Genomic DNA, 134,325 nt, shown 5'->3' with positions numbered 1-134,325 from the left:
GACCGATTGGACAAATTATGTGCAATTTTAGCCCACGACCAAAATTGAATGGAGGGGCTTGTGGCCTTTGCTTAGTTGGCAAGCCCGATGACAATTTTAGTGGGCCCTATGTTGACTAGCATTTAAAAAAAATAACAAAAATGAATAAAAAATAAATGGGTTAATCGCGATTAACCCATTTGAGTTATATAATGGATCGGTTTAGCTCAATCAAATCCTAAGTACTCTAATTGGAGTTGTGGAAGAGGCAATGGGAAGAGGAAGACACCTAGGCAGAAACGGGAAGAGAAAGGCACAAAGAAGAATCAGAGGGCGAGGATGATGTCGAAAAGGAAGCAATTGGGATACGAAGACGTCAGGGATGAAGAGGAGGACGTGGTGGAAGAAATTGAGGGTTTTGAGGTCGTGATTTGTAGAGCTCACAGACAATAGATTCCTTAATTTTGAGGATGACAACATAAGAGACAAAGAGCACAATGCGGAGGAAGAAATTAAAGGAGACTACGCTGTGAGGGTTTTGAGACGAAGCATAAGTTAGGTCAAAGCCAAGGGAATCATGGTCCACACAGGCATGACACATCAATAGCAAGTAAAATTTTTCTATTCTTGATAATGGATTTTGATGAATATATATTGTCAGTATGTTTGATTAGTTTGATTGTTTATTCTTGAGAATGGATTTTTATGAATATATGTTATTAGTATGTTTGATGAGTTTGATTGTTTGTTGTTGAGAATGGATTCGTATGAATATATGTTGCTAGAATGTTTAAATAGTTTGATTGTTTTCTGTATGTTTGAGAATATATTCATTTATTCTCGGTATATCATCAAATCCATAAGAGTTAAATTGTTGTGAAGAGGATTGGGGAGATGCCATCCAATGAGCAATCTGGCACATTTTTTGTGACTTGTAGCTGTTGCAGTGATAGGGTTGTATGCACTATGCACCAATTGGTATGTTGTAGTCAAACTTCATAAACCCGAATGAATCCAGGAAGAAGGTTTTTATGTTGTCCTCTGCTTAAGATAATGTAAGTTTAAAGATTATTATTTGTTTATAACATTTGGTGAAATATTTAATATTGCATGATAAAAATTGTGGGTTTTTCAAGTGGTATGATGAGGAGCTGAAGCCAAGTTTTAGAGAGAGAGGGGTTTTTAATGTCATAAATGACAAGATGGAAATGATGGAAGCCATTATTGCAATGAAAGAAGAGGCTAAGATTACATTCAAAACCAAGATAAGGAATGTTGAGGCAAAGATGAAAGATGCTGAGGCAAAGCTTATGAAGAAAAAACAAAAAAATGAAGATGCTAGAGGAAGAAAGAGCTAGGTTGCTGAAAAAAATTGAGAAAATGCAAGTTGAGAAGGCTATTAGAGATTCTTTTATTAGAAAAATTAGAATTTTATCAATTGTTTTGGTATTGTGCTTGTTGTGTTAGGTGAACATGGTGCAAGATAAAAGTGCGAAATGGTTGTACTTGTAGTTGACGAAAGTTAGTGTTTTTGAATGCCCAATGTAACGTTATTTTCTATAAGTAATGTAATGTTTTTTGTTGGGTTGTTTTTTGTTGGGTTTAAGTCACTGTACCATTTTTGTGGAAGTAATTTAATGTTTTTTATTGATGTTTTTGAGAAGTTTATTCTCTTTATAAACTTACTTGCAGTATATTTTGCAATGAAAAGGTGCATTAATAAAACATAATTGGACTATAAATAAAGAAAAACTATGCTAATACCATTGAGGTTATGAATGCTCTTATCCCCATCTTATAATTTATATTATTTAATTATTTCTTTTATGCAAAATTGGTAGGACGTTTATACTTGCTAGGGCACGAGTGTACGTATAACATAAGTCTAATTTTTCGGATCAGTTCACTGGGAGATTTTTTTTGGAAGGAAAATAAGAACACCAGAATAATTTGGTTATCAATTATTTTTGGTTGTTTTGATGGGAAAATTATATGCACGAACTAATTTAATAGCAATGAAATATATCAATGCGTATTTTTAATTAACCGAAATGAAAAGTAAAAGCACTTGGGTCAAGACAATTTCAGTGTCAAAACTAATTAATTCTCAATTTAATAGAAAAAATCACTAATATTTATCTGAATTAAGTTTTGCAGATCTGTCAGTAATTTTAGTTCAAGATAATGATAATTCTTGATTAAGCAATCTCCATACATGATATGAAAATTCTAAGTTAAAGTAATTACCATAAATTGAATTATATTTCATAGATAGAATTTATAGATATAGATTAATTATTTGGGCTTGGGTACGAAAACATTTCCAGATTTAGCAATCTCCATTAGTGGCATGGAAATTCTAAGTTAGGCTTATGCTCTAACCCAAACTCAAAGATACACTATACGCACACTAAAATTAAATCAGATTAATATTACACATTTGAAGTGCAGTTTTCTTTGGGAATCATTAGTGTTGGACACTGTCTTTGCCTTAACCCAAGATTGAATTTAGCTACTCATCTTCATTTGAAAATAAATTGGTAGGAATTTAAATAACGGGAATTAAAATACAGTATTTAAAAGATAATATTTAACTGACCATATAGGCGATGGATAATAAAGAGATGAGAATTAAAATTATAGAAATTAAAAGATAGTATTTAATCGACCATATAGGCAGTGGATAATAAAGAGACAGGAATTAAAATTGCAGAAATTAAAAGACAGCATTTAAAAGACAATATTTAACCAACCATATAGGCGGTGGATAATAAAAAGAAAGAAAAAAATAACAGAACACAACTATATGGAAACTAAAGTTGAAGATTTGAGAGAGAAATTCTAAGAACACAACTATGCTTTCATTATAGGAAAATTGGATGGATACAAGTGCAACCAAGTGAACTATTTATAACCCACAAGATGCAATGGAGACAACACAATTATCTAATTTAATAATACAAAATATCTAATTTAATAATAAAAATAAATAAAATATCTAATTTAAAAATACAAAGATAAACAAAATATCTAAGAAACTTCCACAACTTGGGCCTTTAGTTTTAGGTTGGGTCTTCCTTGTGTTGGGCTTGGGCCTTCAATTGTTTTGGACTTGGGCCTTCAATTGTGTGAAGCATGTAATCCATATATTACATATATAATATTTATTTTTTTATTTTTTATATATTTTTATATTAATATTTTAAATCTGCATGCAATCACAAAATGCATATTAATATTCAATTTAAACTAATTTTAAGATCAAAATAAAGGTGAAATTATAATAATTTTTTTTTACAAAATTGACCACTAATCAGGTTACTAGCATGACCAATAATACAATCCCCAACTTTTCTCTCTAGCGATTTGACTTGTCCAATCAAGTGCTCAATTGTAATTGTTGATCTACCTTGGAAGACTTCACAATCCATGGGTACTGACTGAACATAATACAGCTAGTCTTAGAACATAAGATATAGTTACTTAAGAAAGATATGTTGTTGTACTTTTTGTATATTAGTTTTGATGATGAAAAACATATATTGGTTTAATCTCTAAGTCATGAGTAAAGATTATGGTCTTCAACATATATCAGTTTTAATATCTAGTACTACTTTGTGAAAATGAAAACCACATGAATTTCAAGTATCAAGATTTCAAAACTCTATTTTGACTAAGTCTAGAAGATTAACACCTTATAAGGAGATATATAAGAAAATGTTTTCTTTTTAGAAAACTATCTCCTAGTATTTTTATATCTAACATTCATTAGTGCTAAAATGATTTTTAATAAAATTTTCATTAAACAGAAAGTATATATTTTGGAGGTAGTAAAATCACAAAATCTTAAGTTTGTACTAAAATCTAAAATCTACTTTCTTATTGTTTTGAATTTTGATTTTCTAGATATTTTTATTGAATCCAAATAGGGTACTTTCTTATTTACATTTATGTATTAAAGTAAATAGAAAGTAAAATATAAAATAAAATAAAACGTGGACATTTTGAAATCTGTATACATGCTGTGGAAGGTAAATAGGTTGTGATGTATACATGTTGTGGATTGTGCTTTCAAGAAAATCATTCTGAAATCTGTCATGTTTCTATGCATGTTTCGAAACCCCTTTTGAAAAGGTTTTCAATGTTTTTAAGTATATATGCTATTTCAAAACAACTATGTATTAGCATTTATTTCAGGTTTTGGACTATGTTTCGAAACCTATATATCATATTTCAAAACCTCATTTGCAGAGATGTATGTTTCGAAACATATATATCATGTTTCGAAACCTATGATTCTGTCGGCAGAGATCCGAGATGCTTTTTGTTTTGCATTTTAATATTTATCTAAAAGCTTCTCAAAACATTTTTTAATGCATTCTCCATGATTTGCAAAATTCAAATTCAAATTTGAAGTGGAGATCATTATTATATGTTAGTGGGGAATAGATTATGTCTCCCACTCAATGCTATCTCTAAGTGCAAGTACAGTTGGAAATGTTGTATGTTTCGAAACATGTGGAATATGTTTTGAAATTTATGTGCAAAATTGTGATGTTTCGAAACCTATTAAGTATGTTTCGAAACCTACTTTTCTGTCTTGTCTCTAACGGCTATAAACAATCAGATTTCTATCTCTTGGTATAAATAACAGGTATTTGAAGACAAGAAGAGATTGATAGAGTGTCACAAGCAAGACAAGTGATCTAAATCCTTCTTGACAAATCTTTCAAAGAAGATCTATTCATCCATTCCTAGATGTGCATTGTGGTGTAAAAATGAGAAGCAAGCTGAAATTCAAAGAATCATCCTTCAAGCTCTCCTCTCCCAAACCAAGAGGTTTGTATAGCCATGTGATAAGGCATTTAATCTCTATAATTTTGTTGGGCTGTAAAGATAAATTTCATTATCTTGATTATTGTAAGGTTTGAGTTGAGTCTAAAACTCAATGTGGTGTAAAGGTTTAAGTTGAGCCTAAAACTCATTGTGTCAAAGGTTTGAGTTTAGCCTTAAAACTCATTTGGTGTAAGGTTTGAGTTAAGCTTGTAAAAACTCACTTGGTGCTAGGTTTGAGTTTAGCCTTAAAACTCATTTGGTGTAAGGTTTGAGTTAAGCTTGTAAAAACTCACTTGGTGCTAGGTTTGAGTTGAGCTCGTAAAAACTTACTTTGTAAGGTTTTAGGGTGAATCGTGGTAAAACCCTTGTTGTGGTGATCACTAGTAAAAAGTGATTGGGATTGAAAATCCTTCAAGTGGGTAAGCTTGAAGGTAGTGGACTAGGCGGGGTGCCGAACCACTATATATCTTGTGTGCAAGTGTTCTTTAGCTTTTACTTATCATTATTGCCTATTACACATGACTTCATAAGATTTGTTATCAAAGGCTAAAATAGTTTTTCTTGAGCATAAGTTTATACACATACATACAAACATATCTTTGATATACAAACACTTTTGGTATACTCTTAATTATATAAATCATCTTTTCCAAAGATCGTTATTTTGACATACAAGGTAAAAGATTTTGATTCAAGCAAAACAGTAAAGTAGATTTCAAAATATATATTTCATATTATGAAACATGCAAAACAGTGAGATATATTTCGAAACAATATAGTAGGTTTCGAAACCTACTTAACATAAAGGTTTATTTCAAAACATATAGCCTATATTTCGAAACCTAGTTTTCTACCATCAATTAAAGTTTTAAATTATCAAAAAGTTATACAAATCCCAATTCACTGCCCCTCTTGGGATATATTAGCTATCATTAGGAACCAACAAGATATTTCATATTTATAAACAAACTACCATCTCTTAGTTAGAAAAACAAGCTTCACATTTTAATTCAATTTGCACAATGCATAGACAATTACTCTGGCACGTTTAAAATTTGGGAAGAACCAAAACAACTTGATTGAAGACTTGTACGTAATATATGAGTCAATCTGAGACATAAACATTGAAAATAATGTTACATAACACAAGCAAATAACATGTAACCATCATCCATGAATGTCAAATCCTGCTTGAATGAACTACATAACATAAGAAAATGCACGTCCAAATTACATAAAACGTCCAATTCTCCAACAACACATCCAAATCTCCAACACCTCCAAATCTTTAACACATCCCAAATTACATAATTGACACAAGCAATTAGAAAATCAAATTACACGTCCAATTCTCCAACACATCCAAATCTCTAACACCAAATGTATATCAATCGTTCCAAATTACACATCCTAAATTATAAAATTAGTAGAGTCCAACTTTCAATGACTCACTACGGATCTTTTCGTGGTCTTCTTGTTTTTCTAGGTGTAGCAACTTGTGATGCAATTGACTTATGCATAATTGATGATGTCTCTTTAGATTGCCCTACTGATGGTGGCCTGAATGGCTCAGATTTAACTTGAGAAGCCATTGGTTGTGATCTACTAGTTGCTTGACTTTTCTACTGTTGGGAGTTCAATAGATTCGTTGCCGCTGCAAATGTTAATGCAGGTCCACAAACATATCTAGTTCATTTTTTCCCTGGCATCTAAATGAGGAAAAAAAGTACGTGACCAATACACATTCATAGAATTACATGGGCAAGCTTAAAATAAAGAACAAAAATAAATCAAAGTATGTACCCTTGCATAAAAATTCTTTGATTCAGATGAGAACATCACTCCGTAACCTTGTCTTGCCTATATATAGATAAAGCACACACAATTTAAATATATGTAAACATATTTTTCCATTTGCCTTTTTAATATACACAGTTTTAAAAATATACCTTTCTTTTATCTCTTGCCATTTGCCTTGCTGAGGCACTTGTAGAAGCCATTGCTAGGGTGGTTGTCGAGACAATTGCTGGGGTAGTTGCTGAGGCATTGGCTGTGGTAGTTGTTGAGGTACTCGCTATGGCAATTGCTGGGGCACTTCTTGAAGCTTTGGTTATGGTAGTTGCTGGGGCACTTGTTGAGGTACTGGTTGTGGTAGTTGCTGAGGCACGAGATTTGACACTTGTTAAGGCAGTGGTTGTGGCACGTGGTCTGCCTCTCTTAGCCTATAATGGGATAATATTAGTGTAAACAAAAAAACAACTTAAATTATCTAAAATGGATAAGTGTAATTAGACATTCATAACTTGAGAGGTCTAGGTGCTGCTGCCTTGTCCTTATTTGGGAAACCCCTCTTATTGTGGCCAATTTTCAAGTAGTGTTGGCATGTCATTTGCACGCCTTGTCGACCGGCCACACAATTTCTTTCTTTAGCTTTAACATCATCCATCTTTCAATTCTTTTTTGGTTTGCTAGACATTTTCTTATATGGTTGGGGTAATATAGGAGCAACATCAATCCTTGGCCACATCTTTAACCCATTCAATTCTGGTATGCCTTAAAGTATTCTAATTTGCTATAATACAGATCTACATAAGCAACTGGATCATACTTCATGAAGTATATACAGGCTAATGCATGGGAACATAGGATGCCACTCAAGTCCCATTGTCTACAAGAGCAAGTCTGTTGATCTAGACTGACCACATAACCTTTGTCCCCTGTGCCAACTTGGAACTTATTCCCCACAATAAGTTTCACAATGCAATACCTTGTCCCCAGCTTTGTTTTTTCCAACATATCCCTAATCTGTGGACAAATTTCATCTGAACAGTTATTCATCATCTCCTTTGTTTCATACATTCTTTCCATTAAAGATGTTTGGATCCCTTCTAACATGTTTATAATCGTCAAGCATTTGGCCTTGCATATAATAACCGTTGAAGGTTTCAGCTAAGTTGGAAGTGATAACATCACATTTGGGCTAAGTATTGATGAATGTCCTGCAAAAACTATTTGGATTCTACTTCATAAAATCATCATGTGCAGTGGCATCTAACACTTGCAATTCTTGCACGCAATTAAAACAACTGCCTCATGGGTTGGATTAATTACTTTGCAAAACAATGACTTAAATTCTTGCCCCTTGTGTAACCTTTTCCAGTTGGCATAACTATGCCTTGCACAATTTATGTGCTTTGCATGAGGTATAAGATCCTTGATTGCTTTGGAAAGACCATTCCATTGATCACTAACAAGTGTTAGGCCAAGTCCATCAACAATGTTAATGTCCCCAAACAAATGCTCCAAAAATCATCTCCAACTGTTCTCATTTCCCCCCTCAACCATAGCCCAAGATATAGGAAACATCTGATTATTCCCATATCTTCCAATTGTACTTAGTAATTGTTGTTTCCAAAAATACAACAATTAGAATTTCTATGAACCGGGAAAAACTGCAATGAAAGATTCCGGTATCGCTAGGAGTCGGCCAGCCAAAGGTCGCGGCTTCTTGAAGGGGTCTTTTCGAAAGGATCTAGGGTTTCCTGAAGGGCTCTTTCTGAAAGAACTTGGGGCTTCTCAAAGGTCTTTCCAAAAATGATTTAGGGTTTCCCAAAAAGGTCTTTCCGAAAGGATTTGCGGCTTCCTGAAGGGGTCTTTCCGAAAGGATCTGGGGCTTCCCAAATGGGTCTTTCTGAAAAGATTTGTTGGTGCCCTTCTCGAAAAGGAAGGTAAAAGGCTTTCGAAGAGAGTTGGGAACCTCTCTCAGAAAGAAAGGTAAAAGGATTTTGGAGAGAGTTTGGGACCTCTCTCAGAAAGGACGATGAGGCAGGCTTTCGAAGAGAACTACGAACAACCAACGAAAGGTCAGAAGGCTTGTGGGGGATTTCCACCTACGAAGACCCTTTGATGCTTAAGTTAGTTACTGAGAGAAAATGTATTACTAAAGGAAAACTAAAGATTCAAAAAGAAAAGTTAGGATGGCAGATGATTACCGAAAGTCCTTTTCTGAGTGTTGTAGCTTTGCTTTTATAGGGCTTATCTCGATTACATATGCCAATGGATCTGGGGGACACATGTCGATTGGATATGTTTTATTTTGGAAAGAAAGATACACCTCATTTTCGAAAGGGTTCTTTTTGAAAGATGGGTTCTTTTCGAAAGAAACCTTTCTGAAAGAACCATTGCCCTTCAGAAAGACCTTTTTGAAAGAACCTCCTTCGCTTTCTGATCTCGGGGTACCACAATTGCCCACACTCTTTATTTTCATACTTTTAAGTAAAAAATGAAGAGTAATTTTGATTTTTTCACTACAAAGATTCGGAAAGACGCGCTTTCCGAGACATTTCTCGCATTCGAAGATGCTTCACTTTCCAAAGGGCTACTATAAATTGAGGCGTTTGTTGCGGTAATCACTTTATGCTTGTCTTTTTTCGAGAGAGGTTTTGACTTTTGAAAGAAATTCTTTTTGAAAGAATTTTTCTTTTCCATCACTTCCGAAAGAATTCTCATCTCTCATATTTTCTTTGCGAAACAATCTTCTCGGTAGGTGGTTTCTTTCCAAAAGAAATTTCTTTACTTTCCTTCCTCTGTAATGCCTTTCCGAAAGGAATTTCTCCCTTGGTCTTTGTCTTCGTGTTAACACTGCTCTTTCCGAAAGGAATGTCCTACTACTTCCGTTAATCTTACTTTCGAAAGACATTTCCTTTTCCTTTTTGAAAGGGCATTCGTCATGTAGAAAATTTCTTTCCGAAAGGATTTTATTTCCAGAATACCTTTTCTTTCCAAAAGGATACTTCTTTCCAAAATTTTCCCCTTCTCCTAAGGCTCGCTCAGTCTAACCTTTTCTCCTTCTTTTATTTCATCCCTTTCTTCTTTACCACTATAGTGAGTGGAAAGATTTATCACCATGACATCGATTCTGAGGGGCTCATTCTCTTTTGAAGGGTAAGCATTCTTGTATGACTAAGGACAATGTTGCCCTCCTTTACCGGAACTTTAGGATTACCTATAATTACTACACTAGGCTCCCCCTTCTTAAAGAAAATTGTGCATTCGATGTTTAGGAGGGGCAAATGAGTGTCCACGAGGCTAGTTTTCATCTTCCTTTCCACGACTTTAGCCTCAAATTCCTTTGATACAATGGGCTAGCTCCGGGCTAGCTACATCCTAATGGCTAGGCCCAGCTAGTTGGCTTCTTTGTGCTCTGCCAAGAAACTAGCGTAACCCCCTCTATAGACTTCCTCTTCTGCTTCTTTCACCTACGCTTGGTGAAAGAGTGCTACCACATGTATACTCTTCACTGAACTCGATGGGAGGATCGTCTCTTCATAGATTCTTCTCCTAGGGAAGGTTCCTTTGACTCTTGATGCTTTTTGGTCCAGCTATCGAATGGTGTATGGAACGCCCCTCGCTCATGGCGTACTAACCCCGATAGGGTAGCAAAGCCAAGGTTGAGCAAATCGGTCACCAAGCTTAGGGAGTGGTACGCCGATAGTCATCGTGTCCTTATTCGGGGTGGTCCAAAGCATCTCCTTGACCTACTTTACCAACTTGTGGGGTGTAAAATAGTTGCATATATAAAATTATGAAAATTATGGAAGTATGAAATGATTGTGAGAGTGATAATGTCCTATCGAGGTACTGTGAGATATATATTTATTTGACAAGTACCCAATAAGATATAGAATCCCGATAAGGATCCAAAATATGAATAAGATATGGAGCTTTGTTATGCATCTAGCATGCGAAGTCAGCGGGGGTACCATTGTCGCCACCTACAACTAAGGGTTATGAATGTGCTAGAGTCCCCTGACTGCCTTAAACTCATAGGTCTCGTTCGTAGCTTGGTCGTTGTTCTATTCCCCGGTCTATTCAACGCTATTCATAGAATTGGGGGAGGGGGGAGGAGGATGCCATAACCCATAGAGTCCCCCTATAGAAAGGTCTGGTTAATAGGGAGTTAGAACACAACATTGGCGCCCTAATGTAGTGGAGGGGGTGAGTACTAGTAGTCTTGCATAAAAGAAATGTTTCCTAAACCCTATTCCTTCCACTAACATGCATATATCTGTAGAGTAGAGATCAGTAATTTGGAAGGGGCGCCACCCTCATCTTTGCGTCCAAAGACAAATTGAACTGTCTCGTGGGTGCTACCCGACAACTGAAGTAAGAAAGAGAATTTTTAGGTGGAAGGATGTGGGCCTTACCTAATGGCATGGGGTATGCATTTGAGTGCTCTATTTTGGTGTTGTGGTTGGACCTAGTGCCTACATCCGCGCCTATTTTGTTTTCGTGATTCGGTGCAATGCCTACGTGCACAATCGAAAAGAATATCCATATTTTGTCTTGACAGTTCGACGCAACGCTTATGTTCGCACCTAGAGAGAATATACTTCTTTTTTCAATAGTTCGGTGTAATGCCTACGTTCGCAACTAGAAAGAATATTCGTATTTTATTTTGGCGGTTCGGTGTAATGCTTACGTCTGTAACTAGAGGAAAAGCTCCAATATTTTATTTTTGCGATTTAGCGTAATGCCTACGTTCGCAATTAGAGAGAGAATATCTATATCAATATTTTATTTTCGCAGTTCAGCGTTTCGCCTACGTCCGCAATTAGAGAGAATATCACTATGGTGTAAGACACATATGCGTTTGCCTTTTTTCCATGTTTTCGAGAAATCCAACAACTATGAGAATTGGTAGAAGGAGTTGAAGTATCATTGAGGGTAATGTGCCATCCTAGGCTAGCGTGTAGATAGATACTTGCTCCTTAGTTTCAAAGATGTGGGGGAACGAGTTGCTTTTAGGTGCAAGATTGAGATACACACTAGCGTATGCGAGTGATTCCTCACTTCACAATTATAGTCGTACACAAAGGGTCAAAATTCGACCGCAAGGATGCTTGCATCTTCCTGTTATCTATACACATAGAAAAACTTGGCTCCCTAGTATGACGATATAGGGGGAGATCGACTTATCTTGAGGACCAAAGTGTGAGGTGCAAATAAGAAATCTGATATAACGCAAGCACCCACGTTGATATGTAGGCTTAGAAAATTATATCGTAAGATGTACCTTTAAGTCAAGGTTAACAAGCCTAAAGGATTACCTACATTGCAAGAATTTGAGGGTTTTACCCATACATAAATTATCCACACATATTATACATAGGTATTTACCCACACATAATAGTAATATGTGTGGGTAATTAAATTAGATAAGCTCGTTACATTATCCACATTTATTATGTGTGGGTAAATTGATATACCCATACTTATTTTGGCGGAAAAAATTCCCTAGTGCAGTTCGAGCTTGGTCCTTAGTTTATTTTCCCTACAATGTTGCGTTGTTGCAAGACAAGGCAGACAAGTAGAACATGAAAGTACAAGTTACTAGTAAGGATTGGACATGCACACGCACTACAAAAAAATAGGCATTTAGCGGCATTTTTTTTTGCATTTAGCGGCAATTTTATGAAATCGCCGCAAAAATCATATTTTGCGGCGGTTTCAAAATCGCTGCAAAATACCATGTTTTGCGGCAGTTTTTAAAACCATCGTAAAAAAACCGTCGCAAAAAATCAATTTTTTTGTAGTTACGCCACTGTCCACTATGATTTTCAGTAAATATGTTTTTGTTCAAGTAGTTTGGTGCATTTCACCTACGTTCGCAATTTGCAACAAGGTGGATAGGTTAATACATTCAGGAAAGAGGTGCAGAGTTTAAGAAAAGTTGGATGCATAAGAATCTCATCGAGGGAGAATGACATGTCTCCATCATCCTTTGGAGGTCATGGTCATCCACATATGCCATAGAAAGACCATAGGCTCTGTAAGAGAGAGAGAGTTGTATATTTATTAAGACAAGATCCATGCAGCTAGCTTAGAAGATGATGATGGCTAGATATATATATATATATGCTTTCACTAACACAACTAGGGAAAAACCTTCGTTCGTAGTCAGGAGATATATGAGCTTTTGTTCACACTATTCAGCCGAAGCCTACATTCGCGATCAGTATGTGAGGATGTCAAAACACCAGAATACCAGAAAACTAGAATATGCATGTTAGATGATAAAAAAAACCATAATATAAAGATGCTGAAGCATTGAGATGTTGTTCAAAAGAATCTGTAAGGTGAAGTCCAGCTGCCTTAGTGTATCCTTGAGTTGAAGCAATACTTTAATGTGAATTGACCTTGCCTTTCTCATCATGGAGGCTGAATTTTTGCTCAATTTCCATAGATGATGCCAAAATATTGTTACACAGATACAAAAATTAAATTTATGTGTCTTAGGGAACAACTTAGCAGAGTCTAGGTGAGAAGGAAGAGGTTGGGAACCACCGGAGGAGACTGGTAACCAGGGGCTCGACTGGCTAATTGGGGGAGCAGAAAGGCGGAGAACTAGAGGAACAATCTGCAAGAAAAAAGATAGTTAAGGGGCTTGCTCCCGTGCGGGCCCTTTGATGCCTAAGTCAGTGTAGGTCATATAGAAGTAAGAATATAGTATGATGTAGTATGCATTGTGAGGAGGTGCACAAGTGAGCAGTATGAGTGGATCGTGTAGATGGACTCCTTATGCGAGTGATACAGAAAGATAGAGAGAGATTGTGCAGCTAGGATGGTGTGACTGGGACACATGGTTGGCATGTGACATGAAGATGTAAGGAGTGTGAGGCTCTTTTGCTGCACTTGGAGGCCTCGGGGTTAGGCATGCATAGAGGACCTTGGTAAGAAACTGCCCCCCGGAGAAGGGTCTTGGGAGGAAGGACATCCTTACAAAGCTGTCCTGATCGCTATGAGGCGACAAGGGGTGAGATCTTGGGGCTCTTTGGGTGACCCGGGAGGTCACAGGACTTAACTGAATGCTTAAACGGATGCCCAAGAGGGTTATCTGCAGGTACAAGTGAAGGAGATGCTCGTGGCACGGTACGAGGCAAGGTAAAAGGATGCTTGGGTTTGTAAGGGCACAGATGGTGTGTGGTAAGGGATGCATGGGGTGTACTCAGAATGACATGGGTGTGGCATGGGGCACTCATGGCGCACATGGGCGTATGAAGGCTGGTTGGGCGCGGTATGGGGTCATACATGGCTTGGCATGGGTACGACTTAGGCAGCGGATGGGTCTTCGAGGTTGGGTCTCCAAATGACTTAGATCTTTAGGGCCTGGGTCTCTAGAAGACTCAGATGAGTTTTTGGGGTTGCACTTGGGTCTTCGGGTGACCCGCGTGCGGATGCGCATGCGCAGACAGGCGTGCTAATGAGCCTTTGGGGCCGCATAGCTGGGCGAAGCATGGAAGAGTTTTCGAGCATGGTTGCAACGGGCGTGTGCCTCCTTTGGTGGGCAAAAGAACCCCCAACAAGGCCTTGGGTGCCCTACTTATAGGGTTGGCCGCCTTGCTCCTTTTTCCCACTTTTCTTATTTTATTCTATTTATTAATAACTTTGGCTTTTCCCTTGGCTCCGAAGGGCGACACCCGGTAAAACCATTGGTTAGCCACTGACACACTTTTCAAGGATCTTTTTGGGGACTTATCTGAAGGAAACTATCCCAGGGGCTATGCTACAACAATGGTGAATTGGAAGATTTGTAGAAATTTGCACTTTTCAAAATTTTAATGAAGTTTCAAAACTTTGAAAGAAAAGAAACTTCAATTATATTATTTCAAAACTTTAAATGTTAAACTTCAAACTTTGATGTTACATGATCTCATTGCTTGTGAAATAAATAATTTTAGTACATAATAATAGAAAATAATTGAATTAATATTCTTAGATTTTTTAAAACTTGATTTCATGAAGTTTTATGATGATTTTTGCTTGAAACATGTAAAAAAAATAAATAAATCAATCGGTGATATATAAAGATTTATAATGATTCAGCTCTATCCTACTCCACTTTCTTCAAATTTTTCTTTGTGGAGATATATTTTCACTATTAACACAAAGCAAATAAAAGGTTTTCATGTTTTCATCTCAAAACTTTTACAAAATACTAAGTAGTTTTTCTAAGACTCAACCACAAACCTTTGACACAAGAATAAATAAGTTACACACTTATGTGTATCTTAAATACAAAACATAGAGAACAAATAAATCTATATCAAGATCAAATGACCGATCTTATTTTTTCAAATGATGCAAAAATGGATCAATGAAGAACCTTCTTGGAAAACCTTTGGATACTTTTTGAGCTTAAGAACCTTTTTGAGTTTTTTCTTTCTTGTAAAAGTCTCTAGATAGTTGGAAACATTCTTTATTTTTCAAGTCTACAAAGCTGGTATTTATAAGCTCGAAAACATTTGCTAAAAAACTACCTTCTTGAAGTTTCGAAATATTATTTGAAACTAGCTTTTCTAGAGTAAACAACTGTCATTCAACATTAAGTGCACCATGAAGGATATTGTTACACATGTTTTTGTCTCCAAAATTTGAAATATTTCAAATTAAAGACAAAAACTTATATACATATGTGCATATTGTTGTGGCATAGCCTACTAGGAGAGTCCTTATGAAGTAGCCAGTGCATTAGCAATCCCGGAGAAGGAAATCCCTTTGGTGAGAGACCTTCTTAGGGTTAGAGTATCTGTTCCCTGAGAAAGCCCTTAATCGCTTATCATTTTCCAAGACCAGCTTCTTGGACCCGTATGATTCCCCTGGTTGAGCTATGCTCTTGGTGGAGTCTAGGGAGATATGTCCACTGCTTGCATTATCTTGCATTGCCTCGTGATGCGACTAGCCTGTTCTAATCCCACTTACTTCCATGGGTCTTTCCCCATGGGGGAGGAGGTGGTTTCTCCTAAAAGCCTTTTCGAGCTTAACCCCAAGGCAACACCACATACGAGAGAGATGCATCACCTTTTCTCAAGAAAGAGCATCGCACCCTTGCATGTGCATGCCATGTGTCCTTATCTCTCACTGATGCCCATAAATAGCCACAAACTCTTCAGTTTTGGGGGACATGTCCAAACAAGCAAAGATTACCTAAGTCAAGCAACAACCCTAGAGCAACACTCATCTTCTCCTCACACATCCCCCGCATGACATTTTTGCATCTTACTGCTTGTGATAAGTAGTTAGGGGTTTAAACAATCACAAGCCATAACTGATCACATAAGATGTTTACCTCATGCTAGAGGTCAATGGATCTTATTAGCAATCACCTGGTTCTATACGTTATTGTACAGAGATCGCATAGAAAACATTCCCACCACAATTTACAGGTGGTTTTGCACAATGACAAATCTTTGACATCAACATACAAGATAATTGTGTGTTGCCTCCAGTCTAAGGACCAGTTCACAATCGAAGCTAGTAACAAATCATTAATCCTCTCAGGCATGTGATTTGTTACTTACATCACATTCAGTAGATGTTTAACTACCATTTACCCACATGTTTACTATATTCATCTAATGAATTATAGTATGTGACTCACCATCCTTTATCATTAGCATCTCATACTAATCAAATGTAGTAACCTATATGCTAGTCCATAGTCGATTAATCATATTCCTTTCATGAGAAATCTAAGGACTAGGAATCACTTTAAGAAATCTTAAATTCAAGGGTCTTTGTCACATATTCTAATAGCTTAAGAATAAGACCTTTATTAGGAAATCTAGGGACTCATTCATATATAAATTGGAGAGGTATGAATGAAGATATGACCATAAAATACACAAATGCATTTTGTTAAATTTGCAAGATATACATTATTAGTCCCAATATACATATGCCAAATGTCATTTAATTCTAGCATTAGGGCACTAACTCTAACAATCCCCCACTTGCCCTAATGCTAATTCATAGGTTCTTATTGCATTATTGCCTAGTATCTAATACCCATCCTTTCAAGGTGCCAATTAAAATGAGCCTGTGATAGTGCTTTGATGAGTGGGTCCGCGACATTCTCTAATGACACAATCTTTTGCAGCTGCACATCTCCATGTGTGATGATTTCTCGGATTAAATGGAAGCCCGCTCTATATGTTTGAATTTCTGGTGAGACCTTGGTTCCTTAGCTTGTGTAATAGCCCCATTGTTGTCACAATATAAGGATATCTATAACTCAATAGTTAGAACCACTTCTAGTTTACAACGAACTTCCTTATCCAAACAACCTTTTTAACAGCATCACATACAACAATATATTTGGCTTTCGTGCTGGAGTTAGCTGTTATTTCTTACTTGGAACTCTTCTAACTAATTGCTCCTCCATTACAGATAAATACAAACCTGGATGTATACTTTCTATCATCCATGTTAGATTGGAAATGTAAATTAGTGAATCCGTTAACACGGGGATAACATTGAGAGCCTAAGGTTAGGTCCAAGAAGGGACTCTAGAGAAGCTAGTATATATATCGAAAATAGTAAGGAAGGAAACAACACCAGTGGAATATCTTTTGGGCTGAATGTGGATAAATAACTCCTAGGTTAAGCGTGTTTAAGCCATCATAGCTCAAGGATGGGTGACCCTTGGGAAGTTCGTGTAGGCCCATCAGGGTAAATTGATCCGGTACTTCCTATCACTCGATGCGAGATGTTATAGGAGGTATCAGAGCCAACCTTTGGAGAAGGTGGTCTGATGAGGACAGGGAGTGGCGTCGGGGCGCGAGGGCTTGAACAAGGAGCGACTCCTAGTAGGCTTTAAGGATGGCAGCCCCTAAAAGGGGAGAAGATCTGAGACCAGTTGTAAGGTCACATGATGAGGATACCATGTACTCAAGGGAGGGAGAATGTAATACCCAGAGAGCCCAATTTTAGGTCCAAGAAGGGACTCTAGAGAAGATAGTGTATATATCGAGAATAATAAGAAAATAAACAACACCAGCTAGATACCTTTTGAGCTGAATATGGATAAAGAACTCTCGGGTTAAGCATGCTTAAGCTAGGGTAGCTCAAGGATGGGTGACCCCTGGGAAATTCTCGTAGGCCCATTAGGATAAGTTGATCCGGTCCTTCCTATCGCTCGATGCGGGATGTTACAATTACCTTTTCCATAAACTAGTAACAAATTCTTAGTTCATCTCAAGTACTTAAGAATACACTTTATTATAGGGGGTATGTCACATGTGTCCCTTGACATCCTCGGGAATCGTGCCCTATAAATACTCAACGATAAGACTCAAAAAAGAACTTCCACATTCGGTAAAATCTAGACACTGATTGCAATTCTTATTGTTTCTCTTGGGTAATTGTTTACTTCAACTACTGACTCAAGTATTGGAGGGTCATCGCAGGTGAGCATTCCCGGCGAGACTTCTAACACTTTTTGTTGGTATTAGCAGTGAAGCAAAAGAACCAATCGGAGCATCACTCCTCCTCGCGAGGGTTACAGTGCTTTCCGGCCGCCCATAACATCTTGCTCGAGAGACTTTGGACATCTTACCCGAGAGACTTCCAACTCTCTTCGGCAGCTGCAGGCGCACTTTCTCGGAGGAATCTTGATCTTCTCAGAAGTCGTAGACCTCCTTCACGAAAGAACCTCAATTCTTCTTAGAAGCCTTCATCCCAAGAGACATCCATTTCGAATCCTATCTCTCTAAGCCAACTAATCCTCTTGGGCAACTAACTCTTTCAGCTACCTTGATCATCTAGGATAACTATTCCTCTTGATCGCCTAGATCCTCTTGGACAACTATTCCTCTCAAACATTTTAATCCTCTCGGCTGACTCATCCCATGTTACAAATTCTGATTGTTGCATTTTGGCAATAACAATTTGACACCATTTGTGAGAAGTGCAACTAAAAGTCAATACAAGCTGGTAAGGACAACATGATCTGTTGGTCTAGGCAACCTACCTAATCAGACAGAGAAGCGCTCAAACCTAGACTGGTGCCATGAGCAACCCTAGCCAGGTCCACCTCCTGGCATCCCAGCCTTCAGAAGCCAACATGAACGAAGAGGTTCATTTGGGAGATGTTCCTCATCTAGGGGAAAGCCCAGCTGCTAGAATAGGTGGCATGGGACCATCTGAGAAAGGAAAAGTGCACCTCGTTGAACTTATGGGGCATATTGTATGGCAGGGATGCACCATTCCACCTATGGCACCGATAATTCGGGAGTAGAATTCCCTTGGGCAATATTCGCTCTTGAGGAGAAAATCGATGGCTACTTCAGGCCATCCTGGACCCTCGAGGGTAGCACCACCATAGTCCCACTGATAAGCTATAAACAACTCAGGCAGAACTACGAGGAGCTAAAATGAAGAAATGACGAACTTCAAAGAAGTAATGAAGAGATTGCGCGGAAGATGCAAGAGACAACCTCCTTACTACATGAGATGATGCTCGATATCCAATTACCTGGTCATGGCAGGAGGGAGGTAACCTTCTCACGCTAGCCGTCAAAGGGTAACCTAGTAGAGGGCACAGATGGAGATGTCTCGACTAAACATTTGGGGCCTAGGCTAAACAAACTCCAAGATAAATTGGCTGATGGTGGGGAAATCACCTATGTACGAAGAAACCGATGAGAGTACCCCGTCTAGAGCCCTCTACATACCTCATCCTTTGAAAGAAGATGCCTAGCGATAGTCACTTAAGGCTGTAGATGTGAAGCAAAACATTGAAGAGGTGCTAGAATAGAAGCAGGTGATAACTGCCCTTAAGGAGGCGCCCTCAAAAGGATTCCCTTTGTCTGATGAACTCTTATGATAGCCGGTACAACCAGGGTTTTAATTTGCCTCAGCTGTTAGTGTATTTCGGAAGGGAAGATCCAAAGCAACATGTGTAACGTTTTATGGTAGTAGTTGTATTACACGGATGGAATGAGGTTACCAAGTGCCGAGCCTTCCCCTTCTCCCTAGCCGAGTAGGCTCATTAGTGGTTCACTAAGTTACCTGCTACCACCATTGGTTCGTTTAAGTAGTTAAAGAAAGAGTTCTTAGAAGCATTTGCCGCTCACATCTAAAAAAAAAAGAATGTTATGTATTTGATGAGTCTGTAACAAAAGTCAAATGAGCCATTGAAGCAGTATATAGACCATTTTCGAAGCGTCGCCCAAGAAGTGAAAAATCTCCTAGTCAGCCTGGCGGCATCCTCACTTCTTCACGGAACCACCTTCGCTCCACTTTAGGAGTCCTTGGTATTCGCCAAACTGACCTTGATGACATAAATGTTTGTTCGAGCATACCAGTTTATGGTACATATGGAGATCTTGGGGTTGTATGAGGCTAAAAAAAGAGTAAGATAGAATAAAGTTGAGCCCAGTAAAGTAGAGAAGATACCCAGATGAGAAGAGCCCCTGAAAGTACAATTTCAGAATTTCACTCCCCTCAACGAGCCAAGGGCTTCCATATTCTCATCCATAGCACACACCGGATTGATTAGTTTTCCTCCCTACTCCAACCAGCCCTTTGGACACGAATATGGAGGGTTTTTGCAAATTCCATGAGTGCCTGGGGCATGCTACTGAATAATGCTGAGAGCTTGGCAACCAAATCAAACAACTAATCAGATAGGGAAAGCTGGATAGGTTCTTGTTAACGAGCTTAAGCTGCAATCTGATAAGAGACAAGAGACAAGAGCCGCGATAGGAGAATCACAAGTAGCCTCTCCACCTTAGGCAAGATAACCAAAGAATGAAAGATGGTCTACAACTGATTAGTGGTCAATTTTGTAAAAAATTATTATAATTATACTCCTATTTTAATCTTAAAATTGGGCTTAATTGAATATTTTGTGATTATATATTTCTCTTTAATTTTTAACAAAAGAAATTGAAAATAATCTAGGAGAAGAAGCTTCGCACACTGAAAGGGTTTCTTTGATTTTCGCACAATAGAGATTTAATTTTAGTTTTCAGATTACTGTCCTTCAATTTTGTTATTTAAATTCTGTAATTTTCATTAATGCTCATTTATATTATGCAACTTTCAATTTCTGTATTTACATTCCAGAATTTATGTCTCTTTAATTTCACTCATTTAAATACCACATTTAATTTCCAGCGACTTTAAATTACTTGACAATTAAATTTTGCAAATTACTTTTTTGTATTTTATTTTGTCTCGCACTTTAATTTTTTGTATTTAATATTGAATATGTGTGGCTAATAATTCTCTAGCTAAGGCGAGGATAGTGTCCAAAGCTAAAATTTCCCGAGTTAGCTAAACTTCATTGAAAGTTGAGGTGTTTGAATTAATTTTTTAGATTTTTGCAAAAATACTTGAATTTGGATTGAGATATATGCCTAATCTGGAACCTCATGCCATGTATGTGGGTTAACCAACCTGGAAATATCATCATTCATCCCCAAGCTTAAGTGTACTTTATACATTTCGGTTTATGGTGGTTGCTTAAGTTAGAGTCGGCATGCCATGTATGTCGGTTACTAGAATTAGAACCATCATCATCCCGGAACGTAATCAATAGCAAAGATCTTAAAATTAATTTAACTCGATGATATCATCTTTTGTGAGTCTTAAAAAATATTTGGATTGGCATTGAAATTGTTTTGATCCGAGACATCTTGTTTCCTGTCACACATTCAATTTCTCTTTTTCTATTTTCCTAAAATCTATTGAATTGGTCTAACAAACCCATTTAGCACATAAAAATTTTTGTTGCTTTAATTTTCATCTTAATAAGATCTCCCAGTGAATCGACCTAGACTCCCATCCAATAAATAAATTTGTGTTGCAACGCATACTCGTACACTGGCCAGTATAAACGCCTTGTGCCTGCATGTTTGTTTTACTTTTTTATTTTTTATTTTTACGTGTTTGTTTGAATTAATGGCGTAAGGTTAAGCATAGTCAACAACCTAGGCAAAGAGAAGAAGGAAGAAACTAAAGGTGAAATGAGACAGCCCCTACTCCTGAAGGAAACGACAACGAGCCCACTACGAAAAGGATTCACGTTATCTCTAGGGGTGAGAACTTTGTAGGGGACTCCTCAGCAGTGTGAAGCACCTGTCAAGCATTACACATGGATTCAATCATATTCACCCCAGAAGACCAAGGGGGATGTGATGATGCCCCATGATGACCCCTTGGTAATATCATCTGCGATTGTGAAACACCTGATCAAGCGAATTTTGGTAGACAGTGGGAGCTCGATTAACCTTTTATATTGGAACTGTTTTGAGAAGATGTGGATCGCTCATGACCGACTGAAAGCCGTGTCATCCCCTTTGTACAACTTTACTGGAGAGTCAGTGCTAGTGGTGGGGTTAATACAGTTTCCCATTACATTAGGGATCCATGTCCAAGTTGTCACTCGATAGGTTAATTTCATGGTAGTGCGGACCCCCTCGTCGACTTATAATGTGATCTTGGGACGTTTTCTCATTAACAATACGAGAGCAGTAATCTCCCTGGGATATTTGCTGATGAAGTTCCCCACTTCTCATGGAGTTGACTAAGTCAAGAGGGATTAAAAGAAAGTGAGGGTTTGTTATGTAAGCTCTACGAAGAATGGAAAAGGGAAAGAAAAAGTGCCCTCAAAAGAAACACTAATGATTGGCATATAGACTCTTTACAATGCTAACCCTCAACCCATCGAAACTCTTGAGTCGATCCCTCTAGAGGATAACAATAAGGAGTGACTAGTGTATATGGGGAGCCAGCTGACCGGATAGAAGAAGGACGAGATCCTTGAATGCCTCAGGTCCTACGCTGACATATTCACATGGACACTCACCGACATGCCTGGGAAACGTTCACCCGGAGGCTGGCTGGTAAAGCAAAAAAAGAGGAACACTACTCTAGAGCATCTTAAATTCTAGAAGAAGAAATGGATAAGCTCATCGAGGCTGGATTTATCCAAGAAGTATAGTACCTCGATTGGTTAGCCAATGTTGTGATGGTTAAGAAAGCTAACAGGAAATGGCAGGTGTGTGTTAACTTCACAAATACTAACAAGGCATGCCCTAAAGATTCCTACCCATTTCCTCAAATTGATTGCTTGGTTGACGAGACTTCGGGATACGCCATATTGAGCTTTCTTGATGCTTTTTCTAGTTATCATCAGATTAGTATGTATCTACCCAACGCAGAGAAAACAAACTTCATCAAAGAGAAAGTGACTTATTGTTATAAGGTGATGCCATTTGAACTAAAAAATGCAGGTGCAACCCACTAGAGCATGGTGAATAAGGTCTTCAAGGATTTGCTAGGGGATGTAATGGAATCCTACATTAATGACATGATTGTCAAAAGCAAATAAGGGGAGTCACATGCTGAAAAGTTGGCAAAAGCTTTTGCAGTTCTTCGAGAAAATAAAATGTGTCTGAACGTCAACAAATGAGCATTTGGAGTTTGGTCAGGAAAGTTTTTGGGGTATATGATCACTCATCAATAGATAGAGGCCAATCCATAAAAGTTCTAGGCAGTGATTGATATGCAGTCTCCCTCGTCAATAAACGAGGTTTAGAGACTGACAGGACACTTAGTAACTTTGGGGGGATTTCTATAACACCCCTGATTTCCCGAGTGTTAAATAACTTAGGATTTCAGGAATTTTTTTTTCACACCACATGTACTTATGCACAACATACAATTCTTAAAAATCCCAATTTTACCTTCTTAGCCTATCAAACTTGAATAGCTAAGACAGGTATTATAATTATAAATGCGGAAGCTAGATCGAACCTTATATGGTACATAACCATAATGCTTTATTTATCATATGAGGAACCGTTCAAGACATTTACAAAACGATTACATGTATATCATCTCTCGAAAATGATAACTAAACGTCTCAAACATAACCAAAAACATACTAAGGTTTGCATAGATTTCGTATATAAGCAAAAATATGCTAAAAATGTTACATACGATAAAATAAACTTATTCTTCAGCTATCTCATTTCCCTTAGAGCCGCTTGTTGAACCTTGAACGTTTGAATATTCCAGGGACACAGCCCAATTAGAAGATTAATCTTTTAGTGAGAACTCCAAAACAATTTATATAAATGCATGAACATGTATAAAACGTATGAAGAAACAATGAGGATTACTTCGAATTGCCTCATGAACACGTCGGCCTCCTCCAGCGAGAGCTTTCTCAATAGCGCACGCATAGCGCCTCTTAGAAGGTCCCGACCACACAGAACTCATGCAAACACCACATTCGTTGTTCCTTACACTCACGGTCTTCCCTATGAGAGCTTTCTTGATGGCGTACGCATAGCGTCTCTTGGGGGATATCCAAACTTTTGCCCTCGAGCAACAACAGATAGGTATAACAGTATGGCTACACGGATTTTATAAATGCAACAGTTAAAAAGCTGACAACATATAATTCCAGAAAAACACATTTCATATATACAACATGATTTCATGCAAGAGAACAACATAAGTTTGCGTACAGGAACTTCACAAAACATGTTTCATGCAATAGAAGTCTCTCGTAAGAGAAAAAAATAGGATTTGGAGTTTAGAACCCTCATACAAAATAGAAGGATGGGTGTCAGAGTCTCACCTTGAAGGTTTACCCTTGGAAGTTATTGTTTCACAGCAAGCAGGCCTAGGTTTCTGTAGAAAATACGAGTTTCGATATACCATGTAACGACCCATTAGAGAGATTAGTATTTATTAAAGAATGATTTAATTAATTGTTGAAGTATTTGATTAAGTGATTTTGCCAATTAATTATTTAATGTGGCAATTTAGAGATTTTGAAGGAAAAAAATAGCATTTATTTCTTTTTAATGTTGGAGTTAAAGGAATTTGCTAAGGTGGCAATTTAGATTTTTAATTGAGAGAATAGTATTTAAATAGCATTTAAATGGCATTTATTTTGTGAAAATCAAATGCAAGGGCATGAAGGTAATTTTGGAGTTTTATTATTATTTGAGAGTGTTAATAATAATTTTTGTATTATTATTAATTAAGTGAGATTATGTATTTAAAGGAGAATGAGAATCCATATATGAGATGGATTTGGATTGAGAATCTCCTAGTTAGATTTGGAGAAGGAATCCAAGTTGTAGAAGAAGTGTGATCTAGGACTTTATGTCTACATATAGAGCCCATTAGCTTATCTTTTCTTCACATCGTGTGAAGAACAGAGAGGCCAAGAGATAGTAGAGGCTTTCTAGAGTCTTCGGGATCGCTCCAGGGTTCGATCAGAGAGTTCTATCAAGCAAGTATTCTTCCCGTAATCCCTTCCATTACAGGTCCATATCAGTTTTTCAGATTATTCCAGTTCTTCATTGAGTTCTCAGATTTTATATCAGTTGTAGTGTGTGTATATATATATATATACACGTAAACAGTGAATGCATGAGATAGATGTGCATGAGTTATAAAGCGATTCTTCCAAATATCATTGTTGAATCATCCTTAATATTATTTCATACCAGTTGGGATTCATGTTTCCAAGATTTCTTTTAGAATGGCATAGTTTCATTGAGTTTTGATTAAGAACATAGCCTCTGTAATCGTTCATGTTCATCAAAAATAGTTGCAGATATCCGGATGAGTTCTTCCATATCCGGATGGATTTTTCAAAACTTGTGAGTAGCATCCGGATGGAATAGAGTCTATCCGGATGAGTCAAAAAGTTTTCTATGAGTGACATCCGAATGGCCCTTGGGCATATCCGGATGGCTTAGCAATATATCCGGATGGTTGTATAACATTCGGATGAGTCCAGTGCCATCGTGAGTAATATCTGGATAACTGTTGTTCATATCTGGATAGCCCAGTAATATCCAGATGCTTCGTTTTCGTATCCAGATGTGTCCAGCAATGAGTGTGAGTAGTATCCGGATGCCTTAAGTCATATCTAGTTGTGCCTAGTGGTTGTGAGTGAGATCTGGATGCTTCGTGTTGTATCCGGATGTGTCTACGACTTTCTATGAGTAATATCCGGATACCTTGTATCGTATCCAGATGTATCTAAAGTTCTTCGAGTATGATATCCGGATGGTTTGTTTATACATCCGGATAGGTCAAGATAATATTTAGATGTCTCGCCTGATATCTGGATGCCTCCCTCAAAAGTTGAAATTCGTATTCGAATAGTTCTTGTGGCATCCAAATGCCTCAGTGAGATATCCGGATGGCTAGAATCAGATCCAGATGTCTTAGTTCATATTTGAATACATCCCATCATATCCGAATAGTTTCTGATTGAGCGCTAGTGTATCCCGATGAGCCTTTCTCATATTTGGATGTCTTTCATCATATTCTAATATCCCTCCTGATATCCGAATAGCTTTTCCAAAAATCCAATTTAAACTTCCAGTGATGTTTTAATTCAAGTTTTATTCAAATAAAGATGTTCAATACCTCTAAATATTGAATTTTATGACAGAATATAACAAGTTAATCATGTTCATACCATAATACATAATTCATAGAATCTTTGTATTCCAATATATTGAAGATGAAATTACATGTTTAGTGTTTATTATATGTTTAGCATTATTTCGTGAGATTATGTGCAGACATCTTGATATGAGCATTGAGCATGACTTTATATGGAGCACTACATATCGTGTGCCAGCATTTATATGAGCATTGCATTATGCGCGCCAAGCGGCTTAGTCCGCGGGGATCCCACCAGTATCAGTTTCAGTTACAACTCAGTTTATGAGTTGCTCGCCTAGTGACGACCAAGGGGCTAGGGGCTTTGCCCATAGTATGTGCTTATAGTTTTTTTTTTTGTTTACAAGATTCAGATTAGTCAGGTATGTTTTATCAGATTATGTGGGCCTATGAGCCAAAGTTGCATACCTGCATTTAGTTTACAGTTTATATGCATTACATTTTTATGAATGCAAACAGAGAGTGATTATACTCAGTACAAGTTTAGTAAGTATTTTATCAGTGTCGATATTCTTCGATTCAGCTTCAGTTATTCTTTCCAGCTTATTACTTGTTGAGCTTTGTAGCTCACCTTGTACTCTTCACCCCTTTAGGTCATAATAGAGGAGTATCAGATGTGGGGCCTAACAACAATGTTCAGTAGTGTGTGTACGTTGAGCCACTCAAGATAAAAGATGTCTGGGAGTCTGTTGAGTTTATAGTGTTTTCTCAGTTTAGATCTATTTTATATTTCAGTTGAGGGATTGTCCCTTAGACAGAGTTTATGGTTTTTAGTTTGTATTGACTCAGAGTTTTTATTCCAGTTGATTTAGATGTTCAGTTATGGTATCAGATTTTAGATTATCAGTTAGTTTATTTTATTTTCCCCATAGCACCTCTTCTTGGGCAGTTCTAGGAGAGGGGGTGTTACAGTATTGGTATTAGAGCAGTATTTTGAGGAGTCTCCCGTACACACATAGGATGTTGGGTAGAGTTAGGACTTGTGTCCATCAGTTAGATAAGTTGTCCCAATTTATAGTATTGTAACCGTAAGTGGTGATATTGGAAGATAAGTAATAGAGGTGGACGACCCCATACTCGCAGTCAAGCTACTTCTATTCTAGATGAGGTTCCAGTATCCACGCCTGATTTGCTAGGGGAGTCTGGTAGTGATCTATGGCAAGGAATGGCCGAGATGCAAGGTATCTTAGCAGGATTGATGAGGGTGATAGATACCCTAGTTACTAATTAGGTAAGGGAATCACAAGTTCCCCAAGAAGTAGGAGATAGTAGAGGCGATAAGCTAGTCGCTCAAACAGATCTAGTTGTGGAGACAGATATAGAGAGTCAGCTATTAAAGGATTTCATGTCTTCTAACCATTAGCATTTCATGGAGGCACAGATGCAATAGTAGTTGAGAATTGGATGCTATCAATTGTACAGACGATTGCCAAGTACGAGTTAACACATTTTATTTAGAGGTGATGCCGAGAGATGGTGGAAGACTGCCCGCCAGAAGATTGGTAATCAAGAACCTACATGGGTCGAATTTCAGCAAGTATTCAACGACGCTTATTATCCAGCGTGGGTCAAGGACAAGAAAGTTTTTGAGTTTGATGAGTTGGTGTAAGGTACCAAGATAGTGGCCCAATGTGAGGCAAAGTTTACAGCCTTGACTATATAGGCCTTAGAGTTGGTGTCCACTGAACCTAAGAAGGTTGCTAAATTTCAGAGAGGATTGCATGTTGATATTTGCCACGCTTTCGGAGGAGCTCAGAGTGTGGATTATGGTATGATAGTTTAGCGAGCGTATGCTATTTAGAGAGACAGTAAGGAGTGGAAGACGACACAAGCGGCCAAGAAGGGAGTAAGTACATGATAATAAGTTATTTGGAAGACTTAGAAATTCTTGATGTTAGGGATTTTGATTTGATCTTTGGCATGGATTGGTTTGTTAGTGTAGGTGCTCTAGACCCAATCAGATTGGGCATGTTGTACACTGACAATTGTAATCATGTTATTATTTGAATAAGGAGTTATTCAAATTCACAAGAAGTCATTCTATTAGTTTCTTGTTATTATTGTAATAACCGAATGAAACTAGATAGAAGTCCATATGATGTATACTGTGAATAATCTATAAAGATGTGAGATGATGCATCACAGTTTATAGACATCATTAAACGTCCCAAGTCGTAGCAATGTCAAGAATGGACATTGACAATTGCGGTAAGACTTGTATGTGCTATGTTTTTGCTATGTGATAGCAATGGGGGTCTCACACCCATAGGCATGGGGATGCCTAGACAAGTACATAGGTGACCAATGTTGGAGAACGTGTCACTGGACATGACTCGCCATGAGAATCCATTTTGGTTAAATGTTGATGGAATTCTCATACGAGATGGGTGTAACTAATCCTTGGACCTGAGGTTGTCACGGTCATCTCATAAGAAGACCGGTATGCTTTGACATCGTTTCGATGGGCCTAGACAAAGGCTGCACGTGGGCGATCGTTGGGTATATCATGAGGCTTATGGAGATGGGTGCATAGCCAAGATGGGACTCGTCTATCCCTTGATAGAGGATGATGTATCTAAGGCGCATTCGGTGGATATTCACTTTAAATCCATGGCCATGGTGAAAGAGATCAATAAGGAGTTATTGATTCACTTTCTATTAAGTGAAGATATCCGAAAGACCGAAGAAAACTCATGTGATCATTATCAAGCAACACATCGCCATACTTGAGATCACATAAGATGCATTGACGAGAGGATCGTATTACACGGTAACCATGCTCGTGAAAGGTTATTTGCGGATTATGAATCCTTCTGAATAATTGGGTAGGCATGACGCCTTGCTAGAGGCCAATCTTGTCTTATGTGTTCGTACCGCCACATTGCCAACATATTCGGAAGCCTAATGAGTCATACGCAATAGGCACGGTCCCTGGCTTAAACCAGGAGAGTGGACGTATGGTTAAGTGGGACACTTCGGCAAGAAGTTGTGCCGTCGTAGGTTCTCACGGAAAAAGAACAGATAGACGTAATGACGTCGATATGACGAGGAGTCGTCGTAATGGAAAGAGTTTCCTAAAAATGGCATTTGATTAAATTAGGAAGGAGTTTCTAATTTAATGATTTTCTATTTGTTGGAGTGGCAAATAGGAAATAAAATATTTTTGGGCTTAAGTTAATATTTGGACTAAATTAGATTTGGGCCAAATATTAAATTAAATATTATATTTGGACTAAATTGGATTTGGGCCAAATATTAAAATAAATATTATATTTGGACTAAATTAGATTTGGGCCAAATATTAAATATTATATTTGGACCAAATTAGATTTGGGCCAAATATTAAATAAAATATATTTGGGCTTGAATTAGATTTGGGCCATAATATTTTATTTAACCTATAAAAGAATTGGGCCATTTAATTATATTTCTAGTTGGACTAGAATAAGCCCACTTATGATTCTAATTAAATTAGAATTAATGGGCTAGCCCAATCCATTAGGGTTTTAGAAACCCTAGGATATTTCATTATAAATATCCTTTTATAGGTTGTCCATTATAGAGGTGATTTTTGGTGTCGTTTTTCAAGAGTTGAAAAACGCATTGCCGTTTACTCTTCCCCGTTTCTTTTGGCATCGATTTGAAACGTGGGTGTTCTTTTACCGTCCATACACAAGCCGCGCAAAGGAGAAGGAGCTAGCACTCCTATTCCGCTCTCCTTGCCAACGGACGCGTGCCGCGTATCACGAGTTAGAGGCCGGACGCTTGGACGGCTCGAATCCGCGAACGACTCGATAATCTAAAGGTTAGATTTATTTATTTGTTTGTGAATGATTTGATTTCGACGTTGATCCAATCGCCGGGATCGGGGTAAGGTTCAAAATTTTTGAACTACGCTGCTTGCCCCGTAGCGATCTTACTTTACTTTCATGGTTGTCATGGCATTATGTAAGAGTTGACCGTTGACGGAAGATTATTTACTTTGATCTAGCTCGACAGCCGGTTTAGATATATAAAGGAGTCAACCCTATGGCTACGATTCTTATGATCCTAGTGATGAAAGTAGAGAAGCTGATGCGTGATGGATGTGAACCTTACCTAGTTTTTGTTACCTCAGATGAGGGAAGCAATAGGAAGTTGTTTAGGGTGCCAGTAGTATGAGATGTCCAGATGTTTCCCCTAATGAGCTACCAGGATTACCTCCTCGGAGAGGAGTAGAGTTTTCTATTGAGTTATTGCCCGGTACACAGCCTATTTCTAAGGGTTCGTATTGAATGACACCTAATGAGCTAAATGAGTTAAAAGCTCAGTTAGAAGAATTAATAGAAAAGGGTTTTATCCGACCCGGTTCATCCCCGTAGGGCGTACCAGTATTGTTTTTGAGGAAGAAAGATGGATCTTTAAGGTTGTGCATAGATTATTGCAAGTTGAATCAGGTGACAGTGAAGAACAAGTAGCCGTTACCTCGAGTTGATGACTTGTTAGATCAGTTGTGAAAAGCTAAAGTGTTCTCAAAGATAGACTTAAGATTAGGTTACCATCAGGTGCAAATCAGAGATGATGATATTCAGAAGATTGCTTTCAGGACTCGCTAAGGACACTATGAGTTTGTGGTGATGCCATTTGGGTTAACGAATGATCTAGCTGTTTTCATGGATTTGATGAATTGAGTTCTACACGAGTACCTAGATTGCTTCATTATTGTCTCCATAGATGATATTTTAGTTACTCACCCAGTGTAGAGGAGCATACAAAGCATCCTACTTTGGTACTACAGAGGCTCAGGGAAGATCAACTATACGCCAAGTTCAGCAAGTGTGAGTTTGGCTCACTCAGATTGGATTTCTAGGCCATGTGGTGTCTGGAGATGGTATTTCAGTGGATCCAGACAAGACTAAAGCAGTTATGGATTGGCCAATGCCGACAACAATGGAAGAGATACATAGTTTTCTAGGACTAGCCGGTTATTATTATAGGCGATTTATTAAGGGGTTTGCTCGTTTATCTTTCCCTATAATTAAGCTAACAAGGAAATGAGAGAAGTTGGAATGGAATGATGCGTGTGAACGTGCTTTTCAAGAATTAAAGCGAAAGTTGACCACCGTACCAGTCTTAACTATACCAAGAAGTGGAGAGAAATATTCCATCTACAGTAATGCTTCCCATTTAGGTTTGGGTTGCGTATTGATGAAATAAGGTTGAGTTAATGCTTATGCATTCAGATAATTGAAGAAACATGAGGTGAATTACCCCACTCATGATTTGGAGTTGGCAGTGGTAGTATTTGCATTAAAGATATAGCGACACTATTTATATGGTGAGAAGGTTGAGATTTATATAAATCATAAGAGTTTACATTATCTTCTATCCCAGAAAGAATTGGACATGAGGTAAAGACGTTGGGTCGAGTTATTTAAAGACTTTGACCGTGAGATTCTATATCATCTAGGAAGGGTTAATGTAGTAGCCAATGCTTTGAGTCAGTGAGCAGCTTCTATGGCTATAATGATGGTTCAAGAATGGAAGTTATTGGAGCAATTAAATGCTTTATCTATTTCAGTCCTAGAGGACATATCAGTTGTGAGTTATGCCTACATGAGGATACAACCCAAGTTATTTGATTTACTCAAGAACCAGAAATCAAAAGATGAGAAGTTGGCACAAATTTCAGCAAGACATCGAGAAATTTTCTCTTTTAGGATATACTCTACGGAGTAATGGTATACTCCTATTCCAAGGACGTATTTATATACCCGATGATGGAAATCTTAAGCAGGAGATTTTGAACGAAGCACACAAAAGTTGTTACATTATTCATCTAGGTGTTGCGAAGATGTACCACGACCTAAAGCAACAGTATTGGTGGAGTGGTATGAAGAAAGGTGTAGCTAAATATGTTTCGCAGTGTTCAGTATGCCAGCAAGTTAAAGTGGAACATCATAAACCCGCAGGTTTATTATTTTCATTACCTATTCTGGAGTGGAAATGGGATAATGTTATTATGGATTTTGTGATGGGTTTTACCCAGGATGACTAGAGGCTATGATGCTGTATGGGTGATTGTTGATTGTTTGAGTAAATCAGCTCATTTTCTACCTTTTAAGAAGACTTACCCATTAAATAGGTTTGCAAGAATTTATATTGAGGAGATCGTGAAGTGACACGGTGTTCCATCCAGCATTGTATCAGATCGAGATCCTCGTTTTACTTCTCACTTTTGAGGAACTTTACATGATGCATTAGGATCTTAGTTGAAGTTTAGTACAGCGTTTCATCTGTAGACAGATGGTCAGTCAAAGAGGATTATCAAGACTTTCGAGGACATGTTGAGAGCTTGTGTTATAGATTTCTAAGGTAGTTGGGATGAGCATTTACCTTTGGAGGAATTTGGCTACAATAATAGTTTCCATTCAAGTATTGGAATGTCATCGTATGAGGCTTTGTATGGGCGACCATGTCGATCGCCGATATTTTGGGAAGAAATTGGTGATAGGGCTTTGTTAGGTCCTGAAATTGTCGAGCAGACGTCATAAAAGATTCGAGTTATCAAAACTAGAATGAAAACAACCCAAGACAAACATAAGAGCTATGTAGATAAGCGACGACAAGACCTCAAGTTTGAGGTAGGTGACCATGCTTGGTTGAGGGTCATGCCTATTAAAGGAGTTCGCAGATTTGGCGTAACAGGGAAGCTTAGTCCTCGTTACATTGGTCCGTTTGAAATTTTGAGACGGATAGGGACTTTGGCATATGAGTTAGCTTTGCCACCTCAGTTGTCCCATGTTTATAACGTCTTTCATGTTTCGATGTTGAGGAAGTATGTGCCAGATCCTCAGCATGTGATTGCCTTTCAGACTCTTGAAGTTTGAGAAGATGTGTCTTATGAAGAGATGCTTACCAGTATTTTAGAGTGAAAAGAAAAGATTTTGAGGAACTGATCAATTCCTCTTGTTAAGGTTCAATGGCAACAACACTTGTCAGAAGAGGCGACGTGAGAATTAGAAGAAGACACGAGGCGTTTTACCCCTCGTTGTTGAGTAACCAAGTACGAATTTGGAGGACCAAATTCTTTTAAGGAGAGAGAAATTGTAATTACGCATTAGAGAGCCTAGTATTTATTCAAGAATGATTTAATTAATTGTTGAAGTATTTGATTAAGCGATTTTGCCAATTAATTATTTAATGTGGCAATTTAGAGATTTTGAAGGAAAAGAATAGCATTTATTTCTTTTTAATGTTGGAGTTAAAGGAATTTGCCAAGGTGGCAATTTAGATTTTTAATTGAAAGAATAGTATTTAAATAGCATTTAAATGGCATTTATTTTGTGAAAATCAAATGCAAGGGCATGAAGGTAATTTTGGAGTTTTATTATTATTTGAGAGTGTTAATAATAATTTTTGTATTATTATTAATTAAGTGAGATTATGTATTTAAAGGAGAATGAGAATCCATGTATGAGGTCGATTTGGATTGAGAATCTCCTAGTTAGATTCTGAGAAGAAATCCAAGTTGTAGAAGAAGTGTGATCTCGGGCTTTATGTCTATATATGGAGCCCATTAGCTTAGCTTTTCTTCATGCCGTGTGAAGAACATAGAGGCCAAGAGATAGTAGAGGCTTGCTAGAGTCTTCAGGATCGCTCCAGTGTTTGATCAGAGAGTTCTATCAGGCAAGTATTCTTCCTGTAATCCCTTCCATTATAAGTCCATATCAGTTTTTCAGATTATTATAGTTCTTCATTGAGTTCTCAGATTTTATATCAGTTGCAGTCTGTGTATATATATATATACACGTAAACAGTGAATGCATGAGATAGATGTGCATGAGTTATACAACGATTCTTCCAAATATCATTGTTGAATCATCCTTAATATTGTTTCATACCAGTTGGAATTCATGTTTCCAAGATTTCTTTCAGCAGGGCATAGTTTCATTGAGTTTTGATCAAGAACATAGCCTCTGTAATTATTCGTGTTCATCAAAAAATAGTTGCAGATATCGGGATGAGTTCTTCCATATCCGGGTGGATTTTTCAAAGCTTGTGAGTAGCATCCGGATGGAATAGAGTTTATTCGGATGAGTCAACAAGTTTTCTGTGAGTGACATCCAGATGGCCCTTGGGCATATCCGGATGGCTTAGCAATATATCTGGATGGTTGTATAACATTTGGATGAGTCCAGTGCCTACCGTGAGTAATATCCGGATAACTTTTGTTCATATCCGGATAGCCCAGTAATATCCGGATGCTTTGTTTTCGTATCCAGATGTGTCCATCAGTGAGTGTGAGTAGTATTTGGATGCCTTGAGTCATATCTGGTTGTGCCTAGTGGTTGTGAGTGAGATCCGGATGCTTCGTGTTGTATCCGGATGAGTCTAAGACTTTCTATGAGTAATATCCGGATACCTTGTATCGTATCCAGATGTATCTAAAGTTCTTCGAGTATGATATCTGGATGGTTTGTTTATACATCTGGATAGGTCAAGATAATATCTGGATACCTCCCTCAAAAGTTGAAATTCGTATTCGAATAGTCTCTTGTGGCATCCGAATGCCTCAGTGAGATATCCGGATGGCTAGAATTAGATCCGGATGTCCTATTTCATATCCAAATACGTCCTAACATATCTGGATAGTTTCTGATTGAGCACCAGTGTATCCAGATGAGCGTTCTTCATATCCGGATATCTTTCATCATATTCGAATATCCCTCCTGATATCCGAATAGTTTTTCCAGAAATCCAATTTAAACTTCTAGTGATGTTTTAATTCAAGTTTTATTCAAATAAAGATATTCAATACCTCCAAATATTGAATTTTATGCCAAAATATAACAAGTTAATCATGTTCATACCATAACACATAATTCATAGAATCTTTTTATTCCAATATATTGAAGATGAAATTACATGTTTAGTGTTTATTATATGTTTAGCATTATTTTGTGAGATTATATGCATACATCTTGGTATGAGCATTGAGCATGACTTTATATGGAGCACTACATATCGTGTGTAACATCCAGTAATCCCGGTGTTAAGAGAATAAGAAAGGAAGTGTGAAACTTCTAAAAATGTCCTTGAGAATGATGGTGCCCTATGAGAGAGGGACATTTTGATAATTTGGATAGTGAAGTCCAATATAAAGGGTATTTTGGTAAATTAGAAATAATTCTTATATGGAATTAGGTGAGTAAATGAATTAAATCCCAATTTTTTATTTATGCGGAGATATATGAGATTAATAATTCATAAAAAAGTATTTTGGTATTTTGGAATTAATTCCATAGAGGAATTTAATTATGGAAAATAAGGAAAATGGAGAATATGCAATTATTTGAGAAAATAATTAATTTTTCCTAAAATGGTGAATTAATGTGGTAATGCCACATGGAGGGATGAGATTAGAACTTGGGAGCCAAGGTTGGTGTCTTGGAGTGACACCTGGCTTAACGTGGTCCAAGTTAAATGGGGGAATTAATTAAATATAAAAATAAATACTAATTAGTCTCTCAAGCATTTAATAAGGAGAATGATTATGGTGAATTAAATAAATTCAAAGGGAAATGGGAAATTAGTCACCCATTAATGTTTGAAAATTATGAGATTTATTTAAATGAAAAATGAAGTATTTATGTCTCTCAAAATAGTCTCTCATGTGATGGGGTGAAAATAGTCCCATTAATTTAAATGGGAAAGAAATGAAAAATTGGAGGGATGAGATTGATTCTTGAAATTGGAAAGTGATCTAAGGGCCACCATGTAGTCTTGATGGTTGACAAGGATTGCCAACATATTAATGAGTTAATTTAAAGACTAATTTTGGATGACTAAGATTAATTCTTGGAAAGGCACATTGATTGTGCTTCCTATTAAAGGTAGAGATTAAGTCTTGTAAAGGCAAAAGTAATCCAATGGTTGAGATTTAAAGAGAGAAAATGGCATGGATTGTGTTTCTTCCAAGAGAGATGTATTTAATCTAAAGAGATGGATGGTTAGGATTTTCTCTCAAAAAGCAAATAGAAATCAAAGGCTAAGATGAAGTCTTGAAATTGAGATTTCAAGACAAGAGAAGTATAAAAGGGGAAAGTAAGCCTTTGTCTCAATTTTTTCCATTTGAAAGAAAGAAGGAAAGTAAGAGAAAGGGAGAAGCTTTCCAATGAGAGGAAAGAAGAAGAAAAGGGAAAGAAAAGAAAAGAAAAGAAAGAAGATGAAGGTAAGGGTTATTCCTTAGTTTAGTGATCTTTTTATTTTTCTTGAATGGTAGCTTAGTTTCTTTATATTTTGTTTCAAGGAATCTCTTTAGGAGAAGTGTTGGAAAGAAGCTAGTGAGAGTTTGAAGCTTCAAAGAATGCTAAGGTAAGGGATAGCCCCATGGGATGGTGGCTTTGCAAGTTCTAAGTATGTATTTAAACTTTGAGTGTGTGCATTGACATGTTGTTTGTGCTTAAGGACCTATGGCCATGAGGTTGTGTGGGGTAGGGTAGTTTAAAGCCTCAAACCAAGGTGGTTATGAGGATGTGGAATCCCTAACCATGTTGCATACATGTATTTGGCATCACATATTATGTTTTTATTCATACTTATGTTCATTGCACTCTCATTGAGCTTTGTGGCTCATGAGGTTTTATCCTCCCCTTGTAGGTTGTTCTTATGTCAAAAGAGAAAAGGAAAAGTTGCAAGCTTGTGGTTGGAAGCTCATGGTGTTTAATTATTTGATTGGTGATGGCTTGTTAAAGCCTAAGTTTATGAGTGTATTTTCTATTGAAGTGTTAATTTTAAAATGAAATGAGATAGTGGCTTTTGGCATGTTGAATCTTAGGTTGAATCTCACTTTGGTATGAGTTGTTGTGGAAGCATCAAGAGTGTTGTTTAAGCCTTAATTATGGAGAAATAGAGGCAAAAATTGAAAGAATGTGAAGTTCATTTAATAAATTTAATTTTTGAAAAAATTTGGGGTTTAAAGCCCAAGAAAAAAAAAAAAGGTAAAAATAAGTGAAGAGGGTAGTAGGGGCAGCAGCAGGGGCACAACCAGCAGCCGTGCGAGTGGGGGCGGGGGTGGGGGCGGGCGCGCATGCGGGTAAGTGCATGATCGTGCGCAGCCAGCGCCCAGCGGGGCCTCGCGCGGGCCCCAGGCGTGCTAGCAGGCCCCGCCAGCTAATTTTTTTTAAAAATCTGGAATTTTGGGAAATTAGGGGGAAATTCTATATTGATTTTTGAGCTCCGGAGGAATTTTCAAAATAAAGGGATTTTTCGGGCCTTTTGGAGAATAATGCCGAAATTTTGGAAAATTAAAAATGATGAGTTGTTCCTCCAAAATTGGAAATCAATCAATGGATTTATTTAAATGGTGATTTTTATGGAGCCCAGTAAAATTCTTGGATGGAAAAAGAATTAAATATAAATAAAAAAATAGCAGTTGGACGTCTTCATGAGTTTTCCTTTCAACCAAATGTGGTGTGGTTGAAGCCCAATTCTGTTAGTGAATCCTGGGGTTGAGGGAAGGGAAGGACGAGCCTAGTTCCCACCTAGGGCGTTAAGTCTTGAAACATGGTCCACCTTTCGCCAAAGACCGGACATGTAGACAATTCAGGTAATTGTTCACAAGTAACACCCGTAAGTGGGAGCGGGGCGTTACATCATGTGCCAGCATTTATATGAGCATTGCATTATGTGCGCTAGGCAGCTTAGTCCGCGGGGATCCCACCAGTATCAGTTTTAGTTACAACTCAGTTTATGAGTTGCTCGCCTGGTGACGACCAGGGGGCTAGGGGCTTTGCCCACAGTATGTGCTTACAGTTTTTTTTTTTTTTTTTCTGTTTACAGGATTCAGATTAGTCAGGTATGTTTTATCAGATTATGTGGGCCTATGAGCCAAAGTTGCATACCTGCATTTAGTTTACAGTTTATGTACATTACATTTTTATGAATGCAAACAGACAGTGATTATACTCAGTACAAGTTCAGTAGGTATTTTATCAGTATCGATATTCTTTGATTCAACTTCAGTTATTCTTTTCAGCTTATTACTTGCTGAGCTTTGCAGTTCACCTTGTACTCTTCACCCCTCCAGGTCCTAGCAGAGGAGTATCAGATGTGGGGCCTAGCAGCAATGTTCAGTAGTGTGTGTACGTGGAGCCGCTCAAGATAAAAGATGTCTGGGACTTTGTTGAGTTTATAATGTTTTCTCAGTTTAAATCTATTTTATATTTCAGTTGAGGGATTGTCCTTTAGACAGAGTTTATGGTTTTCAGTCTGTATTGACTCAGAGTTTTTATTCCAGTTGATTGAGATGTTCAGTTATGGTATCAGATTTCAGATTATCAGTTAGTTTATTTTATTTTCCCTATAGCACCTCTTCTTGGGTAGTTCTAGGAGAGAGGGTGTTACATACCAAACCTCTAATATTTTTACATAGGGTTGAAAGGAATTAAATGAGGGACATAACTAAAAAATTTCAGGGCAAGGGGACCCCACACGCGCCCTCACGTACCCTGGAAGTTGGCCCACGCATCTCCTCATGCAGCCCCTTTGTGCCCTTATATTTTAGACAACTTTGCGCAATTTTCGTATTTCGACCATAACTCCCTCGTTTTAGCTTCGATTTGACCCTCGTTTGAATCTATGGGTCCATCTCTTCCCTCTCTATATGAATATTATAAAAAATCAAACTTTCCTCGCCGTTTTTCTAATTGTCTGGGACAAACTCTGATGAAGACCCAAAACTTCGGCGAGGCCCGTTCTCCTTCGCTTCTCCTCTGATTCTTTCCCTTCTTCTTGTAGAATTTTCTCCCCTTTCACAAGAATAAGATTCTTACCTTAGAATCCCTCAATCCCCAAACTTACTTAGAATGATTTGAGAACAACCCCATGGCCTTATTTATAGATTTTTCGAGCCAATCACAAGTCGCCACATGTCCTTGGATAAGCTTTGGACTCCAAAGTGATCCAAAGATAGAATGGAATGTTGCTTAAAATCTAAAGTGATCCAAAACTAGAATAGAATGAATTTTGAAATCCAAAGCTAATACCCCAAGCTTCTTCCAAATGTCATTTTAGCCCTTATTTCAAGTTATCAAGCTTTGATATTTTACCACATGAACCCCTAAATCTCATGCTTCTCAATTAGCCCAACAAATTTAAAAAAAATATCATTTTCAACCATTTTCAACTAGAATAAAAAATTACACTTAGGCTGCAAATGCATGTTTCGATCACAAACCCTTTTGTTTCATTTCGAAACCACTTAAGAGTTATTTTATTCATAAAATTAGAGCCTCTTTAGAGTTTTGTGGATTTCCCAGAAGCCCCTTACCATCATTCAGTCTTTCAAGCTGACTCACAGTTGTACCAAAAATGATCTTTGATTTGATTTCTTTTGGTTTCATAAATCTCACCTCAAGACGCTCATTAGTGACATACCTTTTTCCTTATGTATCTAAGCTTTAAGACACTCCTTGCAGCTAATTCGATCACTTGTTTCCCTTACAAGCCATTTTTTTTGATATTTTAAACTCACTTAAATTACATGACAATCTCACAAAAATATTGGGTATTACAATTTCTTTCCAAGTTAGCAAAGCAAAGCCTTCCATTCTTTAGAGCCTTAAAAGGGTGCCAGAATTTCCAATGGATAAAGGAATGTGAGAAAGCATTCCAAGAGTTGAAAGCCTACTTAAAGGAGATTCCTTTGTTAACATGGCCAAAAATGAAGGAACCCTTATATCTATACTTGAGTGTTAGCCACTATGCAGTCAGTGTTGTTTTGATTAAATGGGCGGAGCGAGCAAACTGATTAGCCTGTCTATTATGTGAGAAAGATATTATAGGGAGCTGAATCACGCTACCCGTATGCTGAAAAGGTAGCCCTGGCATCAGTGACAACAACAAGAAAGTTGAGGCCCTACTTCCAAGCTCACACGGTAACCATTTTAATAGATCAACCCTTATGGTAGGTTTTGTAGAAACTAAAGTGTTTAGGGTGGTTAACCAAGTGGGCTATTGAGCTCAGTGAGTATGATATTAGTTTTGAACCAAGGAAAGCCATCAAGGGGCAAGCCTTGCTAGACTTCATCGTTGAGTGCACTCATGCCCCTGTGTAAGAAAATGCCCATCCTACAAAGTGGTTACTTTTTGTTAAGGGGGAAATAAGTTCCAAAGGCAATGGGGCCAGAGTCGTGTTGATCTTGCCCGAAAAAGAAATTTTGGAGGATTCCCTCCGCTTCACCTTTCCCAGTTCAAACAACACAACTGAGTACGAAGCTCTCCTCGCTAACATGAAATTGGAAGTTGCAAGGTTGATTGCTCATGACTCACAGCTGGTTGTACAGCTATTCCAGGCATCTTGTGAAGCAAGAGAACCCATTTCGGGCCGTTACCTACAGAAGGTATAAGAGCTTGCACATGACTTTGAACGTTTTGAATTGATTTAGATAGATAGATCCCTCAATCAACATGCTAATGTGTTGTCTAAGTTGGCAACTGTGGAAGATACACTGGGGAGGTTAATCCATATGGAGATCTTCCAAAGGCCAAGTGTGGAGGAGAAAAAGAGGGCAGCCGCGATTCATTGTGTTGTAACCTAGGTAAATTGAAGGACATCAATACTGAAATATTTGCTTAATCAGGAACTCCCAGACATTCCCTTGGAGGCAAGGCAGTTGAAGACTAGTGTCACATGCTTTACAATGGTGGGACAAGACTTGTATAAGAGATGATTCTCTTGCTCAAATGCCTGGGACCCTTGGAAGCTCAACCAGGGTTGAGGAAGTGCATGAGGGAGACTACGGGGAAAATCTTGGAGGGAAAACCTTGGTGGGAAAAGTTTTGCGAGCAGGCTTATTTTGGCCTACTCTACGACATGACGCAACTAAGAAAGTTCAAACATGTGAAAGTGTCAAAGACATACACCACTGACTGTGAAACTTCCTTCTTCCATCCAGCCCATATTTCAATCGTTGCCATTCACCCAGTAGGGGCTAGACATATTGGGCCAATTTTCGGTAGCTTTAACCCAAAGGAAATTCCTGCTAGTAGCTACTAACTACTTCATGAAGTGGGTGGAAGCTAAACCTTTGGCTACTATAGCAGAGAAAAAGGTGGAAAACATGGTGTGGAAGGATATCATCTATCGCTTCAGCATTCCCTGCATCCTCAACATCAACCAGGGTGGAATGAATAACATTTTAGACTACATAGCCTTCAACCATTTCTTGGAATCAATATCACTTATCACTTCTTCATAGGTGGTAGGATCAACCATTAGGTCACTTCTAGGAACATCTCATGCATCACCTCCATACTAAATTCATATCGTTCTGAAAGGCGAGGTACTCTACTAGATGACATTTCCTAAACTGATCGGCTCAACCTCCTGACTAGATACGATCTGTGGCTCGAAAGACCCTTCTTCCAAATCTATCTTTCTCCTGACACCACATTCCTAAAGAAATTCTTTCTCCAAGAATATAGCATCGCTGCTGACCATAATTCTTTGATCACTCAAAAAATAGAACTGGTACCCCACTAAATACTTAGGATACCCCACAAATCTACCTGTGTTAGAGCGGGCCTCCAACTTATCTAATTTAAGCCGGACAACCCCAAACCTTAACATGCATAAGACTAAGAGGTTTCCAATACCACATCTCATATGACATTGTCTTAATAGATTTAGTCAGAGCCCTATTTAGAAGATAAATTACAGTCTGAATCGCATACCCACATAAGAAAACATGTAGATCTGTATAAGTAATCATTGAACGCACCATGTCCAACAAGGTATGATTCTTATGCTCAGAAATCCCATTTAATTGTGGTGTGGCAGGAGGTGTCAACTGAGAGATTATACCACAAGACTTGAGATAGTCACCAAACTCCGTAATCAAGTATTCCCTACCCCGATCCAATTGGAGTATTTTAATACTCTTTCTGGTCTGGTTCTCCACTTCAACCTTAACCTCCTTGAACTTCTTAAAGGACTTTATAATACCCCATATTTTTGTGAAGATGCCACGTATTTTAAGTGAGTTTAAAATACCAAAAAATATGTTTGAAATAACAACAAGTGACCAAATCAGTCGTAAGGAGTGCCCTAGAGCTTAGATACCTGAGGATAAAGGTATATTTTTGATGAGCGTCTCGAGACGAGATTTATGACGCTGAAAGAAATTAAATCAGAGATTGTTTTTCGATTAAGTTAGGTTGTAGCCTGAAAAGACCGAATAATGGTAAGGGCTTCCCGAAAATCATACATATTAAGAAATTTTGAGTTATAAATTTTGAGATTTTAAGTATCTAAATAAATTTGATGTTTGAGGGTGTAAATATAATTAGAAAATTATCCAAACTAAATAAGGATAAAATTAAGAGCTTATGTGGTAAAATATTAAAGTTGAGGACTTGAAATAAGGGCCAAAATGTTATTTGGGAGAAGTTGGGGGAATTAGCTTGGATTTCAAAAGTTAAATTCATTCTAGTTTTGGATTTGAAAAGTCATTCAATTATATCTTTGAGTCTTTGGAGTTCATGGCTTAGATTGTGACAAGTGGCATAATGTGATTGGTTGAAGAAATCTATAAATAGGCATCATGGGTTGTTCTAAAATCATTCCAAACAAGTTTGAGAGTTGAGGCACTCTAAGAGGAGGAGCTTGCTATAGAGAAAGAGGAGGAAGTTTGGCAAGAAGGCGGGAAGAAATCGAAGGAGAAGCCGGGGAAGAATGAGCCTCGTCAGAGTTACTAGCCTTCGCCGGAGTTCGCATAATCAGTCAGAACAAAAGTGCGGTAAGTCCGATTTTTTTGATAATCCTGTAGAGGGGGAAGAGAGGGTCGCGTAGGTTCAAACAGGGGTCGAATCAGAGTTAAAACGAGGGAGATATGGCCGAAATATGAAAATAACGCAATGCTGTCCGAATTCTACTGTGAAGCGCGTGAGATACACACGCCGGAAGTGGCTGCGTGCGAAGGGGCGTGGGCCACTTTTCCAAGGCACGTGAGGATGCGTGAGGGTCCTATTGTAACGCCCAAGATTTTTAAACTAAAATATAATGTAATACTTGGGATTTTATTTTAGCTTCTAATACTTGAGGAAATATGTCATTTCAAGGGATTATAGAAGCCTTGAGACAAAGGTTTAGTTTTGAGCCAGTGGTAAAATCGTAAATATTGAGGTTCGGGTAAAAGTGTAATTTACCTAAAAATTAGGGGTATTAGCGTAATTAGTCCTTTCTTCGGGGACTAAAATGCAATTAAAAATTGGCCTGGGGACCAAGTTGAAAAGGGTCTAAATGCAATTACTTGAAAAGTTTGGGCCAAAGTGTAATTCTTGAAATATTTTTCCTAAGGGCATTTGGGAGATTCAAGAAAAGCCTCATAAATGATTTTAGAGATAAGGATGAAGTCTAATATTTTTCCTAAGGGCATTTGGGAGATTCAAGAAAAGCCTCATAAATTATTTTAGAGATAAGGATGAAGCCTCGTGATGATATTAGAGATAAGATGAAGGCTCATGATGACTTTAGAGATAAGATAAGTGTTCATGATGACTTTAGAGATAAAGATTAAGCCTCATGATGACTTTAAGGATAAGATTTGGTTTGATTTGGATAAGATTTGATAAGATCTTATGTGGATAAGATTTGATTCAGATAAGAATGATTGCAGAATATCTTAGAAGATTTGGAATGATTAGAGAATATCTTAGAAGATTTGGAATGATTAGAGAATATTTTAGAAGATTTAAAATGATTGGAATATCTTGAAAGATTTAGAAAAAATTTGAAATGATTGTGACTTACTTGGTGACCAAGTTTCCAAGCCTATAAATAGGGCTCATGGCCAAGAGTTTCCTCATTCTAAGTTGGGATAAATTCGTGCTAGACGGGAGTGCTTCGAGCTTTTTGTAAAGGTGAAGCCTTCAGCATTCAAATCTCATCAAACCAAGTTAAGGTAAGTACATTATGAACTATTTATGATGTTTAAGCATGACTATGAACTATGTTATGTGGTCCCTCATGTTATGTTATGTTCACGCAAGTTTCGGGACTGGAGCTCGGTAGCGCTACGCACGAGGGTTCTTACCCCTGCAAGTTGGTGGAACCTCTCGTGTCTCCATATGATATGTTATGTTATGTCATGACTTGTTTAAATACATATGATGGTTCTCTTGTACTTACTGAGATTTGCATAATCTCACCCCCTTATGTTTCCCCCTCCCCTAGGTGAGCATGAATGAGGAGACCAGGACATGGATGTGGAGTGTGGTGGCTTGTTTAAAAAGGATTTTCAAGAACTTAAGTTTAGTTTCCTTTTGAAAACAATGTTTTTAGGGTTGAACTCTTATCTTTTCCTATATGTATGCCATAAAGCATGTCTTGGAATTTTATTTGATTTAAAGGAAGTATGATTTTGGTTTTAAGCTCCAGATATTTTTATATGAATATTATTATCATTAAGCATGTAAGTAAGTTACGAGTGTCACACCTATTCTTCTCCAAATTTTTCAGTTTTATCCCTACTTTAATGCCCCTCAACCCTATATAAAAATATTTGAGGTTACATTTACCAAAACATGTGTTTTCTGCAGAAATCTAGGCCGTTTGCTGTGAAATTATATCGTCGAAGAGATAAATCAACAAGGTGAGACTCCTATACTCCAAATCCTATTTTTTATTCTCTTATGGGAGACTTCTATTGCATGAGACATATTATGTGAAGTTCTTGTACATAGACTCTTGCTATTCTCTTACGTGAAATCATATTGTATATATGAAATATATTTTTTCTAGAAAATATATGTTGTTGGCTTTTCAACTGTTGCATTTATAAAATTCGTGTGGCCATACTATTGTACCTATTTTTTGTTGGCCAAGGGCAAAAGTCGGATATCCCCCGAGAGGCGCTATGCGTGCGCCATCGAGAAAGCTCTTGTAGGGAAGACCGTGAGCCTAAGGGCAATGAATGTGGTGCTTGCTTGAGTTCTATGAGGTCGGGCTAAGGTGACATGGTTAGGGACCTCCCGAGAGACGCTATGCGTGCGTCATTGAGAAAACTATCGTTTGAGGAGGCTAACATGTTCACGAGGCACTTCGGAGTAGTTCTTGTTATTTTCCTCATACGTTTTATACTCGACCATGCATTGATGTAAACTGTTTTTTTGGAGTTTCTCACTAGAAGATTCATCTTCTAATTGGATTATGTCCCTGAAATATTCAAACGTTCCAGGTTCGACGAGCGGCTCTAAGGGAAATGAGGTAGTTGAAGAATTAGCTTAAATTACTGCCTGTAGCATGTTTAGCATATTTTTGTTTATATGCAAACCTATGTAATTTTGGATATGTTTAAGATGTTCAGTTATCACTTGCTAGAGATGATGTCCATATAATATATTTTGTAGACGTCTTGAACAATTTTATGATAAATAAAGCATTATGGTTGTGAACCATATCAGGTTCGATCTAGTTTCCGCATTTGAGATTTTAACACCTGTCTTAGCTATTCGATTATTGGGTTTGTTAAGCTGAGAAGGTGAAAATTAGGGTTTTTGGGATATTGTGTGATGTATGACAGCTATTGTGATATGAAAATTTTTATATTCCCAAAATCCTAAGTTATAACATGCTCGAGAAATTTGGGGTGTTACGGACTTTGACTTGTGTTTCAATAAGTACACATATCCGTACCTTGAAAAGTCGTTAGTAAAAGTAATGAAGTAGAAGTAGCCACCTTTGGCCATTACTAAGAACGACCCGCATACATAAGTATGAATCAGACCTAGCAAATCATTGGCCCTCCCACTTTGTCCAACAAAGGGTCACTTGATCATTTTCCCAAGTAGGCAAGACTCACAAGTCGACCCGGGTTCTACACCCACTGGATCAATAAATCCATGATTAACCAACTCACAAATCCTCCTCTCATTTAAATGGTTGAGCCTGAGGTGTCACAAATGCTTAAGATCCATACTAACCTCGCGAGAACGCTTCTCGCGACTCATGGTTGCAACATTTAAATCTCCATCTTTCATAGAATCATGTATTTCTAGAACATAAAGACCAATAACCAATGTACCCATTCCAACACATTCATTTCCAAAATGAATATAACACATTGTTGGAAAATGAAAATTCATAGTTTTCTTCAACCAGCTTAGGAATGGAAACCACATTCTGGATAGCTTTCGGTACATACAAATAGTGTTTAAGTTTTAATACATGCCTGGTAGACAAAATAACAGAAGAAGTCCCTATAGCTAATGGATCAATAGATGCTCCATTTCCTACTTTAAGGATGACTTCCCACTTCCGAAGTGACCTACTTGTCTAAAGATCCTACATGCAAGCACATATGTGAGATGATGCACCAGAATCCAAAATCCAGGTAACCGAAGACTGATCAATAGAATTGATCATCTCAATAACAAGAAATGAAGAAGGAATACTTGCCCCTTGAGTTTCAACGCGCTTTCCCTTAGGGCCATGCTAAATCTCTGGGCAATTCCTCTTTCAATGCCCATTCTACCCACATTGGAAACATTTTCCTTTAGCAACCTTTGCTTTGGACTTGCCCTTGGAGATCTCTTTCCTAGGTCTTACCAACTTCTTCTTCTTGGAGGCATACCTCTTCCTTCCAGACCTAAAAGTCAAGGCAATGGCAAGAATGCCCTCTTTGCCCTTCCCTCTCAATTGGGCCTAAGCTCACCTCAACATGTTAAGTAGCTCCGGGAGCATGGCTCGGATTTTATTCATATTAAAATTCATGGTAAATCTAGAGAATGACTTAGGAAGTGACTACATGATTAAGTCAATCTGTAGATCCCCGTCCATGTTCAAATCAAGTGCATCCAACTGATTGAGTGAATCAATCGTGGACAACACATGATCCCCAAGATTTGTGCTCTCTGACATCTAGACCCAAAAAACTACTTTGATATATCATACCTAGTGGTCCTACTCTGCACCCCATAAAGCTCTTTTAGATTTAAGATAATGTCAATAGCAGTCAGCATATACTCATGCTGCCTCTGAAGCTCATTGTTCATGGAGGCAAGTATGAAGTTCTTAACCCTAAAGTCATGGTCATGCATCTCCTCAAAATCACGTGCTCCTCCTCACTAGACCCCTCGACAAGTGTCATAGGAATAGATCTGTAATACCCCGTATTGCATAGTGTTAGAAATGATAAGTTTGCCAAGTAATTCTTAAGAAAGTTCAAGAAACTAGAAGTTGGTTTAAGAATTTAATCGATGAATCAATTAAAGAAAGTTCCCTTAAACTTAGATGTCTAAAGAAAAGGGTATGACATTGATGAACATCTCGAGACAAGATTTATGGCATTAAAAGAAATCATAACAAAGATAGTTTTTAGTATAGCTATGATTCAACCTGAAAAATCGAATGATCGTAAGGGACGCTCGAAAAGTTAATAGAACCCTGTGGGGATTCAAGTTTTACACAAGGAACAACCCTAAAGTGGGTTCATGATGAATCTAAGGACCGGGAATATATCATATTTCCTTTCTGATAAATCTAAGGACTAAGAATATCTTTAAGAAATCCTAACTTAGAGATCTAAGTCACATAATCTCAACCCTTTGAGAGTAAGAAATCTATTAGGAGGTCTAGGGACTCATTCATAAGGGTGAGAGGGAGAGGTATGAATGAATATATGACTTTTTTATTAATATCAATAATACATCAAGAGTGCCATTGACATACATCCCATCTAATGTAAATCTAGCATCTATGGCGTTATCACTAATAGTCGGTCCATCAAATGTCATCCTCTAGGCGTTTGGTAGGTCGAGTAGATTATCCCACCCTCTAGAAATATATGGATTTAGTACGGAGGTGATGCAGAAAGTGTTCTTATATGAAGATAGTGATCAAGTAGTTGATCCTACCACTTGTGAAGAGGCAATATGTGATATCAATTCCAAGAAATGGTTGGAGGCTATGCATGCAGAAATGGAATCTATGTATTCCAACTAAGTCTGGACTCTAGTGGATTCGCTTGATTAAATTGTTCTCATAGGTTGTAAATTGATCTATAAGAGGAAGATCAATGCTGATGGAAAGGTATAGACCTTCAAGGAGCGATTGGTGGTGAAAGGGTATCGCTAGTGTTAAGGAGTTTACTATGAAGATACCTTCTTTCCAGTCACTATGCTTAAGTCTATTAGGGTTATCCTAGCCATTGTTGTGCACTTTGACTATGAGATCTGAAAGCCATTGTTGTGCACTTTGACTATGAGATCTGAAAGATGGATGTTAAGATAATGCTCCTAAATGGTTATCTTGTGGAAGATATATTCATGCAAAAGCCACAGGGATTTGAATCCATCGATCCTACCAAAGTATGCCAGCTTAAGAGGTCCATTTATTGTCTTAAGAAGGCTTCGCATTCTTAGAATATCTGTTTTGATTCTGAGATCAAAGAGTTTGCTTTCATAAGGAATCCGGATGAGCCTTGTATATACAAAAAGGTAAATGGAAGTGCAAGAGCCTATTTTATCTTATATGTGGATTGACATTCTCCTTATAGGAATGATATTGGCATGTTAATGTCGATTATGGTATGATTTTCCAATAGATTCTCTATGAAAGATTTAGGAGAGGTGACCTACATCTTGGGAATCTACATCTATAGAAATAAAGTCAGGAGATGGATATGTCTTTTCCAAAGCCCATACATAGACAAGATACTAAAGAAGTTTAGCATGGAGAACTCTAAGAAGGGTTTAATACCTATTTGGCATGGAGTTCCGCTCTCTAAGAGAATGCCTCCATAGACTCTAGTAGGGAGGCAGTGCATGGAGAGAGTTCTTTATACTTCAGCAGTGGAGAACATCTTGTACGGTATGCTATGTATGAGGCTTGGTATCGCCTACTCAGTAAGTGTTACTAGCAGATATCAGTTTAACCCATGTGAGGAGCACTGGGTGGCTGTGAAACATATATTCATGTACCTGAGAAGGATTAGGGATATGGTTCTAGCTTATGGTATGTGATCTTTGTGTTGATAGGTTCACAGATTCAGACTTTTAGTTTGATGTCGATGATTGAAAATCTACATCGGGGTTTATATTTGTCATAAATGGTGGAGCTGTTAGCTGGAAGTGTTCCAAGTAGGATATAACTACAAATTCTACCACAGAGGCAGAATATGTTGTAGCATGTGTAGAACTGTAATCGAACAGAGCCGAGTAGAGCTTGGCATAGGTCAAGCTTGGCTTAGTCTAGTTTTCTTGAGGTCGAGCTTGAAATCTTGTTCAAGCTTAGGTTTATTTTGTTCTTCATGAGCTCAAGCTTGGCTCGCTTAAAATTTGTTTAGATCCGTTCGTGAGCCAAGCTCGAGCTCGGCTTGTTCATCTTGTTCCTGAATTATACTCAAGCTTGAATCGTTAAAAGCTCGATTGTTTTGTTCGGAAGCTGAGCTTGAGCTCGACTAGACAAAAGCTTGTTTATGAGCTTGAGTTTAAACTAATAATAAAATAAAACTCAAATTTAAATAACTTTTCATAGCATAACCATTAACCAAATGTTGAACATACTGTGAATTACCAAACACATCAAAAATAACTTTTCATAACACAATCAAAGTTATCGAACACAGATGTTGTTGCTGTCTGCAGTATGTCAAAGCGGCGAAACCTGAAGATTGAAGTTGAAGGCTTGAAGCGAGGTTGCAAATCGCACTATGAGTTTGTGAAAATTGAGTCTGAAGAGTGAAGTCTGAACTCTGAAGCAAGTGCGCACGCAAGAGAGAGAAAGAGAGAGAGGGGGCACTGAGAACTAAGAAGTAAGGAGAAGTGAACTGAAGAAGTGAAGAAGAAGAACACACAATGAGCCAGTGACCCAAATTGTAAAGAGAGAGAGAGAATAGGGAAAATTGGGTTTGGAAAATGTGGTTTAGTGGGAGACAAAAGGAAGTTTAGTGGGTTTAGAATGGTGGGAAGAAAATGGGAAAGATAAAGTTTGTATTTTATATTTAATTTTTTAATAAAAATTTTATTATTAAAAATTAAAAAATATATATAAATTATAAAATTTTAAGAATATGGAGCCTCCCCAATTAATTTGATTTTACAGGCGCGCCTATAGAGCCATCTTCTCAAGTGCCTTCTTTCATTAATTAATTTCGTAATAATATATATAACAATTATGCATAAAATATTATATAAAAATTAATTACACAATAATATTATTTTTCATAATATTAATTGTATATATATTATCAAAATAAAATGTTATATTAACTTTAACATATAATGTTTTTACTTAAAATCTTTTAAATAATTATTTTTTAAAATTTGTATATTAAAATTATATTTATAAAAAAACTCTTTATTTTTTTAAATTTATAATTAGTCCTTATATTTTTAAAAATTACAATTTATTCCACGTTTTCGTTTCTGAGTTATTTTTAAAAAAAATGTCATTTCTACGTTTTCATTTTCTATTTGAAACATTTTCTATTTCCGTATAACTTATCATGTAGTTATCTATGCACAGAAAGACAGAGATAGAGAGGCGTGAGCATCTCAAACTAATTACACCATAGGCTCAAAACTTAAAAACATACGGGAAGCAATATTCTTATTGAGAGAACCAAAATATAGATTGTACAAATATAAAAATACGGGAATATTAATTTTACTTACAATTTAATCTTTTAGTATATAAGGAGAAAGATAATTTTTGTTCTGGTATTCAATAATTAATTAATAAATATATAAGATGACAATGTTTGATTAATCAAACATAATGCATTTATTGATGGTTAACCCACTAAAAATAATCATTGACATTATCTTTAAATTAATTAAATACTGAATATAAGATGACTATGTTTGTATGAATAAATGTTTTATAAAGATAATACTAAATATATTATTAATCAGGGTAATATTTGAATACTGTATAAATATTGATGTATATGTAGAGAAATGTATATCCTGGTAATGTTTGATGTATTGTTATTATTAATTTAAAGAGTTATTAAAAAATTAATATTTATATTCTAAGTATTAAATAATGAAAAAGATAAAAGTATATTTATGTTATGTTTAATAATAGAAATGTAGAGTTTAAACTTTAAATTTTAACCACTAAAATATGCAAATTATTAATTTAAGTTAAAAGTAGTTTTAAGTTTAAATTTTGTGTTATGATAAATTATTAATTTTTTAAATAAAATATACAAATGATATTTTAAATAATTAATTTATTTATAGAGTTTTATAATATTAAAACTTCGGGTATATTTTATATAAAAATATAAATAAATATAGACATAGTACCCTACAAATTACTAGATTAGTTTATATTTTATACACATTTAATAAATATTATCAGATACAATGCATTTATTGATGGTTAACCATCGCACTAAAAATAATAATCGATATTATCCTTAAACCTACCAAGTACCTCAATATATATGCTACACTAAACATGTATTCATTTTAAATTACACATTACCTATTATATTATATATTACATAGCATATGTAATAAATATGTTTGTGCGTGCGCGCGCACACGCATGTGCATGTAGGTTACATATATATTACATATGTATCTATATTATATTTTACATTACATATTCCATATATTTATACAACAAATTAGCATTAAAATATCATGATTTTATTGTTTTTCAATTACATATTTATTTGTCAAAAACTCCAGTTAGATATACAATAAATTCATTAATATATATGTATTTGACAAGAAATTTTATAGTTAATTCAATTAATTTTTTTCTATTTATATATATCCAAATCCAATTAAATGTAAATATAATATATGATATATTTTTATATAAACTAATGTTACAGAACCAAGTATATATTATATTTTTATATACATTTTTATATAAAAATATATAGAACTAAATGTTGACCAAATATGCTTAGCTTAATGGTAAAAAGACTCTTCAAAATATAAAAATCTAAATGTTGTAAGTTCGAATCCTCACAAAAATAATATTTTATTTTTTTGAAATTGCAATGTTTTGATATTTATTTACTTATTGACTTATTTATTTAAAAACTATACATATTGATATTCAATTTATTATATAAAAATTCATGTACCTGTCAAAAGATTATTTTTAATATAATGTTAATAATTTTTATAAGATTAATTTTTATAAAATTGATATTATTTTGTCATTTAATTTGAAGGAATAAAATATTATTTCTTTATATATTTTTATTTTATATATATATTGGCATATTGCTAAATTTACATAATTAACTCTAATTATTAGCTCAATTCATTTTATTCACGAGCTCATAGTTGAGCTAGCTCACGAGCTCATTTTCAAGCCAATTCGCAAACTTAATCACGAGACAATTATCGACCCAACTCACGAGTTTACTATCGAGGTAGCTCATGAGGTTTGTTTATGAGCCCATTTGTCGATCTAGTTTGCGAGTTGGTTCACGAGCTTACAAACGAGCCAAATCGCGAGCTAACGAGTCGAGTATTAAGTTGCTCAAGCTCAACTCGTTTAACTTTTCGAACTTTAAATCCAGGCTCAAGCTTGGTTCGTTTATGAATAGAGTCGAACACAAACGAGCTTTTTTCGAATCGACCGTCGAGCTACTTGCGAGTGACTCGACTTATTTATAGCGCTAGGCATGTGATGTTGCAAATGAAGCTATTTAGATGAGGAAGTTCATTTATGAACTGGAAGTGGTTCCATCCGTTGAGTTACTGATACCTCTGTATTGCGACAACAACACAACAATAGGGCGATTGCACAGGTCAAGGAACCCAGGTCTCACCAAAAGTCCAAGCATATCTAGTGCCACTTCCATCTTATTCAAGAGATTGTAGCACGTAGAGACATGCAACTGCAGAAGGTGGCATGTCATGAGAGAATGTTGATCCACTGACTAAGGCTTTGACGCAAGCTCAACTAAATTGCCATCTTCGGAAGATGGGTATTGAAGATTATGTGACGATTTAGTAATTTCTTGTAAATTAGTATTAGTGCAAATGAGAGTTAGTTAGTTAACATTAGTGTAAATGACGATTTACACTACATGAGATGTATGTGAGTGACACTTATGATTATTCTTGATAATAAATAAAATGTTATATCTTCATTTATACTCTTCACATTTTCTTTATTAATGAGTCGCTAGATTTCTTAGTAGAGATCTTGTTTTTAAGAGTTAAGAATAATGTGACGTGAATCTTTAGTTTAGGATTTCTTAAAGGAATTCTTAGTCCTTAGATTTATCAGAAGGGGAATATGATTTATCAATTTTGAACCGGCACATGGGCTACTACCATTGTTTAGCATGAGATGCTAATGAGATGGAATGGTGAGTCACATACTACATTGCATGAGATGCATATAGTAAATATGTGGGTGAGTGTTAGATGAACATTCGTTGAATGTGACGCTTACGACAGATCACATGATTTTGAGGATTAATGATCTATTTCTGGTTCTCGATTATGTATTTGGTCCTTTTATCAGAAGTGATAGAGTTGTCTTGTGTAATGGTGTCGAGGATATTTCATTGAGCGAAATCATCTGGTGTGAGAGGTAGGAATGCTCTCTATATGGTCTATGTGCAGTGGTGCATGGAAGCATATGCTCACTGATAGGATCCATTGGATGGGGGTGAATATCCTATGTGATATAAATTGATTGTGACCTAGGTTCACAACCATGTAGCAATTAGGACACGTCAACTCTTGATGCCGATTGAACACTTCAATCTACTACAAGGATATCTCTATATCCCCAAAGTATCTTGAAAGATCCTAAGTATTCTCTAGCCAGGACTCAAGACGATCCTAATGGCAATGAAGTTAGAGCTTCTTGTAAACCTATTTGGGCTTTTGATTATCGTGCACTATAGTCCATCCATTAACTAACATCCCGACCAAGTGAAAGCTATAGTTTGACTAAACTCATAAGACTCGGTAACTATACTAGATCCAATATGAAATGATTGAGATGACGTATCAGAACTTCTTCCGACATTAGAAACTCTTTCCGATTGTACATGCTTGGGCCAAGGACTCCTATAATCATCAATCGACCAATATCACATAGGATGTTCACCCCTCATCTAATGGAAGATAGTGGATCCCATTAACGAGCATCTGCCTTCATACACCACTACACAGAGACCACGTAGAGAGCATTCCCACCTCTCACTCTAGATAGTTCTACTAAATGGAAAATTCTTGACACTAGTGCATAAGACAACTCTATAAATTTCGGTTAAAGGACTAGATATACAATTGAAACCAGCAACAAATCATTAATCCTCAAAACCATATGATCTATCGTAAGTATTGCATTCAATGGATACAATTAACACCCACCCATATGTTTACTTATATACATCTCATGTAATGTGGTATGTGACTCACCACCCCATTACCATTAGCATCTCATGCTAATAAATGGTAGTAGCCTATGTGTTAGTCCATGTTCGATAAATCATATTCCCCTTCTCATAAATCCAAGGACTAGAAATTTCTTTAAGAAATCCTGAACTAAAGATGTTTGTCACATTATTCTTAACTCTGAAGAATATGATCTCTATTAGGAAATCTAGCAGCTCGTTCCTATTTAAATGGAAAGCTATGAATGAAGATATGACCATTTAGATAACAAGCAAAATTATATCATTAGACCCATTACTCATACTAAACGTTATCTAAATCTAGCATTATAACACTAACACCAACATAATATAAGTAAAAGCTTAGGTATTTGATAGACAAGTTTATAATTTTCTTCACTCCAGATGCTTACTTATTAGAGTTGGATATGTCATGATTGAGTCCAATTTGGATTACAATAATCACAAAAACATTAATTACCACCATACCTAAAATGTTTTTTTTTTTTTTTTTCCTTTTAGAAAAAGCTTCCAAAAGAAATTAGTACTACCCATCACCTAGAGAGCACATTGAGAATTCATCACTAGTAGATTTAGATGCATTGAACTAGCTATAAGTAAAAGCTAGGTGTTGGGTTATAATCATGTGTCTGTGGGCACTCTTAGGCTGCTTTCTCTTTATTATTTTTAAGTCATTTTTAGTTTTTGATTTTTTAAAATAATGAAAACACATTTTCTTTACTGTTTTTAAAAATATATTTTTAAAAACAAAAAAAAAATTGTAATGAAAACTCAAAACAACAAAAAGTTGTTTTGAGTGTTTTAATCCAAAATAAACTCTAAACTCAAAACATATTTATTTATTTATTTATTTATTCATATTTTATTATTATAATGAGAAAAAATATTACAAAATTCATTAACTTTAACATGTATATATTTTTTAAATAATATATTAACATTAAATATTTCTAATTTAATAAATAATTAAATTTATTGAATAAAATATTATTAAAAAATTATTTTTAAAATTTCAAAGAAAATACATTTTTTAATTTTTTATTTTGAGAAATAGTTTTTCAAAATGACAAAAAAAACGCGTTTTTAATTTTCTAAAAATAGTTTACCAAAATAGAAAACTGAAAATGAATTCAAAACTCAAAATTGAAAATTATAAACCAAAAAGAACGTAGCTTTAGTTTTTAGCTTTGCAAGTTTCAGCGTAAGGGGTTCATTTGAACCATTTTGGATAGAATGAACCACCTTATTCCTTCTACATGCTTGGAATTTTGAATTTCTCTTTTTTCTTGTGTTTTTTTCTTTATTTTTTTAATACAAATACATTTATGCACAAATTGATTGAATAGGATGAAACATCTTGTAATTCTTGGTTTCATGGATGCTCTTGACTAATTATCTATAGTTGAAGCATCATATTTGTGTAATGGCTTTTCTTGTGTGATCAAGTTGGCCATTTGGAGGTTCAATTTTTTGCCCTCTACTCTACACCTAAATGATATGTGAATCTTTTTTTATTGCAACTAGCAATAAAAAATGTAGCCAAAAAAAAAAAAAAAAAAACCCTTGATTTTTTCTTGAAGGATTTTCCAGTCAAAGCTAAATTTTCTAGTCAAGAAAGTTACACAAGGAAAGTTTATCTACTAATTAGAAGATCCTCCTAGCTCCTTATTTTTTGTAAAAGACACTTGAGGTTTTTTTTAGTGTTTTTTTCTTGTGTTGATTTTCCATTTTATGGGTATATTCTTTCTTTTTTGCAGCTTATGTTTTAATTGTTTAGTTGTCTTGATATAGATTTTACATTTTGTCAACATTTAAAGTGATTCTTTACAATATTGGTATTGCCTCACGGTGCTTAGACTTCAAACAATTAGTCTAGAGTATCCATAGAACCAAGAATAACATGATGCCTCTTCCTAATCAATCAATTTGTTCAAAAATGTATTTGTATTGGAAGAATAATGGATAAACCACAAAAAAATGAAAAAAAAGTAAATTCAACTCATTTAACAATAGAGGGGACTTGAGGTGACTTTTTCTAGACAAGATGGTTCTTCTTCTGTAACCGCTCCATTGAAACTTGCAAAAGCAAGACCTAGACCAACCTACAAACAGACAACTACAACCTAACACCTCTCTTATATTTATTAACAAGTTAATGCATCTAAATTTACTCGTGAGGAGTTCTCAATGTGCATTGAATGGGATGAACAATAATATTTACTTTTTAAAAAGCTTTGTTTTCTTTGAAGTACAAAAGTGGTGTAAGCAATGAGCACAACCTCAAATCCCTAACATCGCTCACAATCATGTGAAAGAACAAAAATAACATATAAAGCAAAAAATGCCCGAAATTCTTTGCATTTCCATCACGCTGAATCACTGAAAATATTTAATAATGCATAAAACCACTTTGAATTTGTTGTTACTAAAATCTACAACTTGCTAGGTAGATTAGGATGGTAGAGACCAAGTATCTCAACTTGCATGCTAATGGTCAAAATGCTTGTATTGTCAATAAAAATAGAAAGTTAGGCATGGTTCTAAGGATAAACACTCCAAAGCCTATGTAAAAGATTTGATCGGGTTGGAATAGTTGAAAAGTAAAATACAAGATCACACTTATGAAATGCATTCCGTACTCTAAGATGTTATATCCGTCTAAGCATTAGTGAATGTGGTTGAAGGGATAAGTTGGTGTCAGCCCACCATCCCACTATTCTAATTAGGGCTCCCTCAATTATCTTTCATTTCCTTTAATGACCATAGTATGTTGAGACCTCATTGATAAGGCTATCAAGCCAATAGATCATCCAATCACTCATCATTTTAGATCTTTGTCTATTATAAGTCTTTGCCATTATAGTTGTCTACCTTGACCATTGGGCTAGTGATCCCATCTATTGTAACCATTCATCATAAGAAATGACTTCCTACCATGATACCCTAATATGTTAAATCACCTACTATCTGTTTGCCATGTTAAGGGGTAACTATCACAACAACTAACCATATCGTCATAAGCCATAATTGATAGGCAACGATTATCGCTATAGGGCACGTCATCATGATAAGGGATTAGGAATGTTCACATCACCGTGAACTTCTCCTTGAACTAAATGGCTATGTTTTATCTCAAGAAAGATGTGTATCAATGTAAACTCACGAGGTTATGACTTTTTGAAAAAAATTGAGTTTGATATGAGAAATTTCAAAGAATGTATAGATTTGAGCCTAACAATTCTCATTGAAAACTTTATAGACCTTATTGTTGATGTGTTGTTAGAGATCATCCATACTTGATTCTTCATCTTAGGCTGTCCTTCCACTTGAGTTCGTGTAAATATAGTTGAGATAAAATCTAATGTCCCTTTTATAACTCAAGTAATGTTTCTAATCCTTATAGTCATTTTGTTATCATGCAAACAATGGTTTGAATCCTTAGGCTAGCACTTTTTTCACCCAAGTGGGCAAGCTCCAATAAACATATGAAGGATAAACCTTGCCCAATAAGCACATGGGAAAGAAAGGTGGCAAGAATGAAAAATCCAAAGCAAATTGATACAAACGTCAAAAACTAGGACACTGTACTCATGAGTACACTAAGCCAAAGAAGGTACTTCTAAACCCTATTGCTATTCTCTTTCTTAAGTTTTGTATAGACACATAGTTTACTTGCTCATAAAAATCTTATGTGGACTGCAAATGCAACAACAGCCAACCACATAACTCAACGTTAAGTAGGATTCGTAGATTATTGCCAGATCCTTGTTACGGTGCTACGGTGCAAAGGATTTTTATGGGGAAGGGTGCTTGTGAAGAAGTTCTGGGAGCTGTCATGTATCAGCTCAAATCGTGTAGTGGGCACACCTTACTTCTTTGAAACACATTGCAAGTGCCTAGAGTGCAGTATAATCTACTATTAAAATGTGTTTGATTGCATTATTTATAATTAAATTCTAGGTAATATTATCTAGAAAACAAAAACCATCTCACTCTATTAGAAAATGAATTCCATGAAACGAAGTTTTAAATGGTTGTACCATATATATTTTTTCATGAAAAAATTAAGAGTGTTTGATTATTTTTCATAAAAAATGTATAATAATTACATATTTTTTATGAAAAATGTGTGCAATCAAACACACTCTTAGTCTCAAGACATTTGGCTTTAGGATTTGTTTTAAATTTTACCGGTAATTTTTTGTCATATTTTTGGATTGTATTTTTCTTGGACATAGATCTATTTCTAATAATTTCTTTTAATTGCATTTTGGTGATTTAGATAATACTTTTTCTCTAATTATTATGTGATTGATGTTGATTGAGACACTGACTAAAAAATTTAGCATGCATGTTTGGGTTGTATAGGGCAAGACAAGATGACACGACTAGTTAGAGAATGCCTTTTATGCCCACTCGGTAATGTCAAAATACATACATGGGAGTCTTTCATAGTTGGAGACATCAATAATCGGGGTTAATTGGGGTTTAAGTGAAATTAACGGAAAATAGTCAAGCAATAGGCAACTATTAGGCCATTTGAAGGCATCAAATGATTGATGAATAGGGTCGAGTCCATCACCTTAGAACAAAATAGCCAAAAGAACCAAGTGCCTATTGATGCTAACAAGCGACTAACTGTGATTGGATGGTTCCAATAAATGCCTAATTTAGTTGATTAAAGCTGATGCCAAATTATAAGAATTTTATATGTGATTAAAAACATGGTTTTAGTACATTATTTGACACATAATAAATGTCTAAAACTACATGGAACAACTTCTTTGAGGATTTAATCAAGATTTGGAGTCAATTTGAGATCAAATATTTTAATTTTAGTGATTTAAATTTCATGCTAAGTGTTGGGAGATCAATTTTGAATTACCCGAAGATTTTATAAAAGTTTTGAAAATTATTAATAAAGAAAATTAGTGATTTTAGTTTATTGCGCCTAAAATTATGAGATGAAAATACTTTTCTACAACAACGAAAATGATTAAATTTGGTTTTAAAGATTCTAAAAAGGTTTGGACATGATTAGGACATGAAGGAAGTAATTCCAGTATGTGCTCCCTATAATGTAGTCTATTTTGCAGACCTTTATTTGAACAAGCAAATATGGTCATAATGAGACATATAATATGTCATTGGAAAGCTCTCTCAAAGAGCGCCTACATATCCAAAATTCACACAATTTCAATATCATTTTGGTAGGAATTGCAATGGGTAATAAATGACACATATTTACCCATTTAAAGTTAAAATGATTATGAAAAATTCATATTTTGAGTTATAAAGACAAAATTAATCTAAACATTTACTAAAATGAGACCTAATTATCCATTTAAAGTTGAAATGGCTGAATGGGGGAAACATGACTGAGTGCCCATGTGTCCCCTCAATCATGATTGTGTGGAGGCCATGCCACTAGGTTTTGTGGCTTCTTGTTCTCTCCTTTACTCATTTCTCATCTTTCTTTCCTCGAGCTCCATTTTTGTAGCCTTTTATCGACTTCTTGTTTGGCGAATTCGCCTTGAATTGGTTCCTTGCAGACTAGATAGAGTGAGGCCACTCATGACCAAGTGGCCTTGCCTCCACTCGATCATGGCCGAGTTTTTTGGCTTCTACATCTTGCTTTATTTTCTTTTGGCTTGTTTGGACCATTTGGCTCACTTGTTGCTTGGTTTTGGCTTGCAAGGCACCTGATCATTTATAGGCCACCTAATCATTTGTTGCTTTGTCACTTGGATACTTGCTCATTTACAACTTTGTCAATTGGATTTTCATAGGCCTAGACTAATTACTGGACGTAACAATTGCTCCATACTCTTTCCATTGGGTTTCCTAGTGGGAAGAGTAGTTATCCGCCTTTTCTTACATCATTTCCTCCTTGGATGACAATACTCTGTTGAAGGGTTATTGAATTTTTTTATTTTTGGAGGGTCTTCATTTTTTGTAAGTCATCGGTCCTGTTGACTTCCCTTTTGTCTTAGATGATGGTCCACAGATCATGTTTGTGCATTTTCTTACTTTTGATGCTAGATTTTCCTTGGATAATTCTTGCATTTTGGCATTCTATGCTATTCTTCGCCTCATGTGATTCTTGTTTTGGGCTTATGTTTGTTTCCCTGTGTAACATGTTAGCATCTTGCATACTATATAAAATTTTGCAATGAATTATTCAAAACTTTTATTGTTTACGCTTCACTTTTCCTTAGAAAATGAGGGACACGCCCACTCCCTAGTCCTTAGAGGATGATGGGCGGGCATTATGCCCTCTCCTTAGTTTTTTTTGAAGACTCACTTGCGTTTTTACAATTTTTGTTTTAATCTAGTCTCATGTATTTTGTGCTTTTGATTTCGTTCTTCCTTGCGCATTTATTGCTTTTGATTTTGGATTATGCTAAATCATTTTTGTGCTTTAACATTTTCGGCCTATAATCCAATCTTACGCATTCTACACCCCTGATGTTAGGTTTTCCCTTTATCTCTCTGGTGATTCTTGCATTTTTTGTGTTCTTGAACCGTCCTCATGCTTTCGTGCATCGATTTTTAAACAATTCTAATGCTTTAGCGCTTCAGTTATTGAACCATTCTCACGCTTTTGTGCTTTGGTTTTTGCTTCAATTTTTGGACTATTCTCATGCTCCTACACTTCAGTTTTTGGACCATTCTCATGCTCTCACGGTTTGATTTTTGGATAATGAGCCCTAGATCGTTCATGTGGATTCCATGCTTTGATATTAGGTTTTTGATTGATGGGGCTTAGATTTGTTCTTGCATACTCAACACTTCAATGCTAAGTGTTGAATACTTGGCTCTGCATCATTCTTGTGTATTCCAGGCTTCGATACTAGGCTTCGATTATTAACTGGAGCTTTGACCCTCTTTAGTGCTTTCATTGCCCTGAAAAACAAAATATAAAATGAGGGAATTGCAACAAGACAAGCATCACTTTATTCATGTATAAATTTTTAAGACTTATAACCTTGCCCATGATACTTCCCTAAAGCATTCATACGCATTTTGATTCTTTCGGGGGCTTTTGGTCTCCGAGCGATGTTACATGTTTCTTGGAAAATCTTCTTCTCTTTTACTACTCTTCCCACCTTGAATTATGCCCCTGGCCTCTATGGTAGTCAGTAGGTTCTTCTGCTCGGGCTCCTGTGTTCACAAATTTTGCCAGTTCCCTGTCCCTAATCATGTTAGTATTAGTTCTCTTAATGCTGGATTTAGATGACATCTAGCAAATGTATTATGGGACTAATGATGTATATTTTGCAAATGTAATAAAATATGTTTTCATATTTTAAGATCATATCTTTATTCATATCTCTCTAATTTATTTATATGAATGAGTCTCTAGATTTCCTAATGAATGTCTTATTCTCAAGTGTTAAGAATATGTGACAAACACCTTTGGATTAAGGAATTTTTAAAGAGATTCTTAGTCCTTAGATTTGTCAGATGGGGACTATGACCAATCGATTATGGATTGCCACATGGACTGCTACCTTTGATTAGTATGAGATACTAGAGATAAAGGATGGTGAGTCATACGCCATAATCCATAAGATGTATATAGTAGTCATATGGGTGGATATTAGTTGAACATCTATTGAATGTGATGCAAGTGACGGATCACATAGCTGGAGGATCTATGATCTGTCACTGGCTTCAATTGTGTTACTGACCCTTAGACTGGAGGCAAAACAATTGTCTTGTATGTTGGTGTTAGAGATTTGTTATTGCTACTAACCACCCGGTTACCAGGGTGGGGATATACACTGTGTGGTCTCTGTGCAGTAATGTATAGAGGTAGGTGATTGCTAGTGGGATCCATTAACCTTCGATGTGAGGTGAACATCTTATGCTATCAGTAGTGATTTGTGACTGTATAAACCCCTGGCTAGGGTGCACATGATTGGAAAGAAATTTCTAATGTCGAAAAGAGTTATGAAATGTCATCTCAATCACACCATGCTAGATCTTAGCATACTTATCGAGTTAGTAAGTTTGATTAGTTCATGACTCTCACTTGATCGGGATGTTAGTTGATGAAGGGATTATAATACACGGAAATCAAAAACCCAAATAAGTTCTCTTGAAGTATGATTTCTTTACTAGTAGGATCATCCTGAGATAATGCTAGTTGTCACTCAAGACATTTTGGGCTACAATGGGGAGATGAAGAGATCCTCGTTGTAGACTAAAGTGTTTGGTCAGCGCCAAAGTGTTTGACGTGTGTTGATTGCTACTTAGTGGTTAATCAAGAAGATCACATGCATATTTGAGTTTATCAGTTGATTAGTGATGAAATGTTGTAATTAATTAATAATCATTATTAAGAGTTAATGATGACACCGTTAAGAGTTAACGAAACAAATTTAATTAATTGAAGCAATTGTTAAGAGTTACCAAGCATGTTGTTAAAAGTTAATGGGCGTATCAGTTTAATTATGAGATAATGAAAAGGCTATTAAGAGTTAATGGTGGGTCTAAATGCAATTTTTAAAAATTGGAAACGAGGGAACATAACCAGTTAACCAGCCTTGGAGGTGGTCAACCAGTGCAATTTGATTGACCGTGTCCTCGATACCAATTGACTGTTTTCTTGCAATAAGGGTTGCATTCAACATGATTTCTTTGTTGTTTTTGCAACGATTTTGATGGATGCGTGGAGGAAGAGGATGACAACAAGGACGAGGTGCATCTAGTATGTCCTTTTCCCCCTCAACCTTATCCTATCTCTCCTTGCCATTTGTTCATTTTTGGAGGTATTTAGGGTTTCATATGAAGGATAAAAAACGAGGATACAAAAGCATGCAACGGAAGCGTTTTAATCAAAAAACGATCCTCGTATTGATTAGAATCTAAGAGACTTACTTTTACGGCGGATTACCGGTCGGAATGGGGCGATAGGGGCAGGATGCGCGGTAGCTTCTTCGCGTGGTGGAGACGACGGCTGTCCTGCTATCCTTCGGCTCCTTCGCATCAGAACTTCGAGGCTCTCTTTCAATCTTCCGAAATATGACTCGAACTCGTGGCCTTTCTTCGGTGAAGAAGAATGAAAAACGACTTGGATGGAAAAACAAATAATGAGAGAATATATAGGGAGAACCCTAGGGTTAAAACCCTAGTGGGCCAAACCCTAATGGGCCAAGATCATTTAATTAATTTTCTAATTGGGTTAGCCCAATTAATTAATTAAAAACCCTAATGAACTATTATTTTATTCTAGCCCAATTAATTATGGACCATTCTGAATAAAATAATTCTCTCTCAATGTAATTCATCTAACAAGCCAAATGTATTAAAAAATACATGAGTTACATCGAGCTATCCCGGGGACCAAAAGACAAATTATTCACGGCTACTAAAATGACCAAAATATCCCTGCTACCTAGTAGCTATATTTTGTCATTCTAAGTGTTCCAACTATCACCATATGGTAACACTGACCCCACGAATAATTTTGCATATGCCATGTCTTTGACCTACTAGTGTAATGACGAAAATACCCCTCTGCGTAACACCCATCATTTAGAAAGGAATAATGTACTAACACCTTTCTAAATGATTTCTACCATCCTTAGATCACTAGTCCAATAATCCGTGACTACTCGAATGTACTTGCTTATCACTGGGAGCTACCCAGAAGCACACACTCTTAAGTCACATTCCCAGGGCCCTGGATTATTCGATTATTCTTGGACAATCACAAGGGGGTGAATCACAGAAACTATCTTGTATTAGTCTGTCTTAGCTAATTAGAAACCATACTCCCAACTCAAAAGGATATTGATCTTTGATAGACCTCACCCACAATGAATCTAAGAATATAGCTCTAGGTTCACTAGACCACCAACTAATACTCAAGTATTAGAGTACTCGTCCACGTAGTAGCAGTGATAGACTAGCTCCATGATAATTAGTACTTTGTCATTAGCTTCTATCACAGGTCCACTCTATGCATTCCAAATGCGCTTGTACAATTCGAGTAAACGGACTGTTTACTTGCTAAGGCAAGCCATCCTCCATTAGGATCTATTGCACAATGATCTTATCATGATAGAATGCCCAGTTCTATCAAAAGATCAAGAGTAATATTTTCTTGCTTATTAAGTACCCATGATTCATGCCTAACTGTGAAGAACGACCCATCACATGAATCACTTACTTAATAGCATGGACACCTTTCCAACAATTAAATGCAAATAATATATGTGCTATAAACTGAATAAAAGAAACATCATTACCATAAATTAAACAAAACGTGTCTTTAGGGCATACATTTCCAACATCATATGTAAGGGATGGAGAAGAAAAACGCCTATGTCTTGGTTGCTGCATTTTGTTGCCTTAAGCTCTCTCTCGGCCAGTGTGTTTTCTCTCATTCCAGAGCCTTAGAAACCCTCTTCTCCCTTGCTCCCATTTCGTTTTTGATTCATTATTGCTTGTGTAGCAATCAAATCCAATAGAGAGTATATTTAGATTTGGAATTCATTCTTTGTTAAACCTATTTTTTAGTTTCATCATCTACAAATGGCTTGGCTAGCACATAGGCTATCTTGCAGATGTCAACCTCTACTTAGAATGTGGATTGACTAGGCCCTTCATATTTTCGAGGGTCAAATTGGTCATCTGATAATCTGCTCACAATAGTGAGACTGTTCAAAGGCATTGTTTGGGAGTTATTGGTGATCACGGGAGCTGCCTTGGGTGTAACTTTAATCGCTTCATCGGACTCGAAACTCTCTGGTGACGTATACCTTCTAACGCCCTATGGATGGTTTCAGTTTTTGCATTGCATATGGTTGTCGATACCAAATCTTTCAAGGTGATCTCGTTTTATTTCCATTGTATTTATTACATGTTTTCAAAAAAGTCTTGAAAACCGGTAAAACCCTTGGATCATAAACCAAGAGTTAGTGTTTCCCATCAGATCAATGCCTTTATCTAATTCTTCAAGTCTTGGCATTTGTCGATGAAGTGGCCATGAGCATTGTGGAATTGATAGAAGGCATGCCTTTTCCTTCCCATAGGTTTTTCAATCTTCTTAGGGAATTTAATAAGGCTCGTTACTTTAATGGCTGCTAGGATATCGGAGTGTGAATGTGTGAACGGAGTATATTCCATAAAACTAGAGTGGAAGGGTATCATCGTGTCTTTTGGTCTTCCTTTCCCTCTATGAAATCTCTCCATTATAGTCTTTTTCTTTTCTTTTCCTATCTCTATCTTTGTTCACTCCAACCGTTTTCATCACCTTAGCTTGGAGTATATATTTATTAACCGTCACAAATAGATCATCTAGGGTCGTCAATTGGTCCATGGCTAGGGATTCTTATAGGGGAATGGATCGCATCCTTTGTAGCATAGCAACCAGTACCACTTCGACTTGCAGATTGTGAACCTTGAGAGTGGCGTTCTGAAACTTATGCATGTATTGTCGGACATTTTCTTTACTCCCCTGTCGAACACTAAGGAGATATGTGGCGTCCTTATTTCTGTGATTGTTAATGATAAAGGCCTTGATGATTTCTACCCTTAATTAGTCGAAAAAGGAGATGAATCCTTTAACAAGACCATTGTACCAAGTGCGGTCATGATTTGTCAAAGGTTAGAGGAAAAGATCGACACATGATTGTATTCTCCCATCTGTGAAGTAGCATAAGGGACTCGTAGCTCTAAATGTGATCATATGGGTCGTCCTTGCTCGAGTACGGGAATAGATTCGGGATTCTAAATTTTCTTGACAATAGTTTATCCATTATGGCTCGAGCAAATGACATTCTTCTTCGGGTCCAATCTTTTGAGGTAGGCAACAGTCTCCTTTTTTCTAGCACCTCTTCGATCATTCTCCTCATTGCAGCCTCTTCTTAGGCCCTAAACTCTAAGGGATTCTTTTGTCTTTCTTCCCCAATCTTGATGGGGTTTAGTCCTCATCTGTGGATGTACTCACCATAGATTCTTTATCTTTTCCTTTCCGAGGGCATTGTTTGTCATCTCTCAGTCTTTGTCAACCATTCTCTCTTCCTTAGTTTTGAAAATGGTGAGGAAGGGAATCCCAAGAATGTGTCCTTTGTGGGGGAGACCCCAAGTGAGTCTATAATGTAGCTTCCTAGTAAGGTCTGTCCCTTGGCTCCCCTATTGGGTCTAATGTGGTGGAGCCATTTTTTGTACAAATGTCCTCAAGGTGGAGGCATCATGTTGCGAGGAACCACATTTTGCAACATTTCGGACATTCCTCAAAGTGCTTGCAGCCTTTCGAGGTGTTGCTATTGTAGGGCCTCCTATTCTGCCCAAGAGACCATAAGCAGAGCTTGTTTAGATATGCCAAGTTGATCGACGAGGTGACTGCAGGGGTGAACCTTTAATTGGTGCTGGGACTTTAGTGGAGGTGGGTGAGTTCCCACTTGTTGTTAAGGGTCTCGCAGAGGCGGCGAATCTCCACACCCTAATAGAGAGTCCCTTGATTGCCTCTAGTGTTAGCCATCAAGAATGATCTTTCCTTAGCTTTTTGTTTGATTTCCCACGAATGACGTCAATTGTTGTTGCTTGACTACAACAATAAATTTTTAACATTAGAGTGAGACGAATGAGGTGTGATAGGTTTAAGGTGTTGTCTGAGTATCGCTTGATCTTGAGAATTCCAAGTCCGGATGCAACTAATCCTGAGAGTTTCAGGTCTACGCACAAATGATCTTGAGGGTTCCATGTCTGAGTGTAAGTGTTCCTAAAATATGTAAGTTTGGATGCAGGTGATCCTGGAGTGTTGTGGATAAACGAGTGCCTTAATGGCTGGGTGCGCCCTGATGAACGGGTGCCCTAATGACTAAGTTCCTTATGAATAAGTGCCCAAATGACCAAGTGCCCTGATGAACAACTAGGTGCCCTAATGAATGAGTGCCCTACTAAGAAGAGCAATCGGTTAGGGTTGTGGGTGAGTATCCCCCGCGAACCCTCTGATGCCTAAGTCTTCGAGCGCTTGAGTGAAAAAATGGAGTTTAAGTACAAAAGTCAACATACCTGAGTGAGGAGATGACCATTCTATTTATAAAGGGAGAAGATAGGGGACACATGGTGCCTTCCCCATGTTTCTAGTAGAGCATCTTGGTGGCATCTTTGAGGAATCTTGAAGGATTCTTATGGGCCCTGGGAAGGGTCTCTGAAAAAGGCTTCTGGGCTTAAGTGATTTGGCTTGAGAAATGCCTTGGGAGGGTTTCTCGGCCATAAGAGAGACTCCCGGGGGTGAAGGGTCACATGTTGGGACTTGGGAGAATAAAAATGGCCGAATAGGGAAAACATGACCGAGTGCCCATTTGTCCACTCGATTATGACCAAGTGGAGGCCTAGCCACTTAGTTTTGTGGTTTCTTGTTCTCTCCTTTGCTCGTTTCTTATCTTTCTTAACCTAAGCTCCATTTTTGTAGCCTTTTATAGACCTTTTTAATGAATTTTCCTTGAATTGGTTCCTTGCAAACTAGAAAAGGTGAGGCCACTCATGACTGAGTGGCCTTGCCTTTACTCAGTAATGGTTCAATTTTTTGGCCTCTACATCTTGCTTTATCCTCTTTTGGCTTATTTGGCCCATTTGCCTCACTTATTGCTTGGTTTTGATGGTTTTGGACTGCAAGGCATTTGATCATTTGTGAGCCACCTGATCATTTGCAAACCCCCTGATCATTTGTACCTCTACCACTTGGATACTTGCTTATTTCCAGCTCTGCCACTTAGATTTTCATAGGCTTGGACTGACTACTGGGCATACAATGTATATTTCCCACATTGAGAGTGCGAAAATCTGTGGGTTTTAATTTGTATGGACACCTTTTAGAGGTATTGATATTAATGTGTTACATTTTCTAATCATCTTTTAGTCTTTAGATTTTGATTTGCTTGATTGTGTTTATTCTTAATTTATGTGTTCCCAAAGCTTGAATTGGTTTTATCAAACAAGCAATTCACCCTTAGCATTGAGATAGGAAGCAAGTTTAGACATTTGTTTTAGGTAACAAACTAAACATGTTATTTTCTATATGTCACCTTAATAAGAGCTAAGATGATATCTTATATTGCCAATCATAAATGTATCTACCAATCTATATAACCTATATATAGTTGAGTACTTCAAGGGTATTCTCACCCTATGTAGGCAAGTGAGAAATATTGATATTTGGCTTGAGTTATAGACTGAGAGTTGTGATTTGCCCGAATGAATGGTAGATATATTTAGCCAATTTGTTGTATAGGTTATTTAACTTACAAGTGATTATTGTTTTTGAAATACAACAATTGAAGTGGGAATGGCTTGGTCTTGGTAGAGCGAGGTGATCAATTGTTAGATGTTTGCCTATCTGGGTGAGAGTGGCTCTTGAGAGATGCTTGATGCCAGCCCGAGTGCAATATTCGATAGGTAGGCATGACAATTATAATTGGCAGGAGGCATTTGAGTGGGAAGCTCTTTTCATTTAAATTGTAGGGAGATCAATATAAAAAGGTTGATCTCACTTGATGAAGGCAAGAATGAATTGATTCCAAATTGGAAATTCTCTCTCTCTCTCTCTCTAAGTCTTATGTTCTTTCTTTGTAAATTGTATCTCTCTAGCTCTCTCTCTATTAATTCCCTTTCTCTATTGAATTCTCGAAGAATACTAAGAGTTCCCTCTCTGTTAGAGCTTGCACCCTAACAATTTGGTATTAGAGCAATCCAGGCCAATCGAAGCTACGGGAAGATCCGATGATGGTAGACAGCACGAGGATAAAGAATATGGAGGTGCAACTACACTAATTTGGGTCCACAGTCTTGGACTTGCAAGTGACAGTAGATCAACTAGAATTGGGATCAAATCGTAATCATAAGGCAATCATCTCCATTGATTGCAAATTGGATGGTGCGGTCAATCAGATATGAGAAGAAGTTGGAGCGCAGATTTGAGAGCAGCTACAAGGATTCATGGTCATGTTTACGTGACAACAACCCAATAAGCCTTTCCCTAGATTTTCCTCTTAGAGAAAGTGTGGATTCGATTCTTCCCAACCATGGGATGAGTCAAAGGAGATCATGAGCCTTTGAAATTGGGGAGGAGCCGGGGCAAATGAGGGAGAATGTGGTCGGTCAAAGCCAGGGAGTGAATTGAGGCCTTAGCCACTCAGGGATAGCAATGCCAAAATTGGATATCCCCATGTTTGATGGAAGTACACCTCAATGGTGGATTAGAAAATGTGAGAGGGCTTTTGAGTAGTTTGGAATCCCTGAGCACTAAAAGGTGACCCTGGCTACCACCTACCTTAATGATGCTGGGGATGACTGGTACCAAGGATGAGCCAAGACGAGGGAGGAATGTCCATGGGTGGAGTTTGCAACAGAATTCTACGAGAGGTTTGGGGAGAAAGGAATGACAGATGTGGTGGAAGAGTTTAACAAGATCAAGCAGAGTGGATCGGTGGTAGAGTATTAGACAAGGTTCGAAGAGCTAAAGGTGTTGATGCTCAACCATCAATGCTCAACCATAACCCCTACCTTATGAAGGCTTATTTCATCTCAAGTTTGATTAGTGGGTTGAATGAGGAGTTAAGGCCCATGGTGAAGGTATTACAGCCACAGACCCTTAAGCATGCCATTGATAGTGCCCGGTTGCATGAGTTGATTGTGGAAGCGCTCATGAAGAAGCAACGATTTATGAACAAGGGAGGAACGCACAATGTGTTAGCTCCAATTAGGAAGGCTCAAGGAGGGGAGAATTAGAAAGGAGTACAAGGAAGAGTTTACCCCTACTGGCCCCTAAGACACAAGGGGAGAGATTAATAGAGCAAAAGAGGCAAGCTAACCTCTGGTACTTTCCTAGGCACTAGTGCAAGAAACAATTGCTCTTGTTAGATGGTGAGGAGGATCACTTGGAAGAGGACGAAGTACTAGAGACCAATGAAGAAGGAGAGGAAAACAATGGTGATATTTCACTACATGCGTTAAGGTGCCTAGCTAACAATAAGATTATTAAAGTGAAAGGTAGAGTGGGGGAGTGCAAGCTTATGATTCTTATAAATAGTGGGGGCACCCATAGTTTCATAGATAAAGGGATGACCAAGAGGTTGAAGTGCTCACTAATTAACACACAATCCCTCACGGTGATAATGGAGAATAGGAGTAAAGTGGTAAGTAAATCAGCTTGTGTAGGCTTTTGTTGGACTATACATTGAGAGAGCTTCAAGGCAGATCTTAGGCTGCTCAATTTGTGGGGTTGCGATAGTTTTGGGTGTAGATTGAATGAAGTACGTGAGTCCTATATGTTTTGATTTCAATAGGATGGAAGTGACCTTCGAGAAGGAGGGTAGAAGGTTGGCATTAGTGGGAAGTGAGGATGTGGGCATGTGTAAAATGATCAAAGGAAAATGGCTGCAAAAAATACTCAAACGGAAGATGAGTAGGATGGCCTAACTTTTCTCTATCCAAGTAGTGGAAGAAGAAGAAGAGGAGCAAAGGGGAAGAAGTGAGTTGCTGGTGGTGGTAAGCAGTTCGCACCAACCAACTTAAGAGGTAAGACAACTTGAGTCATTAGACTTACTGTTGGTTGAATATGAGGATCTATTCAAAGAGCCTACAACTTTGAAAGCCTCAAGGGGATTCCTAGGTTTGACAGGGTACTACCAACGATTTGTGAAGGGCTATGGTGTAATAAGTAGGCCACTAACATAATTGTTGAAGAATGATGGATTTAGGTGGGAACTGGAGGTTGAGGCAGCATTTGAGCACTTGAAAAAAGCCATGAGTGAGGCTTCGATGTTGGGGTTGCTAGACTTCAGGAAGCCGTTTGTAGTTGAAACAAACGCTTGTGATAATGGGGTGGGAGAGGTATTGATGTAAGAAGGTAGAGCCATAGCCTTCCTCAATCAAGCACTGGCCCCAATACATGAAGGGTTGAGTATCTATGAGAAGGAGTTTGTGGCAGTCCTATTAATGGTTGAAAAATGGAGGCACTATCTTAAGGGGGGCCAATTTGTGTTCACCATCAGAGTGTTAAATACCTATTGCAGTAGAGACTCCACATGCAACTACAAAAAAGGGTATGGAAAAGTTAATGGGACTTGATTATATGATACAGTACAAGAAGAGAAGGGATAATGTGGTGGCAGATGCCTTGTCTCGGTGTATGGAGAAAAGAGAGACAACAACCATTACGACGACAATACCAGAGTGGGATTAAGAAGTGGTAAGCAACTATGAGTTTGATAAGTCAGTTAAGGAGATATTGGAGTAGTTGGTGTTGGACCTTAACAGTAAGAAGGTGTATGCATTACAGAATAGGGTGTTATGGTATAAAGGAAGAATAGTGGTTGGAGACTGCCCATAAGTTAAGGAGAAGATTCTCTATGCCTTACACGGTTCTCCTTTGGGTGCACATTCAGAGATCCAAAACACATACCTCAAGGTAAAGCAATTTTTTTTCTAACCTAAATTGAAGGAAGCAATAATTAAGTTTGTTATGATGTGTGATGCTTGTAAGCAATGCAAATATGAAACGGTGGCCACAATTGGGCTTTTATAGCCCTTGGACATTGCTGAACAAGCCAGGGAAAGCTTGTCCATTGACTTTGTGGAGGGGCTCCTTAAGTGAAAGGGCAGGAATTGTATATTGGTGGTGGTCGATAGGCTTACAAAGTTTGCCCATTTCATAGGCCTATCCCATCCTTACACCACTCAAGAGGTTGCGAGAGTGTTTTTGGACCAAGTTATCAAACTGCATGGGGTCCCTAGGATTATCATTTATAATCGTGACAAGGTCTTCACTAGCCTTTTCTAGCAGACTCTACGGAAGAAAATGTCAACGACTTACCCTCCTCAAACGGATGGTTAGATTGAGTGTAATGTTTCAAAATTCAAAATAAATAATACGTGAAATATTCCGTATTTCGTGATATTAGAATAGTCAAATTCAAAGATTTAGAAGATGGATTGTCAATATTAGTCAACCGAATCAATAGAAGGGAATACTCGTGACATAAGTACCCAAAGAGGAAGGCACGTTAATGACGAGTGTTTCAAGGCAAGATTTATGATGCTAAAAAGACAACGAAACCCTGAAAGGCTATAGGTATGACATAAGGAACAACCTTGAAATAGGGTCAGGGTAAAACAAAAGGATTCATGACCAAACATAATTTTACAAAGTTTTGGGCCTAAGTGTAATTTTGAACTTTAGTTGAAAAAATGTCGAAAATGATAGTTCTTCCAATTTTTGGACCAAAATAAAGAGCCTGGATTTTAGGGGTTCAAATGGTCAAATACCAAAGTTTAAGGGAGTCAAACAAGGGCTTAAAATAAATTTGGAAATGATAGGGGTCAAATTGTAAATTTTGAAAGAAGCAGCCATGGCCACCACCGGCCACCACTGTCGCCGCCAAATAGCCTCCAACAATCATTCGGGAGGGTCACCATAAGGACCATCGTGGACTCTAGGGTATGGGGAGTCGTTTGGACAGGGTATGGAACGAGAAATGGACGAGCATGACCGAGATTTGATGAAGTACAGTGAGGCATGGCTGAGAGTCACCAAAAATGGGAAATGGGTTTTCGTGGTGAATCATCATGATTTGAGGTTAGGTAAGGTCATATCAAGCATTAAGGGATTGGATTTGACTATGTATGGCTCGTTTAGGCTCCAAAATCGAGTATAAATAGGGGTTTTGAGGTGACCAATTTCATCAAAGATTAAATTTCAAGTTGCTGGTGTTAGAGAATGAATCAAGGGTTCTTGATAGAGGGCTTTTGTTCCTTAGGTTGAAAGGATCGATTATAGAAAATTTAGAGTGATTTCGTGTTAGTTTGAGTGAGATTCGAAGGGTCACCGAAAATGTGAAGCTCGTTGGAGTCGGACTGATTTTAGCCGATTTGGAGCACATTCGGTGGTGTTTTCGGGCCAAGGTTGGTACCATCGGGACCGACTTGAAGCAGGCTTCGAAGATTGGTACCATCGGGACCGACTTGAAGTAGGCTTCAAAGAGGTGCAAAAAGATCGGTTATCAGAGCATTGTCGACGACTGATAAGATGTTGAAGACAATCGGCGTGTGTAGAACACGCACCAACATCACCCTCAGATCATGCGCAGGGCGTGTGCAAGAGCGTGGGGCATAGGTAATTTTCAAAAAAAATTTATATTTTGTAGAAAAATATTTTATGATTTTTTATGAAGAAATATTTGAGAAAATATTTGAGGAATAATTATTTTAAATTTATCGAGGAGAAAATGGGAGAAAATTAGAGAAAAATTATGAAAAAAATAGGAAATTGAAATTTTGGAATAAATGTGATGACTAAGAATCATTGAGGCATCAAGGTTTGGTCAAGAGTGTGATTATTAGGACTTGACATGTTAATCGAGGTCAACACACATTACAAGGTTTCAGTGACAAATTGCTTTAAAGGTGAGTGGTTTAACTAAACTGGATTTTGTTTCATGCAAATGGTTATGACTTGTAAGTGGTTCGACCCTAAATCCGATTTTATGTGAATGGTTTTATCATGTTGTTATGCCTTGATGTGAATATGTCATGTAGATTGCATTTATATGTTATGATGAAATGTGCATATGTTTACAATGATCTTGTTGATCATGCATTGCATCTATTTGAGAGTATAGGTCGGCATCGCTGCTCTATCAAGGGTGCACCCATACACTCTGACCTGGTAAGGAGGTCATAAAAATAGGGAGTAACATTAAGGTGCTGTCGGCTCAAACAAAAGGAAAAGGAATGAGGACATTTTGCATTATGCATCCATGCACGAAATATGATTATTGTACTCTTATTTGGATGATTCATCATCTAACTCGGACTATGTTCTTGGAATATTCAAAGGTTCTAAAAGAAGATGTAGTAGAAGCAGGCACAAAAGAGGCATGTGACGACACTTAGCAAGTGCATAATGTTTTATGATTATGAAATTTATGTTTTTAAGTTTTTGCTACTTGGAATTCTAAACGTTTTAAAAGTCAATGATGTATTATCCAATTTATGGAAAATGTTACTGTTAGGTCTGATTCTTGCTTCCGCTAATGATGAAATACCTAGTCTAGCGTATATGATGTATGATAGTTTTTCATGCTAGATAGGTAGATGGGAAAATTTTGAGAGTTTGTATTATGATGATTTTGTTTTATTAGAAAAAAAAATATGGACCGAAATTTCCTAAGTTATAACACACCCGAGAAAGTGGGGTGTTAAAGTTGGTATCAGAGTAAATTAGGTAGAAACCTAGTGGACAATGATTCAATGGACACTAGTGACCTAGGGATGGCCTTAAGGATTAGAATCACAAAGTTTGAGGTTTTTGCAAGATAGAGTTGCTAATGGGATTTTTTATGAAATGTTAGGATGATTGGGAATTTTCCTGAGCACGTTCTAGTTGACCATTGGGCTAATCGAATTAACATCAGGGAGCCAAATCCTAATGAAAATATCTATGAGTTTTTAGCAAAGATGGAGGACATCATTGAGGATATTCTGCCCAGTTATCGTCAATATCTCGACTTAGTTCATTTTTAGATAGATTTTTTGATCGGCGTCCTGGAAAGAGAACTGAAGACATTTGTTTAATGGGTTCGGCAGAATGGAAACTTCAATCTATTTTTTTTATTTTTGTGATAGACTTTGTCATCTGTTAGACAAATTGTATGAAGAAGTAATAGAAAAGGAACCAATGGAAGAAGAAGAAGAAAAAGATCCAAGCGAAGACGAAGAAGAAGAATAAAACATAGTAGAAATTGAGATTGAAAATGATCTCCCTTAGTTCGAATATATCAGTTTAGAAGAATCGTAAAGTGACCATGAGGGACCTGCCTTAGAGTTTAAAGATGAAGCCAACACATGGATTTGGAGGCCCACTAGTCCTAAGTGAAATGACACTTAGTAGTTGTATTAGCTTTTTGTTGTATCAAATAGTGTTGTACGCTTGATATTTTGAGAATCTATGAGGAATATGCTTCCCTATTTGAATTAATGATGAGCTATTTAAGTTAAATTTTTGGTGGATGAGAAATTTTCATGATCTAATAGGAAACCATGTTTTCAGATGGTAAACACTTGTCGAAATTTTACAGTAGAACCAAGGATGCTAAATCCACAAAGAGGTACTAACGACACTCCCGAAAGTAGCTCAAGTCAAGAAGAAAGAATGAATGGGAGTCGATTAGACCAGATTGAACGAATCGTGGGAGGCATAGTGGGTGTCATGCAAGGAATGCAACCCTAAGGAGGGCATACATCCAGTATGTTAGACTTGTATCGCCGATAGAATCCGCCCGTTTTTCATGGGAAGCTTGGAGCTAATCCCAATGAAAGGGAATTTTGGATCGAGTAAACTGAGAAATTGCTTGACCACCTTCGCTGTGGTGAAGACGAAAAGGTCAACTGTGCAACCTTTATGTTGCAAGATGAGGCCGACAGATGGTGGAGGGGAACGAAGAGAACGCGAAGAGAACGATGCTGAAAGTAAAGCAAGATCGCTACGGGGCAAGCAGCGTAGTTTAAAATTTTGAACCTTACCCCGATCCCGGCGATTGGATCAACGTCGAAATTAAATCATTCACAAACAAATAAATAAATCTAACCCTTTAGATTATCGAGTCGTTCGCGGATTCGAGCTGTCCAAGCGTCCGGCTTCTAACTCGTGATACGCGGCACGCGTCCGTTGGCAAGGAGAGCGGAATAGGAGTGCTAGCTCCTTCTCCTTTGCGCGGCTTGTGTATAGACGGTAAAAGAACGCCCACGTTTCTAAAACCCTAATGGATTGGGCTAGCCCATTAATTCTAATTTAATTACAATCTTAAGTGGGCTTATTCTAGTCCAACTAGAAATATAATTAAATGGTCCAAATCCTTTTATAGGTTTAAATAAAATATTTTGGCCCAAATCAATTTAAGCCCAAATATAATATTTAATATTTAGCCCAAATCTAATTTGGCCCAAATATTTAATTTAATATTTGGCCCAAATCTAATTTAGTCCAAATATTAACTTAAGCCCAAAAAATATTTTATTTTCTATTTGCCACTCCAACAAATAGAAAATCATTAAATTATAAACTCCTTCCTAATTTAATCAATTGCTATTTTTAGGAAACTCTTTCCATTATGACGACTCCTCGTCATATCGACGTCATTACGTCTATTCGTTCTTTTTCCGTGAGAACCTACGACAGCAAAACTTCTTGCCGAAGTGTCCCACTTAACCATACGTCCACTCTCCTGGTTTAAGCCAGGGACCGTGCCTATTGCATATGACTCATTAGGCTTCCGAATATGTTGGCAATGTGTCAGTACAAACACATAAGACAAGATTGGCCTCTAGCAAGGCATCATGCCTACCCAATTATTCAGAAGGATTCATAATCCGCAAATAACCTTTCACGAGCATGGTTATTGTGTAATTCGATCCTCTCGTCAATGTATCTTATGTGATCTCAAGTATAGCGATGTGTTGCTTGATAACGATCACATGAGTTTTCTTCGGTCTTCCGGATATCTTCACTTAATTAGAAAGTAAATCAATAACTCCTTATTGATCTCTTTCACCATGACCATGGATTTAAAGTAAATATCCACCGAAGGCGCCTTAGATACATCATCCTCTATCAAGGGATAGACGAGTCCCATCTTGGTTATACACCCATCTCCATAAGCCTCACGATATACCCAACGATCGTCCACATGCAGCCTTTGTCTAGGCCCATCGAAACGATGTCAAAGCATACCAGTCTTCTTATGAGATGACCGTGACAACCTCAGGTCCAAGGATTAGTTACACCCATCTCGTATGAAAATTCCATCAACATATAACCAAAATGAATTCTCATGGCGAGTCATGTCCAGTGACACGTTCTCCAACATTAGTCACATATGTACTTGTCTAGGCATCCCCATGCCTATGGGTGTGAGACCCCCATTGCTATCACATAGCAAAAACATAGCACATACAAGTCTTACCGCAATTATCAATGTCCATTCTTGACATTGCTACGACTTGGGACGTTTAATGATGTCTAGAAACTGTGATGCATCATCTCACATCTTTATAGATTATTCACAGTATACATCATATGGACTTCTATCTAGTTTCATTCGGTTATTACAATAATAACAAGAAACTAATAGAATGACTTCTTGTGAATTTGAATAACTCTTTATTCAAATAATAACATGATTACAATTGTCAGTATACAACATGCCCAATCTGATTGGGTCTAGAGCACCTACACTAACAGATGCTCGCCCAGGCTTAAGCGGGAATACAGTACATTAGTTGGGAACGATTCAAAGAGCTATTCAATGACAAGTATTTCACTCTTAGCCTGAGAATGGAAAATGAGAGAGAATTCATGAATCTAAAGCAGTCTGGAGATATGACTGTAGCATAATATGAAGATGTTTTCACCCGACTAATCAAATATATGCCGATATATGAGTTAGAAAGAGAATCAAGGCACATAAATTTTTGAGAGGATTGAAGCTAAGGATCCAGAAGGACCTCAGTAATGTTAGTACTCAGTCTTACGCCGAAGTAGTGCTGCAAGCAATGACCACTGAGGCTAATCTAAATCGGATTGATTCTATCCAGGGAGCAAGCTAGTAAGCATTCAACTCTAGATCGAGTACAGAAAAGAAGTTGGATGCTAAGAAAGCTCAGTTTAAGCCTAGCAAACCTTGTTTGAAATCCGGTAAGCAACACCCTGGAAGGCCATGCAAACAAGGGACGAACAACTGTTATAACTGTGGGGAAAAAGGACATTTCAACTTGAATTATCCTAAGAAGGGATCCATCTGCTATAACTGCAATCAGGTGGAACATTTGTGAAGAGATTGTCTAAAGTCGAAATAGGTAGGGCAGCTTCAAGGGCCAGCGGGGAATCCAAGAGTCTGACAAGGAAGAGTGTTCAACTAGACTCGTCAGGACATGGCTAAGGATTCGACCGTCATTCAAGGTACCATGTTTACCTCTGGTTTTCCTATGCATGTCTTGATAGACTCAGGGGCTAGTCATTCATTTATTTCACATGCATTAGCCAAAGTGCTAGGGGAAGAACCTGAAGATCTGAATTGTCATATGATCATAGGGAAATCCCTAGAAACCTCATCGGGGTACCGAAGTAAGAAAATCCAAATAGGAGAATCTAAGTTCTTAGTAGACCTAATCCTTCTTGAAATCCAAGACTTCGATGTGATCCTAGGAATGGATTTGCTAACAAAGTATAATGCCACGATGGATTGTAAAGCCAAAATGGTCAGTCTCAAGAATGGAGACTCAATTATTAAATTTCGAGGGCAAGGTAGGCCAAACAAAAAAAGATGGATCTCTGCCCTCCAAGCATATAAGATGTTGCAGAAATGAGCCTATGGGTACCTAACGCACGATTAAGAAAAGATAGAAGCCCCCGTAAAGATGAAAGACATGTTGGTAGTTAGAGAATCCGATGATGTATTTCCTGAACAATTAATAGGATTACCCCCATAGCGAGAAGTTGAGTTTTCAATAGAAATTGTACCAGATGCAAGACCAATCTCCATACCACCCTACAAAATGGCTCCCGCGAAAATAAGGGAATTAAAGATCCAACTTTAGGAATTGTTAGATAAGGGATTCATTAGACCCAGTATGTCCCCATAGGGAGCGCCGATTTTCTTTGTTAAGAAGAATGATAGAAGTTTAAGAATGTGTATAGACTATTAGTAATTAAATAGGATAACTATCAAGAATAAGTATTCGCTTCCCAAGATTGAGGAATTATTCGACCAACTATAAGCGGTCAAGATCTTTTCAAAGATTGACCTAAGATCAGGGTACTATCAATTAAGGATCAAAGCAGATGATGTACCCAAAACAGCCTTCCGATCTCGATATGGTCATTACGAATTCTTAGTTATGCCATTTGGATTAACCAATGCCCCAACAACATTTACGGATATAATGAACCAAAATTTTAAACCGTACTTGACAAATTTGTGATCATGTTCATAGACGACATCTTAGTTTATTCTTCTTCTGAAGAAAAACACAAAATCACCTGAAGATCGTACTACAAACATTGAGGGAACACAAGTTGTATGCCAAGTTTTCCAAGTGTGAATTTTGGCTGAGGCAAGTAGGATTTTTAGGGCACGTTATAGGAGCTGAAGGAATATTTGTTGATCCAATAAAAGTAGCCGCTGTAAGGAATTGGGGCCAACGTAGCATAGTTATCGAGATCAAGAGTTTTCTAAGGTTAGCTGGATATTACCAAAAATTCATCGAAGGCTTCTCTAAGATTGTGTCACCCCTTACAAGGTTAACTAGAAAGGGCTTAATGTTCAATTGGGACGATCGGTGTGAAAGAAGCTTTCAGATACTTAAGAAAAGGCTCACAACTGCTCCGATTTTAGCTATACCAATGGTTTAAGAGGTTATAAGGTATATACGGATGCTGCGAAGAATGGATTGGGATGTGTGTTGATGTAGCATAGCAAGGTAATTGCTTATGGGTCTCGACAACTTAAGAGGCACGAATAGAATTACGGGACCCATGACTTGGAGTTAGCTACTGTAGTGTTTACTTTAAAGGTTTGGAGACATTACTTGTATGGTGAAAGATTTGAGATTTTCATTGATCACAAGAGCTTGCAGTAGGTATTCTCTCATAAAGAACTAAACATGAGACAACGTCGGTGGATGGAGTTCTTGAAAGATTATGATTGTCTTATCTAATATCACCCTAGTAAGGCCAATGTTGTGGCCGACGCCCTAAGTAAGAAAGAACCTAGTTGTATGATGTCTGAGTGGAAGTTAGTTGAGGTTTTTAGTCTAATGACGATAAGAGTTACTCCTAAAGGAAACTCTGCCTACATAGCCAGCCTTATCATTCAGTCAAACTTAATAGAGTAGATACGACAGGCCCTTCCTGAAGACCACATAATAAAATTATGGGTGGATGAGCAAGGTCAAGTGAAGAAATCAAAATTTGAATTAAGAGACGACATACTTCGATTTCAGGGAAGAGTTTATGTAACTCAGGTAAAGGAATTAAGGCAAGAAATCTTGAAGGAAGCCTATCGATCTAAGTATTCAATTCACCCGGGAGGCACCAAGATGTACGAAGATTTGAGATCCGTGTATTGGTGGCCTGGCATGAAGAAAAGTATTGTGAGATATGTTAATCAATGTGACACGTTCCAGAGAATAAGATTGAACATCAGAAGCTCGACGAAAATTTACAATCATTAGAAATTCCATAATGGAAATAGGAACATATCACAATGGATTTCGTAACTGGGTTACCCAGAAGCCCTAAGGGAAATGATGCTATTTGAGTGATTGTTGATAGATTAACTAAGTTAGTCCATTTTTTGGCTATGAAATGAGGTTAACTTATCAATAAGCTTGCCTAACAGTACCTCAATAAGATTGTCAAACTTCATGGGGGTACCAATGAGTATTGTTTTTGATCGAGATGCAAGGTTCACTTCAAGATTTTGGGGAAGTCTACAAAAGTGCTTTGGTAGTCAACTCAAGTTAAGTACAACCTATAATCCCCAAACTGATGGTCAGTCAAAGAGGACCATTCAAACCTTAGAGGATATGCTAAGAGCTTGTACTCTAGATTTTACGAAAAGTTAGGAAGAGCATCTACTGCTGGTAGAGTTCGCTTATAATAACAACTATCACAGCAGTATTGGAATGGATCCCTATGAAGCACTATACGGACGAAAGTGTAGGTCCCTGGTGTGCTAGACCGAAGTTGGAGATCGACAAATGTTAGGTCCCGAGATAGTCCAAGTAACTATAAAGAAGATAGAGTCTAATCGAGAAAGAATCAGAGAGGCTTAAGGTCGTTAAAAGTCTTATGTTGACACTAGGAGAAGGGATTTGGAATTCCAAGTCGATTACAAAGTGTACTTGAAGTTATCCCCTCTAAGGATGGCAACTCAGAGCCACAAGAAAGGCAAGTTGAGCCCCATATATGTTGGACCATATGACGTCATAGAAAGAATCGAGCCAGTCGCTTACCGACTCACTTTGCCCATGTCTCTCTCCAACCTTCATGATGTATTTCACGTATTGCAACTCCGGAAGCATGAGCCAGATCCATCACAAGTAGTGTCGTAAGAAGATGCTGAGGTTCGAGAAAATCTTTCCTACCTTGAGAAAACAGTTAAAGTTTTGAATCGAAGAGATCGAGTTCTAAAGAACAAGTCAATCCCGTTAGTGCAAGTGTTGTGGAGAAATCTAGTGAGTGAGCAGATAACGTGGGAGCAACAAGAAGATATGAGAAGCAATTTTTCATTTTTGTTTGAGGAATCAATAGATAGAATGGATATAGGATAAAAAAAAATTTGGACGAAATTTTTGTAAGGAATGGAGAACGTAATGTTCTAAAATTCAAAATAAATAATACGTGAAATATTTTGTATTTCGTGATGTTAGAATAGTTGAATTCATAGATTTAGAAGATAAATTGTCAATATTAATCAACCAAATCAATAGAAGGGAATACCCGGGACATAAGTACCCAAAGAGGAAGGCAGTTCAATGATGAGTGTTTCGAGACAAGATTTATGATGCTAAAAGAAATTGAAATGAAGATTGTTTTCGGTACAACTATCATACAGCCAAAGAAACCAAATTATCGCAAGAGGCTGCTGAAAAGGCAACGAAACCCTGAAAGGCTATAGGTATGACATAAGAAAGAACCTTGAAATAGGATTGGGGTAAAACAAAAGGATTCACGACCAAATGTAATTTTATAAAATTTCGAGTCTAAGTGTAATTTTGAACTTTAGGTGAAAAAATGTCAAAAATGATAGTTCTTCCAATTTTTGGACCAAAATGAGAAGCATGGATTTTAGGGGTTCAAATGGTCAAAGTTTAAGGGATTGGATTTGACTAGGTATGGCTTGTTTTGGCTCTAAAATTGGGTATAAATAAGGGTTTTGAGGCGACCGATTTCATCAAAGATTAAATTTCAAGTTGCTCGTGTTAGAGAGTGAATCGAGGGTTCTTGATAGAGGGCTTTTGTTCCTTGGTTTGAAAAGATTGATTATGGAAAATTTGGAGTGATTTCGTGTTGGTTTGAGTAAGATTCGAAGGGTCGTCAGAAAGGCAAAGCTCGGTGGAGCTGGATTGATTTTAGCCAATTTGGAGCACCTCTGGTGGTGTTTTCGGGCCAAGGTTGGTACCATCGGGACCGACTTGAAGCAGGCTTTGAAGAAATGCAAAAAAATCGGAGATATGAGCATCGTTGGGCGATCAACAAGAGGTTGAAGACGATTGATACGTGTAGAACACGCGCTAGCATCACCCTTAGATCATGTGCAGGGTGCGTAGGGCATAGGTAATTTTCGAAAGGAAATATTTGAATGGAAATTCCTGACAGCTTGATGCCAGCCTGAGTGCAATATTTGAAAGGAAATTCTTGGCTTTCTATTAAGGTCTTCTAGGTGGACTACCACTTCGATCGAAATCTCTCTAGGTGAAAACTCAAGCATCAGTTTGGTTGTCAAGTGATGCAGATAGAAGCCTCTGAAGAGGACCAATCCCTAGAGAAGGTTGCTTTGGAAGGAACAATGAGTAAGACAGGCATGCTCGAGAGGAAGTCGAAGCCAATTGATGATTGTTTTCGGGTGGATCAGTGGATAATCTTTTGGAGGTCTTTTGGGTGGAACTCTTGTGCTTTGAGAGGAACTGAAATCACAGCCATAGGTTAGAAGACACATAAGGATTCCTCACCTACATATGCTTTTTGATGCTTAAGTCAGTACATGAAGAGAAATATGGTTCCAGCGAGGAGGACACTGAGATCTCTATAGGTGCAAAGTATGTAGAGTATGTGGTCAAGGTAGCTAATGTCAGTTTGCCAAAAGTGGAATCCCCTTTTCTTATTGAGGAGAGGGGTATTTATAAGCACGCAGCCAGAGAATATTAGGAAGGACATGTGTCAGGCAAGTATGGGAACAACTGTCGAACTGACTTAAGAGAAAACCCCTTTGGAAGACTTAGTAACGTAGAGAGTCCTCCAAGAAAAGGTGAGCCTTATAGTGGGTTGCTCAATGAAGTAGGGCCTTTACTTCTACATGACCTGGCTATGAGGTTGCTATGAAAGGAATTTTGATATTCCTGATGGACTCATTACCGCGAGGGCTATTTCTTCCAGGTTTAGAAATGGGTTCAAGATTCTAACTCTCATGGCATGATTTAGACATTCACATAGTTATACAATAAAAAATAAGTTAACTTTTTCCTTTGCAACACTTTTATATTGCATAATTGTATCAAAATGATATCCCAAGGGTTTCTTTTACTAGATTTCTTTCATTTTTTAGCAGATCCTAAAAGTGTTTTTTTTTTTTGTGTTAAAAGGAAAAAAAGAGTGAGCTGCTTGTTGAGTTGGCACCTCCTCATTTGGGCACAAACCCTCATTTGGGCACAAGCCCATAAGCCTTCTTTAAATTTCAGTTAGTGACTAACATGTTTACTTTAAAAAAAAGTTGTTGTCTTAAGCTATTAGCATGTTTACTCTTGTTTTGTTAGGTTGCCTTGAGAACTTATTCTCAATTATTCCTTCCCAAACATCACCTAGTTCAAAAGACCTGAACGATAGGGAAAAGTTAGGACTCTTCTCCAAGATTTCTGTCGTTGGGCTTTTTGGGTTGGTGCTAGCTTTAGATTTGTGGGGTTTCTTTGCGTTTGATCAACTCTGTCTTGACTTGGTCTTATTTTAGTTTCTTGGGTCAGTGCATGCCTTGGGTAGATATGATTTCGTTTTTGTTTTTTGGTTCGTTATTAGATGAACTTAAATCAGATTTGCTTGTCTTCTCATGCTCTCCTGACCAGTTTGGCCTATGTTCTCTTAGTAAATTTCCCCTTCACGGGACTGGTCCTACCTTACCGTTCTGCGATTGACTCGTAGTTGTATCTCTCATCCAACATTAAAAAGACAACAAAAAAATGTGAGCTTTATATATGTTAGCTTTTACATGGTTTTCTGTCTAAAGCTTACTTGAATTGAAACCTTAAAGAACTGACACCTTACAGTCCAGAATCAATGGATTACTTATTTACAACTACTGAAAAATAAAGAATGAAAGTACGCAAGCAAAATTAATGAGAATCAAGTAAACTCATGAACTGAAAATATCAAGACTTCATCGGAGGGGATTCCCCTAATTAACAAAGGGTATGATTCAGCTTCAATCAGATCGATGTTCAATTGCCTTGCTATCTAGCTCTCACAGGAAACTCGATCAATAAAACGGGGGAAAAAAAACTGCAATTTTGACAATTCCATGCATGCCACCAATAGGGTTTTCATTCAGCGGCCAAAAGAACAAAAAGAACTCGATATGAAGCTCTTGCTCTCAATTGCACTCCAAATATCCCCATCAAGAGCAATTGAAATGAAACCCAAAAATAAATGCAAATAACAGATTGCTTAAATTTAAGATACACTTACCTTTAGGGCCGTAGAAAAAACCTTCAAGGCTACTACTTGCCACTTGGGTAGGGAGAATCTGAGGAGCGCTCCCCATGATGATTGCTAGAAGAGGAGCTTCCTGACGACTGAAACATTGAAAAACTCGTCATTAGCTCATGTTGTTGCTGTTGTTGATGATGCAGCTGCCGCTGGTGAGGATCTGAGGTTATACTGGAGGACAATGACGGAGTCCCCGTGGCAGTCGAAGCCGGAGAAAGGAAGGGTTGGTGATGGTAGAGGGCTGAACTGAAATAAGGGAACTCAGCATCGGTACTTGAAAGAAGCTGTGCATATTGGAGGAGGTGCGGATAAGTGGCTTGCGATGGCATGACGAAGCTGCTGGAGGTTGAATCTCCATGAGCAGTCACGTTGAATTGGGCATGGTGGTGATGATCAGCTGGCGCTTGAACTACTCTTTCAGGAAAATTGAGCTTGGCCTTGGAGCCTTTGAACCTGAGGGCAGCTTCATCATAGGCAAGGGCTGCATCTTCCGCCGTGTCAAAGGTGCCAAGCCAAACTCGGGCTGCTTTGTTTGGGTCTCGAATTTCGGCCGCCCATTTTCCCCATGGTCTTCGTCTTACTCCTCTGTAGTGTCTCCTTATGTTTCCTATTTCAACCAAACCCACCTCATTATTATGTTCACATTATAGTGTATATATCCATAGTTAGTAGACTATATATATAAACATTGAAACAATTCTGATAAAGCCTCACCTGACATATCAGGATCTTATCGCTGTAAGTATGCAGTCTGATTAATAGTTTTTAGTTAGAAATAAATTAATTCAACAAAAATAATTTGTAATTAGTGCTTAATTAGTTATATTGTTACATGACAGTACAATATGTAATGCACATGATTGTGGTACATAAATACATCAACAATATCAACAAATATGGCAGGTCCTAAATTCTCTTTTCTCTTTTTGAGAAGAGAATTATATATCAGCCTAAACAGAGAGCAACAAAAACAACAAACCCCAAAAACAAACCAAAGAAAGGGATCCATATACCACCAAAAATGACACCAAGAAACTAGAAATAGAAACATGGACTAGAGATAATGTTAAGCTTAGGGGAAACCATACAGAAACGGCAAGCCAACCATAGATAAAGCTTGAGAGATTATATGCCTAGATCCCCCCCTTGACATGGCCGATGTGAGATTCGCCTAAGGTGTCTACACGCACCCCCCCTTAGAGACTTAGCGTCCTCGCTGAGGTTTACCCCACCATCGCACTCAGAGGCTCGGGGGTCGGTTCTGATATTATTCTATAACGGTCGGGGTCCACATAGCAACACATTATCCGGTTCAGATCACAACCAATCCACGGTTTTGTTGGTCTGGAATTTAATTCCAAAATACAAATTACTATGTAGAATACCCTCCACACTTATATGCCCAGTTCCCCCCCTTTGCATGGCCAATGTGAGATTCGCCTAAGGTGCATACAGCATGCCTCTCGACCATGATGTTAGTGATATGTGCCCTAATGCTAGATTTAGATGATGCCTAGTGGGCTTGTAATAAATACATTTAATTTATCTTTGTATATATCTATAAATGGAAAGTTTATCTTCATTCAAAAACTCTACAGTTTGATGTATGAATGAGTCCTTAGATCTTCTGTATGAGAGTCTTATTCTTAAAGTGTTAAGACTATGTGACGAGATTCTCTGGTGACAAGATTTCTTGAATGATTCTTGGTCCTTACATTAATCGGATGTGGGACTCAGATTAGTCAAGTATGGACTAGCACAGAGTTTACTACCTTTATCAGTATGAGTTAGTAATGGTTTAGGATGGTGAGTCGCATACCATATGACATGGGGATATCTTCAGTAAACTCGCAAGTGGTTGTTGGAAAACAACACACTAAATGTGACACTGATGACTGACCACATGGCATTTTGGATAATAGTTATGTCGTCTAGTTGCAATAGTGTAGTTGATCCTTAGACTTGAACTGATATGGTTATCTTGTGTATTGGTGCGCCGAGATTTGCTAATGCACTGAACTATCCAATTGAGAGGTGGGAAGATTTATCTCTGTGATTCTGTATTGATGGTATATGGAGACAGGTGTTTAAGGATAGGATTTGTCACCCTCATTGTTATTGATGAGATGAATGTCCTATGTGGTTTACTTTTAGTGTGACAGGATAGTGCTTGGCCAAGGCAGATTGATTATTCAGGAAATGTGTTTCCTGAGGTGTCATCTAATCGCGTTGATAAGATCTGACAAATAGTTATTGAGTTTGTGAGTTTATCATTCCATGACTCTTGTTCAATTGGGACGTTAGGTAACAGAAGGATTATAGTGCAAGAAAATCATCAATTGTAATAGGCTCACTAGAAGTTAGACTTTATTGTCTTTTATATTGTTCTAAACTACTTCTAGGCGCTTCCCAATAACTCTTAGATCGTCACCGGGATATGAAGAGATTCTTGTAATGGGTCAAGGAGTATTAGTTGGTGCCAAGTAGGTTTCGGTGATATCTATTTGTTAGCAGACAATGAACCTAGAAATTCACACAGCATATAGTGTTGAATATGGTATTGTCACTATGCACCCATTGTGCCTTGGATATATCATTAAGTGTTAATTATGGCACTACATTATCAGTTAGTGTGCTAGAGCATTGAGAATCGACTACCTTAGTGTAAGCAGTCCATTACCTAGCAGTCGACTGGCTTACAGTTTGGAATTGACTCCCAGTATCGCCTCAACCCTCTTTAGTGCGATCCACATAGGAGCAAATTGGGAGAGTGTGAAGGTGGCCGGGCAGAGCAATTTGATGGGTGAAATTAGAATACTGGATAGTGTCTTTTGGCTTCTGCTTCCCTTGTTATTCTATTCCTTCTATCTCTGCTACTGTAAATCTATAGAGTGTGAGTGTCACGTGTGGATAGACACATAAGTTCTAGTGAATTGGAATCCTCGAGCTAGCACAAAAAGTGGTGCACGAAGTGGTACCGGATTGCACACTAGGTGTGCACAGACTAAGCCCTACACACAGTGAGGAGGATTCAATCTTAGTATAGAAACAATTTCTGTACTCATCCTAACATTAGGGTTTAAGTATTTCATTTATTGTATTTCATGTGATGAAATAGCGTATTACTTAAATCACCAAGCTATGTATGGTGTGTGTATTTATAGCTTCCGATGTGTATGTCTAATGCATAAATATTTTTAATTTTACCTGCACCATCATAAGCTGCATGGCTATTTGTCTCTTGGCCAGGCTACATGCACTCAGTAGTGTGGCTTCTCAATCTCACCTAGCCGCATGGTCGCGTGGTCTCTTAGCTAGGCCGCACGACCACTTATCTCTTGTTCAGGCCACATGGCTACATGTCTCTCGTCTCTTGGTTAGGTTGCATAGCTAGCCAGGCTGCATGGCTACACGCCTCTCGGCCAGGCTACATACACTCAGTAGTGTGGCCTTTTGACCTCACCTAGCCGCATGGTTGCCTAGTCTCTCGGCCAGGCTGGATGGCCACTTGTCTCTCACTCAAGCCACATGGCCGCATGTCTCTCAGCCAAGCTACATGTCTCTCATCTCTTGGTTAGGCTATATGGCCACACACCTCTTGGCCAAGCTGTATGGCTGCACACCTCTCAAGCCAGGCTACATGGTAGCATGTCTCTCGGCTAGGCCACATGGCCGCATGTCTCTTGGCTAGGCCACAAGGTCTTCCATATGATCTCTTAACCACTTCACTACTGAGTGCCCCTTACTCCGCCTTTCTTATGCTTATCCATTTAGCCCTTTTTACTTATTCTCATGATGGGCTTAGCTGATGTGCTATATAGGCCCATCTTGGGCTTATCAACATGTTCACTATTTGGCAATTGTGTTCCATTAGATGGATAGGCCACGTTATTTGGTTGAATACTTGTATTAGCTTTAGTTGATTTCAATTAATGAATGTTTATTGATATACAAAAAGTTTTGTACATGAATAAAGGGTCAATTGATAATAAACAAGTGGAAATTTAGGCTTTTCATCCAACTAGTCTTTAAACTTTATATTTTGCCAAATAGGTTCCCTAACTTTCTTAAACTAGCCACAACACCCCATCAATTACTAACAATGTTAAGTGAATTAACCATGCACCTCCTAAATTTAGGCCATCGGCCTAAACACCCCTTGAACTTTATCTTTTTCCTAAATCGATCCTGAACTTTTTCAAAATTCCAATAACACCCCATTTATAAGAAACAATGCTAATTAAACTAAAATAGAGATTAGAGATAATTTTTTAACATAAATGAGTTTCATGAACGTCATTTCTTACGGGCATGGTAACTTGGCTAGTTCTAGAAAGTTCATGAACCAATTTGGCAAAAAATAAAGTTTAGAGAATGTTCAAACCAAATGTCCAAAGACCAGGGATTGTACAATCAATTTAGTTGACATCATCACTGTTGAGTTTATTATTGAGAATATTTTGATAATTAATGTTTTATGCAAAACCTTAATGTAAACTTTAATGTTTTGTTGAGATTAGATTGCCTTGATAATGGATGGCTCAATGAACCTCAATAGGTTTATCTTTTATATTCTTTATCTATTAATATCTGTTAATGCTCTCACATGAGGTTGTAGCTATTTTATCTATTAATATGTTGTTTTAGGCTTTTAAAGGATATTCTAGCATCCATAATGCATAAGTGTTATGTGGATCTCATGATTCTTAGTGTAAGCATTAGGATTAAGATAATATTTTAAATGCTCAAATTATGTGGAAACATTACTCAAAGTCTAAGAGCAATACGTTTCATATTTTTATTTGATGTTTAAGTATCAAACATCAAAATCCTTAAAGTAAATGTTAATATTCGCAGGCTGTGATTCTCAATTCATAAATTGTCTATTTGATAGTTAGTATCAAATTTTTAAGATTCTCGACGTTGTAAAATTTAATGGAAGAACATCTGAAGATCTTATAAGTTGAATGATTGTTGCTTGATAAGCAAATCATTCAACCATTTAAAGAATGTAGAGTTTGTTTAATCAAACAGTATTTAGTCAAGCTATTGAGAATTAAACTCTTCAAGTCTGTCAATCGAGTGATGTTTATTTAATCACTCAAGTAGAGATTCAATGCATTTGAGTACCAATAATTAGGAATAACAGTTATATTCATCTTTCAAGATCTGCTTGAAGTATTTGAGTAATTTCTTTGGATATTTATTTTCAAAAGTAACAAGTAAGTTATTTTGTCCTCTATATGCTCTGTTTCAGTCAAATAAAAGGCAAGCTATTCAACTTATGTGTGATTGGGTAAATATGAATGAAAAATAATGTTACTCAAATTGTTGCACTTCTGTACTTTATTTTAATGTATGAACTAGGCAGAATGATCTTTATTTAAATTTCAAATAAAAAAGGTTCTAAGTGAAGTAACATGTATTGCACTCAACCTATTTGCAATCAAGAAAAATTCTATATTATTAAAATATCTTACACAGATTCCTAAATAACCGAATGAATGTGATTGAAAAGTTAGTTTTAAACCAACTTTCACAAGAACACTTGTATGCTTATATGTTAGTATTTGATCTTACTGTCAAGCATTAAAATACTCATTCAAGTACATGCTTGTTAATCTCATATATCTTTGTAAATTTCAAATCAAAGTGTTTTAACATTTCATTTAAGAGATAAGCTTTCATCTCAAGCATTTTGTGCTTGTCAATCATGTAGAATAGACTTCCAATCGAGTATTATGATGATTGAAAAGGGTCAGGTCTTTGGACTTTGTTAGTAATCGACTAAGGACTATGCTCGTCTGAGTAGGTTGTTCTTAACAGAGAGTGATTATCTATATTTCCTTTCGACTAATAAGTATATCTTCAATCGAGTATTAACATGATTCCTAGAGTGACTTGATCATTCGATCTGAAGTCAAAAGCATTAATGATCAATGATATGCTTTTATCTAAGTTAGAATATGACTTAGATCAAGCATCAAATGTGTTTGGATTGAATGCTTAAGGAAGTTAAAATATTGGAGTGATAACAGCTCCATACTTGAGTATCCAAATGTCCCATTTGAGGGATAAAGAATTAAAAAAAAGTAATCTTCTCTGTATTAGAAAAATAGTCAAGTAGTAGGCATGTCTCAATTGAGTGAAAAGTATCAAAAGGATGTTGTTCTCTTTTTTTGATAAAATAATCGAGTAGAAGGATGTGTCAATTGAGTAGTGAAGTACATAAATGTATCCAATAGAGTATCAATAGTTCAAGTTGAGTGATACCTTGTTTAAATCGAGTTAAAAAATGTCCACTAGAGTGAAAATGTTTTCGCAATCGAGTGGGAGAAAGGCCTGCTCGAGTAAACTTTTGGCTAGCAAAAACTACTCTTCGTTTCTACAAAAGTATTCAAATGGATTAACCTTTCAATCAAGTAACAGTTATGCTAGTGTAAATCCAGTTGACTATCATCTACTCTTCACTCGACTATCAATGTGCTGAGCCTTAATCATAATCGAGTAAAGACATCATACCACTCGACTATCAATGTGCTGAGCCTTAATCATAATCGAGTAAAGACATCATACCACTCGAGTATCCAACAAAAGCCACTCAATTATCATCTTTTCTCCATTCGAGTAGAAGTTTGTTAAAGCTAAAAAATATAGCCATTGCAAATGCATTTAATGCATAGTTTTGACCATTAAGACAACTTTATTGCTCTAAACTCTCTCGCACATTTAGCATGACGTTTGAATATTCTAAGCATTATTTTGGAGAGAAAGAAAGTTGTTTTCTGCGGGAAATCAGATATTTTATTCTCTTGATAGCAAGTCTAATGGTTATGAAGAGAAAAGTATAAAAGGCAGGAGGGGCTAAGCCAAAGAATGTTGATACTGTCCAAATACTCCAAACACCTCTCAAGCAAAAAAAGTTCTCTAAGCCTACATCTTTTTGCCATATCTAAAAATAGAAAGAGTGATCTTATTTTCTGTTGGGTTAGGCTCACTTCCTATGTGGAGAAAAGCCCAAATTTGGTGAACAAAAGCCCATTTTTAGAAGCTTTTCTTGGCCCAAATTGTGTGCTATATATAGCCCATTTTGCTGGAATTAGGGTTTGTGAGAGAAAATGGGGAAGAGAGAAGAAAAATAGGGAAAAACGTAGTTGTGATCAAACAGCCAATCCGAAGTATCCCGTGGTCCAATCTTCTTGATTTTTGGACTGTATGCTCCATTCTTGTGGAACTTTAATCTGACTGGTTAGATCTTGTTTTAGAGTTTTGTAGACATACTATTTCTAATTGGAACAGAAGCTATTTTGCAAGCATTTTCAGCTTCGCACAGTTGTGATCAACTAGATGATCTGAAATATCCCACGGTCCGATCTTCATGATTTTTGGACTGTATTCTCCAATCTCGTGGAACTATAAAATGTACGGTTAGATCTTGTTTTTAAGTTCTGTAGAAATACTATTTCTACTCGAAACAGTAGCTGTCCTGCAGGTGTTTCCAGCTTAGTGTAGTTGTGATCATTTTGACAATCTGAAGCGATCCATGGTCCGATCGATCTGATTTTTGGACAGGAGCTTCCAAACTATTATTTCTACAATCTCAGAAGTGGGATTTGAATTTGGAGACTTGAAATTATTGTATGCTGGGTCGGAACAGAAACTGTGTTTTTGGTGATTTCTTCTTCCTTTCATTCTATTATTTTGTTGATAGTTGATATTGGATCTCTTTTATCGGTGAAGTTATCGATGCTGGTTTGAAAACGTTCAGGAGGAATATTTGTAGATGTTGTTGCCAAAAATACAACAATTAGAATTTATGATATAGGAAGAGTTGTTGAATGCTTGTGGTTGATTCGGGCTAGTGATACTCGTAGGGAAATCAGCTCTGGGAAGTAGGTCCCTAGGAAAATTGGGTCTCTCTAAATGAATGAGTTACCCGAGAGAACTGAGTCTCCAGAGAGGATTGAGTCACCTTAAAGGACTATGCCTTCTGAGAGGAATAGGTCTCTTGAGAGGATTAGTCACCGTAGAGCTGAGTTTGTCGAGAGGAATAGGTTTTGGATAGGATGTCTCTCAGGATGGGGTTCACTTGGAATGAAAGGCTTCTAGAGAGAACTGGCTTCTCTTGGGAAGGATTCGTGCTTCAACTGACTTCTTTCGGGCCACTTTCATTACCAACAAAAGGTTAGAAGGCTCGCGGGGATCTCTCACCTGCGATGACCCCCTGATGCTTAAGTCAGTACCAGATGTAGACAATTGCGGATCAAAAACATTAAAAACATGGTAAGCGTGTATAGATTTTACCAACTATGGAAGTCCATTTATGAGTCCTGTAGCTGGGTATTTATAGGGAGTGGATCCTAAGGTTCTCAGTGGGACACATGTGATATATACATCCCCTGGATTATGGAAGGACATGTGTCTTGGATCTTCCTGGGTTTGGTGCCACTTGTGTCTGGTCCGTAGAGAAGCTCTCTTCGGAAAGGATTTTGGAGTCTGGAGAGAAGCTCTCTCTGAAAAAGATCTTAAGGTCCGAAGAGAAACTTCTTTGGAAAGGATTTGCTCACCTGAGGGGAAGGCTTGTCCAAAGAGATTTCCTTTTATTGGAGAGGGACTTGTTATCCAGAGAGAACCCTCTTTCTAGAGAGGACTTTCCTGCTCGAAAAAGCTTTCGATTTCCCCCCAATTCTGAGTGGTACAACAATTGTCCCCTGCTCTTCTGTTCTACCTTGTGTGTAATGGAAGAGTAATCTCCACAATTTTCTACCGCTTACCTTGAAAGAATTACTCACTAGAAAGAACCGGATAGGGTTTTTCACCAAATCCGGATAGATCATGTCTCTGGAGAGAGTTTCCTTGAGACTGTCTATCTTTTGGAGAGACTTCTCTTATAAATACTGCGCTTTACGACAGTCATTTTCTCGTTTTTCACCCTGTGTAACTGTATTTTCTCCTTGGAATTCTGTCGACAATCCTTGCTCCCGAAAGAACTTGTGTTAAATACTTTGGTGACTTTTCTTGCTTAAATTTATTTGTCCATCCTTTTCCGTAGTGTTTTTCTCTTCAGGTGGAAACACCTTTCCCTCCGGAAAGATTTTTCTCTCTCGAAAAAGAACTTTCGCCTTTCCAGAAAGAAATTTGAACCTCTTCCCGAAAGAAATTCCTCTCTCCGGAAAGAATGTAACACGTCTTTAGAAAGAAATTTTCACCTCTTCTCGAAAGAAAAATTGTCTCCCCGGAAAGAATCTAATGCATCTCCAAAAAAGAATTTTTCTCCTATTTCAGAAAGAAAATCGTCTCTCTGGAAAGAATCTTTCTTCCTTTCGACAATCTTTCTCTATCTTTCCTTCTTCTTGCTTTAAGCCTCCGCCATTTGGCCATGGCAAGCAGGAAAGTTTATTTTTGCATGCGTACCCCCAACGGTAGCTCTTGTCCATTTCTTATGGACAAACGCTTTATCTTGTTGGCAAACGAGGTCGCCCAATTATTGGAAAATTACCTCATCTCCTCTTCTTATCGTGCTAGGCTCCCTATGCTAGATGAGAAATGTGTCGCGATTGTGCACGAGGGATGGGTCACGATTCATGAGGTGAGCTTCCGCCTAGGATTCTACCTCCCTTTTAAGTTTTTCAGTGTAGAGTTTCTCTGCTAAAGTGGGATGGCCCTAGCCCAGCTACACCTTAACGGCTAGGCCTAATTGGTCGAATTTCTTGTTTTGTGTCGGGAGAGGAAGGTGAACCCCATGGTCAATTTCTTTTACTGTTTTTTCCATCTTTGACTGGGGAAAGTCCCCCATTGTACACCCTCCATAGGACACGTGCAGAAGATTGTTTGTTTGTGTGGTCTCCGCCTAAGGTGGATTTCTTCGACTCTTGTTGGTTTGTGGTGAATCCCTCTGCGGGAACATGACTTCTTCGACTCCCGTTGGTTTGTGGTGAATCCCTTCGAGGGTGGCAAAACCAACTCTCAACAAACCGGTCCACAAACTCTGGGAGCAGTTTAGAGATGATCAATGCAAACTCTTATGTGGAGGTCCAATAAACTTCTAGGACCTTTTCTCTGAGGATAGGTCGAGAAGGGCTAGTTGGGTACTCCACGCAGGAGAAACATCACGGCATGAGGGGCCATCCACGTCAACTCTGCAGCCCCCAAATGGGAATCCCATCTCTGAGGATAGGTTGTAAGAGCTCATCAAACAATGGGAATCCCTTTGTGGGGGCCTCCTTAGGAGCGGTCATCACATGCTTTTGTTCTAGAACTTCCTTAATGAGTTGTTTTACATTTGTGGCTTTAAGTGGCTCTTGCACTGCATCTTCTTTCGGAGAAGGAGGTATGTAAAGGCCGGAGATGGGGTGCTTACGTAGTCTATTCGTATGTTGGGGTCTTCTCTGATCGCCGCCCTTGCCTAGCACGTGAGTCACCATGATTGGGGATCTAGTGTTTCCATCTGTGCTCCTTGCTAGCTACCCCTCTGGTGGCCATAATGGAGAGGCTACCCTTCCCCTGATGGTCCCATGTGAGGCAACTGGGCATCACGTATCATATCACATAACAAGGAAGTTGCATTATCTGGGCATTTTCTTCTTTGTTTTTCCTAAGTTCCTCATTATTCCTCCTTAGCTCCTCATAGCTCTACCTAAGTATCTCATAGTCTACCAACAAAACTATGGGTGGTGCTACCCCAGAAGGTCCGGGTTGCCCTGGGGTGCTCAAGGGGTTTCTCCTTGGGACCGATGATTGATCAAAGAAGTGTTGCTCTTGGTTTATTGGTGCAGTGGGGGGAATCTAGCATCCTTATCTTGCAATTTGCCCCTCGAGTTCAGTGAGGTGAACTTCCCCCCTATTCGAATAGCCTTTTGCCCCCTATTTTGGCGATCGAATTTCTCTTTAGGTGAGGGACGTCGCCTAAGCAGATTTCTTCATTCACTTCAAAGAGTCAAGGCTCCAGGCGATGAACCTGATTGGGATCTTCAGTAGCTCCAGTCCTAGTCCATGTGCTTCTTCGTGCTTGGGTAGGCGGGTTTCCTAGACCAACAGACTTTGTTGCTCTCACCATCTTTCTTGAATTTTGTGTTATAGATTCCCACAGACGATGCCAAATTATTGTTGCTAAAAATACAATAATTAGAATTTATGATGTGGGAAGAACTGGTGAATGCTTGTGCTTGATTCAGATTGGTGATACTCATAAGGAAATAGGCTTTGGGAAGTAGGTCCCTGGGAGAATTGGGTCTCCCGAAAGGAATGAGTCACCCGAGAAGACTATTCCACTCGAGAGGAATAGTCACCCAAGAGAGTTGAGTTTGCCAAGAGGAATAGGTTCTGGATAGGATGTCTCTCTAGATGGGGTTCACCTGGAATGAAAGGCTTCCGGAGAGAACTGGCTTCTTTTAGGAAGGACAGAGGAGGTTGGTTTTCGAAGAGAACTGGCTTCTCTCATGAAGGATTCGTGCTTTAATTGACTTCTTCTAGGTCACCCGCGATGACCCTCCGATGCTTAAGTCAATACCAAACATAGACAACTACCGATCAGAAATAGTAAAAACGTGGTAAGTGTGTATAGATTTTACCGAATGTGAACGTCCATTTCAAAGTCCTGTAGCTAGGCATTTATAGGGCGTGGATCCCAAGGTTCTCGATGGGACACGTGTGACACATCCGCTAGATCATGGGAGGACACATGTCTTGCATCTCTGCAGGTTTGGAGCCACTCGCATTTGGTCTATAGAGAAGCTCTCTCCAGAAAGGATTTTGGAGTCCAAAGAGAAGCTCTCTCTAGAAAGGATTTTAAGGTCCAAAGAGAAACTCCTCCAAAAAGGATTTGCTCGCTTGAAGGGAAGGCTTGTCTAGAGAGATTTCCTCTTATTAGAGAGGGACTTGTTATTTGGAGAGAACCTCTCTCAATAAAGGAATTTCCTGCCTGAAAAAGCTTTCAATTTCCCCCTAATTCTAAGTGATACAACCATAGACAATCGATTAACTATAGTGAAGCTTCTTTGATGGACCTTTGGTCCCATGGTTTTTACTCTTCAATTTAAAGAGGTTTTCCACGTAAAAATTTTGTGTCTCTTGTGTGATTGGTTTTGATCAGGTTGAACAATTACTTACATATTTAGCTTCCTTGCAAATTCTTACAAATTGGGGAGATTCTTTCGTTGACTAAAATGAGTGGAATTTTATTCTAGAAGTTTTGGTAAATTTGTTTCATTTTTCTACTAACATTTTCCTATTCTTAAATCTTTGTATATTGTGAGAAGCTTCATTTTTCTAATGTGAGCTTTCATTGTAAGCTTCTATTGATTTGTTAAAGTCTTTGCTTCCTATAAGCTACTTGTGGTTATGCTTGACCCCTAAAAGGCAAGTGATTTCGCTTTATCGTTGAAAAGGAAGTGGTTATGCCTAATCCTTGAAAAGGTAGTGGTTTCAATTGATCCTTGAAAAACCGTTGTAAAGTGGTTATAGCTAATCCTAGTTAAAACGTTATTTAGTGAGTTTGTTAAAATCTTTGGTGATGAGCCAAGGTAGTGGACGTAAGCAGTGGGTCGAACCACTCTAAAAATATTGTGCTCTGCTATCTTTTCTTTTATCTTACTTCCAACATCTTTTCTTCTATAGAATTTTTATCTTTTATCCCACTGCTTGCATTGAGCTGATCATATACAATTCACTATTAATCTTACACTCAGCAATAGTTTCAAAGGCTGAAAGAAATTCAAATTGTTTACATACTCACATTGAATTTGCTCTAAACTTATTACATACTATTTTCTATCAAGCAGAACTCTTACAAATAATTTTCAAATCTATAGAGGTTAAAACAGTTTTTGTATAGCATTTATTCAAATTTAAAAAAGTTTTAAAATGCCCAATTCACCTGTTAGTGTTGGTGCCATAATGCTAGATTTAGATGGCATCCAGTATTTATATTTATGGGACCAATGATGTAATTTTTGCAATATGTAATAAAATGTGTTTTCATATTTAAGGTCATATCTTCATCTATAACTCTCCAATCATTAATCTGAATGAGTCCTTAGATTTCCTATTAAGATCTTATTCTTAAGTGTTAAGAATATGTGACAATTGACCTTCGTAATAAGGATATTTTAATGGTTGTTCTTAGTCCTTAGACTTCTCAAATGGGGACTATGATTAGTCGAGTACGAACTGGCACATGGGATACTACCTTTGATTCGTATAAGATGCTAATGATAAAGAATGATGAGTCACATGCCATAATCTATGAGATGGATATAGTATATATGTGGGTAGGTGTTAATGGAACAATTACTGAATGTGATAGATCACATGGTTCAGAGAATCTATGGTCTATCACAGGCTTCGATTGTGTTACTAATCCTTTTGACCAGAGGCAACAAAGTTGTCTTGTGTGTCAGTGCTAGGGATTTACCGTTGCTAAGAACCATCTGGTTATCGAGTGGGAGATGCATTATGTGGTCCCTATGCAGTGGCACATGGAGGCAGGTGATTGCTAATGAGATCCATCGACCTCTTGCATTAGGTGAACATCCTACGCGATCGGTGGTGGTCTTGATTGTAGAAACCCTTGGACAGGGTACACTTGATTGAAAAGTGTTCCAATGTCGGAAAGAGTTTTGATGTGTCATCTGAGATACATCTCAATCTCACCACACTGATTTTGGCATAGTCATTGAGTTAGTGATTTTGATCAGTCCATGACTCTCACTTAATCGAGATGATAGCTGATGGAGGGATTACAGTACACGGGAATCGAAAGCCCAAATAGGTTCCCTACTAAAGTAAGACTTCATTACTAGTAAGATCGCCCTGACATAATGTTGGTTGTCACACAGGGTCTTTCGGGATACTTCAAGGAGATGGAGAGATCCTCATTGTAGACCAAAGGTGTTTGGTTAATGTCAAGGCAGTTGGCATTTCCTGATTGCTACTTAGTAGTGAACCTAAAAGGTCACACGCATATACGGGTGTGATGGTTGACTAGGTGATTAAGGCTAAAACTGTCATTAAGAGTTAATGACGTTTACCGTTAAGAGTTAACAGACTGGGTTTAAATGATTATTAATTGAGGAGCAATCGTCAAGAGTTGACAGGCATGCCGTTAAGAGTTAATAAGGGCCTTAGTGTCATTATGGGATAATGAAAGTGCTATTAAGAGTTAATAGCGAGCCTAGATGTAATTTCTGGAAAGTTGGCATAAAGGGCATCAAACTGTCGATAGCCTTGGCAAATTGTTGACAGTTCCCTTTGAAATGTCGAGCCAAACTGTCGACAATACCTTGCAAACTGTCGATAGTTTCTATTTCAGAAACTCGTGAATCACACGATCGTTTGTCGATTCGTGAGGTGGAAAGCATAGGGCACAAGGCAAAGGCGGACGAGGGAAGGACGATGTGCATCCTTCCAGTCTCCCCCTTGTCCCTGGCCCGATTTCCATGTCTCTTGTCTCTAGTGAGGATGATTTTGGTGGTTAGGGTTTTGGGTGTTTAATATATAAGCCAAAAGAGAGAGATTGAAGGTATTGCAATTGTTGCATTGAACCCTCTCGTTTTTGGCTCATTTTCTCTTCTACATTACATTCTTAATGAGAAATGAAGTTGAGCTCATCAAATTGTCTTGCTTGAAGTGAACTTATAGTACAGTGAACTATGATGATAAATGTGTGTCTCTTGAGGTCTTTCTAGACTGAGTGTTTCATATTTGATTGAATGCTCATGTCTTGGATTCTTTGAAAGGTAAACTTTGATGTTTCGATTATGTGATTGATATTTTGCTCTTAAAACCTTAAATGGGAAATCTATGAGTTGTCTATGATTAATGTTAATAGACTATGAATTGATTTGTGCTTAAATTGATTGAGTTATGCTACTCATATTGTTATGCCTAGTAATCAAGGAAGGTTCATGAAAATCCGAGTGGCAAAATTGCAAATGAGCAAGTATCCAAGTGGCAAAGCTACAAATGATCAGGTGGCTTGCAAGTCAAAACCATCCAAACTAGGAAGATCTAAGACTAAAAGAGCCAAAAGCCCAAGGGAAGCCAAAAGAAGTCAAGAATCAAGCAATGATCGAGTGGGATGCATCCAGCTACCACTCGGTCATGTTATCAAGCAAACACAAGCAAGAAGAAAGACAAAAGAACCACAAAACCAAGTGGGAAACCCTCCACCTAATCCATGATCTGGTAGCATACACACCACTCAGTCATAATCGAATGGGGTACACCCCACATAATTATCCATGATGCTAGCAACTTTAACTCCTAACAAAGTTCAACCTTGAAGAAGATACCAACAAGATACAAGCCCATAAAATAAGTAAAAGAGAAAGGAAGAGCCAAAATTAAAGTCCCTCCACTCGGCCATAACCGAGTGAGGTGTACTCTACCCATTCATCTTTATTAAGGTTTGACTGCACCATTTTCCAAGCTCGACCATGCAATCCATCACCCTCGGGGTCTCTTTTGTAGCCAAGAGACCTTTTCGAGGAGTCCCTCAAACCAAGCATGGAAGCCTCTCTCTAAGACCCTCTCTAGGACCCTTAAGAATATTCTAAGGTTTCACAGAATATGCTAATAATATTCTATCCTAAAAAAGTGATTTAATTGCCATGTGTCCCCCCTCTCCCTCCTCTATAAATAGGAGAGCCACCTTTTCTCTCAGGTAAGTTCACTTCTACTCTTAGACTCTACTCTTTGCATTCAAGCACTTGAAGACTGACTTAAGAATCAAAGGGTTTGTGTGAGGAGCTCCCCTAACTGGTTGTTTATCTCAATAGGTCTCCGGTCATTAAGGAGTCATTCGGTTGTCAAGGAAGCATTCGGTCATCAAAGAGGCATCCGGTTATCAACAAGGCACCTAATCATTAGGGCACTCGCTATCAAGGCACTTGATCATCCACAAGAGTCTCAAGATCCATACACTCAAACTTGTAGGTCTCCAGATCATTTGCATCGAGACCTCCAGGTCTCTTGATCATCTGCTCTCAGACTTACAAGTCTCCTGATCATCAGCATCTAGACTTATAGGTATCCTAATCATTAGAATCCAAACTTATAGGTCTCCTAATCATCACCATCCAGACTTGCAGGTCTCAAGATCTTTTGTGCTCAGACTTGGGACTCTCAGGATCGCTCGCATTTAGACTTGAAACTCTCAGGATTATTCCTCGAGATTATTTTTTCCTGCACTACAAATTAATTGTTGTATTAAGGCAACAACACATATGTCTGTGATTGATTGCCTCTTGATTGATATCTAAGTACACATGAGGTGTACAACATTATATGAAATGTCTCTATTTGATGTGCTTGTCTTGAACTTAAAAAATGCATTCATCATTTTTGGGTTCCTATATTTCATTTTTATGCTTTAGAATTTAGAATTCACAGGCATATTTGAATATTTTTCATGTTCTAAATTTTGTGTATTAAGAAATTTTTTGTGGTGCAATATATATGTTTAAAGTATTGATTTAAGTGTTATGCTTCTTGCTTAAATTTTTAAGCCTCACTCAAGTATTTCATGGGCATATTCTCAAGTATTTCATGGGCATATTCAAATACTCTTGTTGAATTTCTAAAAAACAGTTCAACTATATGATAAAAATTGCTCGAGTAAATATATCGTGGACTTGAGTAATAAATCAAGAAATTGCAAGACAGTTAATCAATAGATGAATAGTGAAAAAATATTATTGAAGTAGTAGAGGAAAGCTTAGAAATTAAGATAAAGATTGAGAAAGTAGCATTTGAGTAATTTATTATCATCTTTGATTCCTCTAAATAAATACGATATGTATACCATTCAGTACGTATGCATATATGATGATGTTATTAAATTCACAGTTTTGTTTGTCTTGCAAATATGTGTGTACCTTCACAAAATTGATAAAATTCTAAAATCTGAAAACTACCCAATCGAGTGAAAAGTATCAAAAGAATTTCTGAAATCAAATTTTATTGCTTCAGATCAAAGTGTTTTAACACCGTATTTGAGTAAGAAATAAGCTTCAATGTCAAGCCTTTTGTGCTTGTCAATCTAGTTGAATAGTATTCCAATAAAGTATGAGGATGATTGAAATGGGTCAGGTCTTTAGACTTTGTTAGTATTCGACTGAGGACTATGCTCAGTCGAGTAGGTTGTCCTTAACAAAGAGTGATTCTCTATATTTCTTTCTACTGACAAGTATATCTTCGATTAAGTGTTAGCATGATTCCTAAAATGACTTGATTATTTAATCTAAAGTCAAAATTATTAGTGATTAATTATATGCCTTCATCTAAGTTAGAATATGACTTAGATCAAGCATCAAATGTGTTTGGATTGAATATTTAAGGAAGTTAAAATATAGGAGTGATAATAGTTCCATACTCTAGTATCCAAATGTCCCATTTGAGGGATATAGAATTAAACAGAGTAATCTTCTCCGTTTGTTTGACTAGCACCACTGCCAATCGAGCCTTTACCACAAATGACTCACGACCATTCACTTTCCTCTTCTCTAGCCCTTTATATGGCCATCACGACTACAATGCAACCATTAATCACCTACATCGCGGCTATCAACCATCTCCTTTATCATCACCATGTTAGTGTTAATGCTCTAATGTTAGATTTAGATGGTATTTAGCAATTGTAATAATGGGACTAATGATGTAATTCTTGTAAATATAATAAAATATGTTGTCATATTTTAAGGTCATATCTTCATTCATAGCTCTTTAATCATAATATATGAATGAGTCCCTAGATTTATTGTTGAAGATCTTATTCTTAAGTGTTAAGAACATGTTATAAATAATCTTTGTATTAAGGATATCTTAAGGTTAATTCCCAGTCTTTAGACTTCTCAAAAGTGGACTATGATTAGTTGAGTACGGACTGTCACATGGGATACTACATTTGATTAGTATGAGATACTAATGATAAAGATGGTGAGTCATATGCCATAGTCCATGAGATGGATATAGTATACACGTGAGTAATGTTAGTGGAACATCTACTGAATGTGACGTACGTGATAAATCACATGGATGAGATGATCTATAATCAATCAGAGACTTCAATTGTGTTACAGGTCCTTAGATCAAAGGCAACACAGTTGTCTTGTATGTCAGTGCCAGGGATTTGCTGTTGCTAAGAACCATCACGTTACCAAATGGGAGATGCACTGTGTGGTCCTTGTGCAGTAGCGTATGGAGACAAGTGATTGTTAATAGGATCTATCGACCTCCAGTGTGAGTGTGAGGTGAACATCCTATATAATTAGTGGTGGTCTTGATTGAAGAAACTTTTGGCTAGGGTACACTCGATTGGAAAGTGTTTCAATGCCAGAAAGAGTTCCGATGTGTCATCTTGATCTCACCACACTAATTTTGGCATAGCTATCGAGTTAATGAGTTTGATCATTCTATGACTCTCACTCGATTGGAATGTTAGTCGATGGAGGGATTATGGTACTTGGGAATCGGAGCCCAAATAGGTTCTATTCTAAAATAAGACTTCATTACTGGTAGGATCGCTCTTACATAATGCTAGTTGTCACTCATAGTCTTTTGGGGTAGATCAAGGAGATAGAGAGATCCTCGTTATAGACCAAAATATTTGGTCAGTGTCAAAGAGTTAACGCATGCCAATTGCTACTTAGTAGTGAACCTAGAAGGTCACATGCATATCCAAGTATGGTGGTTGACTAAGTAATTAAAGTTAAAATCATCATTAAGAGTTAATGACGTCATCATTAAGAGTTAACGAATTGAGTTCTAAAAGATTAAATAAATAAGAAGCAACTGCCAAGAGTTGATAGGCATGTCATTAAGAGTTAATGGAGGCCTTGGTTTTATCATGAGATGGTGAAAGAGTTATTAAGAGTTAATAGCGGGCTTAGATGCAATTTATAGATACTTGGTTGGATGGGATGAAAAATGGTCGACAGCCCTTGAAGATTGTCGATCGATTCTATCGACCAATCTAGCCAAACGGTCGACAGTTCCTTTAGAGGTCGAGTGTTTGTGTTGTAGAGGGTCGTGAATCACACATTCGATTTGTCATTTCTACAATGGTTTCCTTGGATGCGCAGCAAAGGTGGATGACGAAAGGACGAGGGAAGGATGACGTGCATCCTTGGCATGCCTTCCTTTCTCTCCCTTGCCCCTCTTGGTCCCTTTGTCGTTTTTCCCTTTTGTGGACGTCTAGGGTTTGTTAGGGGTTCCATATATAAGCCAAAAGAAAAGAATAATGAGAAAGCTTCGGCCTTGCAATTTTTTCAACGATTTCTCTCGTCCCTTTCTCATTTTCTCTTCTTCTTACAGAGCCCATAAGCCTCATTCATAAGCTCCATCTATTTGCTTCTTTGTTTCTTAGTTGTTAGAGTAGCAACATTCCTTCCATAAAGAGACTATTGAGAGGTAAGAACCTTTTTTTTTGTTTTAAACCCATTTTCAGCCCAATCTTCCCCATTCCCTTTGGCTAGCACCCATTTTCAGCCTAATCTTCCTCATTCTCTTTGGCTAGCACATAGAATAGATTGAGGGAATCATCCATTCACCAGAGCGTGGACTAACTAGGTCCCTTGTGTTTTGGGGGGATGGTTCGATTTAGCCGATTACTATTCGGGGAGGAATTTGGAGGTACAACGGTTGCTGCCCGTGAGTTTTTAGACTCTACATCGACCTACAAACCATCTATGAGGCATATCTTTGAACCCCCTACGGAATGGTTTGTATTGGTATTGCATATGGTCATTGGAAACAAATCTTGTAAGGTGATTTTGATGTTTGTTTATGCTATCTTATTTGTATTTTTAGAAAATGTTTTTGAAAACCGATTGAACCCTTGCATTGATACACCAATAGTTGGCATTCCCTTTCACACCACTAACCAATCAACGTCTTGCCTTCACCATCATCCACCTCTACATTTGCTGATGGCCTCTTTTCTTGCTTTGTGTTTGGTCACTGACCTGTTTCGCTGTTGTCGATTGCTTTCTCCATAGTAGTCGATCTTTAAACTTTGCCCAAATCTATCATCCAGCCTAGATTTGGTCCAACTCTGTCCGACCCGCCAATATCCATTTCACTTTAGATTCGTTCAACTCAAATCTGACCAATCAGCCCAAATCCAACCCTCCAAATTTGTCTAGCCCAGATTCACCCAGATTTGCTACCCAAATATGCTATCTTGGTCTATTTTCTATTGGGGCTTTATTTATCGATCGTTTTGACATTATTTGGGGTTATTTGATCTTCATAATGACTACCTTAAAGTATGATATTTCATTGTTGGATCGAAATATTAGATTCTCATTATGACATGTTATCATACACTTTTTGGCTTTGATAAAATGCCAAAATCATGAAGTACTGAAGAAAAAATGAGTAAGGATCGTAAAACTTTTTCTCAGATATATCTGCATTTATTGAATCAAATTTTGCAGGATGTTTTGAAAAAAAAAAAAAAAACTACTTCTGCTCTATAATTAAAACTGGAACAGTTGTGTATGACTAAAAGTTTGACAAGTAAGTTGCATATAAAACAGAAGTTATATTCTCATCGAATGGTAGAAGGTATGTCTATTGAAAGACATTAAAAGTTTTTAAGGAAATTGTTTTTAATTTGGAAAGCATGAAGGTTAAATATGATGATGAGGATATAAGCTTAATTTTGTTATATTCTCTATCAATCTTGTATTCAACTTTTAGAGACACGATACTCTATAATTGTGACACTCTCACTATAAATGAAGTTTATGATACTTTGTTTTCAAATGAGAAAATTGATAAACAGTTATTAAGAAATTCTAAAAATTAGGCAGAAGGTCTATTGATTAAAGGGAGAACAAATGATAAAAATTATGGTGACAAAGGAAAAAGTAGATCCAAATTTAGAAATAAAGATAACACCTGTAATTATTGTAAGAAGAAATGACACATAAAAAAATGAGTGTTTTAAACTACAGAACAAACTTAAGAGATAAGAATCTTATCAGAAAAGAAAATAACCAGAGACTTCTAGAAGGGTATAGAGTATTGGAAAATTGGAGTTCTATGAGTATTGTGTCTTCGGTAAGGAAAAGCGAGTTAGATTTAATAAAGGTATTCATAATACGAAAGGGATACTAGATTATGTCTAGTCTGATCTCTGTGGTCTCGCTAAAGTATCCTCTAAAGGTGGTGCCAGATATATGCTAATTTTCATTGATCACTTTTCTAGGAAAGTTTGGGTATTTTTCTTGAAAAAGAAGACTGATGTTTTTCCTACCTTTAAACAATGGAAGACTATGATTGAAAAATAGATTAAGCGCCTCTACATAGATAATAATTTAAAATTTTATTATAAATGAATTTAATAATTTATGTAGGAAAGAAGGAATTATAAGGCACTTATCAATTCTAAGTACACCACAGCAAAATAGCGTAGCCAAGCAGATGAACAGAATCTTGATGAAAAAAGTACATTATATGCTATCTAATTTTGGTTTATCTAAGTTATTTTGGGTTGAGCCCGCAAACATGACATATTTTTTGGTTAATTGGTATCCTTCTTTTACTATTGATAAGAAAACTCCAAAAGAGCTATGGCTTGATACTCTTGTAAAATATTTTCATTTGAAAATTTTTGATGTCCTACATTTGCTAACGTTGATGATAGAAAATTGGAACCAAGGTCTAAATGACGTGTCTTCCTTGGTTATAAATCTAGTGTTAAGGACTATAAGTTAAAGGATTTAGAAGCATCAAAAGTTATAATTAGTAAAAATCTTATTTTTGATGAATTTTTCATGTTTCGTGGTTTGTCTACAGAAAAAAAATAACCCTACAAGTCAGCAAAACTCTGACATTTAGGTGGAGTTTGAAATTGATAATAACCATACACCTGAATTTTTGTTTTAGATTAAACCAAGCCCAAAAGAAAATACTAATCCATCACAATATTGTATTGAAAAAGACAGATCCAGAAGAAATATCAAACCCCTTCAAATATATGCTAAGATTGATTTTTTGCTTATATTTTGAGTATGACTGAAGATATCTATTGTAATGAGTGTTATGTGGATTTGGTTGATATTCCCCATTATGTGGATTTAGTTAGTATTCATCAAGAAGATTAGTTCTCCATGATTTTGTTGAAAGAAATGATTACGAATAATTCTATATTTGAATTTTGTGTAAAGGAAAAAATTGTGATAATTGTGACCTAAAACTCAAATTCATTTAATATCGAGACTCCTAATTTGATTATGATTAAGACTTCAAATTTAATTGTGTTTGGGACGTCAAATTTGACTGTGGGATTTATCTCAAATTAAAAACTTATTTTTTGGACTCATCTTTTTATTAGAATATAATTTCTTAGATATATCTACAGATAAGTTTTAGTTCTATAAATAAGTGTTCAATATCTTAAAATTAATGTATCAATAAAATCTTAGTAATATTTTTTTTTCTCGTAATATTTTTTTAATTTGAGTTTTACATATTAAATTTTTATATTCATTTGTGTATTTAATGATTTGATTGTGATTTATTTTATATACTAAATCCTAACAATGCGAAAATGGCGGATTGATGCCAACGTGATCGGTGAGAAGATCAGACACGCATAGTTCATATGTATCCATAAAATAATTAATACTGCCCGTACCAGACAAATACATGTGTCTCTTAGTTGAGTTGGACCAACAGAATAAGCATGTCTACGATGTCAGGGAGATAGATAGATGATGTTCACACGGGAGAGAGAACACACGTTAGATCACCGTCCAAGACGGGAGTTGGTGGTACTTTTCCTACTCATGCTTATCTTATTATTATTTGGGTAATCTGTTCTATAATTTAAGCTTGTATTTAGATTAATCAATCTAAATATTATTTTAAATCTTTTTTTTTTATTTACAGACCCAAGGATAAATAATATTCTTAATAATTATATATATATATATATACCAAATAATTAATAAATCTTAAATTTTAAAAATTCAAATGACAAATCGCAAGATCAAATAACGATCCTATCCGAAATCTAAACTACTAGTTTAAAAATATTATTATAAGTGGGAGGCTGAGGCTGAGGCTGAGGCTGTGAATTAGCCTCCTTTTTCACTTAGAAAGCAAACAAATGTTGCGATGCTCTTTACGGAAAGAAGATACAATGCACTTGGCTAAAGTTTGAAACGTGATTGAGATGTGCTGTTTTCTGCCATCTGTCTTTGACATCTACACGCAAGTAAAGATCGCATTCTTATCTCTTTATTTTACTTAAAACCAAAACCAAAACCAAACAAAAAAAGAAAAGAAAATATCAACAGAGAGTGGTAAGAGAAAGAACTGAGACTGTTCACAATAAACTCTAGAAATTTGTTAAAATAATACCCAGTGTCGTCAATTTAACATAGATTTGGACTCGTATATCTAAACAATTCAGGAAAATATAATATATTAAAATAATTGATTTAACAGCATTATATATATATATGTCTGTATATATGCTAGCAAAGAAGGCAGAAAGAAAAAGTTCTCAATAGAAGCACGCCTATATATATTGTAATTTGGTGCTGTCCTAGAATTCTCCCTTTTTATTGGGTTAAGTTGTCCTAAAATTCTTTGATTATTAATAAAGTTTTAACTTTTGAAAAACAAATTGTAAAGAGTAAAGAACCTAAAATGTTATTGCCACATTATTTTTGCAAAATTTTTAGCATTAAAACTGAGTGAAAAGTATACTTTCTTTTTTCTTTTGGATAATATGTTGAAAGATGGCTCCATCCATAACCAGAAGAACTTTAAAAATGGATGAATGAATATGCATAAGATCTCGCAGGAGAGAGGCAAAGATGAGTTCGATGATGTAGTTCCAGAAGAGGCAAGGGTAGACGCGCATGTATATATATATATATATATAAAGGTAAATGAGATTAGGGTACCTTCATCTTGTATGAGCTGAGATGGGTAGATATTACGTGCCACGGCAGAGTCCGATTGCACCGCAGACGGCAGGTTCTGGTGATGGCTGTCTTTCGCCGGCAGACATGGTGGGACGCCGCCCACATGTCCTTCTTCTGCTTTCTCCTCCGGCGTTTCCAAAGGAAGTGGCCGTTTCCCATGTCTTCGATCCACCTTTTGATCAACGTAAAAGCTAGAAACTTAATATATATATGTGTATATGTATGATAAGTATTGTGCTATTAGCTCAGCTTATGGGAAGAAACCAAGTAGAGATCTTTAGCCTTTAACCAATATTACCATAAATGGGGTTCCAAGGGTTGTCTGGAAGGGCTATGACAGGAGAGAGAGAGAGAGAGAGAGAAGGAAATAGGGTTTGATACAGGTTCTTTAATGGTGAGGCTTTGAATTTGTCTTCATCTTCTCTTTCTCCTTTTACTAATTGTTGGTACTTTGAGTTGAAAGCAGATTACGGTAAAATAATAAATTATTTTGTGTACTCTTAATATTTTATAAAACTACAAAAATTATCCCTGCCATTTGTTAAATTATGCTTGCCTTTAGCGGTCTGCAAATGGTTAGTTTGTTTATCCAACTTATCAAAATTTAATAACCAAAAAAATTAAATTGCTGTATAAAATAAAACTGAATCGATCTAACAAATTCAAAAACTAAATAATCGAAAATTGAACTAATTAAACAAAATTCGTAAAAACAGAATTGACTGAATAATTCGAATAAACCCAGAAATAATTAAATAGACCAAACTAATGTCCGTCTTGCTGTTTCCTCCGACCACCTAGCCGATCAGTGAATTCAATGATTGGAATCGATCATTGAATTTTCTCAATTGCGGTGGTTCATATACCAAAAGATAAATTTGATTCAACAATTAACTTTTAATAAATCTAAAAATTATTTTGAAATGAAACACCAAATGCTCTCATACCAAAATATCTCATTTCAATGAAAATTTTGAAATGGTAGCTGAAAGAGTTTTGACAACCTTACATAGGAGCCAAAAAAAGACCATGAATGGGAGTAGAGAAGAAAAGGTCAATTTGACCTTACTTTTCATTATATGTGTATATATCTTGATAACTAGAAACAATGTTCTCTTCCTACTCAAAATAAGGGTCTTGAAAGCTCTAATTTATGTATATATATTAAAAAATAATTTAACTAATAGCTCTACAAACCAAGTATCATTTGGGTTGCACACTTGAAAGAGATTCAATTTTGAAAACAAACTAATCAACAATGTCCAAGCAAGATGCTTGATGAAAATCAAATGTTTAACAATAGAAAAAACTTTACATATTTTACATATTAGGCTTGTATCATTAAGAAACCTCAAATAGTAGAGAACTAGAATTAGAAGATATTTGAGGAGGCGATATCTGATATCGATGCCTCGAAGTGACAAATAGTTATAGAATCTGAGATGGAGTCTATGTACTCCAACCAGATTTGGGTCTTGATAGATCTACTTGAGATAATTGTTCATGTCGGGTATAAGTGGATCTTTAAGAGAAATATCAGTCCAGATGGATAAATATCGACCTATAAAGTTCAGTTGGTGACAAAGGGTTATCATTAATGTCAAGAAATTGATTATGATGAGACTTTCTCACCCGTCGCGATGCTTAAGTCCATTAGGATTATGCTAGCTATAGCTGCTTACTATGACTATGAGATCTGACAGATAGACATAAAGACGGCTTTTCTGAATGGATTTTGTAAAGAAGAGATCTATATGGAACAATCGAGTGGATTTGAGTCCACCAATCCACGTTAGGTATGTTTGCAAAAGAGATCAATATATGGTTTGAAGCAAGCATCGAGGAGTTGGAACATCCGTTTTGATCATGAGATCAAAGGGTTTGGTTTCTTGAGAAATTCGAATGAACCATGTGTATATAAGAAGGCTAGTGGGAGCAACATTGTGTTCCTAATCTTGTATATAGATGATATTTTAATTATGGGTAACAGTGTGGACATGATGATGTCTACGAAAGCCTGATTGTCTAGAATATTCTCCATGAAGGATATGAGAGATGTGTAACGCCCCGCTCCCACTTACGGGTGTTACTTGTGAACAATTACCCAAATTGTCCACTTGCCCGGCCTTTGGTGAAGGCTGGACCATATTTCAAGAATAAACGCCCTAGGTGGGAACTATGCTCGTTCTTTCCTTCCCTGAACCCCAAGATTCACTAGTAGAATTGGGCTTTAACCATACCGCATTAGCTATAAAGAAAATCTCATTCAGACGCCCAATCGCCATTTTCTCAATTAGTTTAAATTCTTTTTCCGACCAAGAATCTTATCGGGCTCCATAAATCACCATTAAAATCAATACATTTATTGATTACCAAATTTGGAGGAAAAAATCAAAATTTTCAATTTTTCAAAAATTCGGCATTATTCTCCAAAATGCCTGAAAAATCCATTTATTTTGAAAATTCCTCCGAGACCCAAAATCAATTTAGAAATGCCCCAAAATCCCTAATTTTTTGGAATTTTTAAGAAAATTTGGCCGGCGGGGCCCACGGCTCGCCCCGGGGCCCCGCTGGGTGCTGGCTACGCTGGCTGGCCGCGCATGCCGCGGGCCCGCATGGTTGCCTACGTGCGCGGCCTCTCGTGCGCGGGCCCGCCTGCGTGCGCGCGCCCGCGCGTACGACCACCCTACGGCTGCTGCTGCTACTGGCTGCCCCCCTGCTGTTCCTTCACTCATTTTTCTTTTTTTTCTTGGGCCTTTAAAACCCAAATTTTTCAGAAATTTAATCAAATAAAAAGACCTCACTTTCATCCAATTTTGTCTCTATTTTTCCAACAAAATCATTTTATTTTTACATCTTGGTTGCTTCCTACAACACACCCAACAATGAGACTGACACCACAACTTAGGCTTCAACATGCCATAAGCCAACATCTCATTTTAAAATAAAATCAAATACTCCCAAGATATGAAATACACACATGATCTTAGGCTTTAACAAGCCATTAACAACCAAATACATTACAAGGCATGAACTAATCACAACAACATAGGCCTTTCATATGCTACACACTATTCTTGGATCTTATTTCCATGCTTCCACATGCCATTCCACCATTGCCTTTACTTTACCATGCTTTCACAACCTACATGTGAGGGTAAAAATCTCATAAGCTATTAAGCTCAATAAGAGTGCAATGCCAAATAAATATGAACATAACAAGATTATATGATGTCAAATGCATGCAAGTGTGGCTAGGTTTCTTTTCCCTCACAACCCTCCAAGGTTAGAGGCATCAACCCACCATTTCAACCATGTTCCCAAACTAACCTATGGCCATAAGTCTCATAAACATAAAAGAACATGCCAAATGCAACATATACATTTATGAAACATACTTACAACACATTGCAAGGCCACCCTCCCATGGGGCCATCTCTTACCTCATTCTTCTCTTTGAATCTTTAAAAATCTTCTTGCTTCATTGCCTTCAACCTTTGCTCTTTCTCAAGAACCTCTTCTTTTATTTGAAGCTTCAAGAATCACTTAGCTTCATTTCCCACTCTTCTCCTTAAGAGCTTCTTAAAACAAAAATTTAAAGAAGCTAAGCTACCAAATAAAGAAGTGGAAGAAACTTAAACAAGCCTAAGGAAAAATACTTACATTATTCTTTTTCTTCTTTCCTTTCCTTCTTCTATTCATTTATTTCTTCCATGAGAGACTTCTTCCTATCTCTCTTCTTTCTTCCTTCAAGACTCTTTAAATGGAAAAAATTTGAGACTAAAGCACTCTATTCCTTTTTATACTACTCTTGTCTTGAAATCTCACTTTCAAGACTTCATCTTAGCCCTTGATTCCCATTTGCTTTATGAGAGAAAATCCCAACCACACAAGGAAACACAATCCATGACATTTCCTCTCTTTAAATTTCAACCATTGGATTATTTTGCCTTTACAAGACTTAATCTCCACCCTTAAAAGGAAACACAATCCATGTGCCTTTCAAAGAATTCATCTTAGCCATCCAAAATTAGTCTTTAAATTAAATCATTAATATGTTGGCAATCCTTGCCAACTTTCAAGACTAAATGGTGGCCCTTACATCATTTCCAATTCTAAGAATCAATCTCATCCTTCCAATTTTTCATTTCTTTCCCATTTAAATTAATGGGACTATTTTCACTCCATCACATTTGAGAGACATAAATACTTTCTTATGTATTTAAATAACTCTCATATTTTCCAAGGCATTAATGGTGACCATTTACCATTTTTCTTTTGAATTTTCTTTAATCCATATAATCACGCCTCTCATTAAATGCTTGAAAGACCAATTAGCATTTCTTTTGCATTTAATTAAATCACACCATTTATACTTGAACCACAAAATGCCAAGTGTCACAACAAGACACTAACCTTGGCTTCCAAGTTTTAATCTCATCCCTCCATGTGGCATTACCACATTAATTCACCAATTTAGGCAAAATATAATTATTTTCTCAAATAATAGAACATTCACCATTTTCCCAATATTCCATAATTAAATTCCTTTATGGAATTAAATTTCAAAATTCCCAAAATACCCTTTGTGAATTTATTAATCCCATATATCTCCACATAAATACCAAATTGGGATTTTATTCACTTACACACCTAATTCCACATAGGAATTATTTTTAATTTATCAAAATATTCTTTATTGGACTTCTCTATCCAAATTACCAAAATACCCTTCTCATGGGCACTCTCAATCTCAAGGATCCATCACCTTCTCAAGGGTATTTTTGAAAGTTTTCTTACATCCTTTCCTATTCTCTTAACACCGGTTACACCGGGTGTTATAAGATGCCACCTATATTTTGAGAATTAGACTTTATAGAGATAGAGTCAAGAAATTGATATGTCTTTCTCAGAACTTGTACATAGAGAAGATGCTAAAGAGGTTTAGCATGTTGAATTCCAAAAGGGGGAAGTTGCTTGTCCAAGTTGGAGTTTATCTCTCTAAGGAGATGTCCCCTAATACTCTTGAAAAGAGGGGTTGTATGAGTAAAGTACCTTACACTTCGATGGTTGGAAGCCTTTTGTATGCGATGATATGTACAAGGCCGGATATTGCATACACCGTGAGTGTTGTAATTCGATATCAGTTTGATCCTAGTGAAAGTCAATGGATCACAGTGAAGCATATTTTGAAGTACTTGCGAATGACTAAAGATATGCTACTGATTTATAGAAGTGGTGATTTCCATGTGGATGGATTCACTAATTCAGATTTCCAATCAGATGTTGATGATCGCAATTTAATGTCTAGTTTTATATATCTCTTAAATGATGGTGTTGTAATCTGGAAAAGTTCCAAACAGGCAATCACATCAAATTCAACCATTGAAGCAGAGTATGTTACGGCATGTGATGCTACTAAGGAAGCTGTTTGGATCTGTAAGTTTCTTTCAGAGGTTGATATGGTTCCAGCCATTTTGTCACTAATACCTTTGTATTGTGACAATAATGGAGCTATTGCACGGCGAAGGAACCTAGGTCTCATTAAAAATCCAAACACATTGGGCCCTGATTTCATTTGATTCGAGAGATTATAGCACATAGGGATGTGCAGCTGCAGAGAATAGATTCAGTGGATAATATTGTTGACCTACTCACCAATGCTATGACTCAGTCACAGCTGGATCAGAGTCTTGAGAAGATGGGTATTTGATTCGTACCAATGTTGTAGCACTAGATGTACATGTGATGTAAATTAGCATTAGTGCAAGTATGAGATTGTTAGTGTTGTGTGCCCTGATTCTATATTTGGATGACATCTAGCAGGCTCGTTTTAATGCATTAATTGTGTTTTTGTATAAATCTATAAAAGGCAAGGTTTTTTTCATTCATATTTTTTCCAATCAATTATATGAATGAGTCCCTAGATCTTCTGTGTGAGAATCTTATTTTCAATATGTTGACATTGTGTGGTAGAATTCTTTGGTAACAAAATATCTTAAACTATTTTTAGTTCTTAAATTCTTTGAATGAGGACTCTAATTAATCAAGTATGGACTAGTACATGGGTTACTATCTCATTCAGTATGAAATACTGATGGGAGGATGGTGTGTCACGCGTCATATGACATGAGATGTCATTAGTATACCTATGGGTGGTTGTTGAAGAATGATCAGCCAAATGTGACGTCGATGACTAACCACATGGCCTGGTGGATAATGGTCATGTCATCAGGTTGCGATGATGTGTTGATCCTTAGGTTTGAACCGACACGATTGTTTTGTGTATTAGCGTATGAGATTTGCTAATGAGCAAAACCATCCAATTGAGATGTGGGAACGTTCATTCATGTGGTTTCGTATTACTGGTATATGGAGACAAGTGTTGGGAATAAGAGTCGTTGCCCTCGACGGTATTTGATGGGGTGAACGTTCTATGTGATCTACTATTGATGTGACATGACAGTCTCTGGCCAGGAGAGAGAAAGAGAGAGAGAGAGAGAGAGAAGGAAATAGGGTTTGATACAGGTTCTTTAATGGTAAGGCTTTGAATTTATCTTTATCTTATTTTTCTCCTTTTACTAATTGTTGGTACTTTGAGTTGAAAGTAGATTACGGCAAAATAATAAATTATTTTGGGTACTCTTAAAATTTTATAAAACTACAAAAATTGTCCCTTGCATTTGTTAAATTATGCTTGCCTCTAGGGGTGTGCAAATGGTTGGTTCAATTATCGAATCGATCAAAATTCAATAATCGAAAGGATTGAACCATTGTACAAAATTGAACTGAACCGACCTAACAATCCCAAAAACCAAAATAATTGAACAAAATTTGTAAAAACATAACTAACTGAATAAACTGAACATACCCAAAAATAATCAAATAGACCAAACTAATGTTCAGCCTTGCTGTTGCCTTTGGCCACCTAGCCGGCTAGTGAATCTAATGATTGGAATTGATCATTGAATTCCTCCAATTGCGGTGGTTCATATACCAAAAAATGAATTTGATCCAACAATTGATTTTTAATAGATCTAAAAATTATTTTGAAATGGAACATCCAAATGCTCTAGTACCGAAATATCTCATTTCAATGAGAAATTTGAAATAGTAGCTGAAAGAGTTTTGACAACCTTACATAGAAGACAACAAATGACCATGAATATGAGTAGAGAAGAAAAGGTCAATTTGACGTTACTTTTCATTATATGTATATATATCTTGATAAGTAGAAACAATGTTCTCTTCCTACCCAAAATAAGGGTCTTGAAAGCTCTATTTTATGTATATATATTAAAAAATAATTTAAGTAATAGCTCTACAAACCAAATATCATTTGGGTTGCACACTTAAAGAGATTCAATCCTGAATACAAACTAATCAACAATGTCCAAGCAAGATGCTTGATGAAAATCAAATGTTTAACAATAGAAAAAACTTTGCATATTTTGCGTATTAGGCTTGTATCATTAAGAAACCTCAAATAGTAGAGAACTAGAATTGGGATGAATAAGAAACTAGCTGGAGAAAATCATTTAGTCTAAACAACAAACCTAGTCCTAAGGGAAGGCATAGTCCCATAAACATGGCCCATAGTCCTTAAGAGAGGGTTATACTGGATAATTTAAATTCCAAAAAATGAGATAAAAATTACCATAGATAATCAATAAACTCTTGACAAAAAAAAGGATTGGTGTGAAGAATGGTTAAACTTGCTATAAGCTTACACCAACACAACATACGTGTCTTCTATGTTGAAACTACTACTTGTTAGTGTGATCTTGCATGCTTGTAGTTGTTTGAATTTGTCGTATTAATTTTGATGATATTTTGATGAATAATATTGGTTTCACAAAACTTTAAGTAAATAATCTTATTAAAACATCCATTTCGAAGTCAAATGTTAAAATTATCGATTGGGTGATACTACCTACCGATTGATTATTATATTATCTCTTTAACAAAGCTTTTTATAGTTAAAACAACCAACTAATTTTTAACAAATTGTTGACTAGTTCTTAAAAACTATCTATCATCCATTATACAGGCTCTTTATTGTTTGTTATCGACTGCCATTGTAAACAATTGTTAGCAACTAATTTTTTAAACTATTAACTGGTTTGTCTATTTTATTGATTAAGCTGCTCAAAAATTCAAAAATTCGTCGACCAATTGCCAAAGTCAGTTGATCGTTTTTGTTGTAAAAATTTCAATGGCCAACTATAGTTAATTTCTACAAGTTAAGTTTTTGTCTTTAACGGCTATATTTTTAAGAATGGACAACAAAGCCTATAAATAAAAGACTATTAGAAAATTAAAGAGAGAGATTGACAATTAGGCTTTTAAGTTTCATATTATATATTCTCAAGTGTTCTTATGCTTCATCTTTTCACTCTTATTTTTAGTCAAGCCTATTTCTCTCATTGTAAATTATTTTCAAACCCTTGTATTAGCTTGTTATCTTAGAGACTGATGTGTTTTTTAGAGTGGTTGCTCTCATTATCATAATGCATTATATACTTTTTAGTGAGTTGTGTTAGAAGAACTAGCTTGGGAGCTAGTTGGTGTAAAAGATTGTGATTTGTAAGCTAAAATTTTTGTAACGGATTTCAAAATCTCTAGTGAGAAACTAGAGTAGTAGATGTAGACCAGGTTGAGTTAAACCACTCTAAATCTTATTCTCTCTTATGCACTTTCATTTCTACTTTCTTGCCATTTCTTATTTCATTCACAGTTTTTCAAAACAAGCAATCTTTTTGAAAAACCCAATTCACCCTCATCTTGGGTGAATGGTGTCATTCTATAACACAAATTTAACATAATTGAGATTTGAGAAACTAGACTTCTATAGATATTGTTAATTAGATGAAGGGTATCTAATTAAAATTTTTTGATGATAACAAAACTATTTCGAAAACATGTCATATTGATGGAAAGCTTAGAAATCAATTTGAAAGACATTGGACATTTCTCACTAAGATGTCTACAGAAATCATTCAAACATCTAAATGTGTTGTTTTGAATGTTATGATGTTTTGATGATGAAAAATAAGTGTGTTTTTATGATGAAAATATTTTCTCTCTTGGTGCTCCTAGATAAATTTATAAGTTCTATAAGCACCAATATGAAAATCAATTTCATCTAACGCCAAAAATCTTGTTCTCAAATATCTTGATGGAATTTGGAAAATAATGTTTAAGTGTTAAAGAATCATTTACTTTTGATTTATCAAAAATGATTTTGAAGAGCTTGAAAAATGAAACAATATTTTTAAAATGTCAAGCTCTCAGTTGGTCGCTATCGACTGCCCCTGCATCATAAGATGTCAATTGTTCTTTAAGAATGTGATCAACCATTTTTCCCCAAGTGTCGACCATTTTCAGTTTACTATCGACCAGCTTTCAAAGCCGGTCGACTGGTTCAAATGCAGCTCTCGGCCATGTGCGGTCGATCGCTACTACATCAAATTTGGTTGATTGTTTTAGAAATTGTCTACTTATTTTTGCTTCCTGACGACCGGTCCTTTAGTTTTTAACCTAACCGGTCGACCGTTTCTTTGAGCCTATCAATTATTTTTATCGCATGTCTCTCTAACGGCTAGTTTTGTAGGCTTTAACGGCTCTATGACGACTAGTTTCTTTTCATGCATTGGGATGCCTATAAATACAGCCAAATGATGCTCTTGAGAAGACTAATGGATGGAAATGAGTTAAGTTGAGCTTACAAAAATATATTCATCTTCTCATAAGAGTTTGTGCTTTAAATTTCTCTCAAAGGCTTTATACTTAATCTGTTTCGTCTGATTCCAAGCATTGTATTTGGTTTTGAGAGACATTGTAACTAAGAGTACTTACTCTTAGAACTTGTCGTTTGTTTAATTATTGTATTTTCTAATTTGTGAGCTAGAGGGCTTACTTGTCTAATTAGAAGGTTTGTAATTTCCTAGCAAGTGTACTAGAGAGCCTACTTTGATAATATAATATGAGGTTTAGTGGATTTTTTAAAATCTTTAGTGGGAACTTAAGGAACTGGATTAGGCTAGGTTTAGCTAAACCACTATAAATCACTTGTGTCCTTCTTGCATTTATTTTTATTGTTTATATTTTTATTTCACTTTTTGTGAATCATTTTTCAAAACCTCCTAAAAAGTTTGTAATTTGTCAATCACCCAATTCACTCCCCTTTCTTGGGTGTGTGGTGTCATTGTTATACTATTCCAACAAAATGAAGGCAATAACCTTGCCAAATTCATCCAACAAAGTTCAAACATCTAAGTGGAAATGCTCAAAGGTTTGAATCAAGGAAGAAAAGTCTATCCAAATCAACCTAATCTTTAGAGATCTAATTAAAAATGACCTTTTATAGTCGTCTGATCCAAGCATTGAACAGCTAAAGCCAAGTCTATGATGAATCAAACTATTGAGGAGGCTAGCTCAAATGTTCAAATAAAGATAGAAGTAGAGCACTACTATAACACCCTTATTTTCCAAGCATGTTATAACATTGAGAATTCGAGATTTTTTTCTAGTAATTATAATTAATTTTTACCTAAAAATATCCCAAAATTTAGTTTTTACCCTTTTAATGTTAAAACCCTAATAAAGAATAAAATTAAGGTAGGTAATCAAAGTTTTTAACATAGAATATGGTTGAGATCAAAGTTGAATTTAAGTACCATTACCTTAAATAAAAATAAAAACTTTCATAAATATTATGGATCATCAAAAATCCCATTAAATAGTACAACAACCTTTAATTTCTCAAGACATGTATTTCCCTATAACTTAAAAAACAATGAAAATTATTAAAAATAAAATATCATGGAATTGAACTTTCATCATTTTTTCATTTTTTTTAGCTAGAGCTTGGGCTACATGACATATTTGAATATACAAATAAGAGATATAAATATCTAAGTGAAGGTTAATACTAGTGAGGGATTTACACGTGAGCTGCCTTGGGCTTCATCCCAGGGCAACCCACAATTGTAAAAAAATAATTTTTGATAATAAATTAGTCAAAAAAAAAAAAAATTTCAGCCCACCTCAAAATCTGTGATGTACAGTTTTACATCTCAAAAAAAAATAATTTCAGTTTCCCCCTACATAAATTTCTAAATTCGCCCCTGGTTTGTACAACTAGTATGAGATGTTTCCAATCCACCACACAAGTAATTCGTAATAACACATAAACCCATCATTGTCACCAATTAGTGCATGACTACCATGCATTGCTTTCTCACTACATTCAATTATCAATAAATAAATGTTGAAATTGTAGCATAAGTGAAAAATATGATATGAAATCATCACATAATGGTGATGCATCTCCCAATATGCTCCACATGAAATAAGGAAGTGATAACCACTCACATTTGTAACGCCCTGCTTTCTCGGGAGCATTATAACTTGGGATAATTCTGAGACAATAAACTTTTTCTTTCAAACTTAAAGCCAAATCATATCTTACATTTTCTCGAAAAAGAATCGTTATACACATCAAATGCGGAAGCAAGGATCGAACCTAACATATTTAACATTAATCGAAATTCAATTCTTACATTATCGTTTCTCAAAACATTCAGAATTCAAAGTAGAAGAACTTAAATACATGGGCTACATAACATACATTTTATTCATCATGTACTTTGCTAAGTGCCATTTCATGCCTCATTCATCCTCGTTTCTGCCATAATTTTCATCTGGAACGTTTGAATATTCCAGGGGTAAAGCCCAGGTTAGATGATGAATCATCTAAGTAAAGGTACAGTAAACATATTTCGTGCATGAATGCAAAATACAAAATGTCATTTCCATATCATTTCAGTTTGAGTCAACTGCACCTAATTGCTACTCCCCATTTTTATAGCCTCATTACCAGGCCGAGGTGTATGGGTGCACCCTTGGTAGAGCAGTGGTGCCAGTCCATATCTCAAACCCAATATGTGATGCATGATCAATAATAATATCGTGTACATATGCATATTTCATCATCAATACATGTAAATGCAATCTACATGGTATATTCATGTTAAGGTATGACAACATGATAAAATCATTTACTTAAAATCGGGTTTTGGATTGAACCACTTACAAACCAAGTATTTTTCATAAAAACTAAATCCAGTTGGGAAGTACCACTTACCTTTTCAAGCTTATCAAGCTACCTCGATATTCGCGCCATACCTTGAAATTCGTGCATCGTCTTGATTTGCTTGCCAACCTCAAAATTCGCACAAGTCATTTAAACTTAAGCCTTAAGCATCCTAATCACCATATTTGATTAAATAAGCATTAAAACCTATTCTTCCATAATTTCTTGCATTTTCTTTATTTTTCTATCTATTTCTTCCTATTTTTCCTCAATAAATCCAAACTAAATATTTCTCAAATATTTCACTATGACAATTCATAAATAATATTCTTGAATTTCAAAATTTTTTTAGGAAATTTTACTTACCTTAACTTAGCCTCTCAGGCTTTCTTGATATGCGTGCCACATCCTCAAAACGTGTGCCCGAATAATTTACATGACTTGGCATGCTCATTTAGTCCCAAATAAATTCCTAGAACGATTCGGGATTTTTCCATGAATTTTCCCACTTTTCCCTATTTTTCTTCTATTTCTTTTCTTTTTTTCCTTTCTCTTTTCTTTTCTTCTTTTCTTTTTCTTCTTATCTCCTTCTTCTTCCTCACTTCTTCTTCCCTGTTTCTTCCTGCAACTCACGAACTGATGCTTCTTCTCTTTTCTCTTTTTTTTTTTTTTTCTTTCTTCTCATTCCTTTCTTCCCCTGCTTCCTACGAACTGCCATGGCCGCCTACGTGCTGCTGTCGGGCTGCCCAGCTGCTATAATGGAAGCTCTGCAGCTGCCATGGTCGCTTTTGCCCATGCTGGTAGCCTCCTCGGACACCCACCAATTGCCACCGCACCCCTTCCATCACCACACCATTGCTGGCCGCCCTCCGCCTGCTCGAGCTTGTTGGAAGCTTGCGGCCATGGCTGTCGCGAGCTGTTGCAGCCAGCGTTTGGTAGCCAGCTTCAGCTTCTGGCTTCTCCCTCTCGATCTTCTTCTTTCTCTCGGCCATGCTCAGCCCAAGCTCTCTCTCTCTCTCTCTCAATTTGCTTTGAGCTCCACGATTTCTTTCTTTATTTATAGGCATTTCTACTGCCTCAAGCCAGCCATGGTTATTTCTCAAGCCATCCCTCAATGCATGAAGATTACTCTATTAGTAGCCATCAGTTGGCAGAGGCATGGTTTGGAGTTTGTTGAGCATGGGCGACCATCGCACATGCACACGCAACACGCAACCTATGTATATATATAATTATATATTACACTAGTAAATTACACATTTAAACTAAAAAAATTACACATAAACCCCAATATCCTTCTTAATTTCACTTAAGCAATTTCTTTATTGCAACTATGCCCTCAAATATCAAATTAATTTGCATCTCAATACCGAAAATGCAAAATTAATAATCCAAGATTACTTGATAATGACGATTCCATCCCAGTATCCTTACTGGGCTATCGTTTCATCCTGAAACCACTGAAGGGTTGCTTATTACCAAAAATCGGAGCCCTCTCAGGCTTCTGTTGACTTTTCGGAAGTCCCCTATAATAATTCGATTTTGTAGCCTAAATGACAGCTTCATTTTAGTTATACCAAAAATCGTTCCCGATCCGATTTCTTTCGATACCATAAATCTTATCTTGGAACGCTCATCGAGACCATATCATTTTCCTTAGATAATTTCACTCTAAGGCATTCCCTGCAGTCGATTAGGTATTAATAACTATTATTAAGCTAATTTTTTGATATTCTAAACTTGCTTAAATTATGTGGCAACCTCACGAAAATATGGGTTCTTACATTCTCCCCTCCTTACAAAAATTTCATTCTCGAAATTTGCCATATGTTCTAAATCTCAAAATTTCCACCATTCCGGTTGTGTCTCCATAATCTCGAGAGCATATACTACAGCTGTCAGCTCTAAGTCATACATTGGGTAGTTCACTCTGTGCCTTAGCGTGATCCACACACAAACATTCGGTCATGTTGCACTACACACAACCCAATCCTTTGAACTATCACAAGCTCTCATTGCATCCGATAGATCATTCTCTTTGGACTCTCTTTACGAGTCCTATCATGGACACAACTATTTCAAAGAGTTCCCTTATACGAACCCCTAACAATAGTTTACTAACCTAAAAAACTTTCAATCATTTCATAGACAGTTAAGGATCCTATCACAGTGCTCCGGTCCCTTAGAACTTGGATCCTAGTCAAACCATAACAGTCACATTTTACCTAAACTTTGGCATCTGACCGTCTCCTTGGCAGTTCACTAAGCAACTCAGACCCTCGGTCCTAGACCCATACCGCGAGATAGCCTACAAGCTTCTCTGGCACGTTAGCCACAAGCTTATTACAAGCCTTCTACCTTGGTCCCTAGGCTCAATCCGTTGTTAACAGGCCACAAACCCATGGTGTTATTGTCATTCTAAAGTCTCCTTGTCCCATTTTCGAGAGTTGTAATTGACCCGACTCCTGTCACTTCTGATACTTTTCTCAATACTAGCCTAAATCTTCAAATCTCACGAATCCTCATTCCTCTTCGGAGTTACACTTACTCAGGTTACCAACCTTTGCTCGAACCAACCTTTATTCAAAACATTTGGCTCATCTCCCGAAACCTACCGGGATATTTGACTTTTTGGAACTTCCGATCCTCAAGGTGCTTATGACAATCAATCTTGATTTCACGTTCACCAATATGGAGCCTCATGCTCTCATCATTTCTTTCTCGATTTGCTTACGACCTAGCAAGCCAATTTCGATCTCAACATCCATCGTGATGTTTCCTAATATTATCCTCAATGTTCCTCATGCGTCTCCCTATCCAAGGAGTACACCACTATCATCAATAGACACAATTACCATGTGACTTCAATGTAGATGGTACTTTGGTTAAATCATCAAATCATGACTCCATTGCCGATTTTTGGAATGCCTCATTCCTTAATCGCACATTAATCTATAAAATATCCCAGCCTTTTGTAGCTATTTTATAATTCATCAAGATCTTGACTTTTAATTATTACCTTTTTCAAAACCTGATAATTTATGTCCTTAGCCACACATAGCTAAGCATCCAATATCCTCAAGCTATCATTGGCAATCATCATTAAGAAATAATTCTGATAAATCTTCCGAGAATACCTCCTGGTATTTTCCATTTTTCTTACGACTTTTCACTGACCTCAGTACCTGTACCGTATCCTAATAGGCTCCTTATTTCCATAACTTACTAATCTCACTCAGCGATAAATCTCCCAATTTACCCAGCAGGCTACCTATACTAACCGTCTAGCCATACGAGTTCCATTCTCCAAAATTGAAAATCTCAAATTTCTAATCGATCTAGGTCTGTAGTTTTTCCTACTGCGACCCGTTATCCTTGCACAACTGCCATTACTTGATTCTCTCAATCATGCCAAGATTTGCACAATCTTTAAGATGAAAATCCATAACTATACTGCCAGCTAGAGTAGACAGGTACTTATGTCACCTACGGTACTCTAATCCTCGGTGGATTTCTTCCTGAAAACTCTAAAGTTTCATCACGAATCCTTAGATCCTCAATCAATTCTTTCAAGAAATTCCTCAAGAATCTCAAACCGATTTATCTTGGAAAATCTTGAATTAGTTCATGATATCTGGTTCCAATCATCTTCTATTTCCTTGCAACTATTGCTCTCAATCCACCATTTATCATGGAGCTTCCGAGTTCTCCTCATCAGGTCGACCACCGATAACTTTACCTGATTTCGTAGGTCTATTTGGCATACTGAACTGTAGTCACAACCTCTGTTGACGAGGTCTCCTCATCATTCTTTTTATGGTCGATACGACCCATCAAGTAACTCTTTCCTTTTTGGTACTTGAACTCTACCTAGAACCGAGTTTACCATCTCACAACTCATTGTCAAGGTTTTAGACAAGTCATGCTCCACTACCTGAAATCTCATTTACCTAGAATCCACGGACTATCGCATTTCATTCTTTCATATCCAATTAACTATTAGCACACGACCATTAAATTAGTTCTTCCAAGGCACTACACTTACCATCAGCCAGCACACAAGCTGTCATCATCTCCCCGATCACATAGTAGGCTCACCTCTACACCATACGTCGACCCTTACATGGGTACATCCCGGGTGAAAATTGCACGATCTCGTTGTAGTCCTCCAAGAACTCTCATTCATTGTCGCTTCCCCGAGTCTAACTCCTTCTGCAAGAACATTTATTCTTAGCCCTCATCACGACCGGTGATTTCATCACCTCATAGGTAGTGCCTAAACGGCTCACGAGCATGCATTTACCATGTCCATTTCATACGTTGGGTAGCTTTTCCTTTGCAACTCAACTCTTTCTTTGAGACAATTGCAAATGCGACCATCTCATGATCCCATTGCCATACTAGATACCGAGGTATTCTACTCCTCGAGCCTCGCACTGTTCGTCGTGTCACCCACTCCCAAGATGACCGCAAACTCCAATGCAATTCTATAAATAGGACACTCAGTCCATATTCAATCCATTTCATTTCAGGTTGATTCATTGGGCTTCTAGCCTTGATCAATCACAGCTAGTGGCACACCTCTCATTTTAGACCATTGGAACTTAGACCCCATATAAGGTACAAACCTTACTAGGTTGTCCCAAATCTTCAGCATCTAATCGTCTCCTATGTAGACTCCTATGTAGTCTCCTGTACTTTACCACAAGCCATCCATCAGCCCTCTGCACGTGGGTCCCTAGATCCAGATCCGTTACTGCAAACATCGAACCAGTAGTGTCGTCATGCTGCTAGGGTTCCTTATCCCGCCTCTGCGAGTCACATCGGTTGTACCACTGTTGCCTCATCAATTAACGTACTAACATACCATCACTTGGCCATCTTCGGCCTCTCGCTTGACCTAATCTGTTCGAGAGTTAGTGGCGAAGCCTTGTGGTGAAAGAGCTAGTGGCAAAATCCTTGAGGCGAGCATCCTAGCGGCGAACTCCCTTGAGACAACTTCTCTTATAGCAACCTAATCTCACCCGATAACGAGCTCGAGTGGACCCCACATCACAAATTTTAATTGCTGTATTTTGGCAACAACAATAATATTCCTGAATTTTAGAAAATTTTTAGGGAATTTTACTTACCTTAACTTAGCCTTTCAGGCTTCCTCGATATGCATGCCACATCCTCGAAACCCATGCCCGAATAATTTACTTGACTTGGCATGCTCTTTTAGTCCCAAATAAATTCCTAGAACGATTCAGGATTTTTTCCCATTTTTCTCTATCTTTCTTTTATTTCTTTTCTTTTTTTCCTTTTTCTTTTCTTTTTCTTCTTTTCTCCTTCTTCTTCCTCACTTCTTCTTCCCTGCTTCTTCCTATAACTCACGAACTGCTTCTTCTTCTCTTTTCTCTTTTTTTTTTTCTTACTTCTTTTCTTTTTCTTTCTTTTTCCTCCTTCTTCTTCCCTTCTTCTACTGCTTCCTACGAACTGCCATGGCCACCTGCGCGCTGCTGTTGGGCTTCCTAGCTGCTATAATGGAAGCTTTGCGACTGCCATGGTTGCTTTTGCCCACGCCAGTAGCCTCCTCGGACACCCACCGATTGCCGCCGCACCACTTCCATCACCGCACCATCGTTGGCCGCCCTCCGCTTGCTAGAGCTTGCTGGAAGCTCGCGGCTATTGCTGCCACAAGCTGTTGCAGCCAGCGTTTGGCCGCTAGCTTCAGCTTCTGGCTTCTCCTTCTCGATCTTCTTCTCTCTCTTAGCCATGCTCAGCCTAAGCTCTCTCTCTCTCTCAATCTTCCTTCCCTTAATTTGCTTTGAGCTCCACGATTTCCTTCTCTATTTATAGGCATTTCTACTGCCTTAAGCCCGCCATGGCTATTCCTCAAGCCATTCCTTAATGTGTGAAGATCACTCTACTGGTAGCCATCAGTTGGCAGAGGCATGGTTTGGAGTTTGCAGAGCATGGGCGACCATCGCACATGCACACACAACACGCAACCTATGTATATATATATAATTATATATTACACTAGTAAATTACACATTTAAACTAAAGAAAATTACACATAAACCCCAATTTCCTTCTTAATTTCACTTGAGCAATTTCTTTATTGCAACTATGCCCTTAAATATCAAATTAATTTGCATCTCAATATTGAAAACGTAAAATTAATAATCCAAGATTACTCGATAATGACGATTCCATCTCGGTATCCTTATCGGGCTATGTTTCATCTCAAAAGCACTGAAGGGTTGCTTATTACGTAAAATCGGAGCCCCCTCAGGCTTCTATTGACTCTTTGGAAGTCCCCTACGATAATTCGATTTTGTAGCCTAAATGGCAGCTGCATTTTAGTTGTACCGAAAATTATTCCCGATCCGATTTCTTTCGATACCATAAATCTTATCTCAGAACGCTCATCGAGACCATATCATTTTTCTTAGACAATTTCACTCCGAGGCATTCCTTGCAGTCGATTCGATACTGATAACTGCTATTAAGCTAATTTTTCGGTATTCTAAACTTGATTAAATTACGTGGTAACCTCACGAAAATATGGGTTCTTACAACATTGATGCTTGTTTTATTTGGCATTGTGTTATGCCTCATTTTGCATGTTAAAACGTCCTACAAATGTGGAATTTGACTTGGTCTATGTCCCAAGCTTCAAAATAATTTTCTAGAATTTTCATACTATTTTTCCAAATTTTTCTATATTTTGCCTAATTTTTCATATTTTTCCTTATTTTTCTTTCTTTCATTTCCTTTCTTTTTTTCATTATTTATTTTCCTTCTCATGCACATAAATAATGCGCTATCCCAATGCACATCCACGGGTGTCGTGGCTAGCATATTGGTTGATGCTTCTGACCCTCATTCTCCATTTTTAGTCATCTTCTTTAGTTTCCTCCCTTGTTGTCGATGACTACAAGAAATCTTGTATTCTTCATTTTTTTTCCTTCTTTCTTCTCCTTTCATTCTCTTCTCCTCCTCATTTATTTTTTTCCCCTTATTTCTTGGCTGGAACAACCCTTGGAGTCACTAGTTTTATGCCTCATTGAACTAGTTTTTTAGGCAAGGTGCAAATTTCTGGCAATATTGATACCTTCCACAAAGCTCAGTATTTTTTTTCTCATTCTTTTTCCAATTTCTTCCTTTCCTTTATATCTACCACCTTAATTTTTTAGCGACTTATTATATGTCACTCAAGTCAACACCAAGACGCTCAATTTTGCCTCAATCGAACCCCTTGACCTTAAGAAGAAAAACCTAAAAGATAATTAGGTTTAGAGGGGGGTGAATTAAGCTCACCCAAATTTTAAAATCTTACTTAAAAGTAAATAAAGAAAAAATGTAGCACACAACAATTTATAGAGGTTCGGCCCCAACTGTTTACTCCATTACCTTAACTCCTCATTAAGGATTTTCAATAACTTACTATATGTAGCTTTCAGAAGGCTGAGTTATAACCTTTACACAACTTTTACTAAGATTCAAGTGGAACCTTTGCAATGTGTACTTTTGAAGCTCAAGCACCTAACCTTTCAGCTTAGTAAGAAAAGGATTTTATAAGTGAAAACACTCAAAGAAGTTAAACAATTTTGCACTCTAGGTGAATAAGGCTTTGCACTTAGGTTTCAGAAAATAAATGATAGTACAGTTACAAAACACTCTCTATAAAAATAGAACAATAGACATAGATTTGAAGAACTTCTTTGAGTTTAAGACTTCAGTAGGATTTTTTCATGTAAGCATTATCTCTATCTTCTTTAATGCACTTGTTAGTTTGTCTAAAGAATGAAAGATTTTAAAACCTGTAACCTACAAGAACATTCTTCTTTCTTGTGTTTCCAATGATTAGTAATCAAATCAAAACATAATTTGCATACATTTTTCATGAAAGAATGATTAGACATCATTTAATGAAGAACAATTACATTTAATGCAATCTTAATGGCTATATTTTTGAATTTTTAGAGAGTATTAGTCAATGAAGACAGATTGTTAATTGAGTGAGATGCAAGATTACTCAAGTGGTTCTAACATTTAGTCGATTAAGATAAACTTAACTTGAGTAAATGTTAGAACATTTACTCAAGTGGTTCTAACATTTACTCAAGTAAAGTTTATCTTAATCGACTAAATGTTAGAACCACTTGAGTAATCTTGCATCTCACTCAATTAACAGTCTGTCTTCCTTGACTAATACTCTCTAAAACTTGACTAGTACTGAATAATCTTACTTAATTAAGATTATTAGTTACATAAGTCATTACTCAACTACTTACATTTGTTAATCGACTAAAAATGATAATACTCGATTAGAAACATTTGTTTGTCAATTAACTTTTTAACTACTTTGTTGTTTTAATATGTTACTCGATTATGTAGTTGCAATACTTGACTTAAGAATTTCATTACTTGATTAAATATTTCTCTTAGTCGATAAAATATTCAAGTACCATTATGTCTAAGAATTATTACTCGATTAAGGAATTTTGTTACTTGACTAAGTAAGATGTTACTTGAAAGACTAACACTTGGTTGATTAGACTCTTAAGTACATCTTTGTCAAAGTATTATTACTCGATTAAATGATTATGTTACTCGACTAAGTAAGATGCTACTTGATTAAGGAATAACTCTTAGTTGATTAATCCATTGAGTACAATTTTTTCATAAAATAATTACTTGACTAAAAAATATGTTACTAGACTGAAATATCTCTCAGTTGATTAACTCTTTGCTCACTCAATTAACATTACTTCATTTTCATTCAAGTAATGTAAATGAGAAATTGATTAATGTCTTAAGTGTCTTGACTTTACTCAATTACAAATAGAACTTAGTGAAATATCTCCTTACTCGATTAAAAGTTATTACTCGATTGAGTTTAACATGTTAGCTGATTAATATATTTAAACCTTCAAACCCTAATATACCTTACTCGATTGATAATATTCATTACTGAAGTAATGTTTGAAAGAAAGTTAAAAACTAACATTCCCTAACAATTAACAAAATTACTTGATTAAGATGGAATGTTATTCGAGTAAAAGATATGTTAATTGATTAATCAGTATTATTACTCGATTAACAACCTATTTTTAGTTTTATTTCAACATATTATATTTAAAGCATATGTTTTGTTAAAAAACATCAAAATCAAGAATTGAACAAAACCCTTTCTTTATTTCACTCAAAACTCACTCAAACTCCCTTAATGGAGTGAAACTAAAAATAAATTATGAAGACCCTTGGCAATGCCCTAAATTTATAGCCAAAATTGACCAACAAGGCCTTTGGTTGGTCATAGGGTCATTGTTGGGCCTTATCCATGAGGCCCTAGGGGTGCCATATTGTTTAGAGAAGCCATGTACATCAATGGTTCCTTGATAATATAATGGTAGGTTATGTTGTTGAAGAATTGAATTGTAAGCCCGGTGATGCTTAGTTTCAAGCTTTTCTTGGCCAACTTACTTCCAAATTACTGTAGTTTGGGGACCCAATAGTTGCATTTCCAACCTTTTGTTAGTGTCGTGTAATTAATAGAACCACACACCCAAGATGGGGCATGAATTTGGTGTTTATAATTTAAAAAAAAAAAATTATGGAGTTTGTTGGTCCCTTTACGAATGGCCACTCAAGATGGGGATGAATTGATTGATTAAAGTTTTTAATGATTTTCTTAAAGAAAACTCTTGAAATAGGACTTTATAAAAATTATGCTTGTATAGATATGTATAAGTGAATTTGTTTAAGATTCTTGATGAATAAATGCCACAAGATATAGCAAGTCAAATAAAAATGAAACCACAGAGAGTTATAGTGGTTTAGTATTTTCACACACACCTAATCCACTCTCTCAAGGTCTAACCACTCTTGGGGTTCCACTAAATCTAACACCAAGGTTTTCACCTTAGCTCACCTTGAAAACTAATATACACATAGATTTTGAGGGTTCTAGGCAACCAACACAATCCAAAATAAGTTTAATAAATACAATCCTTGTCTAAGGCAATTAAATACAATGATACAAGGCAATAAACACGGAGAATTTAAATGATGAACCTTAGTTCAATAGAGAGAAAATGGATTTCACTTGAGAAGCATTTTTCTTCCTTTGCCTTGTGGCTCTTAGATGGATTTGTAATGATGGTTGAAAGCCTTGGATTTCTTGGAAATTGATTGAGAGATTTTTGAGAGTTGGGGATCACTTAGAATATTTAAGAGAGAAAAAAAAATTCTTCTCCATTTCGAGCACCACATATATATAGGTAAGACTGGACAACTTGCATAATGTTTAAAAATTTGACCATTAGGCTCGAGCAGTCGACTATCCTAAAGTTGGAGTCGACTTCGAAAGGTTTGGAGTCAACTTCCACCAAGCGGGAGTCAACTGTCCAAGAGGGGCTCTCGGTTCTGTCAACTTTGGCTTTGCCATAGTCAACTTTGGCACATTAGTGTAATACCTGGTATTACATGGAAATGAGAATAAATAATTTTTGATTATTTTGAAAGGACCTCGGGCGGTCCGGGAAGCCCAAGGGTCGGTTTCGAGAAATTAATTAATAAAATTGTCGAATTGATGGCAGGGAATGCCCCAAGACTTGGATGTCTAGGGAAGAGGGCAAGAGATTGGTGAGCGTCTCGAGATGAGGATAATGACGCTGGAAGCAGTCCAATCGAGAACAAATTTCGGAATAAATTTTGTATAAGCCCGAGTGAGTGCCAATACCGAATGGTCGTAGGGGACCTCCTGGAAGCTGAGAGGACCCTAGGGGAGGTTCGATTTTCTGAGTAAGAAAACCCTTAGGTGTTTTCGAGTGGAATAAAGGTCCCGTGCAGGCGCAGGGACGAAATCGGCTTTATCGAGTAAAGTCGAATATTAATTTTTGAAGAAATCAAGTCTTTGTGGGGTTTATGGATAATTAAATTAGGCTTGGAGGGCCCAAATGATATTAACAAAATCCCTAAGTGAAATTAAAGAGGTCCTCTAGTGCAATTAAAGAGAATATGAGGATTTAATATGCAAATATATATATGTGTGCATTCGCTAGTGTATGAGGAAGCTTCCTTGAAGCTTCCTGGTGTCTTGCCTCTACCATTTTGAAATGGTCGAGAGGAGAAGAATGAAAGAGTGAGATGCAGAGGAGTTGCGAGGGAGTGAGATCGCGAGAGTGTGAGAGTGAGCTCGCAAGAGAGAGAGAGAGAGTGAGAGAGCCCGAGGCGTCGACAGCCATGGCCGACGCGGCTGAAGCAGCCTCGACCTGAAGCAGCATCAATGGAGGCCGAGAATGGCCGCAACTGGATGGTGGCTCGTGGGAGAAAGCAACTGAGGTTGTGCGGTGGCGTGCGGAGGCATTGAGGATGGCCGAATGAACCAGCAACAGAGGCTGCCATGGCCGAGCGTTGCAGAGAAAGGACAACAACGAGGGAGGCCGGGCGAGGCTGGAGTGACATAAGATGGTAGTTCTGGTGGTCAGAGGAAGCCTCAGCGATGGCTTTGGAAGCCTCAGTGGCGGCGAATGCTGCTGGTTGCAGCGAGGTAGGGGCGTCCATGGTAGGTGGCAGCGAGGCAAGGGCGTTAATGGCGGCTGGCCGACGGTTGAGCGGTGGTCCGGGAGTGCTGGCGAAGGCGGGGCTGGTCGAGGCAAGGCCGGCGGGGTTCGGTGGTGGTTGGGCCAGCATGCAGGCACAATAAAGGAAGAAGAAGACGGAGCAGGCACATGAGAATGGAGCAAGAAGAAGAATAGTAAAAAGAAAAAAAAATAATAATAAAAGGAAAAGAAAAATATGAAAAGAAAATAAGGGGAAAATAGCTAGAAAATCCCAAAAAATTAGAGAAAATTGTGGAAATTATTATGGGGCTAGAGGAACGTGCCGGAGGCCCGAGAGCGAGATTTTGGGCGCAAATGGTAGCTCGGGAGGCAACGTCAGTGTGGGCATTTTTTTAATTTCTCTCTAGCTGAGTCGAGGTAAATTAATATTTCTTTCCAAATTATTTGCATTAAGCGAGTTAATGTAGAATAATTATTTGTTGGATTAAACCCTATATTGGGGTTGTTTGGAAAGTTGTTGATGGCCGGTTATGCCGTGGTTGGCGTTGTTTTGTTTGATTTGCTGTTGGGTGGTTTTGCGATGTGTGGCGAAGTTGAGGGCATTGATTTAATGCCGGATGTTAATGGAGTTGGGTTTATGTGTGTTTGCCTTTAGGTTCGTTTGGGAGGCGGCGATCCTAGAAGAGCTCGGAGTTCGGGCTGGCGTTCTCTCCCGAGGCAGGGATAAGGCTTCAAGCTAGGTAAGGGACGGCCCCATGTGGAGGTGGCCTTGCAAGTTGGTAAATGTGTTTGATAATGTTTTTATGTTGCATTTGCACGTAGTGGTTAACACTTGCGTGATGCGAGATCTAGTGGACCTGTGGCCATAAGGAGGACTAGTGTTGTGAGGGCTGATAGGTTAATGCCTCAAATCTTGGAGGGTTGTGAGGATGAGTGGGCCTGGCCACATTTGCATACATTGGCATACATAAACATGGTTATATTCATATTTACATGCATTGCACCCTTATTGAGTCTTTGTGACTCATGAGGTTTTACCTCATGTGTAGATGTTGCAAGTCCAGATGCAAGAAGGGATGGCACCGGGAGACGGTTGTGGCAATTAGCCTTGTTGCCTGAGATGTGTTGTTGTGTATTCCTCTGTACTTTTTATATGTATTCATGTCATTGAATGTAAGCGATATTGAGCACTAGATGTATTTAATTGTTGAAATCATCGTAGTGTGAGAAATGATTGTGAGATTGTTCGTGGTATATGGCTTAGTTGGAGAAGCCGAGTAACCACAGCGAGGTATGTTCTCATAAATCCCCAATCTCAGCGAAGTGTTTGTTATGCTAGCTTTGTGCCTGGGTCACCTCTGGCTGGCTATGAGGCGAGCTGAAGAGAGGTGAAGCTCACTCGAGTTTCGGGTCTTGGTTCGCTGAGTTTTTCTTGTTTGAGTTGGGACCGATTCTTGAGTGGAGCGAAGGCAAGGACGAAGGCTAGTTCCCACCTAGGGCGTTTCCTGTTGAAACATAGTCCAACCCTTCAGTTGTGGTTTGCCAGGTGAGTAATTCGATCGATTATTTACTGGTGGCGCCCGTAAGTGGGAGCGGGTCGTTACAATTAGGAGTCAAATGTCTATGATTGGGAGTCGACTCTTGGTCCATGTTTTGGAAAAATCTAACTTCATGTATTTTATATTCACTTGAAAAATAATTTATATGGAACATAACAATTTTGATAACGAAGATA

At 37.1% G+C, this 134,325-nt stretch overlaps 1 protein-coding gene and 1 long non-coding RNA gene across 4 annotated transcripts; one reads left to right on the top strand and one right to left on the bottom strand.

Moving 5' to 3' along the window:
* Positions 1–24,000: 24,000 nt before the first annotated feature.
* On the bottom strand, positions 24,001–115,458 carry LOC127797571 (ethylene-responsive transcription factor ERF113-like). Of its 3 annotated transcripts, none has more exons than XM_052330590.1 (4): positions 109,234–109,357; positions 108,915–109,107; positions 84,973–85,600; positions 24,001–24,022 (listed from the first exon to the last, which is right to left on the bottom strand). In XM_052330590.1, the coding sequence occupies exons 1-3, from the start codon at positions 109,234–109,236 to the stop codon at positions 85,005–85,007; spliced, it is 792 nt and encodes a 263-aa protein (XP_052186550.1). In that variant the 5' UTR covers positions 109,237–109,357; the 3' UTR covers positions 24,001–24,022; positions 84,973–85,004. The 3 variants fall into 3 exon arrangements, with proteins under 3 accessions (XP_052186550.1, XP_052186549.1, XP_052186548.1); XM_052330589.1 differs by lacking the exon at positions 24,001–24,022 and adding an exon at positions 59,688–61,406; XM_052330588.1 differs by lacking the exon at positions 24,001–24,022 and adding an exon at positions 115,441–115,458 and having other exon boundaries at positions 84,638–85,600; positions 109,234–109,297.
* LOC127797572 (uncharacterized) lies at positions 43,964–45,459 on the top strand. Its single transcript, XR_008022248.1, has 3 exons — positions 43,964–44,048; positions 44,686–44,738; positions 45,324–45,459. It is a non-coding gene; the product is annotated as an uncharacterized LOC127797572 (long non-coding RNA).
* Positions 115,459–134,325: the final 18,867 nt, after the last annotated feature.

Source organism: Diospyros lotus, chromosome 3, assembly GCF_014633365.1.
Source record: "Diospyros lotus cultivar Yz01 chromosome 3, ASM1463336v1, whole genome shotgun sequence".
In the NCBI taxonomy this organism is placed as follows: Eukaryota; Viridiplantae; Streptophyta; class Magnoliopsida; order Ericales; family Ebenaceae; genus Diospyros; species Diospyros lotus.
This window is presented reverse-complemented; position numbering and strand designations above follow the sequence as displayed.

Bases quoted from the DNA above. Each gene is read 5' to 3' on its own strand.
- LOC127797571 (XM_052330588.1), bottom strand. The intron at 85,601-108,914 runs GTACCCTAATCT...TGGTTGAAATAG, and splicing joins TCAGCTCATACAAGATGAAG to GAAACATAAGGAGACACTAC.